A 144,179-nucleotide genomic window follows, 5' to 3' on the forward strand; every position below is an offset into this window, starting at 1 on the left:
TGAGTACAGGGCAGCTTTCACAGCTACGATTGAGTGTGTGTGGCTCAGACGGCTTATGGCTGATTTGGGTGTTGGACAGGAGTCTGCCACCTCTATCTACACTGACAGTCAGAGCGCATTGGCAGTTGCGAGAAACCCAGTTTTTCATGCTCGCACAAAGCACATTAAGGTGCATTATCACTATGTCAGGGAGAGACTCTCAGCAGGAGAGATCAGCTTGGCCTATGTGCCAACACAGGACAACCTCGCCGATCTTTTCACAAAGACGCTTCCTCGTGAGAAGTTCGAAGCTTTCCGCAAAGCTTTGGGCTTGCTCCCCTTTGTGGATTGATCTACTTCGGGCATGGCACTCCCCTATACATGAGTGCTAGCTCTCGTTCACACCATCACTCCCAGGGGAGATTTGTTGCCATATACATAGGCAGTGATGTGTGTGAACACACTTAGGACCGCCGGGGCACTTTTTCCCTCTTTAGGAGGTTTTTTCCCCCGGCTTGTATATACGCCCATCATTCTAGGGCTAACTTATCTTTTGTACATTAACACAATCTAATACACTTTGTGTTGTGTGCATTCTTGCTTCTTCTTCTCCAAGCTTTGTGTGCTTTCTTGCAACCCTAATTCCAACATAGAGCTCCTAACTCCATCAATGATAATGTTAAGTATGGAGTTTCTATGTACATAAAATTAATTGAGGCTTTTGATAGAGTTATGACTTGTGAGTTGGGCACTAGTATTTTTCCATGCGCATGACCAAATAACTGTAGCATAAAAAGTCTTCTTTGAAATGAATATGGTGTACCAGCTCATTGTTTGGTAAGTTCAACTCAATCGTATGTTTTGTTCATTACTCAGAGTTTTAAGTTTTCTTTTGTTTTGATCTAAGATTTGTTTTCTTGTGTAGGACAAAACCAAACATTCATGGTTACAAACTTGATCAACTTTCAAGGGCTTGTGAGTTTTTCACAATCGGTTTTCACTCTACTCTAGGTTTGCAAGCGAAAGAAACCTATAACTTTGCCACAAAAATAAGCCGCACAAATGTTTTTAAAAGACCTGGCGTCTATAAAAGAAGTTTAAGCACAACAATAGTGAGTTACATGGTATCATCAATCCATATGAAAAGCCTGAGCTTTCGATGATGGATTTAATTGACCTTCTTTCAATTAAGGGAGAGTGGATAATGGACCTTTTTGCAGGTACAGGCACTACAACGATTGTGGATCTTGTGGACTAAGAGCTTGATGTTAGAGAGATAGAAGAAAGAGTCATAAGTACTCCTGTGGAAACTTTGCAAACGCAAGAAGAGGAAAAGGATACTTGAAAATCAAGTCATTTGAAACACAGAAGGAGCCTTAGCCAAAATACCCCATCCTTCCATAGAGTTCTAGATAGTTCTTTTGTTGTGCTTAGAAATTATTATACCTAGAAGAGTTTTGTCACAAGGTAAACATTTTCACATTTGACATGTAAACTTCTTCTTCATTTTGGCGCTCCATTTTCTAGTTGGTAACACACTATAGTTCATGTGGTTTTTGCTTCCCTTTTTGAAGCTTTTTTGTTACAAGCACGATTATTTAAAGTGAGTGCCTTTTTTGAAACATGTGAAACTTTTTCATATTGAACTTCTACTTGCTATGGTTGACACATCAAGATCAACGGCTGTAAGATTATAGGTTTTTAAATTATGCTCATATTGAAATTCTACTTATTATGGTTAATTAGTAGAAGTCGTGCTCATATTGCACTTCTACTTATTATGGTTAGTACATCAAGATCAATGGTTGTAAGAAGATTTCATTGTGTACACATTAACACCGTGATTGGTTTTCTTGTATACTTAAGAAGAAGAAGTCTTTAGGTTTCTTTATAGTAGCATATGTACTATTAAATTTTGGTGTTTTCTTGATTTTGTGTATAGAAAAACTTGTGAAATTTCTTATATTTCCAAAATACAGTCTTAAACTAAAAAAATTAGAGAGCTGATTGTACTTTGTGCACACATTTCAAAAAATAGCCGCCCTGATTAAAACCTTAAGCAAATGTGGATGACCTTTTGTAAATGTGCACTCAATGACTCGTGCACATTTTGTATGACTCGCTGTTATTGACTCTTCCTAAGTGTATGCTCTGAATTTTGGCTCTAGCTCAGGTTGTCCCATTTTAGCCCAGGTTTTATATGAGAGCAAGTTATGATTGGATCCATGTCAATTAATGTGATGCAAGACGTGCAAATTTTTGCAATAGACACATCTACCTTTAACCTTATAGGTTCAATCTCTATGTCCTCATCCACTATTAGAATAAGAGTAGCCATGATTATTTGCAATGTCTGATGATTCATTTTTTGTTTGGTTCTAGTCTCCCTTGCCTTAGTGTCCTCCTAAGCCACTTTTTTCAGTTTTTCCTTGTTTTTTTTTTCATGTTTCTATAGAATTTGGATGGAGGATATACTAAGTGTAGAGAGTGTGGATACTCACAAGCATTGGATACCTTAGCTTGTGATAAATATGTCCGTATATAGTGCTGAAAGTGGTGTGGTAATAAGCATGTATACAACATGGGTGGTTACGTGTGGCATAGATACGATCACCACCCTCGTGCACCAATGGCTTCTTCTCGATTTGTATGAAACGTTTTCACCTGCTTTCTTGTCTCGTTCTTTATACGCATATACCACTGTTTAAACTTGCCAAAAGCCATATCTTCCTACCGTAATCATCGAATAATAGCATAAAGTAATAAGATCCTCCCAATGTAGTAGACATCTTACCATAGAGGATTGTGGATGTGAATGTGATAGATATGAAAGAATGTGAATGTGATGAATATGAATGAATGTGAATATGATGGATAGCCCTATTTGTTTCTCTCAATGTAGTAGACATTTTACCATAGAGATCAATATATATTAGCTCTAGAGGATTATTTGCCCTATTTGCTACTCTCAATGGAGTAGTAGACATCTTACCATAGAGATCAACATGTATCAGCTCTAGAGGAGTCTTTTTCCTATTTGCTGCTCTCCTATGGAAATTCCTTGTGTTGTTGCTTGCCCATCATGGTAGCCTCACATGGTTCCTGTAATTCTAAAAATGTAGGCAAATTAGCTACCATTCTCTTTTTCTATATCTCCTTCAGTAGCACTGCAAATCCGATATGACCAAATCGCTCGTGCTAAAGCATGCTCTGCTCTTATCTAAGTCACATTGTAAGGGCACTCAGCTTGTACAGATTTTTATGCCTTACTACTTTGCTAAGACTAACTTGTCCAATAGCATCTAGAATTTTTTATTCAATTTTCTTGAAGCGTACTTAAAGCCCATGATTTATTATCATAGCAACTAACACCCAGTTCCCTCTTGATTTTAGATACATAGAGCACATTTGGTAGCTTCTTCTCTTTAGCTGCTACACAAAAGAGATGGTTCCAGAACCTTCGACTTGACATTTAGCATTATTTCCAATAACAACATTGATGGGTTCTTGTAGAGGCTTCTAGGAACCAACCCTTTTTAGTGGTCATGTGTCGAGATGCTTTACTATCCAAAATTCATGAATTATCAATAACTGGAGCTTAACCAAATGAGCATACCTCTTCAATAATGATCCAAAGTATAAGTTCAATCTCGGTGTTATTAACTGACTCCTTTCCCTTTCATAAAGACTTTAGGGTGTTGTTTTTCTCATCAGCCTGCTTCTTTCTTTAGTCTTTAACAGCGTGACCCTTCTTGTTGCAGTAGTAGCGCTCCCTTGAAAATTCTTCTTCTTTGGCTTCTTCTTCTTGTCATCAAAAAATGCTGCATCTTTGCCTTTAGCATTGGCCGAAAATGCAACCTGATTGCCATCACGAGGCTCCAGTCGCATCTCCTCCTCAAGTAGCATAGCACTAAATTCGTCAATGATAGAGGTGGTACTCTAACCTAAGTGTTTAGTGCTGTAACTAAGCCATCATAATTTTGTGGAATAATTTAGATTCATCTCTAGGCTAGTTCCTCACTGATCTTTGTAATCCCCACATTGATCCCATAGATTTTTGATCCATGTGATAAATGCTTCAACATCTTCTCTCTCTCAAAACAAACTTCTCCTCAGCACCTTCTTCATCAACAAACTTTTCCACAACAAGCTAATTCTCCAAGTTCTAAATCCTAGTGCGATTCCAAGTCTCCTACTAATTCCTTAGTATGGTCTAGGCCTATGATACCTTAGTTATGTGTTGAATCAGAGTAAGAACAGAATCACGTATGCTAGTGACAAACGACACAAAGTGCATTAGCATTGCACCTCTTCCATGCCCAAAGAAGTGTACCATCTAGTAGAATTGTGTTGGTGCCGTTGTTGGGGTTAGGGATTTCCATTGGTTCTTCATCCATTCCTACTAGAACAGTTACTAGAAGCTCGTAAAACCCTAGAATGGTGTTGATTTTGAATTTTCGAAGAAGTGTAGTTTATCCCATCCAGCTTGCCTTCTTTGAAGACTGGTGTGATGTGAGATACATACTGAGAGGTGGGCATTGAGTGTATACTAACATATGTGACTAAATATAACACCATGCTTTACCCATAATTGACACTTCAAAGGATTAAATATATTTCTTAGGCAATCCAAATGCTCCTTCCATTGTGAGTGTGCATAGAGATCATTTAGAAAGATTTCTAACCACTTTTGAAAGTAGTCTTTGACTATAGTAGACATTAAACTTTGAAATATTTCTAGAGCATTGGCCAAGTTGAATGGCATGACTTTGTAGGCAAATGTTTCCCATGTAGTTCTGAATGTCATCTTATGTTGATCCTTATGGACTATTGACACTTGATTGTATCCCAAAAATCCATATAAAAGTTGAAAGCTTTCACCCCCTGCCACTCTTTCCAGAACATGCTCAGTGTATGGTAAAGAGTAATGATCTCTGTGCATAACCACATTGACCTTTTTTTAATCTATGCATACCCAAAGCTTGCCATTACTTTTTTGGCACTATGACAATTAGCAACCCCACCCAATCCGTATGCTTAATCTCGTAAATGAACTCCATTACAATGCGTTTATCAATTTCCTCCTTTTATAATTGCTGAATATTTCGGGTTCATCTAATAAAGTTGTTGCTTTACAAATCTTGATTCTTCAATGATTGAAATATTTCGAGCTTATCTAGTAAAGTTATTGCTTTACAATTCTTGATCCTTTAATGATTGGCATATTGTGCTAAATCACCTTTAACCAGCGGCACACCTTTCATGTTCTTCTAGGTCCAAGAGAAGCAACCTTTATACTCTTTCAACAACTCTACCAATTCATCCTCTTTCTTTGAAGTTAGGTTGGTAGCAATGTACATTGGTTTTAGTTTCTTCCCAAGCTTGACAATGTCTACTTCCTTAACCTCAATTGATCCATCATTTCAGATTCCTGATCGTCCCTCAAGGATTGCACTTTTAGGAAGACCTACATGCAACTTGCATTCAAAGGGTATTAAAAAATACTAGTTTTTGTAAATTTTGACTTTATAAAATGACACTTTTTTCTTTATAAACTTACAGGTTTTTTAAATCCCATTTAAAATCCCGTTAAATAAGTAGATTTCTGTAAATTTTTCTTAAAATCTTGGTTTAAAACTCCTAATGATCACGCGTGGTAGACTTACATAATTTTAAGTGAACCTCCTGAGGATCGTCCATCCTTGGAGCATTATACTCTCGAATGGACTATGCTTCTTTCATCAATATCGAAGCTCTTGAAGTGCTCAATAACCTTTCGTAAGTCTGGTCCATCATTCTTATGAGGCATAATCATCTCGGCTTCTTTCTCAACCTCTACTAGGACCTTGTTCCATCTCTTCTCTCACATCTAGATAACTTAGGCTCCATCTTAAGTTTAGGATTCCTCATTGCCTTCTTCTCCTCCTGCGTTAATACTCGACTCAATTTTTATCCCTAGTTCTTAGCGAACTCTTCATGAACCGCACTATAACCTCGACATATTCTTAGCCATTGAGCATCAATGGATTGCCTTCACAATGCCTCCTATCATCTAGCTCGATAGTGTTTCTTCATGAACCGCAATATAACTCTTCATGAACCGCAATATAACCTCGACATATTCTTAGCCATTGAGCATCAACGGGTTGCCTTCACAAGGCCTCCTACCATCTAGATCGATAGTGTTTCTTCTTTAGCTGTTTGCAAAGTTTACATCATCTAGTTCCTCTCATCTAGCTCGATAGTGTTTCTTCATTAATTGTTTGGAAATCTTATATCCTAAGACTTGGTTCCACACGTCGTCTAATAACAATGGACTCATCATTCTCAAATTGGTAATTGGTGATCTCACTTACTCCTTAGGGGTCTTCTATTTTTGTTCCTACCCTCATTGTTCATGGTTTTCTAGGATCTGATGTGTTCATAGTTCATTGTTGGGGTAAATGGAGTTCACTACACATTGATGTGGGAATTCAGAGCCAAGCAAATTTCTTTGCTGTTTAGGGTGGCATTGTGTTTTGAAGAGAGATGTTAGCAGGTGCAAACATGTTGGCACGTGCATCTTCCGCAATGTATTCAATATCCAATCGGTACTTGAGTGTCCATGGTCGCATCTTCATCAGTTTCCTTCTTTTGACTTGCACTCACTGAGCTACAGAGGGGGTGTTATAATTTTATGTACATCTCTTGTGTGTGAACTACACCTTATATTAGGCAAACATGTATTTTACCTCTTTATAGTGAGTCGTGGCTAATTTACCAAATTGTAGGCTGTTGTCATAGCAATCAACCAACTTCAAGGCCTCCCCTCTCACTTGTAGTAACCAACCCAATCCTAGCACATTGTCTGAACCCCTTGTAAATCTCATGCTATGATAATAGAACTTGATCATAGCCTTCTCTCTCTCTCTCTCTCTCTCTCTCTCTCTCTCTCTCTCTACTTTGTCTCTATGCTGATATTTTTTACATGTGCATACTTTCACAAAACCACCACTTAAAGAAGTATCAAATAATATCTAGATATTTGTGTATATGACATAAGCAATAATGTCATAGAAGAACCTTTGTAAACCTATAAAGATACATGTACTTTCATAGAATGAATTAACCGATCAATCACATCATTTAGTCGTGAAGATTATCTCTATAATTGTGTCATTATCTCTCCTCTCTCATTCTCTCCAATGCCATAGCCATAGCCATACATCTCTTCAAGCCACCATAGCCACTCCTCTCCTCCTCCAATACCATCATGTGTGTTTGTGCATGTGTGTGTGTATACATACATACATACATACATACATATATGTATATGTGTTTGCGCGCGTGCGCGTGCATATATATAGATACATAAATCACACACATACATATATATGTATATTTATATTCATATTCATATTCTCACACACACACACACACACACACACACACACACAGAGACCAACCCACCCCACATTTGATGTGCGGGTGTGATGCTATCTGCATTCTGTGATCATTGGTAAAGGATGATGCCGTTGAAAATCTGGAAACAGATTTTTGAAAGTTAAGGGTGAACATTCCAATTGCATGACGCTTTATCAAAAGCCAAAAGTCAAGGAATAAGAGTCACGACCACCAAGTGTAACTGCACTTCAACTTGCATGATGATCAAAAGCAAGAGCCTCAGGCTAGATACCAGCCCAACGATATTAGTGGAATAGCGGGAATCACTGTGAAGGAAACAAACATGTAGGGCAAGTGTTCAACTTGCATGATGATTAAAAGCAAGTGCCTCAGCCCAAGATACATCTCACAGTCCAGCAATCTTACGGAGACGCTGTCGAAGGAAACAGACATATTGGGCAACTTGTTGGCATCAAACAGCATTGCTGCCACATTTCAGAGAACACACCTGAGACTCCAGCGATAGTAGTGGATCAGTGAAAAACACTTTGATAGGAAACAAACTCATGGGGAACATCAAATAGCATTGCTGCCACATCTGGGAGATATTATTCTCCTTTTCCACACATTCCAAAAGCTTCCTCAAACTGACAATATTGGCAGCACACGTGTACGATGACACATACTAAGCATGGCCAGCTCTTATGAAGACATCTATGCCTTATTCCTTCACATGTACTTTACATGTCTGCTACCGACCATAGGTACGCTTCTAGTTCATCAGCCTTCTTCTCATTCTGCCTTTTGTACATGTCTCTCTCAAAGCCTGGTGCAAGAAAAAGCTCCCACCCATAAGCAGTCTTGGAAAGAGCTTTACATCAGAGACGAAGTCCAGTACCCAATCCACATCTTAAAGAAAGAGAACGTTTACCAGTACTGCGGTCCACCCCATCCCAATGGCGCCCAGGCTTGATACTGTACCGGTTTGGGGGAGGAGTAATACCCCGCTTCAACCAGCTATGCTTTGGGATGGCTTGAGGGACAATAAATCCTGATTCCTTCATCTGCTCACTTGCCCCTAAATCTATCAAAACGGGTTCACCAATTTTCTTCTGTGAAAGTAACACGATTGAATGTCTCAGGTCACAGCTTCAAAGCTCACAAAACTGTACAATTTGAAACAAGCACACACTACCATAAACACTGAACACAAACTACGTCATCCACGTCCTTGGAGGGGCAAAAAGAATATTTTACGAACCTTCACCAGGTGTGCCATCGGATCTCCCCATCTCACTTCTTCTTTTAGAAGTTGGTCGAGATCCGGGTCATCTCTGAAAAAGAAAAATGCTAGATTAGTCACTGCAATAAATCATTTACCCAAACTCCAGAAGCAGATTTTTAAGCAGTAGTCCTGCTTCCAAGTCTGTCTTTATCCACATCATTATGTAGCATAAAGGCAAACCACACACAAACGCATATCATATGTACTAACAGTTAAAAACATCCCAGGGATTCGGCTACCTTAAATTTACAAGGCTCTACAGGAAATTTTGCATGCGACAACTCATCATAAGGATAGCGAATGACTCCTTTTCAAGTTGCATATGAACATGCGCCTCTAATGGCAACAAACTTTGTCATGCAACATAATGTCATAATGTCCGCTTTCAGTAATTAAATGCATTTAATTGATTGCTTCCGCCAGACAGCAACATTGGTATCAGGCAAGGGTTATTTTGAAATGTCATGAGAGCCCTTGTGCCAAGCATCCTCTCATCCAAAAGACATTAAACTTTGTCTAGGTTTTAGAGGCCTAAGATGTTGAAACATGGCATGCTGCATCGGAAGAAAATGAGATGTTATATCTTCATGGATTCTTTGGTTGGATTTCCATCCCTCAGCCCTAATTCAGCAGCTGGAAACAGCAACCCTCCTACACAAATACGGAAGTAATGCAACAGTGCTTCAACACCGGGCAACAGAAAAAATTCTTGTTTGGTGAGAAACGCACAAAGGAGAGGTTACAGTAATTTGCAGATTCCAAGTGCTTGTCATTCTCATACCAAGTAAAACAAATACTCTGCAAAGGAAGAAGAGAGGGGGGCCGCAGGGAGGGGGGGGGTGTTGCAATTAAGACCCAGTATGGTGTCATATGTGTATGTTAATTGCAGTCTAATATCTGTTTTCAGTAATAAATGTGTTTAATTAATCGCTTCCGCACTGACACTTAGGACTATGGACAGTCAACTTAATATGCCTTAAACCCACACTCAACTTTAGAGTAAATGCCAACGTTGAGCCGAATCATCACCCTTCTGGCTCTTGTTGGCAATGTTCCACTAGAACACCCAAAATTAACAAAAGATAATAAGATTATTGAGACTTCTACACCATAAGGTTTCTAAACCTTAGGCAAACAAACAAAAAAACGAGAGTTACCCACGTGATGTAACCGGCCAGGATTTTTTTTTTTTTACACGTTACAAGAAACTGCACATCACTGGACTTCTAGTATGCAAGAAGAATTTGTTGCTGTCCACATTCATAAAATAAAACTTGTTGCCACTCGTTCAGTTTTACCTTGTCCTTGCAAAGGGTTTCAACTTCTCAGCCTCAATCTCTGCATGTCTCGCCTCAGCTTCTCTTTTCTGCGCCAAGCCTTTGCCCCATTCCAATGGCTTCTCCTGCACAAAGCCAGTGGACTGTTATGATCTAGATCCACTTGGGAAGATCTTTTCTAAAGTACTCGATAGATAAACATGAGAAGCTATGGGGTCAATATGACCAAGGTTTCCACCAAACTTGGCCACAAACCATACACAATTTCACTTCATGGTTTCACTAAACATGAAAAAAGCATTGAGCACTACACATTCTGTGCTTGTATTGAAACTGTATCAGAAAATAGTCTTAAATGCAGGGGGGTGTTCGCAACTTTAAAAGCTACAGTCCTCATAAAAGACACCCAGGATGATGAAGATAAGAAACATGTGGCATTGGCTATGTGATGCCAAGGTCGGTTTATCCCATGTGACTGCTACCCCTTAGAACTATAATCATAGCATGCATAACAAAAAGACACATTGCAAGAATGATAAACTGGCAAGTCATGACAAAATCACCGTCAAGAAAGGGAAACAATTGTTTTGAATTCCATCTTGCTTGATTCAGGCAGGTATAGCTCTGTATACGTGACTGAAGTGTGCAATGGCCAGCTTCTGCACATTTCCCAAAAAGTTGGTCTATTTTTGTGACTACGCGGATTTTGAAAGCAAGCACTTACACTGGTGGGGTGAGGAGTTGACATGTTATTTCTTTCACCTATGTTTTGAAATACAATCATGAAATTGCCAAGAAAAAGGTTCTAAGCATACACAATCAAAATGTCAACCCAACAGTGGATGTTCATTTTAAACTTGACACAAAAGTGCAGTCTACATTTGATGCTTAAACCCTGCAGCTTTACTCACTCACCTCCTTCGGTGGCTTTTCTGCCTGCTGCAGCTTCAAGAGTTCATCCAAACTCTCCAACTGTTTTCCTACACCATCAATCCATCAAAAGTGAGAAGGCATAAACAATAAATGGCTCCTTATTCTACTGATTAATTAGTAAGTCCGGGCAATCGATTTTCAAGGGTACACCTTAGTTTAGGGATGGTATGATTGATTTTCTATAGACCTTTTTCAAGTTGCCCCCCTTCTCACAAGCAGGGAGTTGAACCCCCGAAAATAAATTGAAAATCTTGCACTCAACCACTTTAGCTACACCATCTTGTTAATAACTCTTGCCTATTATAAAATAGCATAAACAGTTCGTTTTTCAACGCCACAATGTCACAACTTAATGTTTAATTAATTTTTTGGGATAAACAAATGGAATCACTGTGATGATAAGTATTCACAAATCAAATACAGGGAAACCCTTCACGTGCAAGAGGCCATGATCAGAGCCAATATCACAAAAAGAGAGGACTCAAGAGGACAAGCGCTAAAAAAGGATTGTCCTGCTTTTGTTCCCCTCACGTGGGAAAGTGTTTTCCAAAGTATACTTGCAAGTACACGCTAGTTTCTAAACAATCAAATTACACATCTATTAGCCACCCTCCTCTCGTTCATAAAATCTTCAACTTAATTCCCACATGCATCCGTTCAAGCCAATAAAAATATCTTTGTTGAATATGCAAGACACCTTCGTTCAAAATGCTAAAAAGGATGGTCAACTAGTAAGGTCTCCGATAAACTGCAATAAGGTCTCCTGGCACGTGAAGAGTGTTCTTGAGGTGTGGCAGCAGTCAAACAAAAATAAACAGCCATTGACTTGGACCGAAATTCGGCAGACCGAGCATATATAACTGCTGTATGGACTATATTGAGAATACATACATATAAAACATGCATTTTAATCTGCATCCCTCCTCTTTGGTTTGAGTCTTCCCAAATCCACAAATGTACACTCGCAGAATCAAGAAGTGCAAAGAATAAACCACAGACCTATTTTTCAATGCACAAGAGATCAGAATTCCTTACAAAGACTGCTGAAATACATTAGTAACCCAGACAACTTTGGCTTCCTGCATTGAAGTGAAACTTAGGCTACCCACTCCATTGGCAAAGCTTATACAGAGCCCCATTGCACCACAGACATACCCCTACCTACCTCCACAAACCTTCATCGACTAGGTTACCAAGACCATCACAACTTCAAAAATGGAATGAAAAGAACGACAAGGGGTTTTTTATTTTCCATTATTCAGTATTCATCATGGACAACCTAGGTAGGTGAGGAAATAAATGTGAAAAAAGTAAATACCTTGCTTATCTCGATAGATAGTATTTGCATGACGCCCACTGATAGACATATCCAACTCCTTGAACCTGAAAAAGAAGAAAAAATTACTGTGAAAACTTTTTTGGGGGAGTAAATAGATCTCAAAATTTATGTACATAGACCATAAGCAGAACCAAATCATTATAATTTAACTCTGTGTTTCAGGCTGCTGCATTTCAACACACACAAAAGTAACAATTCTACATCTATTGAATATTCCAGGACCGTCACAGAGATTCATAGAGTGTACACAAAATACAATACATCCCATAGTATACAAATTGGGTGATGGACATAATGATAAAATATTGGAACATTTCCAGATGAAGCAACCCCAGAATTGTAATCCTAGAAATATGTTAGAAAATTGATGAGATCCTTATCCTCCTCAGGAGTGAGATCTTTTGTTAATTGGCCTTGTCTCTTGCGAGGTCTTGCTAGATTAGCCTCCTTAACTTTGGTCGACCCACCATTAGTAGGGGTTCTTTTGCCTTCTCAAATTACATAAAATGTTCACCCACATTGTATGACTGACTTGACTTGATGTGTTTATGGGGCATGTCTAAGGTCTTATGCCTTTGCAAATTTTCTTTTGCCTTTCACTTGGCCTCTTTTGGATTTGGCCAAAGCTTTGCTTCTATCTAGTCTTGCCAATACATGAGAGCTTCTCCTTTGTTGGTGTTTTCATGGTTCTTTCCTTTCAGTGGCCATTTTTCTTATTGGAGGTTCAAAAGCTGTGCCATGGGCACAGACACCTGGGTGCCCATGGGCCGCCGGTCACAGCACCATGGCCCACTTTTGACCATCATCATTAACCATAATGGCTTTCACACATGGCACGACACATTTGCCCGGGACTTGGACAAGGACTGACACTTGACTTGGCCTTCCTAGACACCTGACCATGCGTCTAATATCCACAACAAATGGAATGTTTGAGAGATCCATGTGTTAATTATGATGTTAGGATTAGCTTAGGGTGGATAGAAGTGATGCATAGACTTCATGTTTAGACATGGTAAGCATACTAACCACTACGAGCTACTCTAATGAGAGGTGATTAAAACTAATGAGTCAAAAATTAACATAATGATGCCAAGATGATGATAATAGCACACGCATTAATCTCCATTGAGGACAGTAGGTATGAGTACATGTACTAAGTTCAAGGCATTACTACCTAATGGTGGAATCATCCCTAATCTTCATTGATTTTAGGCATCTATCCTACAATTTGGGCTCTCTTGGAATCCTCCTAACCCCATTTGAACTGGACCCCTTGTTTTAGGGAGATTGTAGCGCTTTTCACTTCTTATACTGCTCAGTTACGGTATCCAAAATTACTACAGACTTTACATCATTTAGCTTACATGGCTCCCCAATGGATGGATAATGCTTGATATTTCCAACAAACTCCCCTGCAAGTGTTATCCATCCCTCTAGTCATGGATTTAACCTATTTTGTTACATAGATTTTCACCACATAACTTTGGGTGATGTTTTACACAAAGTAGGGAGTAGGGGTGGCCACATGGCCCTTGATGCTTTAGAAAGCCCAATCTTCATGAGCAATGTTAGCCTCTTCGGAAGAACCAGAGGCCTTCTCGCCTTTCTCTTCTTCATCTGCTAGGAGATGTTTAATATAACTTTCTTTCTTTCTTTCTTTCTTTCTTCCAAACCAGCAGGTCTAGCTCCAATACCAATGGTAGGATCACGTACCTAAAAAAGCTAAAAGGGTTACGATAATCTGCATCAAATCCAAAATCAATGATTGCGATAGATTGTGGCTAGCAACTCTCCTCCCAGCCATAGGCTCCCTTCCGAAACCACCCCCAAGCCTAAGTCAGATTGTTGTGAGTCAGCAAAGCCCCAATAGCAAGCTGTGATATCCCATACCACCGCACCCCATGTCTACCTACAGCTACTCTGGTTTGGCCTTGGAGTCTCGCACGCCTTGGTAGACCTCTCTACTCCATGGATACCCCATATAATCATAAGTGAGAACAAACACAATTATAAAGTAATAACCATGTTATTATTGCCCACTCCTTTTATTATTAACTTTTAGCCATTATAAGCCTCTAGTTAGTTTTTTATTGACTCTATCTAGGCCAATCTAGACCTCACCATTGCTAGCCCTTAGCCTCTTGGGTGAGCCCTTGTAACTATTTGGCCTTCCTAGCATTATATCACATGATGGAACCCTTGCCAGGACACTGGACTGGTGGAAGAAGGCACGGGGGTAGGGACCATAAGATTTGCACATGGAAAAGCACCAGTTTTTGAATGGGAGAATTAGGGTTCATGTGGGAGACATACACAGAGAAGAAGAAGGGAGAGAGAGAGAGACATATGTGGGGATAGGTCAACTCATTGGAATGAGTGTGTGACTCCCCTATCACACATGTATATTGCACTAGTACACATAGTGCACTTAGTACATTAAAAGTACTAAGTGTACTATGTACTATAACTTATGGGCTTGTACACACTACAAGGGTGGGCATAATGCCTTTACCCCAACAACCTCCCACTTAAAGGCAAAGTGCCCTTAAATGAAGGAAAAGAAAAAATCAGCATGTACATGATAATATACAAGGCCATATCAAGGCTGAAACTGGCCTCATCAAGTGTCTGCAATGAGCAAACCGCTCCGGAGGCAAACTCTTTGTCAACAGATCAGCCGGGTTGTCATCCGTATGAATCTTTACAAGCTGAATTTGCTTGTTCTCTATCACCTCTCTGATGAAGTGATACTTCACATCCACATGCTTCGTCTTTGCATGAAAGACAGGGTTCTTTGCCAACTGGATGGCACTCTGACTGTCACAATGCAACAATGGAATATCCCCTGTACAACCCAAATCAACCACTAACCGAGATAGCCATAATGCCTCCTTGCAAGCCTCTGTGGCTGCAATATACTCGGCCTCTGTAGTAGATAAAGCAGTGCACTTCTGCATCCTGGATATCCATGACACAGCACCTCCTGTGAATGTAAACACATAACCGGTAGTAGACTTCCGGTTATCTCGATGACCGGCATAATCCGAATCCGTGTAACCATGCACTTATGCATCCTGTTTGCCAAAGCATATGCACATATCCTGTGTGCCCTTCAAGTATCTCATGACACCTTTCACTGCTTCCCAATGCTTCTTGCCAGGGTTGGCCATGTATCTAGAAACCACTCCCACTGCAAATGCAATGTCCGGCCTAGTAGCAACCATGGCATACATGAGACTGCCACAAGCTGAAGCATACGAAATCTTGGCCATATCAGCCCTGCCACTATCTGACTGTGGGCTGTCCATAGCACTGAGTTTCACATATGGAGGCAAAGGAGTACTAGTCTTCTTCCCCCCGTCCATATTGAACCTGTGCAAAACTTTGCCAATATATTCCTTCTGAGACAAATACAACACATGCTGATTTCTGTCCCGAAGTATCCGCATACCCAAAATGTGATTTGCATCACCCAAATCCTTCATATCAAAGGTTTGATGCAGCCTCTTCTTCAAGGCATCCATCTCTTTACGAGATTTCCCGGCAATCAACATATCATCAACATACAAGATGAGGATCAATAGACTGCCATCCAAAGCTTTCTTGGTGTATAAGCAATGATCTATGTCACTTCTCTTGAAATCCTGGGATTTCATGAATGTATCAAATTTATGATACCATTCCGTTGGTGCCTGTTTGAGCCCATAAAGACTCTTTTTCAGCTTGCATACAAGCTTCTTCTTTCCATTCACTGCATAACCCTCTGGCTGTTGCATATATATCTCCTCATGGAGATCACCGTGAAGAAAAGCAATCTTCACATCCATCTGAATCAAATCCAGATCATCATGAGCAACCAAAGCTAATACAGCTCTAAGTGTGGTCATTTTGACCACTGGAGAGAAGATCTCATCAAAGTCCACACCATATTCCTGCTTGAAGCCCTTAGCCACTAACCTGGCTTTGTATCTTGGCTTTGCATCAGGTGCAACTTTGAGCCTGTAAACCCACTTGCATGGCAAAACCTTCTTGCCTGCAGGCAAATGCACCAACTTCCATGTTCCATTTTTGTGCAGAGAATCCATCTCTGACTTCATGGGACGCTCCCAAAGAGCCTTGTCTGCCCTCTGTAAAGCCTCCTTATAACATGAGGGCTCCCCACAGTCAGTGAGCATCAAGTAGTCAACCCTTGGAACAAACCTGTCAGGGGCTCTGGAGGGTCTTGTGGACCTCCGTGCCCAATGACCATCATTTGCAGGTTGCTGTCCAGCCTGCATATCACCTATTGGTGGCTCCTGTTCCATGCCATAAGGCTGAAATATCATGCCCGGCATCTCCTCTAACTGTGGAATGAACGGTTGTCATAACAGCTTCAGCCTAAAAACCATGAGGTAATGCAGCATGTGACAACATAGAACGGACCTTCTCCTGAATGGTCCTGTTTATCCTCTCTGCTGTCCCGTTTTGTGGAGGATCATAAGGAGTAGAGAGCTCCCTCTTGATGCCTTTAGCATCACAAAAGTCCTGAAACTGTTTGGACATATACTCTCCACCATTGTCGGAACGCAAAGCCTTCAGTGTTTTGCCTGTTTGATTCTCAACGCAAGCAACAAACTTCTCAAACACTGAGAATGTATCACTCTCAAACGAAGAGGATAAACCCACACCTTGCGTGTGGCATCATCAATAAAAGACACAAAATATTTTGCCCCTCCCAAAGAAAGCTGAGGCATCTCACATACATCTGTATGCACAAGCTCTAACTGAGCATCTTTCTGTCCAAGAGCTTTCTTGTGGGGGCACTGGAGTTGCCTGCCATATATACAATGCTCACAAAACTGAAAACTTAAAAACTTTAGAGAAGGCAAGTAACCAAAACGAGACAATTGCTCCATTCCTTTGACACTCATGTGTCCCAACCGGCTATGCCACAGAGAGATTTCCGGCAGCTCGGTTGCATTTACATTAGCATGGTGACAAACACCTGCATGCATGAAGTAAAGAGTGTCCACCTTAGAGCCTCTGGCAACAACCAGTGAGCCCTTACTAATCTTCCACTTTCCACGACCAAATGTGGTAACATAATCAGCATCATCAAGCTGTCCAGTAGAAAGCAGGTTCTTCTTGATTTCAAGCACATGCCTGACATCATGGAGCATAAGCTGTGAGCCATCTGAAAACACAAGCCTCACATCACCTCTGCCAAGAATCTTGCATGCATGGTTATCACCCTCCTTCATTGCCAGCAGTATACCTGATAAACAAGTCTCTGCAACCTGTGACATGAAAGGAGGCACCTGAATCAATGATCCATGAGTGCATACCATGACCATCTCCTGCAAGTAGTGAATGGGCATCAAGTGAAGACGTGAATAGGACCTCATCCTCACTGTCACCTGCATGTGACACATTGACTTCTTCAATCTTGACTCCACTTTTGCCCTTTGGCTTTACATCTTTGGCTTCATCTTTGTCTTTGTCTTTGCCTTTTCCCTTTTCCTTTTGATCATTTTTCCATTTGTAGCATTGCTTTTTGATGTGTCCCTTCTTGCCACAATAATGGCATTCCAAGTCCCTTTTGGAGCGGGACTTGCTCCTTCCCTGTTCTTGGCTTTTACCCCTTTGCTGGGATCTCCCACGTGCATTCATTGCATTGGACTTTCCAACAGAATTGTTCTTCCTGTTCATCTCCTCTTGAAGAAGAGCACCCTCAACATCTGCATATGACAGCATAGCATTCGAATTGCTAGTGGCTGTCCTGAATGTGTCCCAACTCTCTGGCAAAGTGCATAAGAGAAAGGTGGCTTTGAACTCATCGTCCATTGCCAACTTTTGATTTATAACTTGGCTGACAATACCATTAAACTCATTTAGATGGGCTGCCATAGACGCCCCTTCCTTCATTTGAAGACCTATGAGTTTCTTCAACCAATACACTTTGCTTGAGGCACTTTGCTGGGCACTGGATTCGATTCTGCCCTGAGGAGGCTTCGCTCACTCCATGGCCCTAGAGGCCGCTGTCTAGGTTGGTTCCGTCCACGACTCAGCTATTGAGGGGCGCTCAGCAACGCGTGAACACGTAAGAGCCGTCGAAGCGCAGGCCTGCAGAGAATGCGTATGTTGTCTTTCTCCACCTCGCCTACTCACGCGAACCACCACCACGCCTACGAGCGAGCCTCTATAGCCGTAGGTGTGTTTGCCTGAGTATGGACGCCCGACTCCTCGGCTGCACGGCGCTGGTGGAAAAGGCCTACGATCTCCCACGTGTGCGACGGAGAGATCGCTGTCGTCGCTTAATGTTGCGCCGACTTCGCCTATTCACAAGCAGTTCGAGAGAAGCTCCGCCAGCCTGTTTAGCGCCCAACGCTTGAAAGCTCTTCTACTCCAGGCTATCGGCTCTGCCTGCATACGCACATCTGCCCTGTGCTTTGCTCACGCCAAAGTCCAACGTTGCGCCTACCAATGCTCACACGCACAAGCTATCGGCCTTCAGCCATGCTTGCTTGGACACACACCTGCAAGCTACTTGCCTGCGCCAGACCATGCTGTCTCAAGACCATACACAGTGCTCTGATACTAGTTGAATGGGAGAATTAGGGTTCATGTGGGAGACATACACAGAGAAGAAGAAGGGAGAGAGAGAGAGACATATGTGGGGATAAGTCAACTCATTGGAATGAGTGTGTGACTCCCCTATCACACATGTATATTGCACTAGTACACATAGTGCACTTAGTACATTAAAAGTACTAAGTGTACTATGTACTATAACTTATGGGCTTGTACACACTACAAGGGTGGGCATAATGCCTTTACCCCAACAGTTTTGAGCCAAGAGCATCACTGGCAAGAGGGGATTGAGTAGGACCGAAAAGCAGAAGTTGCTTTATCAAAAAGCAACTCTAGGGCCAAAAAACAAGGCCCTAGAGCTAGAAAAGCAAAGCACAAAAGCACTTGGGAAAAAACTAGCCTTATTTGAATAGTATTTTATTTTAAAAAGTGAAAAAAAGTAAAACAAAAGCATGGCTAGCTTTTGGGAAAAAAGCACGACCCCCCCCCCTCTCCCCCCACCTGTAACACAAGCATAAACCTCTCTTCATCATCATCATCATAAAAGCGTGGAGTTTATTTCATCGCCGCTTGCTGTTGTTTAGAATGCCGCTGCAGATTGCTTGTGCCACATCATCATCAGCTGGCTGTACACTGTACGGATCCGTATAGTCGTGCGGGACTGTGCCGTATTGCTATTCTACTATCGCGCTATTGTTCTGTTGTCTGCCGTCGTGTTGCTAATCTACACTAACGGGCTGCCGTCGTGGACCTAATTTGATCTGTACACCTCTATACGGACTGAAACAGCTGTTGTACGACCTTTTTGGGCTAAGAACGTTGATCAAGCCATTGATTGGATTGGAAACAAGATTGTGTGACTACCCGCCCAAAAAGCCCGCTATTATATTACCTAAACTGGTCAGTTTGTGCTGGCCGACTGCTACTCCAAGCACTATATGTCACCAATTGGCCGACCATTTGGTCCATCTCTAGTTTTTGTGTCTCGTTCACTTGAGGCCAGGCCGGTGTCTCATGTGAAGAGGCCAGTTTTCTTGCTTGACATGGACTGGAGCCAAACTGGTGCCACCCGTGTGTTAGCAGGATGGTGTCCTATGGACGAGGGCCAGACTGGTGCCACCCGTGTATGACCTGGACTGTGTTCGACCCATGGGATTGTCACGCCATGGAAGAGCCAGTATTTGTGCCGTGTCTTACCTATGGGACTGTCACTCCATAGGGAGGCTCGTGCCTGGAACTGTGTCTTACCTATGGGACTGTCACTCCATAGGAAGACCAGGTTTTTATGTTTTACGTCGTGCCATTTTTGTGCCGACAGATATTTTGTACTTGTTCCATGAACGGGAGATACGTCCATGATACTATTTGCACATGCACACATGTTTTGCATGTTTGAAACTGTTTTCGCATGACTTGTATTTTTGTGTTTGCCTGCTTGACGTGTCACTTACTGAGCGGGGACGCCTACCAGTGAGTCGTGAAGTCTGTTGTTGGGGTAAAGGCGTTATGCCCACCCTTATAGTGTGTACAAGCCCATAAGTTATAGTACATAGTACACTTAGTACTTTTAATGTACTAAGTGCACTATGTGTACTAGTGCAATATACATGTGTGATAGGGGAGTCACACACTCATGCCTCATGAGTTGACTTATCCCCACAACTCTCTCTCTCTCTCTCTCCCTTGTTCTCTTTGTGTATGTCTCCCACATGAACATTAACCTAACCCTAATTCTTCCTTCTCCCACACAACTGGTATCAGAGCCAGTCTGCAGCTCTCTGCATGTGCAGTATACTTCCAACATGGTGGTGGAGCTAGGCGCCTACAGCTGTCTGTGTTGAACGTAGGAAAGCGTAGCTCTTCTCTCTCTGCAACTTACGTAGGCTTGCAGCAAGGCGCCTGGCCACAAAAAGCGTTCAAGCGCTACTAAGCGAATACGTCAACAAGCGCTACACGGCGTCGACTGGCGCTAGGCGAAACATAAGCGAAGGCTCTCGCTCAACGCCTGGCCATTAGCGAAGGGAGCCCGTCGACTTCAGGCGTGTATGCTGTGCTAGGCGAATGTGTACGTGGCAAAAGGTAGCGCGTGCGTCAGCAGTAGGCAGAGACAGCGAAGGCGTAAACCAAGCGGCAACGTAAACATACAGCAAGGCGTATAGCGCTGGCCACAAGGCGTAACAAAGGTGGTCGTCGCATTGCATAATCGCTGCTCCGACTCTCTCTGTACAACTGGTCAACAGTCCGCCTCTGCAACAGCCACGCTGGTCTGCCCAACAAAGAGGCGACTCAACAGCCACGTGTCCCCTGGTGCCTCCACGTGTCCTCTACAGCAGCAGCAGCTAATTATCCACACGAATCAGCAGTCAACATCAGAATTGCCCCTCAAATCAGAATTGCCCCTCAAATTCAGCCCAAATTAGAGGTATTTTGCTTCAATTTCGGGAATTTTTATGTCCATCATTTGCAATTGAGCAGGTACATGTAAACCGGCCTCAGATAAAGCAAAGGGCGGTGAAACAAACACTCGCACATAAAACACTTCAACACCATTGAGGACCTAGAAAAGGAAAACAAACAGGGGGAGCTAGAGTGCTCCTGCAAAAAGTACACGGACACCGATTGGCCCCAAATCACAGTGGCGCCCCTTGCGGTATTTCTTTAATTGATTTTAAGAGCTTTGATTACAATATAAGGCTGGGAATTCAGCCGTCACAGTAGAACCCCTGAAGCCTGCAAAGAACCTGCATCTGGCTTCTTGTCCACTCGGCATCCACAAACAAGTCCAGCCATTGTTCACATCGAAAGACTCTCTCACATTGAGTCTGCATACAGAAGCTTTCTCCCATGATCAAGGCTGCCACAACCATCCATAGCCTCTCACACTATGAACAGCATCACACCCTGACCAACCAGTGCTCCTGTATCACAACACAGACTCCCAAACTGTCTCTCAAAAGAGTATCACAGCACAGCATACCATACAGTCCTCGACACACCTGTACAAACCCTCTCTACCATCCAAGGGTACTATCCATCTCTGTCATGGATTCCCTATCCCTTGTCTAATCAGTAGCAAGGCTGTACCATACATGTGTCCACTCCTGTACCTTCTGCCTGCATGTGACCTGTCTCCTGGAGAAACCCAAAAACATGTTTCCTCAACGAGAAACCTACGACCTGTTTCCACATGAAACCCTTAGGCCTGTTTCCCTTTGAAACTTATGTCCTGTTTCCATACATCAAGTTGCCTGTTCCCTCATGAAACATCTGGCAACATAGAGATGCCCATAACTGTAGGTCCCACTGTTCCTTTCTAGGAGGAAGAAAACAATCTGCTCCATGAGCACGCAGCCATGCGAGCTTGCATCACTCCCATGCCAAGAAACATAACCAAAAGACCTGTGCCTGTAGCCAAAAACCCAAGCACATAGCTGAATTTGCAACCAAACAAAAACAGCCCATAAACTTTCCCAAAACAGTCCCGAATCAAAGCATAGAAAGGCTGAAAGCTCCATCAGATGAACGCCATCGACATGATGTCTATGTTCATGGAAAAACAGCCCTTGTCCACCTTTGTGTCAAGAGAAACCAACCCTTGTTTCTCCTGCAGTTCCCCTCTTTCCAAGAGAGTATCTCATGCCCTGAACAGTCCAGCACCCCTGCAGTCCATCCACCTGTTGGCATGAGAAAGAAAGAAAGCACATCCAGCTCTGGGCGCTTGCAGTCCTGCAGCCACCTGCCTGTATGCGCCTGTACCTGCACAACCAAATCTGGCCAGCGCCGCCTGTAGGAGAACTGTCCAGCGCCAGTATCTGTCCTGTCCGTACAGCTGTCCGTACAGTCGTACAGACCTGCCTGCGCCGCCTGTACCAGCAGCAGCCTGATATGCGCAGCCTGTACCTGCAGCAACCGTGCACTGTACCTGCAGCAACAGCCGTACACTGTACCTGTAGAGCAGTCGTACAGATCTACACGAGCTCTTATGTGCGCAGCCCACAACCAGCAGCCAACATGCAGTCGACCAACTTCTCCTCCCTTCCACGCATGAGAAGTTGCACGCCTCCCCAAAAGCAAGAGAGAGAAGCAAGAGAGAGACCAGCGCCTCCAAAAGTGGAATAACCTCTAAATATTGCTTAGTGGCCTCCTAAGGTTTTGAAACCTTTAAAACATTAATTTTATGGCCACCAAAGGTTATAAAACCTTTTTAATTAATGTCTCTTTGCCCCCTTTCACACATGGGGTTATCCACACATGGGCTTCCATCTTCACTGCCACCTGATGCCATTCACACTGTCCACCATGTCCCCGTGCACATCTGCAACTTGTCCAGAGAAAAACACAGGGTCATGACATACCCCCCTCTTGAAAAATGGCAAGCGTCCTCGATTGCACTCAATGGCACAGTAAAGCATCTCATGAGCAAAGATACCCCATATGGCAAAAACAATGGCCTTCCAATGCATCTGGGTGATAAAATAATCATCCTGCACAATAAGCCACACTGTCCTCTTGCTTGTTCCTTCAGAACCTACAGCAAAAGTCTAAAACCAAATGGAAACACGTTAACGGTGTTAGCCAAAAACAAAACCATGCATCATTCTACATATGACACACATATGCATGACACACATATGCATTCGCAAACAATATGCTCCTCAAAATGCTCTACCTACTCCAAAGTAACAGTCTAAGGGCTGCTCGCAAGCCTTACGCCCATGGGCATCCCGCAGGACCCACGACTGATGGTACAACATGAGCATATGTAAGCACTCAATGCATCCAAACACTACATCCACTAAGTACTTTCCCACATATGTTTCATGGCTATCCCGCAGGAGTTACACCCAATAGTGCATCCATGAACATAATAAAGCACTTGATGTATCATACCAACATACATGCAGCACATGACACAATGCAGAGTATTTCCCAATGTATTCTCAATGGTACCAGGATCCAATGGCACCAGAATACAAAAATACCTCTACCTCAAAAAGTGTATGCATACATGCACAAACAGAGTTCGATCCATATTTCCATGAACCAAACCAACTCTAGGACTGCTCGCAAGACTTATGTCCTCCATAGAGTTTTCCATAGTTGCAGTTAGAGTTCCAGGTGCACGCGACTGTGAACCATACTCAACCATCATCTCATGTGTCTAGAACACAAAATCATAGAAGTCCCATAAGCAGATGTACTGTCAGCCTCAGTACCTTCGGGTGAATACAAAGATGTCACCAAGCGACTCCTAGATAACAACTGAGCCTGTCTCTAACAAGGGAGCGGAGGTGCTACCCCCCTCTTGAGCATCAGGCAATGCTCCAGACCTATGCTCTACTGAACCTGAATGAGCCGTAACAAGAGTCGACTCCAACTCATAGGCATCAAGATAAAGCTGCAACTCCTGAGGTGAATCTGCTAAGTCACCCTCCTCCATCCACTTCGTATCCATCAGTGAACCTCCTCCATCCACTTCGTATCCATCAGTGAACAGCTCTTGAACTTCACAGGATAGCGACGGGAAACCTTACCCTGTACCTTTCTTTCCTTTATGTGCCAGTATATGCTCAGGAATAAGAACCTCGTCAAGTTCCTCCACTTCCATCTGAGCCTCATCTGATACATCCTCAGGCACCCAAAACCTGCTTGCACTCCACCCAAGTGGTAAGCACAAGTCCTCGATGAAGCATAGTAGATCACCACTGCTAAACATAGAAAGAAACTGTCTTCCGAACCCATGAAGCCTCCGTGAAGATACCACCGGTGACAAACTGTCGAAAGCCATAGCCTTCAAGGCATCTCCTGCACCATAACACTTCAACTGCTTCTTGTTCCTGGTCGACTACTTCTTGTCCTTGGTGTCTTTTCTCCTGAACTTCATCTTCAGCTTTTGCTCTTCACCTCATATAAGCAAAGACACAAAATCCTGTACTATGTCCTGCACTTCCTTTTCACTTTCCTCATGTTGAAGCTTTTGATGTGACTCTCATGAGACAACCACGAGCTCGCCCCCTTAGGAAAGTTGGCGATTGTCCCGACCAAAGCAACCACGGACTCGCCTCCTTGAGAAAGTCGACGATGTGTCCCGGCAACGGAACCTTGTAAACCGGCCTCAGATAAAGCAAAGGGCGGTGAAACAAACACTCGCACATAAAACACTTCAACACCATTGAGGACCTAGAAAAGGAAAACAAACAGGGGGAGCTAGAGTGCTCCTGCAAAAAGTACACGGACACCGATTGGCCCCAAATCACAGTGGCGCCCCTTGCGGTATTTCTTTAATTGATTTTAAGAGCTTTGATTACAATATAAGGCTGGGAATTCAGCCGTCACAGTAGAACCCCTGAAGCCTGCAAAGAACCTGCATCTGGCTTCTTGTCCACTCGGCATCCACAAACAAGTCCAGCCATTGTTCACATCGAAAGACTCTCTCACATTGAGTCTGCATACAGAAGCTTTCTCCCATGATCAAGGCTGCCACAACCATCCATAGCCTCTCACACTATGAACAGCATCACACCCTGACCAACCAGTGCTCCTGTATCACAACACAGACTCCCAAACCGTCTCTCAAAAGAGTATCACAGCACAGCATACCATACAGTCCTCGACACACCTGTACAAACCCTCTCTACCATCCAAGGGTACTATCCATCTCTGTCATGGATTCCCTATCCCTTGTCTAATCAGTAGCAAGGCTGTACCATACATGTGTCCACTCCTGTACCTTCTGCCTGCATGTGACCTGTCTCCTGGAGAAACCCAAAAACATGTTTCCTCAACGAGAAACCTACGACTTGTTTCCACATGAAACCCTTAGGCCTGTTTCCCTTTGAAACTTATGTCCTGTTTCCATACATCAAGTTGCCTGTTCCCTCATGAAACATCTGGCAACATAGAGATGCCCATAACTGTAGGTCCCACTGTTCCTTTCTAGGAGGAAGAAAACAATCTGCTCCATGAGCACGCAGCCATGCGAGCTTGCATCACTCCCATGCCAAGAAACATAACCAAAAGACCTGTGCCTGTAGCCAAAAACCCAAGCACATAGCTGAATTTGCAACCAAACAAAAACAGCCCATAAACTTTCCCAAAACAGTCCCGAATCAAAGCATAGAAAGGCTGAAAGCTCCATCAGATGAACGCCATCGACATGATGTCTATGTTCATGGAAAAACAGCCCTTGTCCACCTTTGTGTCAAGAGAAACCAACCCTTGTTTCTCCTGCAGTTCCCCTCTTTCCAAGAGAGTATCTCATGCCCTGAACAGTCCAGCACCCCTGCAGTCCATCCACCTGTTGGCATGAGAAAGAAAGAAAGCACATCCAGCTCTGGGCGCTTGCAGTCCTGCAGCCACCTGCCTGTATGCGCCTGTACCTGCACAACCAAATCTGGCCAGCGCCGCCTGTAGGAGAACTGTCCAGCGCCAGTATCTGTCCTGTCCGTACAGCTGTCCGTACAGTCGTACAGACCTGCCTGCGCCGCCTGTACCAGCAGCAGCCTGATATGCGCAGCCTGTACCTGCAGCAACCGTGCACTGTACCTGCAGCAACAGCCGTACACTGTACCTTTAGAGCAGTCGTACAGATCTACACGAGCTCTTATGTGCGCAGCCCACAACCAGCAGCCAACATGCAGTCGACCCACTTCTCCTCCCTTCCACGCTTGAGAAGTTGCACGCCTCCCCAAAAGCAAGAGAGAGAAGCAAGAGAGAGACCAGCGCCTCCAAAAGTGGAATAACCTCTAAATATTGCTTAGTGGCCTCCTAAGGTTTTGAAACCTTTAAAACATTAATTTTATGGCCACCAAAGGTTATAAAACCTTTTTAATTAATGTCTCTTTGCCCCCTTTCACACATGGGGTTATCCACACATGGGCTTCCATCTTCACTGCCACCTGATGCCATTCACACTGTCCACCATGTCCCCGTGCACATCTGCAACTTGTCCAGAGAAAAACACAGGGTCATGACAGTACAGGTGCCGAATTGCTCAATTTTGAGCAAAATTGGCAAAATTGGGTGACATTGGTCACAATCAGGATCAATTTGCAGGAAATTGAATGTCGAAATTTGGGGCTTTTGATGTAATTGTGCATTAATCACTCATACATGCTGTATGATGTGAGAAATCGCACATTTGGGCAAAATTGCAGCAAATTGCAGTGCAAATCAAGGGGCTTTTGTGCCGATTTGGTTGATTTGCATGCAGGCAATCGCATTTGATGCTGTGGATAATGTGTTGATGCCTTACAAGCACTCAATGTGCCTGTAAATCAAGGGGGTTTCATGTATTTGATGTATATGTGGCCAGGGGGAAGCATCGTGAACACTTTGGATGCCTTCATGTGCGTCAATGTACCATGTATGCCTTGAATCCTCAAAAATCAGCTTGCAGTCAAGGGGCTTTTGCCCAATTTCTGTTCGGAACTGTTGTATGCAGTGTTCGAGACTGTAAAAGTCTGATTTTCACTCATTTGGACAGCCAGGAGAGCATTTATTGCTATTGTACCTGCTGGTACAGATTTGGCACAGCTTTGTGCAAGTTTTGGCATGGCTGTACACTGTTTTGAGTGACCAAAAGGTTCAATTTCAGCTGCTGTACTTGCGGTACAGGTTTGGTACATCATTGGTGAGCACTTGGTACTGCTGTACAGTACTTTGGCAAGGCAACAGAGCACATTTAAGGTGCTATCCAAAATCTGCAGCAACCAGATTTTGGTGATTTCATCACATAAAGTGGGAGAAAAGTTGCATTTGTGCTTCCCCAGTCGGAGATAAAGCTTGGGAGAACAACTGTGAGCACTTTGTGTGCTTTTGGTACAGTGTTTGCACATTTTGCAGGGAGTCAGGCATTGACAAGTTGCATTTTGCTATGGCAACCACAGGTGAGAGCTCTTCATTGCTTCATATCAAGAAGCTTGAAGGCTCGCATAATTATGATATTTGGCAAACCCAGTGCTACAATGTGTTGCTCCAGAAAAAGCAGCACAAGCCTATCAAAGAAAGGGGTGTGATGCCCGCTTCTCTTACTGCTGAAGAGTGGGAAGATATGGATGAGCTGGCAAGATCTACTATCATGTTGTCTGTGTCAGACTCATTACTTTTCAGCATTCGTGAAGAGAAGACAGCTTGGGGAATGTGGCAAAGATTGCAGGACTTGTATGCCCAACAAAGTGCCTCAAGCAAAGTGTATTGGTTGAAGAAACTCATAGGTCTTCAGATGAAGGAAGGGGCGTCTATGACAGCCCATCTAAATGAGTTTAATGGTATTGTCAGCCAGGTCATTAATCAAAAGTTGGCAATGGACGATGAGTGCAAAGCCACTTTTCTGTTATGCACTTTGCCAGAGAGTTGGGACACATTCAGGACAACCACTAGCAATTCGCATGCTATGCTGTCATATGCAGATGTTGAGGGTGCTCTTCTTCAAGAAGAGATGAACAGGAAAAACAACTCTGTTGGAAAGTCCAATGCAATGAATGCACGTGGGAGATCCCAGCAAAGGGGAAAAAGCCAAGAAAGGGGAAGGAGCAAGTCTCGCTCCAAAAAGGATTTGGAATGCCATTATTGTGGCAAGAAGGGACACATTAAAAAGCAATGCTACAAATGGAAAAATGATCAAAAGGAAAAGGGAAAAGGCAAAGAGAAAGAGAAAGATGAAGCCAAAGATGTAAAGCCAAAGGGCAAAAGTGGAGTCAAGATTGAAGAAATCAATGTGTCACATGCAGGTGGCAGTGAGGATGAGGTCCTCTTTACGTCTTCACTTGATGCCCATTCACTTCCTACAGGTGGTCATGGTATGCACTCATGGATCATTGATTCACGTGCCTCCTTTCATGTCACAGGTTGCAGAGACTTGTTTGTCAGGTATACTGCTGGCAATGAAGGAGTGGTTTATTTGGGTGATAACCATGCATGCAAGATTCTTGGCAGAGGTGATGTGAGGCTTGTGTTTTCAGATGGCTCACAGCTTATGCTCCATGATGTCAGGCATGTGCCTGAGATCAAGAAGAATCTGCTTTCTACTGGACAGCTTGATGATGCTGATTATGTTACCACATTTGGTCGTGGAAAGTGGAAGATTAGTAAGGGCTCACTGGTTGTTGCCAGAGGCTCTAAGGTGGACACTCTTTATTTCATGCATGCAGGTGTTTGTCACCATGCTAATGTAAATGCAACCGAGCTGCCGGAAATTTCTATGTGGCATAGCCGGTTGGGACACATGAGTGTCAAGGGAATGGAGCAATTGTCTCGTTTGGGTTACTTGCCTTCTCTAAAGTTTTCAAGTTTTCAGTTTTGTGAGCATTGTATATATGGTAGGCAACTACAGTGCCCCCACAAGAAAGCTCTTGGACAGAAAGATGTTCAGTTAGAGCTTGTGCATACAGATGTATGTGAGATGCCTCAGCTTTCTTTGGGAGGGGCAAAATACTTTGTGTCTTTTATAGATGATGCCACACGCAAGGTGTGGGTTTATCCTCTTCGCTTGAAGAGTGATACATTCTCAGTGTTTCAGAAGTTTGTTGCTCATGTTGAGAATCAAACTGGCAAAACACTGAAGGCTTTGCGTTCCGACAATGGTGGAGAGTATATGTCCAAACAGTTTCAGGACTTTTGTGATGCTAAAGGCATCAAGAGGGAGCTCTCTACTCCTTATGATCCTCCACAAAACGGGACAGCAGAGAGGATGAACAGGACCATTCAGGAGAAGGTCCGTTCTATGTTGTCACATGCTGCATTACCTCATGGTTTTTGGGCTGAAGCTGTTATGACAGCCGTTCACCTTATAAACAGGTCACCTAACACGAGGCTTGGTGGGAAAGTGCCAGAAGAAGTATGGACAGGGAAGCCTCCGTCATACAAGCACTTGAGAGTGTTTGGTTGCGTTGCGTACGTGCACATACGCAGAGAAATGCGCACCAAACTTGATCCTAAGTCTCACAAATGCATATTCCTAGGATATGGTGACAGAGGTGAAATGGGGTATAGACTTTGGGATCCCATGAATAGAAAGATCATACGCAGCAATGATGTCATTTTTGATGAAACATGCATGTATAAGGAGCCTGCAAGGCAACAGGAGCTTGGCAGAGTCATCTTTGATGATGATGGACATCATGGACAACAACAAAGGGCTGTAAATCAGCCATTACAGCAGGAAAACCAGCCCTTAAATGGTGCTGAAAATGGTCCAAATGGACAGCCAGAGATGGCAGAAGATATCCCTATGGATATACCACAGTTACAGGAGATACCGGGCATGATATTTCAGCCTTATGGCATGGAACAAGAGCCACCAATGGGTGATATGCAGGCTGGACAGCAACCTGCAAATGATGGTCATTGGGTACGGAGGTCCACAAGACCCTCCAGAGCCCCTGACAGGTTTGTTCCAGGGGTTGACTACTTGATGCTTACTGACTGTGGGGAGCCCTCATGTTATAAGGAGGCTTTACAGAGGGCAGACAAAGCTCTATGGGAGCGTGCCATGAAGTCAGAGATGGACTCTCTGCACAAAAATGGAACATGGAAGTTGGTGCATTTGCCTGCAGGCAAGAAGGTTTTGCCATGCAAGTGGGTATACAGGCTCAAAGTTGCATCTGATGCAAAGCCAAGATACAAAGCCAGGTTAGTGGCTAAGGGCTTCAAGCAGGAATATGGTGTGGACTTTGATGAAATCTTCTCTCCAGTGGTCAAAATGACCACACTTAGAGCTGTGTTGGCTTTGGTTGCGCATGATGATCTGGACTTGATTCAGATGGATGTGAAGACTGCTTTTCTTCACGCTGATCTCCATGAGGAGATATATATACAGCAGCCAGAGGGTTATGCAGTGAGTGGAAAGGAGAAGCTTGTATGCAAGCTGAAAAAGAGTCTTTATGGGCTCAAACAGGCACCAAGGGAATGGTATCATAAATTTGATACATTCATGAAAACACAGAAATTCAGGAGAAGTGACATAGATCACTGCTTGTACACCAAGAAAGCTTTGGATGGCAGTCTATTGATCCTCATCTTGTATGTTGATGATATGTTGATTGCCGGGAAATCTCGTAAGGAGATGGATGCCTTGAAGTAGAGGCTGCATCAGACCTTTGATATGAAGGATTTGGGTGATGCAAATCACATCTTGGGTATGCGGATACTTCGGGACAGAAATCAGCATGTGTTGTATTTGTCTCAGAAGGAATATATTGGCAAAGTTTTGCACAGGTTCAATATGGACGGGGGAAAGAAGGCTAGTACTCCTTTGCCTCCATATGTGAAACTCAGTGCTATGGACAGCCCACAGTCAGATAGAGACAGGGCTGATATGGCCAAGATTCCGTATGCTTCAGCTTGTGGCAGCCTCATGTATGCCATGGTTGCTACTAGGCCGGACATTGCATTTGCAGTGGGAGTGGTTTCTAGATACATGGCCAACCCTGGTAAGAAGCATTGGGAAGCAGTGAAAGGTGTCATGAGATACCTGAAGGGCACACAGGATATGTGCATTTGTTTTGGCAAACAGGATGCATTAGTGCATGGTTACACGGATTCGGATTATGCCGGTCATCCAGATAACCAGAAGTCTACTACCGGTTATGTGTTTACATTCACAGGAGGTGCTGTGTCACGGATATCCAGGATGCAGAAGTGCACAGCCTTATCTACTACAGAGGCCGAGTATATTGCAGCCACAGAGGCTTGCAAGGAGGCATTATGGCTATCTCGGTTAGTGGTTGATTTGGGTTATACAGGGGATATTCCATTGTTGCATTGTGACAGTCAGAGTGCCATCCAGTTGGCAAAGAACCCTGTCTTTCATGCAAAGACGAAGCATGTGGATGTGAAGTATCACTTCATCAGATAGGTGATAGAGAACAAGCAAATTCAGCTTGTTAAGATTCACACGGATGACAACCCGGCTGATCTGTTGACAAAGAGTTTGCCTCCGGAGCGGTTTGCTCATTGCAGACACTTGATGGGTATTGGATGAGGCCAGTTTCAGCCTTGATATGGCCTTGTATATTATCATGTACATGCTGATTTTTCTTTTCCTTTACTTAAGGGCACTTTGCCTTTAAGTGGGAGGTTGTTGGGGTAAAGGCGTTATACCCACCCTTATAGTGTGTACAAGCCCATAAGTTATAGTACATAGTACACTTAGTACTTTTAATGTACTAAGTGCACTATGTGTACTAGTGCAATATACATGTGTGATAGGGGAGTCACACACTCATGCCTCATGAGTTGACTTATCCCCACAACTCTCTCTCTCTCTCTCTCCCTCCCTTGTTCTCTCTGTGTATGTCTCCCACATGAACATTAACCTAACCCTAATTCTTCCTTCTCCCACACAGCTCTGTCTTTTGACGAGTTTTGGTGCATGTGAACAGGTGGTAAGTATATTGCACATGTTGGTTTAATATTTTATATTTCTAACCCTTTGGTTTATAAGGTTTTATATTCACACTCACTTAAAAGTGGGCACCTCCTTTGGGCACCCACTTAGGGGCCAAGGTGGGGAGCCACACTTTAGTTGTGTATGTGTGGGGGTGGGTGTATGGTCACCTACCCACACCCCCAAAGAGCTGGCCGCCCACATGCAAGCTTGGGGAGCCAGCCAACATTAGTCGTGTAACTCCACTTTAATTTTTATATAAAAAAAAGGCGACCACCCTTGGTAGGAGAACCACCGGCGACCATCTCTATGCATGTTTTCTGAGGCGGCTATTGAACTGCTGCGCATACTCATCCAGGCGACTTCTGAACTGCTGCACATGCTTTCTCTCAGTTGGCTGCTCCTCCACGCCATCTCTTCTTCAGGCTGAAGCCAGGCAGCTGTTTGCAGCAACCAGACGGCTGTTATAACTGTAGCTGGCAGCTGCGTTGATTCCCCAACAGGCTGCCCTCTTCGCCAGGCGACTTTACCAGCCAACTGTGCTCTGCACACAGGTGGCTCCACCTCCAGCAGGCTGCCCTCTCCAGCAGGTTGTGCATGTTTTACCCGACCAGCAGATTCCGCCTGTTTCCTTCAGGCGCCTACACCATCTGCTCTTCAAAGCCAGGTGGCTGTGTGCTCCATCTACAGCAAACAGCTGCGCCTACTCCACCTCCTCTCCTGCAGGCAGCTGTGCCATCTCAACAAGGTGGTTGCTCCTTCTGTCCAGCAGGCTGGAAGCGGTCTCTCTCTTCTTCACGAGGTTATATCTTTCTCCAGGCCACTACTCCCCTCGACGTGCTGCTGCATCTTGGTGTCCGTCACTAATAGCTACACACAGACAGACACCATGGGTATTGGACTTCCATCCTCCATCCTCAAGTAAGTGAATTTTCAGATTTAAGTAAAGTATTTTGTGATAAATCTGATAAGGAACTCTCTCCACGGCAACACCCGTTCAGTGCCGGGTAGTCCAAGCTTTTGGAAAACCACGGTCCAAAGGTGCTGAGATCGGGAGAGCTAGGCGTTCGTACGAGAGCGCATGTTTGTGCGTGGTCTTGGAACACCAGTTGGGCACTCTCCGCGGAGTCCAGTGAAAGCACAGGACCGTAGAGACTGGACCACTCAGTGGTCGTTCTGCTTCGAACATCTACATCGAATTTCGACTTCGAGCCTATTTGTTTGGTACTGTATTCATATGAAAGTTTTAAATTCTTAAAAAAAAAGGCTAAAAGAAAACGTGCTTGCCTTGTGTTTTTTTTTTCTCCAGGATTAATCTGCCGGCGTGCTGTTTGCAGGCGTCACCTTCGCCGTCAGCTTGCTACCGTCGTTGCCTGTGGTTGCGTGTGCGCCAGGCATTACTTACGCTGGGCCGCCTACATGGCGTGGCTGGGACGCCTGCCTAGGCGCTGGCCTGCCTGGCGTGAGCGCTGGCCGGCCTGGCTTGGGCCGCCTGCGCTAGGCTGCGTAGGCCTGGCTGGGGCGGCTGCGTAGGCCTGGCTGGCTGCGCTAGCCTGGCCACCTAGCTTGGCAGGCCTGGCCACGCAAGCCTAGGCGCCTGCCAACCGACTGGTCCTGGCCGCCCATACCGTTGCGCCCTCTACACCCCGCAGCATCGAACAGCACCCGGCCAACGCACATGACCAGCAGGACAGCGTTCGCTTCGCACGCTCTCTCTCACTGTCTCTCTCGTTCGTTCAACGAAAAGCAACGAAAAGCATCATGCTTTTTTTTCTGTTTTCTCTCATGCGACTGCACAACACGACTCCTCTTCTTTGCAAAGCAAGCAACCCTACTACACTACCATCTTCCATTAACATGGGTGTCTTTGATGAAGGAAAAACACATACTAAATCTGAAAACTGCAGTATGCACAGAAAAAACAGCAAGTTTTTTAACACATACCGTTCTTCGACCTCATCTTCTCTACCTACCGACTTGCTCGTTCACGAGGTATGCTCTGATACCACTGTCAAATCCCACGGATCCCCTCGTGATCAATCTTGATTCGAAACTCGAATCCTGCAAACAAACGAACAAACAAACAAGCAAGGGGGTGCAGGCCTGACTCACCTCCCAACCATGACAGCCGTGGGCAAGCCCACAGTCTTGGCTGTCCCCACCGAGCCACGAGCTGAGCTAACTAGGTTGACGTACCGACCAATCTCCTCCTCGCGACGTCCCATACCGCCACGAAGCTGCCCTCGCGGGCCTCGAGATCACTACCGGCCTCGGCTGCATAAAGCAGATGCACGTCTACACTAGATCCAGGCTCCAAGACCATAGAGCTCTCACAAACTCGCGAGACTCTCTATCATACAATAACTAACCTTGGCCACCCTTTTATAGGCTCTTGGCTGGTCATCGGGCGTCCACACTTGGCCGCCCGCCCGTCCATACTTGGGTGCCCGCCCGTTAGTATATCCCTAACTCAGCTCGTCAATCAGCCTGCCTAGTTCCAAGCTTCCCCAAGCCTTGAAACTAGTCTTGCATGCGTATAGCACACGGTAGATACCCACTGTGCACATGACAATTACTATGCATTTTATTATGGACTTGCCTAGATCCCAGTATGGGAATGATGCTATTTGGACCATTGTGGACAGGTTTAGCAAGCAAGCTCATTTCTTGCCAGTCAAGAAAACCATTAAAGCTAATCATATGGTAAAGCTTTTTCTTGCTAATATTTTCAAGCATCATGGTATGCCTAAATCCATTGTTGGGGATAGAGATCCCAGGACTACAAGCCTCTTTTGGAGGGCTTTATTTGATAATATGGGTATAAACTTGAGTTTTCATCAGCTTATCATCTCCAAACGGATGGCCAAAGTGAAGCTGCAAATTCAGCCGTGTTAGATTTATTGAAGTGTTATGTGGCAGATCAAAAGACTCCATGGGAGAAGTATCTTGCACTTGTTGAATTTGCCTACAACAATACGATCCATGCTTCCACGGGAAAGGCTCCGTTTGAGATTATTTATGGCAGAGTGGTATTGCCACCCATCCTTCGTACAAAGGATGAGATTTTTACAGCTGATGAATATGTTCGTGACTTGGATATAGCCTTTGGTCAGATACGGACAGCCATTGCAAGGTCACAAGATAAGCATAAAATGGCTGCTGACAAGCATAGAAGGGATATGGAAGTCAAAGAAGGTGATTGGGTTTTGCTGAAATTTGAGAAAGCCAGACTTCGAAAGAGGCCAGGACGAGAAGGATCATATCCTAAGCTTTCTCCTCGCTATTATGGACCCTTCAAGGTGATTCAGAAGATCAATGAAGTGTCCTACATGCTTGCTTTACCTAGTCATTGGAAGATTCACAATGCTTTTCATGCGAGTCTATTTCGGAAATATGTGGGGCCAGATCTTGACTAGCCTGTCACAGAAGATCCGCCAGAGATTGAAGAGCTTGAGGATATTCTCCAGCCAGAACAGATTGTTTTTCACAAGGAGAGAAAGCTACCTGCAGGAAATATTTCCAGGAGATACCTTGTGAAGTTTAAGAATTATTTGCCAATTGATGCAAAGTGGGTAAATGAGGATTATTTTGTTGACTACCCACAGTTGTTGCAGGCATATCTTGAGGCTTTTCAGCTGGGGACAACTCTTTAGAAGCCCGGGGGGATGTCACCAATTGGCCGACCATTTGGTCGATCTCCAGTTTTTGTGTCTCATTCACTTGAAGCCAGGCCGGTGTCTCATGTGAAGAGGCCAGTTTTCTTGCTTGACATGGACGGGAGCGAGACTCGTGCCACCCGTGTGTTAGCAGGATGGTGTCGTATGGACGGGAGCCAGACTGGTGCCACCCGTGTATGACCTGGACTGTGTTCGACCCATGGGATTGTCACACCATGGAAGAGCCAGTATTTGTGCCGTGTCTTACCTATGGGACTGTCACTTCATAAGGAGGCTCGTGCCTGGAACTGTGTCTTACCTATGGGAGGTTTTTATGTTTTACGTCGTGCCATTTTTGTGCCGACAGATATTTTATACTTGTTCCATGAACGGGAGATATGTCCATGACACTATTTGCACATGCACACATGTTTTGCATGTTTGAAACTGTTTTCGCATGACTTGTATTTTTGTGTTTGCCTGCTTGACGTGTCACTTACTGAGCGGGAGCGCCTGCCAGTGAGTCGTGAAGTCTGCTCTGTCTTCTGACGAGTTTTGGTGCATGTGAACAGGTGGTAAGTATATTGCACATGTTGGTTTAATATTTTATATTTCTAACCCTTTGGTTTATAAGGTTTTATATTCACACTCACTTAAAAGTGGGCACCTCCTTTGGGCACCCACTTAGGGGCCAAGGTGGGGAGCCACACTTTAGTTGTGTATGTGTGGGGGTGGGTGTATGGTCACCTACCCACACCCCCAAAGAGCTGGCCGCCCACATGCAAGCTTGGGGAGCCAGCCAGCATTAGTCGTGTAACTCCACTTTAATTTTTATATAAAAAAAGGCGAGCACCCTTGGTAGGAGAACCACCGGCGACCATCTCTACGCATGTTTTCTGAGGCGGCTATTGAACTGCTGCGCATACTCATCCAGGCGACTTCTGAACTGCTGCACATGCTTTCTCTCAGTTGGCTGCTCCTCCATGCCATCTCTTCTTCAGGCTGAAGCCAGGCGGCTGTTTGCAGCAACCAGACGGCTGTTATAACTGTAGCTGGCAGCTGCGTTGATTCCCCAACAGGCTGCCCTCTTCGCCAAGCGACTTTACCAGCCAACTGTGCTCTGCACACAGGTGGCTCCACCTCCAACGGGCTGCCCTCTCCAGCAGTTTGTGCTTGCATCTTATGTGGTGGACCCAGAATTCCAAGGCAACAAGCAGGAGAGCAACCGGGAGTTGAGTTCCGGATGAAGGATCATCTTGGACCGTCTTATGCCTGATGCATCGGTTAGGCGCAAGATTAGGGACCAACTTTCCATGTACAGGTCATTTCATGGCTCCTATGACTGTCATGATGCACAGATCGACCGTTCCAAAGTTGGTGCTGCTCTATGGTGGGAGGACTTTGGTTCAGATGGACCGGAGCTACAGCAGCTAGCCATCTGCATACTTAGCCAAGTCGTCAGCTCCTCTTGCTTGGAGCAACTTTGGAGCACCTACACCCACATTGCCTCTAAGAAGAGGAACCAGCTCGTGGTAGAGCATGCCAATGACCTTATCTTCGTCAGCACGAACTTGCGAGTGCTTTGCAAGAGCGTGACCAAGAAGGCAGATCCCTTCACTGAGTGGGAGATGAGTCAACAAGAAGAGCACAAGAGGATGAGGTGCACCAGCAGCATGCCAGTGAGGATGAGAGTGAGAATGAGCTTGATGCTCCTTTGGGACAAGCTACCCATGACCATAAGGCGAGCATTTCACGTGGATGATCATTCATGGATCATGATTCATGGGCCTTACTACTTAGCTCTAGCCTCTAGGCTTTAGCACTTTTTGTCATTGACTCATTTGAGTCCTTCCATGTATTGTGCCTCCTTAAGCCTTAGTCCTGACTCTTGAGTCATGACTCATTTTGTATCTACTTAATTATTAATAAAATCAACCGTCAACGCCTTCACTCTTTGATCGGTGCATTTTGTTAATATGGCTCAAAATCTTACCATTTTAGTGTAAATTTGTGCTCATTTTGATGTACTTCCAAAGTAGAGTAAGTGTAGAGTAGAAAAACTTTTTTTTTATAAGTATTTTTTGAGTGCCATTCCCTCCCCGTCCTCATTCCCTACTTATGGCCCTCCTCCGTCCCCTGTTACCGTCCCCCGTTCCTTGTGACTATGATGGCTGTGATTAAATGCCGAAATGTTTAATTGTGCTCATGGTCAAAGCGATGCACACCCACTCCCGCGTTTCCTGGGCGAGTTACATCCTATGTCTCCGTCTTGGCACACACAATGTCTGTGTATGAATGCCAATGGAGAATAATTGCATTTGATTAGCTATGAGGGATTGAGGAGTGAGATTGTGAAATCAAATGGAAGCTATGGAAGCACCTCATCAACAACCACGTTTGCAATACTGTTTTCATTTGCATGAATGCCTATGGACAGTTTGGCATGTGAATGCCCATGAAGCTTGTAACAGGAACCTTGATAATACAATCTATTACAAGGGTGGTCGGCCCTTTCTAGCCCTAGTGTAGTGTGCAAGTGATTTCAATTTTCAGCTTTGTTAAGCCTCATTTTGTGGTGCCATTTTCAACTTGTTTAATTGTGTTAATTGTTTAAGTGTAAGGCAAGATTGTGCTCAACCCAAAACGGGGGAGTCACAATTAGTGTGATGAACAAGTTTCCTATTCGTAGGATTGATGACATCCTAGACAGATTGGCTGGAATTGTTGGATTATATCATCCTAGATGGTCTACGTCACCATTTTCATGCTTGAATTGGCCATTTACAAGGCCCTGCATTGGCATATCTTAGCAGATATTATTCAGCTTTTTTCTACCATTTTTAAGGTATTTTTCAGCATTTATATAGCATTTTATGCTACTGTACTGTTGTCAGCCTACTACAGCTGGCCGACCAGCATATAGGGGAGTATCTAAGGGCTGACCCCCCTTTCCCCCAGTTCATCTCATTTTTCAGCATTCACTTGAGGTCATCAGCAACTGCTACTACTTCTTACCATTGTACAACACCTACAAGCTTCCCTCGTGCTCAATTTTCAGCAATAAACATCACTTTCCAGCATTTACAGGTCTTGTACCTGGGCCTACATCTATGTCTTCTATTTGCTTCATTTTCTTTCATGGTATCAAAGAAAAACGCTGACCTGTGAACAAAAGAGAGCTGCGTTTTCTGTTTTGAAGCAGAGGCTTCGACAGTTTGTTGCATTTTCTATAGATTTCAGTGTAGAAGGTGCTGCGTTTTCTTCCGGGAGCAGGGCTTCCTCAAGAGTGCTATGTTTTCTTCATCTGACACTTGGGATTGTTGTATTTCTGAATTTTCAGCAAAGATTGCTGATTTTTATGCTGGCTGGATTACTGAAGTCCTCTTTTTAAGTGCTGAGGACAGGGATCTACATCTTGGAGGGATCTTCCTTCTTTCTCTTCTTTCAGTTTCCCACCCTCCCTCCCTTTCTTCTTGTTGTGCACAGCTTGAGAGGAGGACTTCCAGATTTTTTTCAGCCCCTTTCTTCAAAGAAGGTTTCTTGTCAGAGGACATGGCTTCACAAGGTTTCTCTACTGCTGCTCCTTCTCCTGTTGATTCTCCAGCACCATCACAGCTTGGATCCCCTGCTCCCGCCGCTCCAAAGGTGGTTCCTATTCCCAATCTTTGACGAACTCAGGAAGACCCAACAGAAGCTGAAGAAAGCAAGGACAAAAGCTACCCCATTGGGAGACAGACAGAGAAGTAAAAAAATGAGTTTCTCTCATCTAGGTCTTGCTCCCGCCCCTACCCACATACCATCCTACAATCCTCCCCAAGTCAATGACTCCATGAAGCTTACAACAACCAACTATCATACTTGGTCTTTCTATACTCGATTGTTGCTGGAAGGAGCCGGTGTGTGGATGGCTATCTCCACACCTCACTTGGTGGACCCTGCTTTGAGAAGCATATTGGATGCTTAGGCTTGTCTTATCATCATCCATTGTATGACTCCATCTATACATGCACAGTTTGTCTCTTCCCGGAGTAATGCTCATCAAATGTGGACAGAGATCCAATGGAAGTATGGGAGAATTTCGACAGTGAAGATTGCCAAATTGGAGTCGGATCTAGAGATGCTTACAATCAATGAGTCAGATAACTTGATTGAGAAGATTGGAGAGTTCACCCGTATCAAGCTGCAACTTGAGGAGTATAGGAGCACCATCAACAATCCCATCCATAAACTTCTTGGTAAGTTGCCTGCTTCCTTTGACTCTTTCAAGGATAATATTTATTTCCGTGATCCTCCTCCCCCCTTTTGAGGAAGTCGTGAGTTATCTCCACAACAAGTGCATGCTTCGCGGAAAAGGCAAGTCAGAGTCTGCCTTTGTTGCCTCTGACAAGAGCAAAGGCAAAGGCGGAAAAGGAAACTCCAACAACAACAACAATAAAAACAAAGACAAAGGCAAGCGTAAACAGGATTCTAAGGAATCCAAAGACAAAAGCAATGAATGTGATTACTGTGGCAGGTCAGGCCATACTGAGGCTCACTGCTTTGCTCATCGTGATGATTTTCGAGCAACCAAAGCCCAGGATGCTTCTAAAGCATCTGACAAGGACAACACTAAAGATAAAGGTAAAGTTTCAGAGAAGGGATCTGCCAAAGTTGCATACATGGCAGTCACAGATTCATCCACTTCTTCATAGGATTCATTCCTCGTGATCACAGATATGACTTCTCCTAAAGAGGTTAGTGACACACCTGCACGGTGGAATCGGTTGGTAATAGTGGTGCTTCTGCCCACGTAACCAATCAGCTATTGTGCTGCTGTAGGCCTGCTACAACTGGCCGACCAACATATGGGGGAGTATATAAGGGCTGACTCCCTTTTCCCCCTATTGATCTCATTTTTCAGCATTCACTTGAGGTCATTAGCAGCTACTACTACTTCTTACCATTGTACAGTACCTATGGGCTTCCCTCGTGCTCAATTTTCAGCAATAAACATCAGTTTCCAAAATTTACAAGTCTTGTACCTGGGCCTACATCTGTGTTTTCTATTTGCTTCATTTTCTTTCAAGAGCCACCATCTTTAGCAGGATCGACTTGAAGAGTGGTTACCATCAAGTCAGGATTCCAGAGGACATTCACAAGACCGCATATAGGACAACATTTGGACTTTATGAGTATTTGGTGATGCCATTTGGTCTTACCAATGCCCCAGCTACCTTCAATCGAATGATGGAAAGAATCTTTCGACTTTCTTTGATGATATTATTGTGCATTCTAAAAATGAGGAAGAGCATCGAAAGCACTTGGGATATTGTGTTTCAAAAACTGCGAAGCACAAATTGTACATGAATGGCAAGAAGAGAGAGTTCTTTTTGTCAGAAATTCACTACCTAGACCACATAGTGTCCAAGGAGGGCGGTCAAGATGGATCCAGACAAGGTCAAGGCTATTATGGAATGGCCAGAGTTGACTAGTGTGCATGTAGTTCGAAGTTTCCTTAGCTTATGCTCTTATTACAGAAAGTTCATCAAGTGGTTTGTACTGGTGGCTAGTCCATTGCATGATTTGACAAAGAAAGCCGTGGGATTTCGGTGGACCAAAGATGAAAAAGAATCCTTTGAAGCATTGAAATTTTACGCTAGTAAAGGACTAGTGTTGATTATTACAAATTTGTCAAAGCCTTTTGTGGTTGAATGTGATGCCTCGGGAGATTGCATTGGAGCAGTCTTGAACCAAGAGAGCCATGCTGTGGCCTATGAAAGTCGAAGACTTCAAGGAGCCGAAAAGACGGCACCCACGTATGAGAAAGAGTTGATGACTACGTTCATGCATTGAAGATTTGGAAGCATTATCTTATGGATGTTGAGTTTGTTATCAAGACCGATCATCAAAGTCTTAGGTACTTCATGTTTCAACCTAAGGTTTTCTATGGGTTATCATATGGATTTTACTTTGATGAAAGATCTTTATGCTACCGATGAGGATTTCAAGGATATTTGGAACAGATTGCAGAATGGAGATTTAGTAACCTCCTATGTCATCAAAGAGGGCTTCCTTATGATGCAAACCCAGTTATGTGTGACAAGATTTAAGGCCAAAAGTAATGGAAGAATGCCATGCTCCACCCTACATGGAGCATAGAGACATCTTGACTACAACTCAAGCTTTGGCGAACTACTTTTATTGACCTAGCATGAGAAAGGGCATTAATCGATATGTTCGAGAATGTTTGATTTGTCATAAGGTCAAATTTGATCGACAAAAGCCAACAGGACTATTGCAACCATTGCCGATTCCGAATGTTCCATGGGAGAGTATTGCTATGGATTTTATCTTTGGATTACCAAAGTCAGGAAATGGGAATGATAGTATATGGACTATTATTGATAGATTCAGTAAGAAAGCCCACTTCATTCCAGTGAAGAAGACCATTCGCATAGAGTATGTTTGTTCAACAGATTTTCAAGCACCATGAACTGCCTAAGTTCATTGTGGGGAATAGAGATCCTAGAACTACCAGTTTCTTTTGGAGAGCTCTTTTCAACAATATGGAAACAAAGTTGAATTTCTCTTTGGCTTATCATCGTCAAACCAATGGACAAAGTAATATTACAAACCTCGCTATCTTGGATATGCTAAAGTGTTATGCTCTCGAAGCAAAGGACCAATGGGAGAAGTATTTGCCTTTGGTTGAGTATGCTTACAACAACACTGTCCATTCATCTACAGGCAAAGTTCCTTTTGAGATTATCTATGGCAAACCATTATTGTTGCCCATGCTTAGAACCAAGGAAGAGATCTTCCATGCGGATGAGTTTTTTCGAGACTTGGATATAGCTTTTGCACAAGTTCGAAAGACTATTGAGACATCTCAAGCCAAGCAAAAGAAAGCTGCAGACAAGCATAGAAGGAAGGTCTCATTTGAATAAGGGAATTGGGTCTTGTTGAGATTCGAGAAAGCAAGACTTAGCAAGTAAGCCAAGGAGCACAAAGACCCAAAGCTTGCTCCTAGATATTATGGACCTTTTCAGATTACAAAGAAGATCAACAATGTATGTTAAGACCTTCCAGATCATTGGAGAATACATAATGCCTTCCATGTGAGTTTATTGAAACCATATACAAGACCACCCCCCAGAGGAGCCCCTATCGGAGGATCCACCAAAGGTGGAAGAGCAAGAAGAGATTTTGCAACCAGAACAGATTTTATTTCATTCTATGAGAAAAAGAGAAAAGGCAGTGGTCAGAAAGTTCCTCTTGAAATTCAAGAATTATTCGCCAATGACACATCTGACAGGTCATGAAGAAAAACCATCAAAGACAAACCATTGGTCAAAGATAACGCATTGAGATGTTGCCAAATGAGCATATGACATTACATATATGTAGGATGTCTAGATGCACAAGCTCACTAGATGGGGCTAGAACTTGGAACATATGATACACTTGTACTCCGCAGTTGAGGACAACCGCGATATAAGAGGGAGGGGAATGTAACTATTTGGCCTTCCTAGCACTTTATCACATGATGGAACCCTTGCTAGGACACCGGATTGGTGGAAGAAGGCATGGAGACACGGACCATAAGGTTTGCACATGGAAAAGCACCAGTTTTGGTCAAAAAGCAAAGAAAAGCAAAAATCAAACTGAGTTGACCATGAGCCAAGAGCATCACTGGCAAGAGGGGATTAAGCAAGATCGAAAAGCAAAAGCTGTTTTTTTCAAAAAGCAACTCTAGGGCCAAAAAGCAAGGCCCTAAAGCTGGAAAAGCAAAGCACAAAAGCACTTGGGAAAAAACTGGCCTTATTTGAATAGTATTTTATTGTAAAAAGTGAAAAAACGTAAAACAAAAGCATGGCTAGCTTTTGGGCAAAAAGCAAGACGGCCCCCTCAAGTATAAAACAAGCATGAATCTCTCTTCATCATCATCATCATCATCATCAAAGCATGGAGTTTATTTCATTGCCGCCTGCTGTTGTTCAGAACGCCACTGCTGACTGACTATGCCACGTCATCATTAGCTAGTTGTAAACTAAATGGATCCGCATAGTCGTACAAGACTGTGCCGTACTGATGTTCTACTACCACGCTGCTGTTCTATTGTCCGCTGGGTTCCTGATCTGCATTGACGGGCTGCCACCGTGTTGCCACATGGGGCTGATCTAGTCCATACACCTTTGTACGGCCTTCTTAGGCAGTTTTCTACTCCGGATTTCGACGTCTAATCTGATGTTGATCATCATAAACTTCATCATCTACACTTATCACTTGTGTACCTCGTTTACAAGCTTGGGGTACGTTGGATTTGGTACTAGCCTGGTGTCAACCATCCCCGTGGTGTGCTCGGCAACAGGATCTCGTGCCTTAACATCGACTATGACATTGGTTTCTACATCAGCATATTTGTTTGCTTTTGTATTCACTGGTGTATTGATCCTAGCTTGTGAGCCTGTGGATTGTTTCCTGAATAAATTCCTGAAAGGGGGTGGGACCTATTCCCCGCTCAATGTGTCCTATGCAAAGTTTTCCAAACCCTACTCTCTCCCTCTCTCTATTTTTTCCTCTCTTGGATACGTGGTGGAATCTGTCATAGCACGCACCATTGGGTTTACAGCCCTATCAGCCCCTACACCTGACTAAGCCCTATCCCTAACCCTCGGTTAGCACATCCCCTTTGAAACATGTGGAAGCTTACAGAAAAGGATTATACCTAATAAATACTTTCAGCCCTTTATTATTGATGATGAATAGCACAATGTAGAGAAGCTAAGAGTGCAAAGATAGAGGAGAGATAAATACACAGGATTGGGTCCCAAATACCTCTGAAGGGCCCCCACCGTATTTGCGTTATTGAATGAGTAGACTAACAGACTGCTGGCGGTAAATAACTAGAACTGAATTGACTTGGATACCTTCCCTTGGCTGAGGTAGCATTCAACCTGAAGATAGTCCCTTGATCTACACTTCCCACCTTGCCTTGCCCCTTCTTGGCTTGTTCTAGCCCTTGGACTTCAGCACTTGCAGAGAGAATGAAAGATTTATGCACAATGCTGCCCATCGCTTACATAGGACCCAAAGCGTCAAATCAAGCACATGGAAAGAGAGAGAGAGAGAGAGATGAAATCTCCAAAATAGCTCAAACACCGAGCCAAATCAGTCCATGAAACAGCTCCGAACAGCCCGCAACAGTCCACTGTTTACAGCCAGTTCCGAGGGCAAAAGGGCCAATAACTCTGTAGCTTTTGCCGGTCTGGCCTATGTGTGAGGAGAGAAAACTTTTTAGCCAGCCTGTACAGACCACCAAAGAGGGCAGTCCGACTAGAGAAGTATGATAAACTGCTGTTGTACGGCCTGCTTAAAGGCGGTAAGTAGAGAGAAAACAGCACTGCTGCTGTACAGCCAGTCTGAGGACGACTAATAATAGAGAGAGTAACGGCGCTGCTGGACAGCTTATACTTGGGCGACCAGAAGAGAGAAAGCAACCAGTTCGCTGCTGCTGGCCTGGATCCCCTGTGCGTGTCCAAAACAAGAGAGCATCCCCTCCTCTTTTCAACGCCTCAGCCCACCCCCTTTTTGGCTGGAATCAGCCAGCTCCAAAAATGACCCATGCTTTTTCCTTCCAAAAATGGCTTTGCTTGCTAAAAATATTCAAACTTTTGCTTTCCTTAGCCAAAGATGTTATAAGTGATAAAACTCAGCCATTTTTAGTATCCATGCTATAGAGAAATCTCTCAAAAATGGGCGCCCAGTTTTTATTGTCCTTGTAGGCCCAAAAAGCTTGCCCACATGTCCATGCATGATGTCCATGAACCCTTTTAGTGTTAACTGAAATCCTATAAAATCCCTTCTTAAGTGCCTAGGCTTCAAATATCAGTTTAAACACCCGACACCTTCAGAGAAATGCTTTTATCCTTCGGCATCTCCCATCTTTTGTGGAAAATCCCCATTCTCACCTTGGTTTTATCATGTGTGTGGGCTTCCCCCAAAACACTGATCAGAGGCGGTAAAGTTGGGTAAAAGGCCAAATGGTGACAGAGAGTACACCCAATTGGGTCCCAACTTACCCACTTAGAGCCCCCACCTTTGTGGTGTATTTGCTTGTTTTGTTAGATGTGTAATGAAGTGCAACGATTGGATAAATGATGACCCCGGAAGCTCTGGGAGTCTTCTTTCAGCCCTAAACACCATCCTGGAACATGCTTGATGCAAATCGCATACAAAAGATAGAGAAGAGAGAGAGAGAGCTGAGTATTTAGTATATTCATAATGTACAAAAAGGAAGTACAAGTCTTGCAGCCATAGGCTGCCTTGAAAAGGTAGAAAATACCTAATCTAATCCCTATTCTAGTGACTCAGCCCATGAAGGACTGAATAATCAAAACGATCAGCAAGTGTGCCCTTTTACAGGGCTTGGAAAAGCCTTCATGGACTGGCTGACCTGCTGTCGGCCAGGTCCAAGACAAATATTCAAGCACCACGCTACAGCAAACAGAGAAATACTCCATCAAACATTGGCCGACAGCCTCCTGTCCTCTCCACAAGGTTCTCCTGCCCCAAACCTAGCAGCACAAGCTCCAAAATCAGGTTCTAATCTGGTTCTTCATTTGTTGCCCTTCAGGGATTAGCCCTGGGATTAGCCTGCACATGTCTTGCACATGACACCTAATGTGTGTACTCACCTCTGTGGACCGAGTGTGAGCTAGGTTCCACACTAAACTGGAGGCGTGACTTTACTTACCCGGCTGGATCTGTGCACGAATAGGCTGCCTGCTGGACTCTAGCAATCTTGGATACTTTCTCATTGTGGGTAGATGACTACTGTTGATGATCACTGTTGCATCAAATGGTTGAATTTACTTGGCCTTCAACACTTGGGAGATGAGGAGTGAAGGGGGGGGAAGTGGAGAGAGGAGGGGGGAAGCATGCCCTTTGCAGGGCACAATTTGCCCCTTTTTTAGGGTCAGCCTACTCAACCCACTCGACAACCTGCTGCCCGACCCTCTAGTAGGACTGCCTGACCACTGTCCAGTCTGCATGCCCATACAGCCTGTACAGCCTATTCCTATCCCCCCTGCCCAACTGGCCCAAATGCGTTGCCCCCGATGATGCCCGGCGCTTGCATTAGGTGAATTGTGCTGTCCTGATACACACTCACTCTGATCTCTGGCACCGAGTTTTTGGCCTGATAAGCTGCTTGGACACGTACAACTTACAATCCAAGGGGGTTAAATTCATGTGCAGTGTCCCACATTAACTCACTGTCCGAAAACCCAAACTTGATGGCAACTGGTGTACAGTGGCCCATGTTAACTCACTGTCCTGAAACCTAAACTTAATGGCAACTGGCAACTAGTCCCTATACTAGGGCACTGACTATTATTACTGATCCTTCAAAAGGTTATCGTACCCTGTACACTCTTGAGTCTGCATAAGTATGGGCACGTGGTATCCTCGAATCCAGTGCAACAGGTGCATGTGTGACACCAGCCTCTTCCTAGTTCAGCAGTGCACTGACGTGGGCCTAGACGCTGCCAGAAGTAGAAGTTTGGATCTTGCTGTAAACTTCAGTTTTCAGCCTGTAAACTGAAATCTTTGCAATAATGGATTAAAATCTTTTAGGATTTCTTTCTCAAGCACGGAAAGAAACCAATGTCGTCTTTTGATGGAATAAGTGTGACTAGCTATAAGTGTGCAAGGCGGTTGGGCATAGTAGTTGAACGAAAAGCAAAGCTTGCAAGCAGGTAGATCCTGGAATCTCCTAGGCATCTTCTATAATCACCTTAATTGACTGGAGACAAAATAAACCTTGTCAGCTGTACGTAGTCATTATAGACCGCATGTACATCAGCACAAGCAAAAGAAATCGCTAGCCTCAATTTATCCAGAGCAACAGAATGCAAGAGGACAATGCAAAAAGTGGCAGGGGAGTCAACATGTAATTAAAGGGGGGAACAACGCTATTTTTGCTGCAAAAGAATATCACATGGTAATTGACCTCAAAACTGTTGATATTTTAGTGAAAGAACAAAAACCAATAGTCTTTCTAAGAGTGATTTAAAGGTTAATTGTCAAGCGAATTGAGGAGCATCCTAGAAATCTTGAGACTTCTCAGGGTTTCTATGCAGCAGAGGAGAGTCCAAGTTTACAAAAGGAAACAGGCAACCTTAATTTTCAGCAGAATGCTCAATGGTGTTACTGACAAATTTTATTTCACCACTTATATAAGCATATTCACAAGGGACTGTTTATATGATAAGGTGATATCTGTTGTTTCACTGTACCATTTCCGTTCTCCTTATCAAAACACCGCCATTCTTTGAAGGAGGGACACGCATGCATCGGACATCCATTTTCTCTCTTTACCTTCACACTGAACGCTCCAAGTTTTCAATAAAAGCCCTACAACTTTGGTCTATCATGTACATACAATGTACTGGAGACACAAGATCTGTCCCTTAACTTTTGCTATGCTTTACCTTCACATACATGGCTGGGCTCTTTATCTTTACTATTAGGCAAGGCTTCGTATCTTCCCTTCATATGTCAAATTAAAGCTTGCCCTACAGGTTCTAAGCTGCAAAACTTAATCCTGCTCTGGTGATTGTAAAGCAACTAGAGCCACCAATCAAACATGGACGCACTTAACAGGCCTACAAAAGAAAGTACCTTCTAGAATCTTCTCGTTTCTTGATATCGATCTCCTTGGCCAGCTGCTTCCCAGATCGTAAACCTGCAGCTGTTCCATCTGCCATATTCTCCCTCTTTCTGGACGACTGGCCAGTTCTCAAGCCTAAGGTATCGTGATAAGTCTTCCTGGGAGGTGACAAATCTGGACTGCCATTTTTTCTTAGAAGGGATGCATCGGGTGTATCACGACGGCCCATTCTTGAAGATGTCTGTCTCTTCCTGGGAGGCGATAAGTCTGGACTGCCACCTGTTCTTGGAGGGGATAATTCCTTAAGGTTCTGCCTTGAAGATGTCAGCCTCTTTCTGGGAGGAGACAAGTCTACACTGCCACTTTTTCTTGGAGGGGATAAATCAGATGTATCATGAAGGCTCTTTCTCAAAGACATCTGCTTCTTTCTGGGAGGAGACAAGTCTGGACTGCCATGTTTTCTTGGAGGGGACAAATCAGGTGAGCCATGACGGCTTCTTCTCATAGATGTCAGCCTCTTTCTGGGAGGAGACAAGTCTGGACCGCCATCTTTTCTTGGAGGAGACAAATCAGGTGAATCATGGCGGCCTCTTCCCAAAGATGTCAGCCTCTTTCTGGGAGGAGACAAGTCTCCGCTGCCATCTTTTCTTTGCGGGGATAAATCAGGTGTATCATGACGGTTCTTTCTCAAGGCTGCCTCTCTCTTTCTAGGAGGTGATAAGTCTGCACCATCTTGCTGAGTGTCATGCCTTGAAGGGGATGAATCGGGGGTATCATGTCGGCTCTTTCGAGGAGGCGTTTCAGTTTGCCCTGGATGTTTCCCGCTGGGAGGTGACAAGTTTGGACTGTCATACCTGCGCTTTCTTGATGATGGTTCTTGTAGTTGTGAATCTACTTTTCTTGAGAGTGACAAGTCTGTCCTGTCTTGCTGAGCCTTCCTTGCAAGGGACGAATCAGGTGTGCCATGCCTGTTCTTTCTTGGAGACTCTGCAAACTCGATACTTTTCTCTGAAGATCCTGAAAGCATAACACACAACCCGTGTATTGTTAAGAACCAATCAGACCAACAGCGGGAGACTGATGAAGGGATCACTACTAGTCAGGTCACGGGACTCACCAAAACTCCTTTCCAGCTCCGCACTACCTTGGTGAGCCATGTTTTCAGGGGATAAGTCAGGCAAATCGTGTCGAACTCTCCTTGGAAAAAAGCTCCCTCTTGGAGATGGGGGTTCAACCTTGGACACCCTTGTAGGGGACGCTGAACCTGTCCAAAACCAAGATCCATTTATTAGTGCATTGCACCCTGACCTGACACTGAACAAATATAAATATAGTAATTATACTTTCGTGGCTGCACAAAATGAAGCTCTTTCCAAACAATATGATAACTGTATAACCTAAGCAAAACCACAAATCGGTACTTCCAATGAGACCCTCGTATGCAAGCATGCTAAATAGATATAGAGTTTTAGAAAGAAAAAAAAAAGAACATAAAATGGTGATTTCATCTCTCTATTTCACGGGTTTGAGTACGTATGTTACATGCACTGAGGTTGATCGTGATAACGCACAACAAGGCCTTCTTTATCCCTTTATGTGGTGAGAATCTGTAGCATCAACTTTAGAGAGTAGGGAACGAGAAGAGAATGTAGAATGTAGAAGACGACACAGTATTGGGTCCCAATACCCACTGAAGGGCCCCTCCCTGCAGGCAGGAGTATTTGCTTATATTATTCATTGGAGAAATGCTATACAATGCTGAGTACAAATGATGTGAATGCCCAACGAAAGGATGAGGAGGCCAATACGTCGGCTGAGTATCCAGCTATCCCGAGGCTCTACTGAAGACTCTCCTTGGCCACTGATGCAAGTCCAAATGACCGAAGAACTGCACATATGCTGGCTGAGATGCAAGAGTATCTTCCTTGTTGCCTAGAGATGAGCAGGACTGCTGAGCGTTGAACACATGAATGTTCTTTGCTCAATATTTTAATGAATTTACGTGGACTGAGGAGAGGCTTTTTATACCTCATCAAGTCAGCAGTTGGCTGCCTCAAGAGGCTATCGGCTGATGCAAACATGTTCCACGATGTAACTGCTCCCTACAGAAGCCCTGACAAATCAGAAGATAGAATTCACATATTTTAGATCACTTAACTAAGTCAAACAATGGACAACACTTGCTACATTTAAACTGAAAAATAACAAAGAACACTTGACACCATCACTGGGGCCGGAAAGGGCCGGCCCGGCCTCCCCCTCAATACTATTGTATTTCTTGGAGTATTTATTTGTACAAGTGTTCACAGGCCCTAGGCCAGATTTCTCCATAACATGGAGTGAATACAACTGGTAAACAATGAGATGTTGTCGGTGTAGACCAAGTCATAGGTAATCTCCCACCTTCACTGGGTCAACACCTGCCCTCACTGGTCTTCCAGGACCGTGCACCAACAGGCACGCCCGTACTAACGCCTGGCAAGGTAAAACACCGCGGAGGGAGTAATACCTGGTGCTCCTGAATCAGCTTTGCTCCCAGTTTTCCCTGATACCCCAAATGACCTTCACTGGCTCCTCCAAAATATGAGGGCGCAGTCAAGGTAATCATGGAAAAAAGTCACCGCCTTGATGGCCTTACTTAATGAAGACAACAAGGTGTGATATTTTGCCTGACAAAACTTATTCAAACAACATTTAATTTTAATTATTACTAAATCTGAAAAATACGAAGATAAATACCTGCCAAATATTCAAATTCAATTCCTAGGAGAGAAACTCATCCCCTTCTTATTGCACTCTAAAATTGTAGGCAGATCCTAGCAACAGTAGATGTTGGAAAGCAACTGGTACAACTAAGAGTACAATCAAGTACAACGGATACAAGTACATGTTGGTACAGCTGATACAACGAGTACTACTAGTACAGCTTGTATTGCTAGTACAGTAGGTACAAATACAGTCGAGTACAACAGGCAGGTGCAGCTGGTATAGATGCAGTCGGATACAACAGGCGGGTACAGATGCTACAGATACAGGCGAGTACGGCTGGTACAAATGCAAGCGGATACTACAGGTGGGTAATAACAAGGCGGGTACAGGCTGATAATAACAAGGTGTATACTTTCCTTCAATCACACTCCCACCAACCATCCATGTGTGGGGGAAAAAGAAATACCTCATGCAATAATAACTATAATGTTATTAATAATGTTGGACACCTACATGAGAGCAAATGTCCGGCCAATGGTAAAATGTGTGTGAACACCCAACCTTATAATTATTAAGGTTGACATTACTTAAAGAATTTCACATTTGAAAAGGCCAAAAAAAGGATAATACTTACCACCTATTTACACGCCACACCAACTCATCAGCAAACAGCACACCTACGATACACTAAAGACATCCCCACCTAGTGTACTGGCACGACATAGCAGGCAAACACATGAGAACAAGTCATGCGAAAACAAGTTTATGCATGCAAACATAAATGCATGTGCACATGTAATCGACGAAATCTCCCTTTTATGAAACTTGTACAAGATTTCTTGTCGGGCACAAAACTGGCGTAACAGAAATGTGAAGTCCTGTCCCATAGGCGAAACACAAGTCCTGGCACGGGCCTTCCTATGGAGTGATAATCCCATACACAAGGTCGGCACAAATATCAGTCCTACCATGGGGTGGCAGTCCCATGGATAAGACGCGATCCTGGTCATACACGGGTGGCAGCACAACTGGTTCCCGCCCATGTCAGACCAAATGATTCACCCTTTCACATGGGGCACTGGCCTAGGCACATGTGAACATGGTACAAATCTGGCTGCTCTATGGAGTGAAAGTCCCGTAGAAGTGGCTCCAAAAATGGAGATGAACCAAATGGTGACATCCCCCCCCCCCCCCCCCCCCCCCCCCCCCCAAGCTTCTAAACAATTGACCTCAACTGTAAAGCCTCAAGATATGCCTATAAAAGCTGCGGGTAGTCAACAAAGTAATCCTCATCTACCCACTTTGCATCAATGGGTAAGTAGTTCTTAAATTTCACAAGGTATCTCCTGGAAAGCTTGCCATGTGGTAACTTTCTTTCCTTGTGAAATACAATTTGCTCTGGTTGGAGGATCTCCCTCAAGCTCATCAATCTCCAGCGGATCTTCTGTGACAGGCTCTTACGGGTCTGGCCCCACATACTTCCGCAAACGACTCACGTGAAAAGCATTGTGAATCTTCCAATGGCAGGGTAAAGCAAGCCTGTAGGACACTTCATTGATCTTTTCAATCACTTTGAAGGGTCCATAATATCGAGTAGAAAGCTTTGGATGTGATTCCTCTCGTCCTGACCTCTTCCGAAGCCTAGCTTTCTCAAATTTCAGCAATACCCAATCACCTTTCTTGACTTGTCTTATGCTTGTCTTGTGACCTTGCAATGGTTGTCCGCACCTGAGCAAAGGCTACATCCAAGTCACACAACATACTCATCGGCTGCAAAAATCTCATCCTTTGTACGAAGGATGGGTGGCAAGATCACTCTGCCATAAATAATCTCAAACGAGGCCTTTCCCGTGGAGGCATGTACTGTGTTATTGTTGGCAAACTCTACAAGTAGAAGATACTTCTCCCAGGCACTCTTTTGATCTGCCACATAACACTTCAATAAATCCAACACAATAGAATTTGCAGCCTCACTTTGACCATCGATTTAAGGTGATAAGCAAATGAGAACTCAAGCTTATTGCCCATGTTATCAAATAAAGCCCTCCAAAAGAGGCTTGTAGTCCTTGGATCTCTATCCCCAACAATGGACTTAGGCATACCATGATGCTTGAATATGTGAGCAAGGAAAAGCTTCACCATATGATCAACTTTATTGGTTTTCTTGACGAGCAAGAAGTGAGCTTGCTTGCTAAACCTGTCAACTATGGTCCAAATAGCATCATTCCCATACTGGGATCTAGGCAAAACCATAATGAAGTCCATAGTAATGCTTTACCATGGCTGCGAGGGAATAGGTAATGGCTGAAACAAACTGGGAGGCCTTTGCCTATCAAATTTCATCTTTTGACAGGTAATACATGCGCGTATATAAGCCTCAATATCTTTACGCATGCTTGGCCAAAAGAAATATCTTTCTATGGTAGGTAAAATACCTCTATGACCAGCATAAGGTGGAGCGTGACATTCCTCGATAACCTTTGGACACATATCCTTCACCACACATAGGCAATTTTCCTTCATAAGATAACCCTCTTTGATCACATAAGAGGTATGTGAGTGACCAGCCATCAAATAAGTCCATATATGGGAAAAATCAGCATCCAAATGATACAAATCACGTATGGCAGATAAGTCTCCATGAGAGGCCACTGAAACTGCAGCTATATAAGGCTTCATGGACAAAGCATCTGCCACTAGATTCTTCTTTCCCAGAGTGTGTACAATCTGAAAATGAAACATGAAAAGAAAGTTTGTCATTCTCATTTGCTTCTCCGAGAGCTTTGTTTGAGATAGAAAATATCTCAAGCTTTGGTGATCTATCTTGAATACAAATTCAACCCCAAGAGATAATATTTCCATATTTTTAAGGCATGAATTATAGCCAAGAGCTCTTTTTCATAAATGTTTAGATGAATCTCGGCATCATGCAAGCGACGGCTCTCATAAGCAACTGCATGACCCTCTTGATTTAAGACAGCTTCTATACAATTCCCACATGCATCACATTCTACCATGAATGGCTTTTGCAAGTCGGGAACAGTCAAAACAAGTCCACAAATGATAGCATTCCATTGGAAAGTGGCTTTCTTCTTTGTAAGATCATGCAATGGCGAGGCAATCTTGGCGAAATGCCTTATGAATCGCCCATAGTATAAACACAACCCAAGAAAGCTACAGACTTGATATACATTTTTCAACTCTGGCCAATTCCGAAGGGTTTCAATTTTAGCAAGATCCATTCTTACACCCTCTTTGGACACCATGTGTCCCAAATAGTGTATCTCTAAGAGGAAGAACTCACTTTTTGTAATCGCTCCCTACAGGAGGCCTACAAATCGGAAGACAAAATACACATTTTTAGATCATTTAACTAATATCAACAATGGACATTATTAGCAACATAAAACTAAAAATGACCAATAACACTTGACACCAAAGTTGGGGCTGGAAAGGGCCGGCCCCCCCTCAATACATTTGTATTTCTTGGAGTATTTATATGTACGAGTGTCACGGGCCAATAGGCCAGATTTTTCCTCACATGGAGTGAATACAACTCAAACAATTGGATACTTGTCGATGAAGTCTGGACAACCGAAGAAATCCCCAAATCACAAGCACACTCCCCCCTTCACTTGGTGCACACCTGCCTTTCACTGGTCTTTCGGGACCGCGCACCAAAAAGCACGCCCGTACTAGCACAGGCGAAGGGGTACACCACGGAAGGAACATTGCTTGGTTCTCCCATACAAGCTTGGCTCCCAGATTCCCTAGTGTTTCTAACCTTCACTAGCTCTCAGAAATTCTGAGGGCGCGGTTAGCACTTCCACTCAGGAAAAAACTAACCACACTAGGAAAGCTTCCTAAGCATAGTTAGCAAAAACATGCTTTGTTCTTGCTCTGCACAAAACTTAAAGAAACTTTGAATTTAATTTAGTAAATTTTAGTTTTACACAATAAGAAACATGAGGCACCTGGTATAGTTGGTAGCAGGAGTCAATGGAGATGCATTCTCTTCACCGGACTTGCAGTAGGGTACAATCTGGTACAGCAAGTATAACCTAGTACAGTCTGGTACAATAGGTACAAATCTAGTACAACAAGTACAGATATGGTACAACAGGTACAATTCAACTACATCAAGTACATGTGCAGTCTCCAGGCAGGTACAGCACACGGATAGCAGGTACAGCAACAAGTTCAGCGCATGGGCAACAGCTGCAGGCGAGTTCAGCAGGTACAGCACACGAGTACAAGGTGCAGCAATAGATACAAGGTACAGCATGCGGGTCCAGAGCAGGTGGGTATGGCTGAGGTAGAGCAGGCGATGGAGAGAAAGAAGACGGCCACCACCCACGCGGGAAGAATATTAAATGTTCCATGCAAAACCTTTTTTAAAGGTTATAAAGCCTTAATACCTATTTAATACTTATGGACACCATCCAAAGAGAATGTCCAACCCATCTTTTAAAATGTGTGAACACATTAGCTTATAAACATTAAAGTTAACGCTTATGGATTTTACATTTTTAAAAGGAGCAAAATGGTAGTACTTATACCACATGTTCACACGCCACACCAATGTGTTAGCAAGCAGCACTCCCACGGTACACTGGGAACGTCCCTGTCCAGTGTACTGGCATGGCAAAACAGACACACACACGCAAACAAATCATGCGAAAACAAGTTTATGCACATGCAGTCATAAATACATGGGCACATGTAATGGACGAAATCTCCCTTTTCATGAAACTTGTACAAACAGTTCCTATCGAGCACAAAACTGGCGCGACAGAAATATGAATATATGTCCTGGTCTTCCTATGGAGTGACAATCCCACAGGTAAGACGCCATCCTGGCCATACACGGGTGGCACCAACAGCTCCCGTCCATACAACACGAAGTAGGTCACACACGCGTGGCACAAAACCGGTTCCCGTCCATGTGACGCAGTACTAGTCATACACGGGTGGCACAAATCTGGCTCCCATCCATGTGACACCAAAAGACTAGCCCTTTCACATGGGACACCGGCCTCGCCCCATGTGAACATGGCACAAATATGGCCGCTCTATCAAGTGACAATCCCATAGAAGTGGCTCCAGAAATGGAGATGAACCAAATGGTGACACTTTTCTTAGCATTTATAAAGAGTTTATGCTTTCGCAACTCTTCAAACACTGTAGCCAATTGAGTCTTATGCTCTTCCTCATTCTTGGAGAAAACCAAGATATCATCAAAGAATACACCTGTAAACTTACGATGGGGTCGAGATATCATGTCCATCATACAGTTGAATGTTGTCGGGGCATTGGTAAGGCCAAAAGGCATTACCAATTCATACAATCTAAAAGCTGTCTTGAATGCAATTTTATGGACATCCTGGGATACCACACGAATCTGGTGGTAACCACTCTTCAAATCTATACAGCTGAAACAAGCAGAACCATCAAGCTTATCCAAGATGTCATCCATGCGTGGGATCGGAAACCTGTTCTTGATAGTGAGCTTGTTTAGAGCTCGATAATCCACGCACATGTGGAAAGATCCATATCCTTCTTTTGCACAAGAAGCACAGGAGAACAAAAGGGTGCTAAACCAAACCCTTCTCTAAAAGCTCATTAACCTGCTTCATGATCTCCTCTTGTTGTGCGGCACTCAAATGATATGCGGGTTTATTAGGTGGGGAACTACCTGGCACAAGATCTATACGATGATTCTCCGGTCTCTCAGGAGGTAGCTCTCCTAGTAATGCATCGGCAAAACAATCTTTATAAGCATTAAGAAAATTCAGCCTCTTGAGTCGATACATCCACATTCACATTATGATGTTCAATTTTGTCACGAATAAAAACCAAGTACGCGGAAAGACTCTTTTTCATTGCCTTATTAATTTGGATGTGAGAGACAACTGGGATAGAATCGTCTTCCTTGCCAGCAGCATGCGGCCTCTATGCATAAAGGTGATCCTGTTGGTTTTATATTCTTTGCGGGGCTCAAGCCTATGATGCCAAGGCTTGCCAAGTAATACATCACATCCATTGAGTGGAGCAATCAAGAAATGCTCATGATCCAAATAACCCTATATATGAATTCGCAACTTTCCAATAAGAGGAGCGACCTCCACCTCTTTGCCAACAAAAGCTACCTCTGCCTCAATTTGGGGTCCCATGTCCCAATCTCTATGCCCAAGGCGGTTGCCATCTATGTGCAGATGAAGTTATCTATTGCACAATCAAACATGAATAAGGCGAGCTGATCCTTGATTTGTCCCCAAGCTTTGCATACTACTCTCTCTCTACCATCATGCTCAGTGTTACCCTGCACATCCGGTATGGCATGCACATTTGCCTTGGGTGGCTTGTCTTCATGCTTTTGCTTGCAGATAGGGCATTGCCTAAACATGTGCTCTTTACTACCACAAGAAAAGCATTTCCCCTCTTTGGCATATTGCTCCCTTTGCCCGGGGGTCAAGCCAAACTTATTCTTCTTTGGATGGGTTACTTTCAGCTTTACCACCCTTTTGGGCTTCCCGAAAGCTCTTTTTAGGTGGCTGTCCACCTTTTTGCAGGTTTGGAACAGCCCTCTCTTTGCCCTTAGAACTTCCCTGATCTTGCTTAATTTTAAGCACCAATTGCTCCGTAGCAAGAGCAGATGCTATGAGCTACTGAAGAGTGTGTTTCGGGTGCAATTCAATGCCCGAATGATAAGCTGGTTGCAATCCGGAGCGAAACTTCCTCTTCCTTTCATCTTCAGAGAGTTGCATAAAGGGAGTTACCTCAAGCAACACTTTCCAAAATTTGTTGACATACTGCTACACACTTTCATTGTCTTTTTGTTCAAGTCTATCCCACTTTGGGGTAAGAGTTTGCTCCGCATTGGGAGGCAAAAATTGTGCATAAAATCTGTCCTTCAACTCTTTCCAAGTGCAAATGGGATCTTTGGTGGTCTTCTTAGTGATCCACCAATAGGCAGCCGTCCCCTTCAAAAACATGCTTGCATGACGAATTTTAGACTTCTCAGTGAAGTCCTCATCACTAAAAGCAATGTCAAACTGTGCCACAAAAGCAAGCACCTTGGAGACATCATACTCTCCATGAAAGGCATCAAATTTCACGGACTTGTCTCCTTCCTTGAACTCCTTGAGCTTTTTGGGATGTGATACATGTTCTTCTCTCTTTCTCTTCCCCTTATCCAACAGGGCATCCCTCTTTGCATGGGCTTCATGGGCAACCAAAGATGTTTCACGAGGCACAGTGGCATGTGCATTATGAATCTGTGGCCCGGATGCATGTGACCTCCCCAAATGATGCAATGTCTCACCACGAGACAACTCAATGGGCAGAGTCTTTCGGCATCCATGCCAACCACTCTCTCCATGATATACATCCTTTAAATCCACAAGGCCATCATGTCGCCCACTAGCTCCAACATGCACATACTTGTTGCCTCCTGTCCCATGAGGAGTAGATGCATGGCGAGAAGTGACTGATACCTCTTCCTTGTGTATAAAAGACCTCAACTGTTGAGATGCTGGGTCTCCCTGCTTCAAACGAGGTGGATTCTTGAATACTAACTCTCCATCCCCTCCTTTGAGATCACCCTTGCGGATAAGATAGGAGAGTGCCAACTCCTAGAATTCATATATTTTAGAGCACTTAACTGGACAACACTTCCTACATTTAAACCGAAAAATAACAAAGAACACTTGACACCATCACTGGGGCAAGAAAGGGCCGCCCCCCCCTCCCCCTCAATACTATTGTATTTCTTTGAGTATTTAGTTGTACAAGTGTTCACAGGCCCTAGGCCAGATTTCTCCATAACAAGGAGTGAATACAGCTGGTAAACAATGAGATGTTGTCGGTGTAGACCGAGTCACAGGTAATCTCCCACCTTCCACTGGGTGAACACCTGTCCTCACTGGTCTTCCGGGACCGTGCAACAAAACAGGCACGTCCGTACTAATGCTTGGCGCGGTCAAGGTAATCATGGGAAAAAGTCACCGTCCTGATGGCCTTACTTAATGAAGGCAACAGAGTGTGATATTTTGCCTGACAAAACTTGTTCAAACAACATTTAATTTTAATTATTACTCAATCTGAAAAATACGAAGATAAATACCTGACAAATATTCAAATTCAATTCCCAGGAGAGAAGCTCATCCCCTTTTTATTGCACTCTCAAATTGTAGGCAGATCCTAGCAACAGTAGATGTTGGAAAGCAACTGGTACAACTGAGGGTACAATCAAGCATAGCAGGTACAACAAGTACAACTGGTACTACTGGTACAGATGCAGTCGGGTACAACATGTGGGTATAGTTGGTACACATGCAGTCGGGTACAACAAGCAGGTACAAGCTGATAATAACATGTTGGGTACTTTCCTTCAATCACACTCCCACCAACCATCCATGTGTGGGGGAAAAAGAATTACCTCATGCAATAATAACTATAATGTTATTAATAATGTTGGGCACCCACATGAGAGCAAATGTCGAGCGAATGTTAAAATGTGTGTGAACATCCAACCTTATAGTTATTAAGGTTGACATTACTTAAAGGATTTTACATTTGAAAAGGCCAAAAAAAGGGTAATACTTACCACCTGTTCACACGCCACACAAACTCATCAATAAACAGCACATCCACGGTACACTGGGGGCGTCCCCGTCCAAGGTACTGGCACGACATAGCACGCAAACACATGAGATCAAGTCATGCGAAAACAGTTTATGCATGCAAACATAAATCCATGTGCACATGTAACGGACGAAATCTCCCTTTCATGAAACTTATACAAAGATTTCTTGTCGGCGGGCATAAAACTGGTGTGACGAAATGTGAAGTCCACAAGTCTTGGCACGCGCCTTCCTATGGAGTGACAATCCCATAGACAAGGTCGGCACAAATATCAGTCCTACCATGGCGTGACAGTACCATGGATAAGACGTAATTCTGGTCATACACGGGTGGCAACAAACAAGCTCCCGTCCATATGGCACAATACTAGTCACATACGGGTGGCACACAACTGGTTCCCGTCCACCAAATGACTAACCCTTTCACATGGGACACTGGCCTGGCCACATGTGAACATGGTACAAATCTGGCCGCTCTATGGAGTGACAGTCCCATAGAAGTGGCTCCAGAAATGGAGATGGACCAAATGGTGACACACGACCTGATAAATGCTGGTCGACTGAAGCAAAACCTCGTCGACTGCAAGAGTTGCCCACGACTAGTATTCTGCACAATCGACTGCACATTTAGAGCTCCTATGCCCAGTCGGCTGCCCCAGAAGATCCTGGTCGGGCTGTAGCACACCTATCGGCTACTGGCCGACTGCTTGGCAAAGCTCTTGGAAGCCTTTGCAACGCTTAGTCCAAGTATGGGGTGCCGTGGGGCTGGCCTTAGGGCTAGCCCCCCTTCTATGTGAATGCACTTACAATGCTTTACATGCATCTAATCCTCAGCTTGACACATACATGCTCCTGAATGATGCTTTCTCCAAGTGGGTTAAGAGGACTGACAATTGACTGACCTCTAAAGCTCAGAGACTAACCTACGTAGCTCGTGCTTGACTATCCCTAGACTGAGGGCTCACAATGGGGTCATGGCGTACGACAAATAATCCTAACAAGGTTCTACTTCTATACAAATGTTGCATTGATGATCATGCCAGTGTGTCACTGTGTACCCCAGTGCAAGGTGCACGTGACTGTTGACATTTCCTCCTGCGTAACTTGGCGGCAGGTTCAGGGCTTCCACGTAGTCCGCCAGCAACTAGGGGTACTCTTGAAAGAACTCTTCATCCATCCAAACTGCTTCATGGGTTCTGCGGTCTTTAAACTTTGTATAGAACTGTCGTATTCTTCGACCGGATCCATGCTTCCATCTGTGGAGGAGAATTTGCTCTGGCTCTATGACTTCAGCTTCGTCTATCATATCTACTTGTTGCTCTTCGGATATATCCTACAATGCTGGACCTACATATGGCTTCAACCAAGAAACATGAAAGACATTGTGCGTAGTCCAACTTTCTAGCAACTTTAACTTTAAAGAGACATCACTTAACTTTTGAATGACTGGAAATGGGCCGAAACTTCGGAATGATAGTTTGGGACAACTCTTGCCCACTTGCTTTAGTCGTTGTTTCGTGATGCGGAGATATACCCAATCCCCTTCCTTAAAGTTGACATCTTGCCTGGATTTGTTGGCTTGCTAGGTATATGCTTCCTGAACCTTGGCAAGGAGCTCCTTAACTGACTCCATGATTTCCGAGAATGTGTTTCTAGATCCAACTGAGGCGGGAAGAGGGCCTACGAAGTCCATATTGATGTCATGAAAGGGTCCCTCATGAATAGGTAAAGGTTGTAGCAACCCTGCTTGTTTGGCATGAGGAACTTTCACTTTTTGACATATCTAGCATGATTGGACATGTTGATAGACATCCCGTCACATCTTAGGCCAATAGAATGACCTCTCTAACTTCTCCAAGGTACTGTTGATACCCCTATGACTCCCAACCAGAGGATCATGGGCATTGTGGAGAAGCTTTTCTTTGAGTACACAAAGGCCTTTCATGAAAAACAACCAACCATCTTGTATACTGTAATGGCCTCGTTCTAAGCTGAGGGCCAAATGATATTGAGCCCCGAACTCTTCCAAATACGGATACTGTGCCTTCATACTGTCCAAGTCTTTGCCTTGAATTTCAAGCACAGTGGACTCCTGCAATGTCTGAATAGTGCCCTTGCGACGAAGAGCATCAGCAACGGGGTTATTCTTGCCCGGAATGTATTCAATCATTTTTCCAAATTGTTGGAACAATTGACTCCATCTGGACTGCCTGTCACTCCATTGGGCACTAGGCATGGTTTGTAACCATTTAAGTGCCTGGTGATCTGTCTTAACTATAAAGTCCCTCCCGTAAAGTAAGTGCTTCCAATGCTTAAGAGCGGTCATCACCCCCAAGAGCTCTAACCATTTAAGTGCCTGGTGATCTGTCTTAACTATAAAGTCCCTCCCGTAAAGTAAGTGCTTCCAATGCTTAAGAGCGGTCATCACCCCCAAGAGCTCTTTGTTATACACCGAATAATTCTTCTCGGCGTTATTCAACTTGCGGCTATAATAAGCCCTTGGCCTACCATCTTGCTGTAAAACAGCTCCAATGGCAAGGTTATTGGCATCGATAATCACCTCGAAAGGATCATCCCATGATGCCAACTTCAAAACTGGAGACTCAAAGGCAACTTTCTTCATTGCCTAGAATACCTCTAGAGCCTTGCCCGTGTGACGGACACTTCATGACAACGAGTCTTCACGCCCTTGAGCAGGTCAATAAGAGGTGCTGCAAGGTCAGAAAACTTGTCCATATGGGTGCTGTAGGCCTGACAAAGGCCCACAAATGAGCGGATTTCCTGGGCTATAGTGGGAACATCCCAACTGAAAATGGCCCGTACCTTTTCAAGGTCGAGGCTAATACCTGAAGAACATGATGTAACCCAAGCAATGGATCTCTTGGACTCCAAACTCACTCTTCGTGGCATTGATATGTTAGAAGTCATCTCTTGTCTTTATCAGACACCAGGGCCTCTGTTGTGGGTGTGCCCGCCCTGTATAGGTGTTTTATCATTTTTTCTCACTCCCCGTATTTTTTTCCCATTTTTTCCATGGTGTGGGTGGCTGCCCCCACAGGCTGGCAGGAGCTTCTGATGTTGGCCGACTGCACTCTTGTACACGTGGAGCTGGCTGACCTGATCAGAAGGTGTCGTGGAGTTTTTTACTGCCGTCACGACTGGATGTGCCCAGTCGTGACGGCTGGCGGTGCATGCTAGCGCTGGCCGACTGCATGATGGGGCCATATAAATAGGCCCCATTACCCCACATTGTATTCATTCAGTTTTTTCCTCGGGTTCTTGTGTGCCATCAGTTAGACGGGAACAATTACGGCATCTGGAAGGTTATGATGGAGTCTGTGCTGGAGTCATACGACCTTGCTGGTTTCATCGTTATCGGGGTTCCACGGCCGGAAGCAGAGGAAGGGGAGTTATTGTGAAGGACCGCGAGGCACAGGCACAAATGTGGAATCGTGTCAACGCCAAGGTCCAGTCATTTATTTTCCTCAATTGCACACCACAAGTAATCAATCACGTAAAGCATATGATGCTGGCCACAGGCATATGGCAGCACTTGGCTTCTCTTTATAACAGGGTATCACCCATGAAGAGGATCTCCTTGGAAGTGCAGATGCGGGTTATGAACCCTGCAAAGTCATCGACGATGCGGGAGCACATTAACAAGCTGCAAGCCCTTCAGCAAGAAGTCCTCCAGGCTGGGAAGGAGATATCATCTGAAGACATGGCCATTACTTTGTTTTCCCACTTGCCTGCTCAGTATTCCACTTTCTACTCCTCTTTGATTACGAGTGGCAGGCTCAGCACCATTACCTGGGAGGAGCTTGTGCCCATGGTCTTGGACTAGGAGGAACGTTTCACGAACCCTCCTCACAGCGGAGGTTCGGAGGCCTTAACTGGCCAACGGTCGAAAGGCCGGAATAACAACAAGGACAAAGGGAAGGCTTCACCAGAGAAGTCTTCTGAGAAGAAGTCCGACACAGAACGAGAGAAGCTGAAGGCCGAGCGGTCCTGCAATGATTGTGGCGAGAAAGGCCACTATTGGAGGACGTGTCCTAAGCGGACTGGGAAGAGTGCTAATTCTTCAACCTCAGCTGCAAAGACTGTCAAATCCCCACCGGATCTCTTCGTGATCGTTCCTAGTACAAGACTCGAATCCTGCAAACAAACAAACAAACAACAAGGGGGTGCAGGCCTGACTCACCTCCCAACCATGACAGCCATGGGCAAGCCCACAGACTTGGCTGTCCCCACCGAGCCACGAGCTGAGCTAACTAGGTTGACGTACCAACCAATCTCCTCCTCGCGACGTCCCATACCGCCACGAAGCTACCCTCGTGGGCCTCGAGATTGCTGCCGGCCTTGGCTGCGTAAAGCAGGTGCACGTCTACACCAGATCCAGGCTCCAAGACTATAGAGCTCTCACAAACTCGCGAGACACTCTATATACCAATAACTAACCTTGGCCACCCTTTTATAGACTCTTGGCCGGTCATCGGGCGTCCACACTTGGGTGCCCGCCCATCCATACTTGGGTGCCCGCCCGTTAGTTTATCCCTAACTCAGCTCGTCAATCATCCTGCCTAGCTCCAAGCTTCCCCAAACCTCGAAGCTAGTCTTGTGTGCGTGTAGCACACGGTAGACACACACTATGCACATGACATACTCCCCTTCCTCTAAGAGCTCACTCCTGAGCTCACTAAAAAGCCAGGGTAATCTCTCTGAAGAGTAGTCAATGTCTCCCATGTAGCGTCCTCCTTAACACGATCCTTCCACTTGATCTTGTATTCCGTGATAAGCGTATTACACAATCTTCTTTCACGAAATCCAAGAATCTTTTCAGGTTCGTGCCGAACAAATGTCATGTCCTCGACATCTATAATTTCTTGAGGAGTAACTAACTGATCTGTTCCACCCAGTACTTCCTTAAGTCTGCTGACATGAAATACAAGATGAACTTTCACATGAGAAGGCAAATCCAATATGCAACAGAACCAATCCTTCGTGTAATACGAAATGGTCCACAGTATCTAGGGGATAATTTCGGAGATCGACCTGTCCGTAAAGTCTCGGAATCTTTCGGAACTCGCAAATACACCATCGTTCCTTCAGAGAACTCTCTGGGTGAACGATGTATATTAGAATAAAATCTGTCTCGATCTTGAGCACTTCTAATAGATTCCTTCGCAACTTGTAACATTTTGAAACCGGCCTCTTGTAGAAACCAAAGTGTAGCAGTCACCCTTCCACTTGTAGTCCAAATCAATAACAAAATTAACTGGAGCTAGAGTGCCCCAAAACTGAAATGAAACCGACACCTGTTGGCCCCAAAGCTTGGCGCCCCTTTCGGTATTTCTTTATTCAAATTCAAAAAAATGTAAAGCTGAGTACAACAAAGCCAGCAAGGGGAATACACCTGTATGTCCAATCTGGCAGCCCACAAGACCTCTTAGCACAGAGGATTCACACACAGATCTGTGTCCCACAAAAGCAACACTCTGTGCCCACACTTGTGCTATTCCATTTTCACAGGGTCATGACATACCCACCTCTTGAAAAATGACAAGCGTCCTCGATTGCATTCTGGTGATACAGCAAAATATCCAAAGTGAAATATACAATATGGTAAGATCAACGTCCCAATCTCTCTGAGCCATGCATATGTAACAACATTCACTGCAAACCAATGGTGTAGTAGTAGTCCAAGTTGTATACCACTGTGAACCATACGCAACCACAACATCCAATGTGACTAGTATACATATATCATAGAAGTCCCATAAACAGATGTACTGTCAGCCATCAGTACCTTCGGGTGAGACAAAAACTACACCAAGCGACCTCTAGATGTCATCTGAGCCTGTCTGTATCAAGGGAGTGGAGGTGCTACCCCCCTCTTGAGCATCAGGCAATGCTCCAGACCCATGCTCTGCTGAACCTGAATGAGCCAAAACAAGAGTCGGCTCCAACTCAAAGGCATCGAGATAAAGCTGCAAAACCTGAGGTGAATCTGTTAAGTCACCTTCCTCCATCCACTTCGCATCCATCGGTGAATAGTTCTTGAACTTCACAAGATAGCGACGGGAAACTTTACCACGTACCTTTCTTTCCTTATGTGCCAGTATCTGCTCTGGAATAAGAACCTCATCAAGTTCCTCAACTTCCGGCTGAGACTCATCTCATACATCGTCAGGCATATCCCCACGGAAAGGTCTAAGGAGACTCACGTGAAATGCATTGTGAATCCTCCAGTGATCTGGTAGCTTCAAGCGATAGGCCACCTCACCAATCTTTTCCAATACCTGAAAAGGCCCATAATAGCGCATGCTCAGCTTAGGGAATAAGCGCCAGTGATGAGCTAGGCTGTATCAACCCTTTATTCAACAGCTCCTGTACCTGACTCATAATTTCTTCTTGTTGGGCTGCACTAACACGGTACGGCGGTCTATTTGGTGAAGTACTACCAGGAATTAGATCAATGGCATGATCTTCGAGGAAGTTCCCCTAGCAATGACTCGAAAAAACAATCTTGGAACCCACATAAGAAATCAGTCCTATCCTTATCTAACATAGACAAATTAGACTTAGACTCATCATCTTTTGCATCCTTTACATAAATCAAGTACGCGAAAAGATGCTTTTTCATTATTACTAATGAAATTGCCGAAGCTGATACAATAGGAACAGATTCCCCTTTAAGTTTTACATCCAAAACATGTTCTTTCCCTCTATGAGTCAAAGTGATCTTCCTATTGTATGTATCCACCACCGCATGTACTCTGTGGCACCATGGCATTCCCAACAAAACATTACATCCATCAAGTGGCATGATGAAAAACTCTTCGCTGTCCACATAACCCTGTAAATGAAGCCTGAGCTTCCCAATAATAGGAGTGACGAGTTCTGCATACCCAAGACAAGCCATATTAGCCTCATATAAAGTCCCCATCTCCTCTGCACGAATCCCTAATCGGCCAGCCAAATCCGGTGAAATAAAGTTGGCTCTAGCACCTGTGTCAAAGAATATCAAGGCATTTTGATCTCTCACTTTGCCCCATGCCCTACACAACTCAGTCTCTTCACCACCTGGCTGTTCCCCAACAAGATCAGGAACTAACCCTGCAAAAGGTTTTGGTTTCTTTGACTTGGGCTCCCCTTTATTGTCAGAGTCCTTTTGGGACTTTCTCTTGGGACAATTAAAAGACATATGTCCCTCTTCTGTACAGTAAAAACATTTCCGAGCATCCCTCAAAGCCTCTCTCTCCTCAGGAGTTCTCTTGGGCATTGGCAACTTCTTATACCGCGTCTCTGTAGACCCTTTTGCATCACGTGAAGTATGCCCTGACTTTTCAGATTTCTTGCTCGAGTTCTTACTGCCTTTAAATCCAGATGAGACTCCAGTGAGTAACGCATTAGCTGTCATAGCATTCTCTATCATCTGTGACATGTTTGTTACTCGAGTCTTGATGCAATAGTCACGCACTTTCTTGGGCAACCCACAACAATACTTCTCTACCTGCTCAGACAAAGGCACTGCACGGTAAGAAGTAACTGGGAGTAAAGCTTCCCAAAACTTCTTGTTATAATCTTCCAGACTTTCACATTTTAATGCATCCAACTTGTGCCCTGCTGTCATTACATCCACCTCGAAAGTAGATGTGAGCCATACGGAAGAGAACACCTGTTTAAATTGTACCCAAGTAGATGGTGCTATGCCCTGCAAAAGAAGAGTAGACCACCACTGCAATGCATTGCCTTTGAGAAAAGTCGCAGCTTTTCTCACCTTAGAGGACTCCGTGTAATTACCACCAGAAAAAGCAGCATCAAACTGTTGTAAGAAGGTAAGTGCCTTTAACTTATCTTTGGCTCCACTAAATGTATCAAATTTCACAGCAGCTCCCCCTTCCTTATAATCCTTCGCCTTACCCATAGGCGTTAGATTATCGTAAGGAAGTGGCTTCACAAGATTGCTATAGGCGTTAGATTATCGTAAGGAAGTGGCTTCACAAGATTGCTACCCCCAGCATTCATGCCCATCATAGGGTCAACATTTCCAATTCCCACACCTGGCATGCCATACATTCCAACCATGTTTCCAAACATACCATTATGCATACCGGGCTGCATGCCCCCATACATATTTGCTTGCATTCCAGGTTGCATGCCCCCAAACATGTTTCCTTGCATTCCGGACTGCATACCACCATACATATTCCCCTGCATACCAGGCTGAAAATTAGCTCCAAAAGTCCCTGGCATACCCATGCCTCCCTGAGGATAACCCCCAGTCATAGATTGGAATACAGAGCCACCACCAAAATAACCTGGATACATAGTCTGCTGAGGAATAGATGGCTGTCCGAAAAAGGAACTCTGAGAATTAGCACCAAAAGCATGTTGCATGTTCGGAAACTGTCCAAAAGATGGATCCTGTGGGAAGGTAGCACTATGACCCTGAGGAAGGTTCTTAGAACGCACCTTCTTCTTCTTCTTTTCAGGCTCAGAACGGGATCTCATAAATTCAACAAACTTCTCACTTTGTGTGAGCTGCATAAACACATCCATAACACCGGCCAAACGATTTTTTAACTGAGCATCATCTTCCTCTTTACTAGGCATATCTTCTGGCTGTGTTACATCCTCATATTGCTCATCATCTGCAGCATGTTCTCCTGCAAGATTATCCTCAGATTCATTTCTCTCAGGATTCATCTTAATGACATAAACATCTTGCCTCTTTCTAAGCCCTTTTAATAATTTGGAAGCCTTGACTAATTGTAGCACTACGGATCCGGAAATTCCAGTTCCTTGAACTTTATTCCCATGAAGGTCAAGGAAAGAGATGGTTCCTTTGTGTGGCAATGAATGTCAGTCTGATTCTTTTGGAGCCAATCCATTTCAAGGATTCCATCATAGACTCCCAAGGGGGTAGAACTCTGAACTGGCACTCTGTTACGTTCCCATGTAGGCTAAACTGAATAAGGTCTGTCTCAAGAAAAGAATCTTTCCAGTGGCCAATACCACTTGCATAGGTTCCTCTTCATGATAAAAATATTCGTCTTCTGTATCAGACATGTTGCTGAATTTTTCAGCAATGACTTTCCTCGAGTCAACCACGAGCTCACCCCCTTAAGAAAGTTGATGATGGGTCCCGGCAACGGAACCTTGAAACCGGCCTCTGGTAGAAACCAAAGTGCGGTAGACTAGCAGTCACCCTTCCACTTGTAGTCCAAATAAATAACAAAATTAACTGGAGCTAGAGTGCCCCAAAACTGAAATGAAACCGACACCTGTTGGCCCCAAAGCTTGACGCCCCTTTCGGTATTTTTTTATTCAAATTCAAAAAAATGTAAAGCTCAGTACAACAAAGCCAGCCAGGGGAATACACCTGTATGTCCAATCTGGCAGCCCACAAGACCTCTTAGCACACAGGATTCACATTCAGATCTGTGTCCCACAAAAGCAACACTCTGTGCTTCCCTCTGATCAACCAAGACAATTCAGCCGGGCAGCCTTGAGCACACATCTGGTATATCCCATGAACATGGTTCCACAACTCAGCACAAACATACATCCACTGTCCAATCTCTGTTTCCACCCTTTCAATCTGCCATACCCCTCCTCTCACAAGGGGCCAGATAACACAACTCTGCAGTAGACATAAGCCAATGGAAAGAAAGAAAGATGGATAAGTTCAGAGCTTACCAAATCAGCACGTGATTCTACACTCGTGAGGCCAATCATACCAGTCTGTACTTGCCTTCTTGCAACCACTTAATTGATGCACCAACTAAGCTCCGGTAAAGCATTGCCTGCAATTGCTACAGCGGGAGATGCACCACCTGTAGTACTGTTCAAGACTGAACAGTACTGGAACCAGCTATACCTGTCCGTACAGGGTTGAGATGTAAGAGTATCTTCCTTGTTGCCTGGAGTTGAGCAGGACTGCTAAGCGTTGAATACCTGAATGTTCTTTGCTGAATATTTTAATGAATTTATGTGGGCTGAGGAGAGGCTTTTTATACCTCATCAAGTCGGCAGTCGGCTGCCTCAAGAGGCTATCAGCGGATGCAAACATGTCCCATGACCTGATAAATGCTGGTCGGCTGAAGCAAAACCCTGTTGACTGCAAGAACTGCCCACGACTGGTATTATGCATAGTTGGCTGCACATTTAGAGCTCCTATGCCCAGTCAGCTGCCCCAGAAGATCCTGGTCGGGCTGTAGCACACCTGTCGGCTGCTGGCCGACTGCTTGGCAAAGCTCTTGGAACTTTGAAAGCCTTTGCAAGGCTTAGCCCAAGTATGGGCTGCCTTGGGGCTGGCCCCCCTTCTACGTGAATGCACTTACAATGCTTTACATGCATCTAATCCTAAGGTTGACACATACATGCTCCTGAATGATGCTTTCTCCAAGTGGGTTAAGAGGCCTGACAACTGACTGTGTCATGACCCTGTGAAATTGGAACAGCACAAGTGTGGGCATGGTGGTCGGTGAGCAGGATAAATTTTTAAAGATTCATACTAGGGTGTCCGGACAAAAAGGTAACATGTGTGGACAACCCCAAGTGTGAAGGGGGACCAAGGTATTAAGCTTTATAAACCCTGGGTGGCCCTTAGAAAGTTTTAAAAACTTTAAGGGAGGGCCACTAGGATAATTATGGAGGGGGGCTACTCCACTTTTAGAGTACACGCCTCCCTCTCTACCTCTCTCTCTTGCTTTTTGAAAAAGTCTGGTCGGCTCGCTGCATGGAGGGAACTGGTCGGCTGGCTGCGTGGAGAGAGGACGTACAGGTCGCCTGAAGGGGAACCATACAGAACAGCATCTGCAGGTCAGCAAGTACAGGCTGGTACAGGCGGTGCAGTCCAATCCAACTGACGCAGGCGGTTGCAGGTACAAACTAGTACGGACAGGTACAGTGTTGTACAGGTGCTGCAGGGTGACTGGTACGGACAGGTACAAGCGGCTGCTGTAGTTTTCTGGCGCAGGCAGCTGCATGTACGGACTGGTACGGACTGGTACAGGCTGCTGCAGGTTTTCTGACGCAAGCGGCTGCAGGTCAACTGGCGCAAACAGGTACAGGTTGTGCAAGCCAACTGGTGCAGAACTGTGCAAAGCAGTTGGTACATGCTGAATCCTTCTTTTCTCTCTCTCTCTCTCTCTCTCTCTCTCTCTCTCTCTCTCTCTCTCTCTTCTCTTCTCTTCCCCTCGTGTGAGCTCTGGAGGGCAAAGGCGGGTGGCTGCACTTTCAGGACAGCATACTCTATACTCTCAGGGCTGGTGTTTTTGAAGAGGATTGGACTGAGGGACAGCAATGAATCTGCTGAATATCTTTCTCTCTCTTTCCACTGGCTTACGACTGCTTCAGAGTTGTTTCTTCTCGCCCTTTGTGAGAGAAGGGGTGTGTTAGTTTGAAGGGTGGAAACAGAGTTGGATGGTGGATTTGTTCTTTGGCTGAGTTTGAAGCTATGATCATGGAACAGCCAAATGCGTGCTCAAGGCTTCCATGTTGCATTGTCTTGGTTCATTAGAGGAGACAGCAGTGTGTTGCTTTTGTGGGACACAAATCTGTATGTATATCCTCTATGCTAAGAGGTCTTGAGGGTTGCCAGATTGCACATGCAGGTCTATTTTCCTTGACTGGCTTTGTTGTACTCAGTTAAACTTTTCCTTTAAAATTGAATAAAGAAATACCCAAAGGGGTGCCAAGCTTTGGGGCCAACAGGTGTCGTTTTCCTTTTTGTTCTGGAGCATTCTAGCTCTTGTTTATTTGTTAATTGTCTGGACTACAATTGGATCGGTGACTGCTAGTTTACCGCACTTTGGTTTCTACCAGAGGCCGGTTTCACACTGACCTCTAAAGCTCAGAGACTTACGTAGCTCGTGCCTGACTGTCCCTGGACTGAGGGCTCACAATGGGGTCACGACGTACAACAAATAATCCTAAAAAGGTTCTACTTCTGTACAAATGCTGCACTTATGATCATGCCAATGTGTCATTGTGTACCCCAGTGTAGGGTGCACGTGACAACATATTTCACCGCTTCCACTACTCAAGTTACAACACTTATTTGAGAATGTCACAATGTGCACCTCCCTAACAAAAAATAATACTTGTCTTTTCAAATACCAGTCATAGTTTTAGAAGATAAAAAGTCTCTAATCCTAAATTTTCTTGAAAAATGTTATGGAAGTAAAATCACACACACAAGTTTATCAACGTCTTCAAGGGCTTAAAATGGCCCATGAGACCAATGATGATACAATGTGTGAGTGCTGTGGTGAAAGATGCAATGAAGACACCAATGGACAATGAAGGCATGATATTTCCAAGTTTGATAGGTTTGAAGAGCCTCGTCAGGTGACAAATGAGTGGGATACAAACTCAGGAATTGTCATCTGTCATCAAGGAGGGTGTCCAGGTGTGGTGTCACACGGAGGGTGATCTCTTCTACTGAGCTTTGGGTCCTTGACGTGTTCTATGTGCTGTCATCCAAGGGCGCCTCATAGCAGCTAGACATTCTGGACGTCAGGATGGAAACTCCCTGTGGCTGCAATCTGTGTGTGTTCGCTGGTCTGGGGCACCTGTGTCTCCTCCTCATCGTTTGCTTCGGGCTGTCCAATGCTCTAGAAGAAAGATGCAAGGAGTTTCTGTGAGACACACACACACACACACACACACACACACACAGAGAAAGGGAGAGAGTTATATTAAACGTCTCCTACAGACCCAATGGGTGGTCTGGGAAGTCCATGATCCTGGATAATGGGCCAAACCCCTCACGGAATAGATAGTGGTACCTCCCGCCGCAGAGGTGGACCCGCAGGCTCCACTATTCTTATCCTCTCCCTGGGCCCATAGCTGGCCAATCACAATCCGCATGGCATGTGACATGTGAATACCTAGGTAGCCTGGCTGCAGGATGAAGTCATCCTCTGTGAGCATGAGGAAATGATCTCTGTAGAAGTGCATCTTCAGTGGGAGCTCTAAAGGTGCAATCCATGTGATGTGTATGTGGAGGTCCCAGTGGAGATAATCCAACCCACACGGCGGGAGGGTTAATAGGGTTATTAGCTAATTATAGCCATGGGGCCAGTTATAGAGCCCAGTGGCCTATATAAGCATAGCCCAAGCTCAGTTGTTATTACAATCGTCGAGACTGACTTGTAGCGCATGGCCATCGGGGGTGCTCACCGCGACGACACCTGTAGGGTGTGGCCTGGTGGTATGGGATGCCGGGTCTTACTAAGAGAGAGCCCCGCCCAAGATGTAGCTATGGCCTCAAGCTCCGGGTGAGTACGGAGTGAGTGACTCTATGGCCCAGAGGCGAGCCTTGAGCCTCCCTCCTATGTGGTTCACGTCAGATGATTTCTTGGGCAAGCTCATGTCAAACCTTACACTGTCGTCCATCAGAGACTGATAAGGTTACATAATCGTCTAACAATCTCCTCTAGAGACCCAATGAAATCAAGAGGGTCCTAGTGCGCATGTCCAACTATGATCAGGATGTTTATGACACCAGATCTCGTAGGGAAAAGCCTTCACTGAGCCTCAGATCTCCGATTTCTCATTCTGTCTCGTGTCTCCAACATGCACTGCCAGTCACCTGTGGATACCTAGAGGCAACAAGCCATCTCAATATCGCAATAAAGTTTCCCTGTGATGGTGATTTGCTCCACTCATACTTTGGTTGAGCGAATTTGTGGAATGCCCTCATCCTCTTCATGTTTCTCTGTAGCTCTGCTTTTGTATGCTCAAAAAAAAAAGGATACAACTCTGAAACTCTCAAGCCTCTGCAATAAGTTCAGCTGAATCAAGGATATGCATGGAACAGTAGAGCACATCTACTCCATACCAGGAATATTTTTCTCTAGCTGGGTAGTGGGGGACACCTAGTTTGGGCCTGCGCATCTGGTGACTATCACCATCAAACTATACCAAGTCAGGCAAAAGACCGCAATGTGTGCAAAGTGACAGGCATGTTTGTAAGTGTGAATATGTAAATCACAGTACAATCCGACACATCACATAAGGCATGCAAATCGGCCTCCTGAATATACACAACATAACACAAGACTGCAAAAGAGTACCTTGCTTTGGGATGTTATCTACTGAGACCCATCCACTGCCATCATCTGCTGTGGAAATGTAGGGGCGATGCATCTTCAGAGCTTCCAGCCTCTGCATCCTCTTAACCTCCACATCCTTGATGACCAAGGGAGCATCATCTTTATTGCAAGAGCACCAAAGCAAAAAAATCAGACAGAAGAAAACACAGGTATGAAAAAACTTAAGATACAAAAATGATAAGGAAAACCTAATACAACATGCAAGGAAAAAAAGGTACGGAACCCTACAGACAGGAAGAAACACACATACAACAGACAAGAACACAAGCATGGAAAAACCTCAATGATGACAAGAAGAAAGAAACCCCAAAAATCGGTGTCAACACACACAAAAACCGAGGTCTGGAAAAACCCTAAAAACAGGTAATACAAAACACAAGAAACAGACATCCTGGAATTCAACGGCCATTACGATGATCACCTTGATCGTCCTCCGAGTCGGGAGATTCATCTCTCACTTCTTTCTGCCAGACAGGGTCTGCGTCCACTATGGTAACGGCGCCTGCATAGCCAGGATTCGAAGCTTTCACCTTCTTCTTCTTCTTCTTCTTCTGCGGCTTGTCTGAATCGCTAGTGTAGCGTTTTAGATACTCTTGAAGAGCAGACGCCATGGCTGGTTCAGCTTAGTGTTTCAATTACCTTCTTTGACAGAAAATTTCCTCTAGAATATCCATGCTCTGTTGTGTTTGAGTGCCAGTACATCAGCCAATGCAGCATGATAAATTCCCAAGAGGTTTAGAATCTACAAAAATACACAGAATAAATGAGCGCCCAAAACTTTTTTTGCGATTGATTCATTAATTGAATCTTTTTTTCCAAAGGATTATCAATTTCTTCAAGGTTTTCTTCAATTATTTTCTGTATCTGCGTAGATTTTATACTATAAGAGCGAACTGTGTCCCAAATATCCATAAGTCCATATACAGCTTTTCTGAATGTTTAGGGATGCTGACTCCTTCCCAGAACATGAGTACAAAGTGAGCATGAGGGTTGCTAATCATGTACTGTCATGTCAGGCTGCACAAGCCACACATGTTCTGTCATGTCAAGCCTCAGAAGCCACACATGTTCTGTCATGTGAAGCCTCACAAGCCATACATGTTCTGTCATGTCAAGCCTCAGAAACCACACATGTTCTGTCATGTCAAGCCTCAGAAGCCACACATGTTCTCTTGCCATGTTAGTGGGCTCACACCAGAGTCCTTCCTGGGGATCCATCCACATACATGCAAAAGATACAAACTCCTATTGACATGTCAGTGGGCTCACACCGGAGTCCTTCCGGGGATCCCACATACATGCAAAAGGGATGTGCTATGGCAAGATCGATGTGAGAAAATCCTTCTCCGCAAAGCCGCAAAAATAAGCACATGTTCACACAAGGCAAGGAAGCTCAACTGGCACGCTGTTATCCAGGATAGCCTTGCATATCTTCGACCAGCCATACGAACGTAGAATACCTACCATGTTGGTTTCAAAACAGCTCATAGACTAGAATCAGCCAATCCATGCTACTGATAAATAATTCATAGTTTTGTTACCCCATATGCGACATATTCTAGCGTTCCATACCACTAGAATATTCCCCATATGAGATCCTTGTGTAGGCGACAATTCTAGCATCCCATACTGCTAGGAGCCTCTAATACACACGACCAAAACCATAAACTATTTATTAAAATCATAGAAAAGCCTTTTCCAAAATTAGAAATGTTTTCCAACGCTTTTCAGAAAAAAATAACTTTACTGAAACACATCTCAAGATAGACATGAGAAACATTCTCCGCTTGCATCAGCAAGGAAGTTCAACATGTACAAAATTCTAGATATTGGCAAAAAGCATCAACTTGGTAAAACTCAAAAGTATACTTAGCTTTTCTTTGCCAAGGTCGTCGTGAAGCCAAAATAAATATCTCCTCACCATACACATAAGATACCTTGAGATATAGCTCCATATAACTCGCTTGAACAAAATTTGATTCAAAATCCAGAATAGTCCATATGGAACGAGTACTAAACATGGGCACATAAAACCAACTCCATACTTCGAGGATAAATTCTGTGAATCCATAAATCGTTATGCCAAGCCGTCTACTGCTCATGCTTTGGACACATGACTACCATGAGCTCAATATCCAAACTGTTGATCACTGTAGTCTCCACTTCTGATCTTTTCTCTTTCTTATTGTTAGAAGAAAGCCTTTGCTTCCAAGAAAGCCTACGCTCTAATACCAGTGAAACCAAGCAGCCTCCAGGCTTTGAGGTTCTAGGATCCAAGGAGACCTTGTATGGTCTTTCGGGAACACGGTTTGGTCACATTGATCATCCTTTATATGGATGACCTCATTCTCAATGGCGATCATGTGGAGCACATTGTAGTGACGAAGGCTGCCTCGTCAAAGGAGTTTGAGATGACCGACTTAGGCTTACTCCACTTCTTCTTGGGATTGGAGATCTGGCAGACCTAGAGGGGGTTCTTTGTCTCTCAACAACGGTATGTTCATGAGTTGCTTGAGGCCTTTGGGATGGAAAACGGCAAGCCTATCACGTCACCGATGGACCCGAACACGAAGCTTACAGTGAATGATCCTTGTGAGCCGGTTGATGCCTCTCTATATCGGAAGCTTGTTGGTTTCTTGATCTGGTTGCTGAACACCACATTGGACTTGATCTTTCCTGTGGGGCTGTTGAGCTCATTCATGCAGACGCCTTTGAAGTCTCATTGGGACGCAGGATTACAGATCTTGCGGTATTTGCAGGGTACGAAGGATCTTGGACTCTACTACGACACTGGAGGGGAAACGAAGGACCGAGTCCGACTCCAAGGCTGGAGTGACTCAGATTGGGGAGGAGATCCAGACACGAGGAAATCTACATCACGCTACGATTTACCCTCGGCTCAAGAGCTATATCATGGAGCAGCAAGAGGCATCCAACTATTGCCTTGTCGCCAACAAAGGCAGAGTATCGGGCTGCTTGGTTGCTGCTTGCGAGGATGTGTGGCTGCGAAGGTTGCTTGGCGAGATTGGGTTTCCACATAAGAAGCCCACGGTCATCCAGTGCGATAACCAAAGCTGTATCACTATTGCTCGAAACCCAGTCTTCCATGCCCGGCCCAAGTACATAGAGATACAATATCACTTTGTTCGTGAGAAGATTTTGGCTGGTGACATCTTGCTTGTTTATTGTTCGACGGAGGACAATGCGGCAAACCTCTTCACGAAGTCTCTACCTCAGGCTATGCTCCGACAACACTCAAGCTCACTAGGGTTGGTTCCACATCCAGGAGCTGAGAGGGGGTGTTAGCAATCATCTCCTGTCTATACATTACACCAAGGCCTCTGTTGTGGGTGTGTCCGCCCGTTTTTGGTGTTCCCCCATTTTCCTCACTTTCCATGTATTTTTTCCATTTTTTCTGGGTGTGGGAGGGTCGTCGGCTGTATCAGATGTTGGCCAACAGATCCCTTTGCTACCCGACCTGTTGTGCAGCACTAGCCGACAATTGGTTACCTGGCCGACTCGCTTATTGCTGGTCGGGAGCATTTTTGTGCTGGTCGTGAGCATCTGGCTGCTGTCGGCCTGTTTTGGGCTGGCCAACCAGCAACCTGGGCCATATAAAATGGCCCTTGTCCCCCACACTTGACATTGCACCATTCCAGGATTTTTCTAGTGTATATACAAAGTTTATACAGCTTCTCTCTCCCTCTCTCATCTGCATTTTTCTCTCTACAGCAGTTATCTTCATTTCCGCAATGCATTCTGACAATATCGTCTAGTTCGAGAACCCGGCTCTCAAGTGTTATTCCTATCATGAGTTCATGAAATGCTAGTGCTGATTCGAAAGATTTGGAGACTTGTTGATGATAAGAAAGAAAGAGAGGCCTTCCTACTTGGCGCGACTGGGGATTCTAGGCCTGCGAGATCCTCACTTGCGGGGCTTGTGAGAGGCAGGGCCTAGACCTTGTGAGCTCCACCAAGGGGATTGAGAAGCTGGAAGCTTCCCTTGCCTTGGGTTTGGGCGGAGGATTATCTCTTTGGCTTTCATTTGTTTTATTTTATGCACATGTTGGGAAATCTAGTGCAAAGCACCCTCATACTTGTACTATAAAATACTCCTTGGAATGAAGTTGTTCCTAAGGGGGGGGCAGTCCGTTCTGGCCCCAATGCTGTGTTGAGAGAGAATAGCCTTCATTCACTGTAAAGTTTTTCATTGTTTTGCAAGTGTATTCAAGCTAGGATTGGAGTGTTTAACTGGATGCCCGCGCCCATTACAGCCTCAAACATCAGTTTTCTTAATTTGGTCATGTGCACACTACCACATCAGCAACCAGCCTGTAGGGGCTGTCTAGACAGCTTGTGTGAAGACTTTGATGCGGCCGGAAGGTGTATTGTTGCTGCTGGTCGACTTCATCTACAGTGCTGACTTCTATTTTGGAGCTGTTCCGAGTAGCCGAAGTGCCGGATTGAGTCCTTGGGCGGCGGCCGTGGCAACCAGGGAGACTCTAGTGCGGCCAGAATAGTCTAAGGACTAGTTGCTCTTGGGGATTGGGCCTGGGAATGTTCTCCGGTGCCAAGAATTGAGCTTTCAGCCGAGATCTCATTGTGAGGGGTGTAGGTTGTGATAGTACGGGCACGCCACACCAGGGAAATGTTGGGTGTTGGACTCACACACTCACACACACAAACCTGCACATTAGGGTTAGGTGCAGGGTAGAGAAGCTCACACAAAGAAATGAGAGAGAGAGAGAGAGAGAGAGAGAGAGAGAGCCAAAAGTGTGGTACCCACAAAATGCAAGTCAACCCTTGCATGTGTGCCACATCCATATAATATAGAACTACAAAATATTATATGTGTCCTTTCACACTTGATGTCCAAGGGGAAAAACCACATGGGAAAAAGTGCCCTTGGTTAAGCCCTGTTCACACATAGCACTACCATAAGTGAGCATATGCCTACAAATCCCCCCTGTAGTGGAAGTGTGAACCTGTACAAGGGTAGCAGATCACTCTCTGTATGAGAGTAAGCCCAAAGCTTTGCGGAAAGCTTCAAACTTTTCTCGAGGTAAAGCCTTTGTGAATAGATCTGCAACATTATCCTGTGTAGAGCAATAAGATAAACTGATCTCCCCTGCATGTAGCCTCTCTCTGACATAGTGATAATGAATCTCTATGTGCTTGGTACGTGCATGAAATACTGGATTTCGTGCCACGGCCATAGCACTCTGGCTATCAGTGAGAATGGTGGTGGGTGTCTGCTGACACTCACGAAGATCAGCCAATAGTCTCCTCAACCATACACAACCTATTGTAGCCGTAAAGACTGCCCTGTACTCAGCCTCACAAGTAGATGTAGCAACAGTGGGTTGCTTTTTACTCAACCAAGATATGCATGAGCTGCCAAGAAAAAAACAATTCCCACTGGTGGATTGCCTGGTATCATAATCACCAGCCCAATCTGAATCACTGTATGCATAAAGCTGCAAGCTGCCCCCCCTGGGATAGAACAAACCAAGATCCAGGGTACCCTTAAGATAACGAAAAATGCGTTTGACTGCTTGCCAATGCTTTGTGCCTGGGCTGTGCATGAATTTGCTCAACAAAGACACTCCAAAAGATATGTCTAGCCTAGTGTTACACAAGTAAATGAGGCATCCCACTGCCTGGCTGTAAATGCCGGCCTCAAAAGGCTCTCCAATATCATGCATAGTAAGCCGTACACCTGGTTCTACCGGAGTAGAAATGGACTTACGTTCATCCATGTGAAACCTTTTTAGCAAACTTTTTATGTACTTAGTTTGCTGCATAACAGTGCCATCATCTGTATGCATAAACTGTATGCCGAGATAGTAGTGTAAAGGCCCCAAATCTGACATATAAAATTCAGCTTTCAAATCAGCTTTGAAATATGAAATTTGTGCTTTGCTTGTACCTGTAATGAGCATGTCATCTACATACAAGATGACTATGAGAATATCGGCATTGGTTTTCTTCACATATAATGTGCTTTCAGCTGGACTATTCTCATAACCTTGGCTGGTTAGATGAGCATGTATCTTATCATACCAAGCTCTTGGAGCTTGCTTTAACCCATACAATGCTTTGTACAACCTGCATACTTTATGTTCCTCACCAAGAACTACAAAACCAATGGGCTGATTTACATATACTTCCTCCTGTAAATCCCCATTTAAGAATGCAGTTTTGATATCCAATTGATGCACTTTCCATCCTTTATGGGCAGCCAATGCAATCACAGATCTTATTGTGGTCATTCTCGAAGTAGGAGCAAAAGTCTCTTCATAATCTATTCCCTTTTTCTGGGAGTAGCCTTTAGCCACAAGTCTTGCTTTGTACCTGTCAATAGTACCATCATACTTTCTTTTTACTTTGTACACCCACTTTGTTCCAATTACATGCTTGCCTTTAGGCAATTCCACAAGATCCCATGTATTATTCTTCATGATAGAAGAAATTTCAGCTTGCATAGCTTGCAACCAATGCTCATTCTCTTGTGCTTCTTCATAAGAAGAAGGCTCTTCTGAATCAAAGAGACCACCCATTGCGAATGCAGACTCCCCACGATGTACATTCAAAGCATGGCTGGAACTAGCCCTTGTTCTACCTGTGAGTGGAGCTGCAAGTTTGCTTTCTTGCAAAGTTTTCAGCAACCATCTTGGCACTGACTTGGCTGTGTCTATGGCTGTTTGCTCTTCCCTGACAAGATCTTCCACTTCTTCCATAGAAGGGGGCTGAATGGCTGTCTGGTCCACATGCTCTACATGTGGATTTTCTTGTGTAGGGGCTAGCTGATCTGAATCCCCCCTAATTGCAATGGGTAAAAGTCCATCAAACATGTCCTATATGCCTGTATCATTGCTTTTATATAAGCTGACCATGGGCTATTCTGAATTTTCAGCAAATACCACATCTCTACTCACAAAAATCCTTCGTGTAGTTGGATTATAAAGACGGTATCCTTTGCTTTCATTGCTGTAGCCCACAAAAATGCATTTAATTGCTTTGTCATCAAGCTTTGTTCGGAGTTGTTCTGGCACATGTGCATATGCCAAACACCCAAATGTACGCATATAATCCACTGTTGGCTTTCGGCTATACCAAGCCTCAAATGGTGTTATGGTTTTCAAAGCTTTTGTTGGACACCTGTTCAACACATGAGTTGCACACATTATAGCTTCCATCCAAAATTTGTGAGGCAACTTTTGTGCTTTCACCATGCATCTTGCCATCTCCATGAGAGATCTATTTTTCCTTTCAGCTACACCATTCTGCTGCGGTGTATAAGGCACAGTACATTGGTGTTTGATGCCCTTTTGAAGCATATAATCCTTGAATGCATTTGACATGTATTCTCCACCTCTATCTGAGCGGAGTGTTTGGACTTTACATGCACACATATTTTCAGCCATTGCTACAAAGTGTCAAAAGCATGTAAACACATCTGTTTTTGCTTTCAAAGGGTAAGCCCAAGCAAACCTTGAGTAGTCATCAATGAATGTGACAAAGTAAAGATGCCCCCCTATGGATGGTGTCCGCATTGGACCACATACATCACTATGTATGAGCTGTAATTTACTTTCAGCTCTAACAGCTCCATCTTTGGGGAATGGTTTCCGATGCATCTTTCCCAAAATACACCCCTCACATACATGTCTTGGTGGAGACTCAAGAGGCGGCATATTATCAACCATATGATGCTTCTGCAAAAGCATCAAACTCTGAAAATTTACATGCCCAAAACGAGCATGCCATAGCTCTGCATCATGCATAGCAGGAGTGTGGGCAGCCACTGTATTTGCATCATAAGTACGCTTGTCATAGCTGTCCAGCTTATACAAGCCTTTGTATCGTGTTCCAGAAGTGACTATTTCATAACCCTTTGATGGGTCTTTTACCAAACACTTCCCATCTTCAAATTCAACCTTTAAACCTTGGTCGTTTATGGCTGAGACGGAGAGCAGATTTTTCTTTATTCCTGGAACATACAATACATTTTTCATACACATATTGGCACCATTGGCTGCAATAAGTATGACATTACCAATTCCCTTTACTGGATATGTGGTATGATCTGCACATGATACAGTGCGGCCATTTGAAGCATAAACCAAGTGCTGAAATACATCTTTGCATGAAGTGATGTGGCTCGAAGCACCACTATCAAAATACCATGATGCATTCTGTCTGTCAGATGCAATGCAAGACATATCAGTGTCCGAAGCACTTGGTGTGTCACTAGTACATGTGACCAAAAAAGTGTACTCTTCCTAGATTACATTAGCTGATTGCTGTGCTTTGTCATCCGAAGAGTCTACTACTGCATTGCTTGCTTCTTTCTTTTTCTCTTTTGCAATCCTTTTCCTACATTCACTGATGTAGTGTCCAGGCTTATGGCAGTAGTGACATTTGCCCTTCTTTGTGGGCTTGGTTGCATCCCCTTTGTCAGACTTTACACCACTAGAAGAGGGCTGTCCATGACCAGCCTTGCTAGACTGTTGTCCCCCATGCTTAAAGCTCTTTGCTTTACCCTTATCCTTGGCTGTAAATGCCTTTTCTCCACCACGGTTGCTCGATATGTTTGCTCTTGTTTGCTCTTCCTGCAAGAGTAAACCCACGAGCTCTTCAAAAGTGACGGGATCACCACCTCCTCTCATTGAGAGGTTGAGAGAGAGGTGAAAGCCCAAGTAGGAAGGCGGTAAAGAATGAAGAGTGTTGGTGACCATCTGTCTGTCTGGGATAACCTCATCAATGTTGAGCAATTGTTCCTGCAAATCTTTCACTTTGGTGAGATGATCTGCCATGGAGTCACCCTCATCCATAGAAAGAAGATCCAATTGCCTCTTCAAGTAGGCAACTCTTGCCTCGTTGCGTACCTGATACATTGCTTCCAATGTGTCCCATGCAAGCTTCGATGTCTTGCATGAACGAATGTGCGGAATAATAGTCCTTTTCACTGAAAGGGCTATCAATGACATGGCCTGTGCATCTCTAGAGTCCCATCTCTTCTGCTCTTGTGTGGGAGCAGGATCTACATCAAGAGCTCTTTGAGCACCTCCCCAGGCGTGGCTGGCTGAATGGTATGTGGGCGTGTGTCATCACCACACACGATGCCCCAAAGCCCTTTGGCTACCAGCAAATTACGGATCATAAAACTCCAGAGGGAGTAGTTAGATCCATCCAGTTTGTCCTCCTGGGTGAGCACACCAAATACATCCGTAGCATTCTGTGCCATGTCAACAAAGTATAACTGCAAGCAAACCAAGCACCGATGTGCACTGCCAGGCAACCAAATGTCCTGTGCAAATGTATGCCTGCAAACCAAAGCAAGTGTAAACCTGCACCAAATTGTCCAATTACACACAATGTGTATACATACGCGACAAATCGCAGCTGTAATGCCCAATTACATGCTCCAATCAGAAAATCCCCAATTTTTATGCACTCCAATTGCTTCAATGTGCATCTAATTGGCCAATTTTCACAAAAGCCCCAAATTTTTGCAAGTGGAAGAGGTTCAATTTGCTGATTTTGACCTCAATTTTGAAAACCCCCAAATTTCTGCAAATGAAAGAGGTTCAATTGGCTGATTTTGACCTCAATTTCGAAAACCCCCAAATTGCAGGCAAAGTAAAATGCCCAATTTTTTTTTAAAATTTGTCCTGAAATTGAGAAATCCCCCAATTTGCCTGAATCCACCACCTGCAAGCTTTCAAATCTTCCTTTGTTTTTTTTTTTTGTGTTTGCTGAAACACAGGTACCTGGGCAGCCCGGAAGACCTTGTTGAAGGTAGTCGTTGCAGGTGAAGGCGTTGGAGGGAGTGGTGTTGTAGGGAGTTGTTGCAGAGCACGGATGGCAAGACGGAGGAGTGTAGAGCTGCAGATGTCGAGGAGGCCTGCAGAGCGTGGGTTTGAGCAAACGTCGGACCAACCAGAGGCGGGCAGGCGTGCTGGTGTTGGGCAGGCAAATGTTGGGTAGTCGAGCAGTTGTAGCTGGGCAGGTGGCGAGCTAGGCGGAGTCGGACAAGCGAGAGGGCAGCGTTGGAGTCGCTAGCGAAGAGGTAGGCACAGGCGGCAGCGTTGGGCTTGCACAGAGGGCGCTACGCGGAGGTTGGACGCGCCGGCTCGAACAGGAACGGGCGACTGGAACAGAACCGGTGGGCGACGTCGTGGAACAGAACAGGAACGACGGGCGGGCGAGCGAGTCGGCGAACGGCCTGAACGAATACACCGGACGTGGTCGGCCGAAACGGAACGTCGACGGGGTCGAGCCGGAGCAGACGGATGGAACGAAACGTCGACGGAGTCGAGCCGGAGCAGACGGCTGGAACGAAACGTCGACGGAGGTGTAGATTGGCCGGAACACAAAGTCGACGGTGGTGACCGAGCACCGAGAGATGGCGGTGGGAGGCGCACTTGGCCGGGTGCCGACTGGAGAGGAGGTGCCGCCCGGGAGGCTGGGCGGTGGTGGTGGGCTCCCCACTAGTGCCGCCCGTATTCGGCGGCCGGACGGTGGAGTAGTTGGACGGAACTGGCGGACGGACGTCGACGGAAAAACACAGCGTCGACGAAAATTCACAGTCGATGGAAAAACACAGCATCGACGGAATTTTGCAGTTTTTTTCTGCAGATTCTACACAGCCACCACTCCAGGGCCAGCTCCCAGCTCTGATACCAAATGTTGGATGTTGGACTCACACACTCACACACACAAACCTGCACATTAGGGTTAGGTGCAGGGTAGAGAAGCTCACACAAAGAAATGAGAGAGAGAGAGAGAGAGAGAGAGAGAGAGCCAAAAGTGTGGTATCCACAAAATGCAAGTCAACCCTTGCATGTGTGCCACATCCATATAATATAGAACTACAAAATATTATATGTGTCCTTTCACACTTGATGTCCAAGGGGAAAAACCACATGGGAAAAAGTGCCCTTGGTTAAGCCCTGTTCACACATAGCACTACCATAAGTGATCATATGCCTACAGGAAAGGCTTGCATCACTCCACGAACTGACAAGGCCAGCTGGAAGGCGGCTACGACAATGGAAACCATCTTCGACAAACTCTGGTTTGATGTTTATGTTTTCATATTTCATTATGGCAATTATGGCTTAAAAGCCCATGGAACATTGAACCAATAAAATACTCCAATAATATACTTGGTATTGAGGAGGGGGTCGGGCCGAGATTCCAGCCCTAGTGTACTATTACTGAGCATTTTCTCTTTTCAGTTTCGTCTATGTCTTGAGATGTCATAAAGATCTTAAGTGTTTAAGTGTTGCTAAACCACGATACTGTGTCCAATACGAGCTTACACATTGAGGAGTGTATTATACCATCTCTATGTCCAAGGAACTGTTTCGAGTGCTTGACCATAACCTGAGCTCGACTCTTTGTATTCCATAATCCCCCATTCCCAAAGCTTATACAGCCATGAATATTCAAGCGTCGTGGAATCCACCAAAGCCCTTTAGGCTTTCACATAGAAAAATGTCAACGCTAGTGGCATTGTCGACTCCTGGATTTGTTTTTTGGGAACATGGATCTATTTTGTGGAGATATGATCTTGCATTGGTCACTTTCCTTGCTGTTGGCTTCTTGTTTGGAACTTTGGTGTCCTATTTTAGCCTCTAGGGCTGACCATGTTAGCTAGAGAGGTTCGTCACCCCTGACATATTTTTCCCATATTTTATTCCCACTTTACGGAGTCTTGGGCACTTTTTCCCTGGTCGTGAGCTGGTCAGTTGCCTACATCTAGGCATATATATAGCCGGTCTCTCCCTCACTCTTTTTCATTGCTTAGCATTGTTTGCTATAGTCCCTCACATACGAGGTCTTCTCCCCTCTTGCTCGGGACATGTATTCTTGGTTGATGATATTGAGAGCAGATCTCTCTCTCTCTCTCTCTCTCTCTCTCTCTCTCTCTCTCTCTCTCTCTCTCCTGTGTTTCCACTTTCCCTTCTTCCACTATGCATTCTATCAAAAATTCAACTTAGTCCCAAAGTTATCAAATAATGCCCTCCACAAATGACTGGTAAACTTGGCACTCGATCTGACACAATGGTCCTAGGTATGTCACATATGGGGTACCAATGTCTGATAAACAAGCTAGCAACATCTTCAGCAGTAACAATAGCCCTACAAGGAATAAGCATAACAAACTTGCTAAAACGATCAACAATCGTTAAACAAAGTGTATTTCCATGGATACATCCTGAAAAGGTCCTTCAAGAATAGGCAATTGTTGTAACAACCCTCTCTTCTCCCTACGGAAAGCTTTCACCTTTTGACAAATCAAATAATGCTCCACATGTACGAACACGTATCACCTCATTCTTAGCCAATAAAATTGCCGCTCTATATCTCCAAAGTCAAGTTCATGCCTCTATGACTGCCATGAACAGCATCATGGGCATCGTGGAGAAGAGTTGCCTAAAATTGTTTCAATACACAAAGGTGACCTTTGTAGAAAAGCCAACCATCGCGTATCAAGAAGTGGCATGGTCATGTGCCCTTCAATGCATGTTCCTTTCACAAAATCCACGTACTTGTGCTTCATCTCATCTAGTCCTACTAGCAAGATCCATCCATGTGGATTGGATGTGAGACAAGGTTCCTTTCCTAGTCAACGTGTTGGCCACTGGATTAGCCTTGCCTGGAAGGTACTCGATCATTCAATGAAACTCCTGAAAATTTTGGCTCGAGCACTGTCGACAATCACTCCAATTTGCGCTTGGCATCATTTGAAAACCATGGAATTTTTGGGTTCCATATAAGGCATTTGTCAGACCGAAGAGCATGCCCACGAATCGCCCATTCAGTTCATAATGCAGTTTTTGGGATGTCCCTATCCACAATTCGTACCTATTGCTACCCACTTTTGAGGTCAATCTTTGAAAATACCTTAGCTCCATTCAACCTATCTAATATGTAGTCAATCCGAAGCATTGGGAACTTGCTTTTGATCGTCAACTTGTTGAGAGTCCAATACTTAACGCAAAGTCGAGAGAATCCATTCTTCTTTTTAACAAAAAGGATGGGGGCTACAACCAAATTCTCCTAAACCGCTGAAGGTGCTGATAAATGAAATATTTATGCTGATGGGCAGCCAGAATCAAGGAGTGTCGTGTAAGTTAAACATGGATCTAAGGAAAGAGACTAGGCAAACCCTTGTCTCGACAATTATTCCTAAGAAATTTCTAGTTTTTCCCCCTTTCACGTTTTAACACCAAAATTTTTAAAATTACAAAGTTTAAAAATGAAATTTGTGCTCTCAATAAACTGGACTCACCAAAACAAATTTCTTGCTGTAGATAGGGCTATTTTGATCCAGGTGCTTATCAGTAAAGATGAAAGATGAACACTTCTCCAGCCTACATACAGTCTACAAATGCATGGAAGCCGGTCTTTAACAAACTAAATACTCTCTCTCTCTCTCTCTCTCTCTCTCTCTCTCTCTCTGTGTGTGTGTGCAGAGAAACCCAACCCTCAATTCTCTTCCGATGACCCTAACCCTAACTTCTCGATCTCTGATGCAGAAACCCTAATGTAAAGAAACCGTTTCTAATGTTCCTTTGTGTGCTAAAGCAGATTTACCACAAAAACCCTAATTCAGGAGACTATCAATGGGCACTCGATCACAGACAGAACATCTCTTTGGGGTGTTGAAGGAGGAAAGCGCTTACCTGTGGTGGAAGCCAGAACAGCGTGCGATTGAACCTGCGCCCACGAAAAGATGTCCAGCCTGAGCCCGCAATAAAGCAATCCCCTTCAACAGTCATCTATCTACTTAAACCAAAATTTCCTCCTCTACGGTATAAAAATCAGCCACGACTTAATAACCCTAATGGTTTATTAAAGTGGATTAATGATTTGATTAATATACCTTCATAACCCTAATATCGAATTCATATACCTTAACAACCCTAAGGTGAATGCACACCTTTAGATGGGGCAAGCATGCTTGGCACCTTGCCTCCTTCGTATGCCAGCGCCTCACGTCTCCCCCTTCCTACACCAAACTACACCAGGCATTTCCACCACACATGGAAGCAACAAAGTGAGCAATTTGGTGCATTCTGCTCTGCATACCCTTCTTACAACCTGACAGCCACAAAGAGGTGTTATCCTCAAGCAAATGGTCGAGCCAAATCCACCAATAAGGATTTACAAATAATTCTAAAGAAGGTGATTAATGAAAATCTAATTTATTAAGATCAAAGTTTTTATTCCATTATGGGATTTTAAAATGGCCGCTCATACTTTCTTTTCTCTTGTGTATGTCTTGAAAGTTATGGTACCTATAAAATTTGTGGTTCCTAGTCTCAAAGTTTCCATAGGTACCAATTTGTTGAGAGCCAGAATAGGCCATAACATTTTTGGTGCCCCTACCAAGCAATCTTGCGTCCTCCACTCTTTTTAGAACCTCCACTCCCTAATGCAAGTAACTCTTCCCTTAGCCATTACTTTGTGGATAGTGTTGTGGTAGGTGAGAAGTGGATAAGATTGTGTATGTTGAGTGAAAAGCAAGGAAAAAGTGGTTGTTTTTTATGTTTTTGTTTGATGTTTTGATATGTGAATACTTGGGACACCTTGAGGAAAGGAAATCAATTGTTTTTTTCATTCATTTACATGTTTTTTTCATTGTAGTTTCACGATGTGAAAGTATACTTTTTTGGTTCTTTCTTGTTTTCAAAAAATCATTAAAATCATTTTTTTAAAAGGTGTGAAATTCAACCTCAATGATAGCAAAATTGAATAATTCATGCTTAGGAGACTTGATTTGGAACTTTTGGTCAGGAAAAAACACTCATTTACACCTCCAAGTTTGTCAAATTTTGGTTTTTCATATCTTCTTCCCCGAAGTTCTTCTTCACGTTTTTTTTTTAATGGTGACTTTGGAAAAACCATTCAACATCATTAGATCTTGAAGAGGCTTTTGGAAGGGTGTTTTGCAAGTGTATGGAGCTATGGGGACGCCCAATCAAGTTGTTTCGTTGTGCTGGTTGTTCATGAATGAATGACCGCCTTGCTCCATGGTGTTCCTTCAAGCATTGAAGCTCAATAATGGCCATTGCATATGTCGAAAGCCTCTACAACTTGTATGGTGCTCATAATGTTCGACATTTTGCATGATTTTCTTGAGTTTTATGCCATGCATGCAAAATGTGAAGCACCGGTTAGAGCTTGAAAAGGCTTTGGGAGGGTGTTTTGCAAGTGTGTGAAGGTATGGGAATGCCCAATCGGGCTCCTTCAAGCATTGAAGATCAATAATGCTCATTGCATATGTCGTAAGCCTCTGTAACATTTTGCATGATTTATTTGAGTTCTATGCCATGCATGCAAAGTGCGAAGCACCGGCTTGTTTTAGTTCTTTTTGGACTTCGTAGCTGCTCACACATAACACCTTTAATGAACTTCCATTAGTGATTGATTTTCTTGACTTCTTGCCGAATAAGGTCAATAGGGTGTCCAATAATTGGGGCTTTGATCATTTAGGAGTTCTTGAGGTCTTCCATGCTTGGATTAAGATCCATAAATCAATTTAAACACTAAAGCATGTTTAGTCATGCCCTAATGCATTTGCAAGAAAACTTTCTCGGCTATGCAAGCTATGGTAAGCATGGGGCTTTAAGTACAAATGGTTGAAGGTTGCTAATGCATTACAATTGGTTTCTTGGCTACATTGGTGAAAGAGATTGAAGAATCTATGTCTTCTTGAAAGTGGATTGTCTTTTGAAAGTGGATTGTCTTTTGAAAGTGGATTGTCTTTTGCAAGAGGCAATGATGGTGAAACCCATGTACAGAGCAAGTTTTTACCTGATGGAACCTCATCACCGGCATTAAACTCTTGTGATGGGATTGATTGTACTCACACTTCATTCATAGGATTCATAGGATCTATAATGTGTGAGGGTACCCTTGGTGTTGGAGAAGAGGCCAAGGGGGAGAGCAACTTAAACTCTCCGTGGCGTGATTGCCTTGGAAAAGCAATACGGAGAGGGATTAGGTACATTGGAAGTGAAGACATGGCCATTTGATTCTAAACCTTGGTAAGGCAGCAGGAAGTGCTTGGTGGTCGGGCGATCAGCAAGCATCGATGTGCTTCATTGAATAGTATCATGGATTGCATCTGGGAAATAGGGCCCAAGTAATCACCAATAGCAAGAATTGGAAACTTTTGGGATACATTTGGTGTGTACATTGGATTGTGAGATTGGGAACAATGATGCTATGATTAAATTGATGCTTTGGTTTATTAAGATTTGGAACTAAAAACAAAGGAGACAATGCCAATTTTTTTGCAAAATACACATTCATGACACTTGGACTTGATCTTAGATGTTCATAAGGATACCAATTGGTGTTGTATGTGCTTTTGGATGACTCCAAGACATCACCAATGCAATTGGGAGGATTGGATAACAATTGGGGGCACTGTTGAAGCATGAAACCCTAATTTAATCCGAAATGGTTCGGGCTGATTTCAATCTAGAATGGTTTTGTTTAATTTCAAGGTGTTTGCATAGCTTTATAATACTCTCCAAAGGCTATGTTTGGAACCCTCAAGTGTCCAATTCTGATACAATTTGCTTGTCCAACTGGCAAGGTTCACTGCTGCAAGGACAAAAGTGGGTCCCGTCAAAAACAACATGTTAATTTTCACATTTGAGCATATGGTTGGATAGCACATGGTTGTTAATTTTCACATTTGAGCATATGGTTGGATAGCACATGTCATTAGCTTCCTAACAAACCCAAGATCACTTGATTTGGACATCGTTGACTTGTCAAATGCCATAGTCGACTTTTCCACAAAAGTTTGTCAAAGGCCATAGTCGACTTTTCCACAAAAGTCAAAACAGAGTGTACCTGAACTTTGACTTTAGTGAAACCTTTTGGGCTATGGATAGTACTAACAAATGACTTTCCAACAAGTCAAACAAACCAAGATTTGGACCAATATTTGAGGTTTTAGGGCCGAAAAGTGATTTTCAGCATTGTTACATAAACCCTAAAATAGAGAATACTAGGGCACCTTGGAATTTTATTATTTTTGCATAGTTGGGTAATTCAGTTCAGGTGATTGTATACTTGCCTCTTCAGTAATTGTATGTGTCAAGTCAACTAACTTCTTCTTCGTGGTGGTTGAAGTTGATTCTTGTGCAAGAATTCTCTCTTGAAGTTTGTCCAACAAGCTGGGGACTATTCAAATGTGTTTCCCTATCTCATTGTTGCAAGCATTTTGCAAGACTGCATTGCCAAATTTGAAGTTGATGCTTCATACAATGAAATATACTTTAAATGACCAAGGGTTGCTCTCATGCTAAAGTGCTTTTTTTCAGAATGGTTCAGCGAGGGAACAAAACCTACATTCTCTACTTGTTTGCAAGAAGATACCTCCCTAATGTGATTCTCTCACATCCCTCCAAGCCAACCATGTTTATAGGGCTGGAAACTCACCTTCCTTCACATGTTTTTTATTCCACCACTTTCTGAGATCCTCCTTATATATTTCCACAGAGGCTTCCGAAGATGCATTCTTCCACTTTCTACAAAGCACTTTTATGCTCCTTTTGAAACTTAGGTTTGATGCATCTTTTGGTATGATCCACCACCACATGATCTCTCTTTTCCAATCAGTTTTTCCCTAGGATCACCATTATACACAGGTCTAAGTGTGCAAGCCGGTCAACACTAACCTCATTGGCCATAAATCCTTGGAATTATGGTATTGAATATTCCTTTTTCTACATCTATGCATTTAGAATTCTCCAAAACTCCGCCTATGCCTCTTTATGCTCACATTTGAATTCACATGTTGCAATTATAATAAGAAGTTCCCGAATTAAAGAATCATAAATGTGGGCTCCCATTGTTGACCAACAACATGGGGTTGGCTATCATCTCCCAATTGCCACAAGGGAATAGTATGCTTTGTAAAAAAGGATACTTACACCTTCTCTTTAACTCAAGCAATGAGTCCAAACCTATGTCACCCCTTTATATATCTCTTCTCACAAATTGTACAGCCCTTTGAAGTCTTCTTCTTTGAGCCAAAGGTGTAATTGATTCCAGTACCTCTTATTGGCGATAGCTAACGCGACCGTTATTCATATTAACGCATTCCATACAAAGAATAACATAAATGAATAACAGTATAGCCAGAAGTAAACAAAAGACAAGTAGTTAGCAAACCATCTGTATGTCAAGTGACTGCACTTTGCGCCGCCATAAGGTGTTTTCGGTTAAGATACAAAGCGACAGATACTTTTAGTATATCGTTTAAATAATGAATAAGGATAAAGTGCAGATAACTATTGGTGGATATATAAGGGTTAACATTTGGCACACCCCGTTGTGGGTAGTCCACCATGCGGCAGACAAAAGACGAACCCACCTAATAACAAGGATAGGTAATAATAAAACCGGATTTTGTAACTTCCCGATAAAAATTTTCTTGAAAACCTAATCAAGTTCTATCTAATGGGTTTTTAAAATGGACATCTACAGCACTTCCCAAGGGTTCTCTCGCATAGAACTTGTAGCAACCGGATCCAAGATGATTCTTCCATAGCTTCAATCTTGGGAATAGTCTTCTTCTTCTTCTTCTTCTAGCTTGAATGGAGACTTTCAATTCCGAAAATCAGAATTCAACTAGCTTTTAAGTGTTTTGGGGAAATAAAAATACTATGGTATGGCCAGAAAAATATTGTAGAATAAGTGCATTAGATAGAGCAATAAACAAAGGCCAAGAAGTACTCTTGAATGAGGCTGGAAATTTGAATTTATAGAGTTCTATTCAGCCTAGAAGGAGGCACGTACAAGAAGAGGAGGAGTGGAGGTAACGTTATTCTGGATTGCCAATTGTTGCTAGAAGATCTTCATGCTACTCCATGGCCTCCGGCTGGTTACTTTGATCGTATAGTCAAGTAACGGCACCTTTTTTGTGTGCTCGAGTCGAACCCTTAGATGATTGGCCTTTGTGTGCAGGTTCTTTGTATCGGGTAGGGCACTCTGCACTTTGTCGTCGATCCGACGTTGCTTGACAATGATCCTCTGGAGGCGGTTGCTAGTTCAAAGGCAGCACATCCCTACTGAAATGAGCCACAATATTTTGCACTATTCACCATTTGGAGGGAAGGGGCACATTCTGAGAGCGTAATGTTTCCACTACTTCTCATAAACATATTGTACATTGCTCCATCTCCCTCTCCAGAACCTGAACTGAATTTTTAAGTTGTCCTGCTTGCACTTCCAAAACTCTTGCCTTGCCTTCACTTTCATTTACATACTCTTTATGATCATTCTGTAGGTGTTGAAGTTCTTCTTTACATTGCTCCAGCTTCTTAATTGTACCCTTTAGCTCTGTTAGAAGCAATAGCTTTTTTATGTAGTTTTGTTATCCTGGCCAAATTATGCACTTTTTCATCTTCCAGTTTAGCGTTACACTCCTCTAGTCCGCTAATTGGCCAATTTTAGTGCCTCGACTTCATTCTTATACAACTCAGTAATGTGGTGAAATGCTCGAGCTTACTCCTGAATAACAATGTATTGTATATGGAGCTGGGCTAAAGTGGTATTTATAGATGAGCATACTTGCTCGCCCTTGCTGTAGGATTATTTTATGTTTGGCCTTGGTCCTTTTGAGTGTGCTGGCCTACCGATTGCTGAATAGGACGAGAATAAGACCAAGGGGTCCATCTTCTCCACCACCTCCGCCAGATCTGACTACATTGGACTCATCATCATGTTGTCGGTGTTGGAGCTCATTCGGGCGGTATGTCATTTCAATATTTTTTTTGAATTCTTCAATAAATTCTGCATATAAGCTATCCACCCCCATGAGCTCCCGGATGAGAGCTTCATAAATATCCACCTCGCTTTGCAGACAACTCATACACTTCCCGATCAACATCAACTTCAATTGCTCCATCACAAACATATGTTGGCTTAAGAGATGTTGACTTTGGAGCTAAGCATTCGTGTATTTTTGCTGCAGATCCCGAATCTGTTGCTACATCTGCACTTTGTTCTACTTTGCTTGTGATAACTCTTTGGCATGGAGCTCAATGATGTTACGAAAATGAACCTACTCCGTCTCCAGAGTTTGTACCTTCTATTGGACTATGGAGACATTTTGCAGGTCTTCTTTGTCTTTTTGTAGCTCCTCCTTTGTTGATTCTATGCTAGTCTGAAGGACTATTATCTTTTCACAGCACACTGAGAAATATACCTACTATAGAAGCAGGTAGCTTGCAACATGGACGGATCCACTTCCTCCACAGTTTTTGGGAAAAGAAGAAATCTGGCCGGAGCTCCTCTTTGTAGTAACAGCTGGATCCAAAAGGGTAGTTCCTTCATCAGATTCCTTCCGAGGTTGTTCTTCTTGGGCTCCTTCTATAACTTCCTTGTGCACTTGATTCTTCTTATTCTTTTTATCTTTGTGGAACAACAATAGTATTAAGACTCTCAATGTCCTCCAGAACTCCTTGATGCGTGCATGAACTGAATATATAGAACAATCTTGGTCTTTGAATTTAAACCAATACTCCGGAGTTCTGCCTTTAGTTTGCTAAAATAATATGAGTGCCCATGCAACTAGTTTGCCTATATAAGCATACAGATACAGGCCCATGGCCCTTCTGGACATGTATGTAACTTTGTGTGTTAAAATAATCATCTCATTTGTTAAGAATTTAAAATGGAGCGTGTTTTAAGCCTCTTTGTGATTGTTCAACTTGTACTCTTTTTTAGCACCCTTGGAGCCGAAGAAGTAGAACTCCATATCCTCATCTGAAGCTGGTGGCACCTCCAAGGCCCCTTCCAAAGGCAACCTGAAGACTTGAGAGACATATTCTGCAGTGAATGTGGTATTGCCCTGGGCTCTTTTGATGATTTGTTCTTCTACACCACTAGTGGCAATTGTTGCAAAACATCTGTGCTGCCGAGCACCTGAGGATTCCACGGTAGCAAAGCGAATTGCAAGAGACCCACCTTCTCCAACCAAACACAATCGAGGTTGAAATTGACGTCAAGAACCATTGTGAGTTTCTCAAACTCAACCATGCTACAAACGAACACTGTGAGCAAAGAAAGTAGCGAGAGCAGCAAAACAAATGATAGTAAAAGAGCACAAATGAAAGATGAAGAGTGTGTGATGAAGATGTTAAAATGCGGTAGTGATATTCCAAATGACCAAAAGATCTACACACGATTTCATGATGATGATAATAATGAAGGTGCACAACATTTGAAAGGATAGGGGTGGTAAAGTGAATGAAGGGAAGTAAAAGATAGGCCGCCCCACAACATTCGAAAGGACAGGGTGACAAAGTGAATGAAGGGAAGTAAAAGAAAGGCCACCCCACAACATGATAATAATAGCCCAATTTGGATATACACGAACCAATACATGATGACAACTTGGATGGGGACATGTGGTAGGTATGTGCATGACAGAAATAGTGTACACTGGAATACATGTCAGTTCTGGTAAACTATCCAAAATAAGGCTTTGGTAGTTTCACACCATCCAGTGTCATTAATTCAAATGTGCCGGTGCTGAAAATGGAAACCATTCACGGGTTTTGGTAGTTTCACACCATCTAGTGTCATTAATTCAAATGTGCCCCGATGCTGAAAATGGAAACCATTCATGGGCTTTGTCAGTTTCACACCATCCAGTGTCATTAATTCAAATGTGCCAGCGTTGAGTTTGGAGAATATTCAGTATGGACCCATCCATCGCAACTTAAGTTTACCCAAATGAGGACCCATTCTAGAATTGAATAATAAAGCCGGATCATTAACATAAAAAATTAAAATTTTGTATTCCAACCACCAATCCACAGCTTCCTTCGGCGATGGATGAAATCGGATGTCCAAACGCTTTGCAACCTCTTCTCCTCCAAAGCCAATAACTGTTCTAATCGGTTTGCTTTGGCTTCCAGCTCATAAACCATGGAAAATAGCGCTTTGCCCTACTGGCTTGTAAGCAATCCAAAATGCCCATAATGCGGAGTATAGCTTCTAGTCCCAATCTGTCTGGTTCTCATTGACCACTTTCTTCAATTTATGTTTGTAAAATCTTATTGGGAGGATTTGGCCTGACCATTGGACACTGTAGATTTATTATGAATGATCATGTGTTGTTGATTTAATCTCTTAATCACTTCATTCAGAAAATGTCCACCCTGATCACTAGCTAATTCAATCGGACAACCAAACTCATGATTATTTCATAAAGAAACTTTGTCATTGAGCTGGCTTTATTATCTCTTAATGCCTTGGCTTCCACCCATTTGGTACTATAATCAATGGCTACCAGAATGTACTTATTGTCAGTTTGTTGAGTTGGAGGCTTAAATGGTCTGACAAAATTCATTTGCCACTAAACTGGATTTATTATCTCTTAATGCCTTGGGTTCCACCCATTTGGTACAATAATCCATGGCTACTAAAATATACTTATTTTCAGTTTGCTGAGCTGGAGGCTTAAATGGTCCGACAAATCCAAACCCCATTTCTAAAAAGGTTCCATCGGGAGCACTAGATTATGTGACATCCGATCCACTATACTCGGCTGGCCAAGTTGTTACAAACATCACACTCTTGAGCAAATTTCCATGCATCTTTGATCACTCTAGGCCACCATAATCTAGCTTGAAAAATTTTCTGGCTTGTTACTTCTCCAGAAAAATGGCCGCCCACTAACACCTTGATGAGCTTCCATCAATATGGCTTATTGCTCATGTGTCTATACAGACTGGCAAATTATTTGATTAATGCCCATTTTGTACAATCGGCCCACAACACACCGGCAAATTATTTGATCAATACCCATTTTGTACAATTAGCCCGCAATCACCAAAAAGGCTTTACTGCGGATAGATAAACGCTTCCGATGGTCTTTGGTCATGTCTATTGGAAAATTTCCTTCTGTCAAGAAAATGAGCATTTCATCATACCAATCTAGAGCCACAGTAATCCGGAACAAATCCGCATCCGGTATAACTGATCCGGTACACCTTCCAAGGGTTCTCCAGTGTTAATCCGAGAGATAAAAAATCAGCCACTCCGTGTTGATTTTGTCGGGTGTATGACGAACAATGAATTCAAACTCTTGTAATATCAGCGTCCACCTCGCTAATTTGCCTCTAATAAACTAGGTTTATTGACCAAAAACACCAAAGCTTGATGACCCACATGAAAAGCAAACTTGTTGCCCAAAAGATAATGCCGAAACTTCTTCACTGAATAAATCATTCCAAGTGCTTCTCACTCTGTCGTAGAATAATTCTTTTATGGTATAATAAATTGGTCAAAACCATCCATCACCAGATTCTTGCATGAGCACACTCCTAATTGCCACATCTGCTGATGCATCAACAAATACACGGAATGGTTTGGACTAATCCGATGGTTGAACAATTGGAGCAATTGCCAACATCAATTGTAAATACCGAAAAGCTTACTGACAGGCATCCGACCATTCATACGGAACATGCTTTGTCCTGAGAAGATACATCAGATAAGTCACATTTGCCAAATACCGTAAGAATTTGTTATGCCATTTGATCTGACCCAGAAATCTCCTTGATTTCGTGATGTTACAAGGTGCCATTAAAGCTTTGATTACTTCCACCTTTTTGGAATCCACCACAATTTCGACTGCTGACACTACGTGCCCTAAAAGGATTCCATTGGTGCATTTAGCCGGATTAAGACTTAAGCGGGTAGTACACAGCATCTCTCCAGACAGAGTGCTAAAACAGAAGATGCTCCACCATCTTGCTGACACTGAAATCATCTAAGAATACTCTCATGAAAGTGACTAAGTAATGATAGAAAATCTCATGAACCATTCATTGAAATGTTGCTTGAGCATCCTTAAGACCAAATGTCATCACATTTAAAAGCAAATGCTCCTAATTCTGTAACAAAAGTTGTCTTCTCCCGATCATCTGAGCCATCAAGACCTGATTATATCTACTGAGGCCATCCAACAAAGAATAAATCTCATGCCCTGCCAACAACAGAGCTAACATTGAATCTGTGAATGGAAGCGAAAGAGGATATGTCTGAGTTGCAGCATTGAGCTTCTGATAATCTACACAGACTCGAAGCTTTCCATTCTTCTTTGGTACAATCACTATCGAGGATAGCCATGTCACCTTATTCAAAAGTTTATCAATTTCTTCCTTAACCCGCTTTGCATAATTAGGGTTCATTCTATACCGTTGTTGCTTGATAAGAACATCCTCCTCCTTAAGATTGATATGATGTTGATAGAACTGGGGATCAATTCCCTTCATATCCTTATAACTCCAAGTAAATACATCCACATATGATTTTAATAATTGATGGAGATTCTATTTTTTAAACTCTACATCAAGCTTACTATTGACAAGGACCATCTTCAGATCCTCCACATCTCCCAGATTTATATCTTCTAATTCATTTTGCTGTGACTAGACGGATATGCTTGATATCCCTCTTATGATTTTCTTCCGTCGTGAGTGATGAGAGCTTGAACTTCTTTCGGTACACCCAAAATCATCTAAGAGAGTGCTCTGGGATGCTGGGGACTTGTCTGTATCCGGAGTTGGAGTGTAATGAGAAACAATTTTATCCACGTCCACCTCAAAGAGTGATATTAAATCCAGATTTTGGTTAAGAATTTCTTCCTCGTCATCCGCATCTACTCCTTCTAGCCAATTCAATCCTTCATCACAAATTGGGCGGACAAATTGTTGTAACATATCATAGGATGCCACTTGTACCCGAACTTTCTTCTTTTAGTTTTGGATTATAATTTAATCGGTTGCCTAGTTGTTTTTAAGCTTTACTTATCTCAGCCATGGCCTTACCAACAACATGGGGTAACATCCAGCAACTCCTTCCATTTTCAACACAATGAAAGCTACTGGGAAATCACATCCCACTATTTGGATTTCAGAGTTCCGGATTAACCCAAGCGGCTTCACTCTTCGCTAGTTTGCCATTCGGACTAGAAACAGAGCTGGTTCCAATTCTCGCTCTAGGATGACTAGTTCTTAGCGGATTTTATTCATGATAATATTCACTCCAAATCTGCCATTGAGGACCATACCTTTGATGGTCTTCCCTTGTATTTGAACTATTAGTTTTGGAATTGGCTCATCCCAATCGGCAATTGGCTGGACTTTAAAGGCTAACTGATTCTCTTTTTCTTCCTAGGTGCTAACCACTGGGCGGGTGAAACCTCAACAAGGTAGTCTTCAGCCCCATAAGCTTCCAGATTAAATGTGTGCAATAATTGGGTACTAGACATAGTAGCTGATCCATCATCATGTCGAGCTTCATATTCTTCAGATCTTCCTAGAGATCATACTCAAAAGTTGCAGTCTTTCCACGTCTGAATTTTTTATACTTTCTAGACTCGAACAGTATCATTCTGCCGTAATGGACTTATCTTCTTGCCTTTTTGGCTTAATATTATCCAACTGGACTTCTTTCATGTATCTTGTGCGAATTGACACTTTTCGATCTCCTTTGTCCTTTGTGATTTCCTCCCAGATGTCGAATTCTTCCCGCACCATCCGTAATTGCTTCTTACTTTGGCCTTTGTCGGGCTTCCCAGAAGTAGGAACGAATGTGCTTTGTTGACTATAAAGTCGTAGTTGTCGCAATCAACCACTTGGATCTAGGAAGGAACCTGCTGATCGTCCCGGACTACCCCTTGTGCTTCTTGCACTAACTTGGCAACCTGCTCTTAAAAAGAATTTTGTTCCACCCGATTTGTGGGTTTGTCCTTTGTCCTTGGCAAATCATGCTTCTCTCTCATCTACTAGCTCTTGTGAATGTGTCACCGTTAGTACAGCCATTGGTAGACTATCTTCCACACCAAAGAGGCTCAATTTGGACCATATTAATTATCGGAGCCTATAAAGTAGACCCCTTCGCCTGATTTTTGTAATTCCCCTTGATGGCACGTCTAGACCAAACATTTAGAGTTTCGGTGAACCAAGGGCTTTATAGTAATAATACTAAAAATTTTCATCGCGTGTATCTTCAGATCTTCCACGCCCATAAGGACGATAAGGTGGTGCGCCAACATTTACTGGATTGATGGGCACCACTTGTTGTATGGAAATGCTGGTTGCACTAAACCTATAGCTCGTTTACAGATAATGAACACGACTATTGTATCTATAAGCTTCCGTGCTATGTGTATTGGTCTCGTAGATTACACAATACGGGGTTAGTTTGCACTCCTCCTTGGTATGGCCGTCGTTGGAGCGCTTGGCACACCACGACGAAATCCGAATCCAGTCCCTCCCGCACTTCCTCCGGTGAACATCGCCAATATTTCTAGTCATTCATCGACTTCCTTATCTGCCCTCTAGCTCTACTTCTTCCCGTTCTGGTGCTTTGAGTCTGAATCCAAATCCAAATCCGAGTCTACATCCAAAGTGTCCTCCACTTCTTGGTCTAAATCTAAGGAATCCAAATCGTGCTTATGCTTTCCCTTCTTAGAAGTTTGACTTGTCAAGCTATGCCGCTTAGCACACTGGGTGGCTTCTACTAGTGCATCAAAGCCCCCAACAATGATGAGATCTACCAAAGCGACAACAGGTTTCAACTTCTTGCTCAATCCATGGACAAACCATTCCCCCATCAAGGCTTTAGTTGGCCAATCTGCAGGATCAACCTGACTCTAAAGAGTGCAAAAACATGCTGCATAATCATCCATTGGCAAACGCTTATGTGCCAATCGATGAAGCTTATCCAACACCTTGATAGAGGTCTTTTGTTTCCAAAAATGGTGAAGGAAAGCATCCCGTAGGATCTCAAAGGTAAGAAAATGATTGGGGCCATATTAAGCATGCTAGTTGGTTACCTCACCATTAAAAGCGCCAACTGTGGGAATAGTGGCATACCATTGGCATGCCAAATATTCTCAAAGTTAGCAATGTTGGTATATGGATCCTCTTTCTTCTTGCCATAGAACTTTGGATTCTTTAAGGAAACCCGATGAGCCATTCTGATGGGTGGCAATGCTACACTACCAATGCTCAATGGAACCAAGGGTTGGGCGTTGGCACCAAGATCTGCAAGAAGGATACCAAAAACTAACAAGTTCTATGCTCTAACGAGCCCATCTAGGAATCACTGCTGCCAGATCCCTCATTAGTATAGTTCTCCTCCCATTTATACCCGCATGATCTGAATTGTACTGACTAGCATCCTCCACAGGATTTTCATCAGCTAGCCTAGTAAGGTGAAATCGCTCATGGTGGTGAGCAGCGTAACGTTGCTCATGGTCGGTCATGCGGTTCACTGCTTTTAGGAATCATACCTCTGCTCATCCTAGAGAGTTTCCAGATCATCTTGTTCCTACTTGGTATCCGAATTACAAAACACATGCATGCCACTCAGTAATGGAAAATACAGATGAAAATCATCAAACCACATGGAACGGGGAATGCTCTGTAAGAAATGATGGCAATAATAACTCAACCCATGGAAAAAATGAATGGTTTTAAAGTCAATGCAATCAACAATTCACCAATGACTCGTTAACTGAATATAGCGATGAATTTAGCGGGATAATAATCAATGTAAGAGAGTGCATAGGTGTCGATAACCATAATCTAGACATAAATGGGAACGGAACATGGCGATGCCACATTGCACTGAATGATTTCAACATTCTCGGTCTCTAAAAGACCATGGAAAATCGCACACTTAGCTAGGATAGGTAATCCCTCAACCAGTGAGACAAATCCATTCATGGGAAAGAACATGATAGCAAACAAAAAAAAAACCAAGAGAATTAATGGGAAATTGAACATAGAAAGATCGCCAAAGTGTTGGTGGTGGATAGCCAACGCGTATCGTTGTTCACATTAATGCATTATAGACAAAAACAAAGAACATAAATGAATAACAGCACAAACAGAAGTAAACAAAAGACAACCTCTGTATCTACATATATTGCTGCTTCTCTTTGAATGCTGTTATGGGCTACCACACCTCCAAGAGAGGAAACTTAATGCATTCACCTAAAAAGGATGAGCAATAGATCAAAACTGTTAGGGAGGGTGTGGAGCTCGTAGAGGGTATGGCATATTGTGCTGCTTTGATGGTGTGATCTCGGAGTAGGCTTTTAGCATGATCCGTCGAGTTGGCTCAAATGGAATGATTTGCATGAGGACCTTGAACATCAATTTTGGCTTTAAGAGGGGATTGCCTGCACGAATGAAACCCTCGTAGAGGGTATGACATATTGTGCTAATTTGAAGGTGTGATCTCGGAGTAGGCTTCTGGCATGATCCGTCGAGTTGGCTCAAATGGAATGATTTGCATGAGGGCCTTGAACATCAATTTTGGCTTTAAGAGAGGATTGCCTGCACGAATGAAACCCTCGTACTCTATAGCAGACAATGACTCCAAAATTGTGTCATTAGTGAAGGCTTCAATATTATCCGTTGGAATAAGATAACGTACCTCTTGAGGGTACCGTTTTTGTGGAGATGGGTGAGGTGCCAGTATCTCCTTGGGGGCGAGAGGGTTAGTGGGAAAATCTATTTGTTGTGAGGAAAGAAGGTTTAGAAAATGCAGTCAACTTGAGATGTGTTAGTAGGTGGCGTATTAGGATGGGGGTTAAGTAGCTTACTAGCGACGTTAGAATAGACAAGGTAAGTTGACTTTGAAGATGAGGATGAGAATTCTTCTTGACCCTGACCTGTGCTAGGGGGTGGGTGGCTAGGCTTGTGAGACTTTATAAATTCTTATAAGCTAGGGATCTCCTCGGGATTGATAGTAGGATATTCAATGTGGGTAGCATCAAAATTGTACTATATATTTGCTAACATGGCTTCTACGTGGTTGTAGATATTAGAGTATAGTTTTAGAATGACAAATGGATGATACAAAGTAGACTCACATAAGTTTAGATGCTGGTGAGTATTATATACTATGAGCCACCCATGACTTATAATCCACTAGTAACTATGTGCTACCACCTTGTAGTTGGCTACCGCCGGCGTCTTGGGAATGTCATCTGGGACAAACAGGTCTAATTTTTCGACACTGTTGTCCAGAATTTTAAAATTTTGGAGGGCCCAACACCAACTACGAAGGTTTAACACTATAGGATGTAATGGGTAAAAGATGTCTTGTGGATTAGTTAATACTATGTCCCCCTCGCAAAATTTCCATTATTATTGTAGGGTTAGCATCTCGTTTAGTATTTTGTTTAATCAGGGTTAGTTCACCTAGGCCTATGTCTTCAGATAGATTTATATCATACTAAAGTAAAGAGAGGGTTAGTGTAGACAAAAACAAAGTGAGATTTTGAGGAGGGGCCCGAGGAGTTACTGGCGATTGACCCAACTCTGAGACATGCTCAAGGAGTGCTTGCGTAGGTCATCGGCAGGATCTAGCCCGTTGACTTCTGTCTTGGATCGCCAACCAACGTTCTAACTCTTGTAAGCAAGAGTCAGTGTTGCTAAGGAGGTTTGAAATTGCAGTTTCCTAAACCATCCTTGCAGCATCTAACTCCTCGAATCTTTGGGTTGCGTCCTCTTGGGCACGCTTGGCCGTTGCTTCTCTTTCTTGGGCTTTGGTGATTTGTTGGAGCCTTTTGGTAGCCAACCTCTGAATGTTATATAGTTGTTATGTTAGCTGTGCCATTGCTTCTTGGTTTGCCAATTCTTTCCTTTACATTTCGACCTGGCTTGCACTTATAGTGTCATTAAGGGTTCTTATTTTTTCTGCATGAGCCTTGTTTGTTTGTTCTCTCTCTTGCTCTATAAGTGAGTTGCCCTCTCCTCTGCTGCCTTTAGATGTGAGGTTAGTTGTGCTGGATTTGGCTTTGCAATTCTTCTTCTTTGGCCTTGGCATTGTGCTAGAGCTCCTGTACTTGGTGGGCATGAAGTGTAGTGAGCTCATTGGTGTGGGTGACCTTCTTTTGAAACTACTCCTTAGCTTGTTCTAACTTTTCCTTGAGGTCTACATTTTCCTTGATTCTCTGTACAATTGTTTGACTGAGGACCATATTATTGCTTTCCAAGGCTTTATACCTGTTCTCTTGTTCCTTCGTGGCCTTTAAGCTTTTCATGATGACATCTGTATGTGTAGCTTTAGCTGCTGCCAAGTGGTCTTTTAAGGTTTGCACTTGTGTGCATGCGTCGTTAACCTACTTCCAAAGGGCAGCATTACGATTGTGGAGCATGTGCGTTGTGAGGTGGTGGCACCGCCAGACCTTTTGTTCCTACTCCCAGATTGCACTTGTGCTTGTGCCTTCTTTGAGCCCAGCCTGTGGTTGGTTTAGTAGCTCATCCAGCCCTTCCATGGTCTCTTGCATAATGAATTGTTAATAGTCCATTTTTTATAGGGAGGCCAGCTGGGGAATTCTTTCCTCATCTTCCAACAGCCTTCTTTTGCATGGGTTTGAGGGTTCTTCACTTCTTTGCCTTTTGCTTGCTTCATTTTGGGCCTTTGTTTCATGTACTTGAGTCATTGCCGCCGCAACGCCTTGTATCTCCTCAGCCTGTGGTACTGGTGCTTCTTGTGCGGGCGTTGTCTCTCTTGACGTGTCTGCGAGGGCTGAATCTTTGAGTGGGGATAGATCTGTGAATATCAGCTGAGCCGGGCTTATCGGGGGAGTAACTTACTGCATGGGCTCCTGTGTGGCTTGGCTGATTGTGGTCTCTTGTAATGCTTCTTGGTATGTCTAGATTTCCTATGCCACTTCCGCCTCTAATCTTTACGATTCGATAGGCTATATCTGGAATTACCCCCCTCATTTTCTTCTCTGTCTTTTTCTTTCTTCCCTTCTTGATTTCCTTCATTATTGCCTAGGTCTCCATCAAGACAGCTTGCCACTCTTGCATGTCTTCAGCTGGGTTAGTGTTGGCTGTTCTGGCCAGCAGTGCCAGTTGCAAGTGCTCCACTAGTTCGGGCTTTGGGAGAGGCCATTTTGCCACATGATTAAGAACTTGGGTGAGCAAGTATGGGTTGCAAATCTTGGATTGGTGGGCCTTCAAGTAGTTCTCTATCTCTCTATGGACATAGTGGCCCAATCCTCCTCCTTCTCCTCATGTACCTTGGCAATTCTGTTCAAAGGCACCCTGTTATATCTGTCCACGGGCTTGACCTACATCATTAATGACATGGCCCTGCAAGCTTTTTCTGTAGCCTCACCACGGATGTTCTCGTACTCGGCCCCATTGGAGTTGTAAGAACTTTTCTTGAGCATTGCATTCAGAGGCATTTTGTCGAATGCGTGGGCATGGACCTTGATTGCTGTGGCGGGAGCTGCAGAGCATCCCGTATGAGGTCCTCCGTGATTAGGAGTTACTTTGTAGTGCCATCAGCCTTTGTGATAGTTCCCCGTTTGGTGCCTTTGTCATAGGTCTTGATGTATTCGGCACAGAGTTTTGTGTCGATACTCCTCAGCAATATTTGTGCCATTCTCCCCAAGCCTACCTTTTCCAGCTTCACTTTGACTTCAGCCTCTTCCAAAATTTGGAGGCATTCTGGGCTATGGTAATGTAGGGCTTCCTTTCCATGGGCGGTGAGGGCTTCTTTCATTTGATGATGGCCCCATGGAAGGCTTGGGCATAAGGGTCCAAAAAATTCAACTTTGGGACCCGCACTGGCTTCTTTTTCTGACTTGTGGGGCTGCAGTGGTGTTGGCTTGAGTGGCAGCTGGGGTCTCGATAGCTTCCGACTTCGAGGCCGACATCTGTACATGAACAGCACATTAGTCTTTCGATTGGTGGGGTTGATACCATTTTTTTTGGGGTTAATGGGTAACTGGTTAGTTGAAATGAGAAGTGTGTTAGTGTAGGAGTAATCATAGGGTGTGTTAATAGACAGGTGAAAACTGTGACATGAAGGTGCAGGGTCTGAGTGGTTTTGTGAACCTGTAGGCTGTGAAGTGGGTTTCGTGAAGTTAGGTTTCATGAAGAACCAGTGAGGTTCCGTGAAACGGTGAGGTTCTGTGAAATGATGAGGTTCCATGAAACGGTGAGGTTCCGTGTGAAAAAGTTAGGTTTCGTGAAACGGTGAGGTTCCGTGAAAAAGTTAGTTTCGTGACCCGGTGAGGTTCCATGAAAAAGTTAGGTTTCGTGAACCAGTGAGGTTCCGTGAAACGGTGAGGTTCCGTGAAAAAGTTAGGTTTCGTGAACCGGTGCGATTCTGTGAGAAAGTTAGGTTTCGTGAACCGATGAAAAATTCAAGTTTCGTGAACCAGTGAGGTTCCGTGAAAAAGTTAGGTTTCGTGAATCGATGAGGTTCCGTGAAAAAGTTAGGTTTCATGAACCGGTGAGGTTCCGTGAAAAATTTAGGTTTCGTGAAACACGGTTTCATGAACTATTGAGGTTCTGTGAAACCATTGAGGTTTTGTGAAACTACAGGTTCAAGAACCTGAGGTTCCATGAAACCACAGGGTGATAATATCGTGAATCTTTAGTGAAGGTGCCGTTTGTTATGTTATTGGTTTTTCATTTTTTTCTTTCGTTGTTAAGGTGCCAACTGTGCTTAATGCATGTGAGGATACCGTGAAGAAATCTTAGAATAATTATGATTCGATAATTTATGTACAATAAGCATTGCTGACAAGATATTGATTAATTATGATGATCAAAAAAATAAAAAAGAAAAAGAAAACGAAAAGGGAATGGATCAAGCCTCCATCTCCATAGAAGATAGTCGATTATAGCCAAAATCCAGGATGGAAGATGCACATCGATCAGTAGTAGAAGCGCAATCGAAAAGCAAAGGTCACACAATGCAAAATGACAAAAAAGGAAAGAAATTTGATTTCATAACGCAGCCATCGGACAGGGTGGCTGCCTTCATGAAGAAAACCACGTGGTGTTGTTTGATTGGCCCGTGAGAAATGACCGTTTCATGGCGTGAACCTTTGTGAACCAGTTCACAGCATGAACATTTTTGAATTGGTTCACGGCGTGAACATTTTTGAACTGGTTCACCGCGTGAACCTTTGTGAACCAGTTCACGGCGTGAACATTTTTGAACTGGTTCACGGCGTGAACATTTTTGGTTCATAAATGCACAAGATCGATATTGGCCACCCCAAGCCCAAGGGTGAACACATAAATACAATGAAATACCACATACCTTACCTTGGTGTCCCATACCACCAAGAGATATAACATCATTCTAGCAGCATATAGCTCTAGTGTGAAACAGCATGAGAGTAAATACAATCCTCTACCCCAAGAGAGCATCCCTTGAGTGTGCCCCATGCCCCTATTATATAGGAGGGCCCTCAAGTGACTCTTGACTCTCCATTTCCCATGTGTGACCCCAAGTTGGATGCCTGACCCTAACCTCAACCCTTAAGGTTAGCGCTAACCCATGCTCCACTACAGCTTGTTCCCATGCTCACAAGCCTAATGTGGGTTAGCCTCCTAGTATATGCACATATAATGTGCACATAACATACTTCCCTTCTTTCAAAACATTGCTCATTGAAAAAGAAGGAAATATGCGCATTTTTAGCTCATACACGCAACCATGCCAATCCGACGTATAACTTGAAATGGATCTCTCCACCCCCTCCTTCTCTGTAATAAACAAAGAGGAGGATTAAGCTTTAATTAAATTTTTAATCATAATTAAATCATAATTATGATTAATATTAATTAAAGTATGCTCACACGCGGGAGAGAAAAATAGAAAAAAAAAATATTTTTGAGAGGAGAAAAGAATCCCATGCATAGGGGAGAGAACTCAATGCATCAATTGGCTACCCCACACTGCATTTTAGCAGAAATTTGGTAAAAATTTGATAGCATCTCCACAGAAAGCACGAAGAATGCATTAGCTGAAAGGCTAATTGACTTAGAGAAGCTTGATGAGACCAAGCTAATAGCATCACATGGACTCATAGTCGAGAAACTACACAGGAAACATTGGTTCGACAAAAATCTAAAGCAAAAAGAACTGGAAATGGGAGACCTTGTCCTCATGTATGGTGTAGGAAGCACCAGAAAAAGAAACTTAAATACCGAGGCCTAGGACCATTCCGAGTGTCTAAGATCACACCTCAAGGGTCAGTTCGAATTGAGACAATTGACGACATACAGATGGAGGGTTACGTCAATGGAAGTAAACTCAAAAAATATTTTGGACCAGTGACCCAATCTTAAAACAACAGAAACGGCTCGCAAAGGAAACAATCCAGCTAGCTCAAGAAGAAGCTAAGGCCAGGGAGGCCAAAGCTAAACAATTACTCCAAAAGAGACTGATACATGTCAACATGGCCTCCTTGACTCTCTTGGACAAAGAGAAACTAAACATTGAGCCAACACAACTCAAGGGACTTACTACAACTACAGGCCATGCAACGAGCATTGCACTAATAGATACGGGGATCAAGTTATGACGGGATCAAGTCATCATAACTTGATCTCGTATGAAACCTGGGTAGCATTAGATAGATGTTATGTGCACATTATATGTGCATATACTAGGAGGCTAACTCACATTAGGCTTGTGAGCATGGAAGCATGGGAACAAGCTCTAGTGGAACATGGGTTAGGACTAACCTTAAGGGTTGAGGTTAGGGTCAGGCATCCAAGTGTCACACATAGGAAATGGAGAGTCAATAGTCATTTGAGGGCCCTCCTATATAATAGTGGCATGGGGCACACTCAAGGGATGTGCTCTTGTGTAGAGGATTGTATCTACATTTTTACCATTTCAGACGAGCTATGTGCTGCTAGAATGATGTCATATCTCTTGGTGGTATGGGACACCAAGGTAAGGTATGTGGTATTTCATTGTATTTATGTGTGCACCCTTGGGCTCGAGGTTCCCCAGTTCTCCCAGAAATGTTTTGTGATGATGCTAACCTCCGCCCCACCATCCAGGATAGCCAGTGCTTTGGTACCCGTTATTGATGAATCGAGATTGTAGCATTTGTATCATTGCTTTCGTATAATAATGCCCCAGTTGATTAACTGGTATCTTAACGACTCAGGTTTTCCTTGTGTATCTTAAGGTTCTTTCTGCCAGAGGTAGCAGAACGGCTGGCTTTAGTACGCCTTCTACCCATTCTTTTATGTCTATCTATAGGGTTGGTGAATTGCGTAATAATTGCCCTAATGGTATTTGTATAGGCGTGGATAGTACAGCCACGAGACTTCCTATGTCTTTGGGTTCTTTGGAGATTGAGGGTTCTCCCTAGGTGTGTGACTTGCATTCATCCATAGGGAAGGAATGGATGGACTCACCCAACACATTTTCCTCAAACATTTTGGACATTGTGTTTGCTTGGGATCCCTCTTCTGTTTCTTCTGGAATTGGAAGAGGTACATCCGATTCCCTTTCTGTGGTTGGCTCATTTCGTGGATACATTGTATCCCTGACTCGGTTAGCCTATGAAGCAGTTGGTATTCTTCGACTAACGCCCTGACGTCTTCGAGCTTCCTTATTTCCTCATCGGCATTGGGGTACTCATCGACTCCTTTAGGAGTTGTTGGTTGCTCCCTTTGCTCCTCTAGGGATGGCCCTTTGTGGTTGACCCTTTGATCCCCCTCTTCTCTCGATTGGGTGGATCCGGTGTTGATTGTATCTTTGAATCCATCTTGGATTGTGACCATTGTGTCACCCTTACCCACTTTTTTCACTCTTCTCCTGTGGGCTAGTTTTGGAAATAGTCGCATCTACTCGGTTCTTTCCCTTGTCTCCTAATTGAGCTCGGGCTTTTGTCACAGGACATTGAGTGGTGTGATATTTCCAGGTTACACACTAATGGTTTGGATGGTGGCTTGATTGGCAGTAGAAGTCGAGCCACTTGTGCGGTATGGACAATCCTTAATCAAATGATCAATCCCACATTTAGTACAAGTGAGTACTGGCATGTCATTGGGCGTAGGAGTCACTTGTTGGGGTTAGTGCGTCTGAACCATATTCTTGTTTGGGCACTCGGCAACTCGATGTGTCCCTCCGCACAGCCAAAACATTGTAGCGGTCCTCTTCTTAGGTTTGAGTTCACGTCCTTGCCCGTCCACTATACCGTTGTTTGAAACACAAGTATTGGCGTGTTATTCTATAGGATGTAGAATTCAAGTGTGACCTCCGCAATTTTCTCATAGTACTCTCCGCTAAGTTCTACTTCACGTACCACATCAACATCTTCTAACAGCTCTTTAATCAATACTTGATTGATTTTGGCCTGCGGTGGTTGTGGTGGTAGTGTGACACGAAGTTGGGGTTTGGACTTCGGTCACTTCTCAGAATCAAAACACACTTGTATGAAACCTCACAGCCTCCTCACCTCCCTTTCTCTCCCTAGGTTAAGATAAAGATATACACATCAAAGGTGAGATTATAATTCATGGAAGGAAAGATGAAAGGCTCCGGAAAAGTAAGAATTTTTGCCAGTCTTGCAGCTCCAAACAAGAGGGCGATTCTTTGTTGGAAGAAAATCTTCCGACTCAGGATTATGTGAACGGAAACATACGGGGAATATTGGTAAGGTTCATCCGTTCAGATTGGGCGATTTGGACGGAACATATTAAAGAAAATAAATATAGCAATCACTTATAAGAGGATAAGACGCATGGGGTTTGCTTTTTGATAAGAGATAAGGAGGAATTAATCATGATTAAGAAGAAATAATGGCCAAAAGTTTATAAAAATAGAGACACACAGAGAGTTGCAGTTTTAAATCCATATAGGCTGTGCAAGAGAGGATTATATAGATGCGTAGAGCTTGAAGAGAGCTTCGCGCCTATATAAAAACTTTCAAAATCGAGCAACCGAGCGAAAAGTTATGAGCATTTTACTACAAGACTATAAAATTGCCAAAATTCTATAAAAACAGAGATACACAGAGAATTGCAGTTTTAAATCCATATAAGCTGTGCAAGAGAGGATTAGATAGATGCATAGAGCTTGAAGAGAGCTTCGCGCCCATATAAAAACTTTCAAAAACGGACAACCGAGCGAAAAGTTATGAGCGTTTTACTACAAGACTATAAAACTGCCAAAATTCGCCTAAAAATTAGCAACTTTGGGAGAAATTCTAATCATCAATGAAGTAAGGGATTAAGAAATTAGTTACATGAGTGGAAAGAGCATAGAAAGAGCTTCCTAGCCATATGATTAATTTTAAAAACCAATACCCGAGTGATAAGTAATTACCGGTTGAAATTTGGATATTGGACCACAAAAACTGCACTTCTCTCTCTTTGCATGAAACCTCAATTTTCACATAGCCTCTTGCCTTTCATCTCCTTCATGATTCAAGCTAGAGGGTAAGGGTTAACATTGCTCAGCAGACAATCGTAAAGATTTACCTATGGTCCCCAAAGTCTTTCCACATGCTCATTACCGCTAAAACCATTGGTACCTCCAAAGGAGGGCGGCAATAAGGCAAGGGCTACCTTGAGAAGTCACAGGCCCGCCAAGATAATAACTCCTTATCCCACTTATCATGAATCATCAAAGAGGTCCAAAATTGGGTTAAGCATGAGGAGCTAATGCTAAATGAGACATTCACATGTAAAGAGAGTGTTTGAATAAGGGTTTGAAAGATAAGAGAATGGCAATGACACAAAATGCTCAATTGAGGAGGCTTATTCCTTGATTTGAAAGGGAGAGGAGGGCTCCTTTTATAGGTGGAGAATCACCCTCTCTTCCATTGTTACAAATTACAACATAAAAATCTTCAACCCTTCAGTGACATAAGGGTAGATGTCACCATCAATTGTCCTCTTAGGCTAAGTCTTCTATTGATTATTAAATTGAAGACTTTTTGACTTTGAGAGTGTGATGAGATAATAGCCAAGTCTAAGTGGCATGTAGGTGGAGATCCCACTTACACATGGCGGAATTCTCCTCTTCCATGTAGGCATTCTAGAAGAATCTTTCCCAATTATACACTTACACACACTCCTCCACATGCCTTCCACACTCCCCAACTTGTAGCCTTATGGTGAATACCATATTAATAATACAATAAAAGTCCATGTGAGCATGAAGGCCCACTTTTATTTTCCACATCACTAGCCTATCTACCATACCAAAGTATTTATCAAGCATACTTGTGGCATTTACAATGTGTGCACCCTAAATCAAGTAAAACCATTATATTTGAAGATAGAATGCTGTTATCGGGGTAGCCGCCAAGCCGCCGCATCACCACGCCGTTATTCCATTGTGGGCGCCGCAATCTTCTTGGACAAGCTTCCACCTTATTACCATTGAGAAACCATCAAAATATGCACAAAATCGACAATGAGAGATATCAATTTTTCACGTCACATCTTTCCCCCCCAGCAGATTCTCCATGCTTGTCTGGAGGGTCTGCTGGCCATGGTGCTTGAGGGTAGAATATCTTTAGCCGTACTCATTGGCACGTCCGGGAACCTCCTGGCCACTTGCATCCTCTAGAAGATAGGTGTTATTTTTGAACTTTTGCTTTATCCTGAAGGGGCCTTCCCAGCGTCGAAGAAGCTTCTTATCTAGCCGTTTCTCCACACGGCCATCATACCTCATGACTAAGCTTTCTTGCTTGAGTTCTGGCTTCTTCTTCTTCCTCGTGAGAGTGTCATGCCTTGCCTTGCGCCGTTGTTGTGCAGCCTCCAAATTTTGAAGTGCCTGAAGTCGCCTCTCATCCAAGATCTCCAGTTGTGCTAGGCGTTGGGCATGTGTTTCTTCTTCATTATTCAAGCGTGCAAAAGATGTGCGAAGGCTTGTGATTTCCAATTCTATTGGCAAAATAGCCTCCATTCCATAAACTAACTGAAAAGGTGTGAAACCAAGAGAGAGTTTGTGAGTTGTCCTATAGGCCCATAGGACCTCTGGCAAATGCACATCCCACTTTCTCTTCATAGTATCCACTAGCTTAGACAAAGATCCACAAAGCAGTCCATTGGTTTTTTCTACTAAACCATTACATTGGGGATAATAGGGAGTTGACATAGCATGCTTTATTTTTAATTTCTGCACCAAAGCTTCAATCAAGTCATTCCTGAGAGACCTCCCCCCATCCGTAAGGATTTCTAATGGACACCCAAATCGGGCACATATATATTCCCTGAGAAAGGATGCCACAGCCACTGCTTTATTATTGACCATTGCCTTTGCTTCTGCCCACCTTGTTGCATAATCTGTGGCCACCAATATGTAATACTTCCCATGTGAGGAACGAGGAAGTGGGCCCACAAAATCTAATCCCCACCTTTCAAATGGACCATATGCTGGGATAGGATTTAAGGATCCGGGAACCAATTGCTTATGCCCATATGCCTGGCATACTTCACAGCTTCTGCACCACTCATGGACATCTTTGCTGAGTCGAGGCCAATAATACGCTGTGTTAAGGATCCTCCGAGTTGTGCTGGCTGAGGCAAAGTGACCTGAACATTCATGACATAATTCCATAATCCTTTTAGACTCCTCTAGGCTCACTACCCTTCTAAGAATCTTATCCTTACCTTGCTTGTAAAGAACATCCCCTAGAATGGTGTAAGGATGAGCTTTCCTGGTAAGCCTTTGTTTCTGTTGAGGATTCAATCCAGGAGGGAAGTATCCTGTATCTAAATAGTGTTGAACATCTTGGAGCTCAGGCCAACCTGTATCCATTAATGCAAGAGTAGCTTCTTTAAAAGAAGCCAAGGTTTTAGTAGCCCATTCATCAGCCTTTTGATTATCCTTCCTGTTCACATGCACAAATTTACAAAACTCAAAAGCTTCTTTTAACTCCATTGCCCTTTTATACAATTCTTGGAGGTTAGGACTCCTTGCCTTATATTCTCCTCTCATTTGTTGGATGACCAATTGCGAATCCCCTTTAACCTCTACCTCTTTAATTCCATCTTTTATGCAATCTTCTAATCCCCAAATTAATGCATTGTACTCAGCGACATTATTTGATATAGCCTTTGGAAATTCCCTACCCTTGGCCCATACCTCTTTTCCTTTTGGATCAAATAAAACTAAATTTAATTTCTATGCATAGAAAGATGCATAATAGAAATTTTTTTATTATAAAAGTGTTATTTTCATTGAATTTAATTTCTATGCATAGAAAGATGCATAATGGAAATTTTTTATTATAAAAGTGTTATTTTCATTGAATTTAAAATCTATACATAGAAAGATGCATAATGGGCAAAAATTTATTATAAAAGTGTTATTCTCATTAAAATTGATTTTTTTGCATAGAAAGATGCATAAAGGAAATTTTATTATAAAAGTGTTATTCTTGTAAAAATTGATTTTTATGCATAAATAGATGCATAAATGAATTCTTTTTATTTTAAAAGTGTTATTCCTATTAAAATTGATTTTATGCATAAATAGATGCATAAAAGGATTTTCTTTTATAAAAGTGTTATTCCCATTGAAGTTGATTTTCATGCATAAATAGATGCATAAAGAATTTTTATATCAAAATTAGAATTCTCTTAAAGTCTATGGTTAAATTCTATGAGAAATTGATAAATGAATAATTACTCTAAGAGAGTAAATTCTATCGTTTTATATTCACACGGTTTGTAAAAAGAAAATTCAAGAAATCTATCGAAGTCGAAATATTCAGATAAATAATTAAATTATTCCTCATTGGAATTAGTTACTAATTCCTCATTGGAATTAGTAACTAATTTAGAAATCAGTTAAGTGAATATTCAAAGAATGAAATTCAGTAATTTAGTAACTGAATTATCAAACCTTTTCGAGAAAGATAGTTCAGGAAAAATCTTATCAGACTCAAACCCTGAATCAGACTATGAACAAGACCAAACTCTTTCGTCAGTTTCGAGAGGAAAGAAAATGTGACCAGTTTAGAAAAATACACTCAAAACTCCCACCAAATCTGAAACTAAGTTTGAGAACCTTCGAATTGATCTGTGGATCAAAGTTACAGAATTCGAGGAATTCTGTTATAGAATTCAGAATTACGATCAAGAAGTTTTGGGGATACTGATTCAAGAAATACTCCTTGTATTCAAATGAAAATTCAAACTGAAAACTTGCATAGAAACCCTATTTTCTTAAAAGATTGTCTTACGCCAGAATGCTGGAGGAGACATTTGGTATATGTTTTTCTAAGGGAAGTTCGGTTGCAACAGCTGGCGGGGGGAGTGTTCAAAGGACAGCTCACGCGGCAAAGCCTGACCAGCCTCAGTACGGTTAAAATGGTGCACTTCCAGTACGATGGACGAGGACTGACGAAGCGGTCCCTGAGTGAAGTGCCAGGACACCTAAGGAGGATCCTGGAGGGTTCTGACCAGGCGATGCACGGGCTCGCGGTGCCTGCTGGTCTCATCAGAGAGTCCAAAGTGATACTGTTTTTTTTTTTGAGAAACAAGGGACAGGATGGAAATTTTGAGTTATGACATCTGTAACCAATAAATGTTTGTCAATGGATTGTTTTATAAGTTAAAGTTTTAAAGAGGAGTGTGTGTGTATCTGTATTCAAAAGCAAAAGTTAAGAAAGGCATTCAATTATGGGTGGGTGAGTAATTGTCTGGTTCTACTGATTCCAGTGGTTGGGTGGTGGCTGAGACCCATGGGCCGGATGGGGTAGGCTAAAATCAGTGGAGTTTTAATAATGAAATTAGAACTCGAGTAGTTAAATAAAAATCTGAAGACTTCTCAAATGATTAGATCAACGGCGGCTGTGCCTGATTTCGGTGAGAAAAAAAGTGTTGATTTCTTCAAGTTAAGTCTGTAATAGTTTTCCTTCTATCTGGTTTAATCAGGTGAAGGATAGTTTAACCTCTTGACCCCATTAGAAAATTTGTTAAGAAAATCAAAAAGGTGGAATTGTCCCCGTTTTTTGGGCAAGGGAAACTTTCTCAATTTCGGTTTCAGTTTCGGATTGACCATCAGATTAGTGTCATACATTCGGACATTCGAGGGCGAGGCCCCGAGTGGGAAACCCTGCCCCGCGCAAGAAGAAGCTACTTCCGCTACTAGCAGCCGGGAATCCGGTGCACGAAGGGGGCAAAGGGGTCTCACAGCTGGTATCAGAGCACTGTTGTAAACTTATGAAACATCAACAGAAATTGCCTAAAATTTTAAAGTAAATCTGGGAAATAATGTTTTCACCTGATAAGATTATGTTTGAAATGAATTCATAAATTGAAAACTCATAAATTGAACTGGATTTTTAGATGGATACCCCAAATCTATCTAGCATTCCTGGACTCTCCCAGAGTCAAGATATGATTGCCTTTGCCTTCAAAAATCTCATCAACTCCGTTACAACCCGAGAAAGCAGAGTGAGACTCGCTCGTCACTTTGAGGATCTATACTTTCCTGATCCAGGAGAGCAACGTCAACATATGTGGTTCTCTGGAGGGCGAAGTATTAATGTCAATACTAATCAGCGTCAAAGACTCAGACAGAATATCTCGCTAGCCATGATCTTGATAAGGCTAGGAGTTATTCATTATGTCCAACTCTATAATCATTCACCCCGAAATTTTAGAATTTCTTGCCAAATTTTTAGACTTCTTAGCCGCTTTATTCCTAGGAGAAGAATTACAGCACCATGATGAATCGTGTATATCATAGCATGTCTCCATCGCAGTATCGCCTTTTTATTGCGTATGCGATTGAGGCAGTGACTTTTGGAGCTGAGACGTTCTATGTATTTATCAAAACTTTTGATAATAAATGATGTTTTGCAAAAGATTCCAAATTATTTTCGTGTTTGTGAATATTGGTTAATAAAATTATCAGAGTAAATCTTGTTTTTAAGAATTATGATGGAATATTTATTTGTTTAAAAAATAAATCTCAAAAATTAAATAGTCATAAATCTGATGATGACAAGTTAAGTTGACAAAAATCTCGTTTTGTCCGAATCATGAGGCGCGCGGCCCGTGGTGGTAGGCAACCAGATCCTCTTACCGATGATGAAGAGTTAGATCCGGACGTTCGTAAAGCCCTGCACCGATCCCAACCTGGTCCATTCAAGGGTGAAGGGAAACAGTTAGGAGAAGTAGTGGAAAAATGGATCGAGGCAATGGAAGAGTATTTTGATGTAACTGGTTATAATGAGAGGAGCAAGATGGCTCTCGCCAGATTAAAAATTGTGGAAACGGCCAGGGTCGCATGGAGGAACCATTGCGAGACAAACTGTCTTGATCGAAATGCCCAGACCTGGTCAGATCTTAAAGCTTACCTCAGGAGAAAGAGGTTCTGTCCTCCGGGCTTCTTGGAAACCAAAATGAATGAGTTCTTGGAATCGAAGCAGGATAGCCGGACAATTGAAGAATACCATCAAGCATTTGCCCTTCTCCTCAAATATTCTCTACTTTTGGATGAAGAGCAGTTGATGGCCAGATTTATTCGAGGGATGAACGAGCCATTGGACACTTTAGTGAAAAATGCCAAACTAGTCTCAATGGCAGTGGGCACTATGAATTTACAGTCATGTGTTTGGATTGACAAATGCCCCAGCTACATTCAATCAACTAATGCAGGACATTCTCATAGAATACTTGGATGATTTTGTTCTTGTTTTCTTTGATGATATTCTGATTTACTCAAAGAATGCAGCTGACCATGAAGCTCACATCCGTAAAGTTCTTGAGATTCTAAGGAAGCACCAACTCTTTGCAAAAAAGAGCAAATGCACTTTCTCTGCCGACCATGTTGAATACTTGGGCTTCCTAGTATCCAAAGACAGAATTTGTCCAGATTCCACAAAAGTCCAAGCAGTCATAGATTGGCCTGAACCAAAGACAGTGAAAGAAGTCAGGGGATTCTTGGGATTAACTAGTTGGTATAGAATTTTTATACCTAAGTATGCTCTCATAGCTTCCCCCTGACTAATCTTCTTAAGAAGAATACCCCATTTCAATGGTCTGCCAGGTGTCAGAGCGCTTTTGATAAGCTGAAGACCGCCTTGGTTACCAATCCCGTTCTAAAGTTGCCAGATTTCTCTCTACCCTTTGAGGTAGTAAACTGATGCCCGTGGTTTTGCCCTAGGAGGTGCGCTCATGTAGGAAGGTGCGCTCATGCAGGAAGGTCATGCACTGGCCTATGAATCCCGAAAACTCAAAACACATGAGAGAAATTATGCTGTCCACGACCTAGAGCTACTTTCAGTAGTCTATGCCTTGAAGTTGTGGTGGAGACATTACCTACTGGGTCAAAGATTCACTTTGATGATAGAACATTAGAGCCTAAAGTGGATCTTCACTTAGAAGGATCTCAACATGCACCAAATAAGGTGGATGCAGACCCTACAGGAATTTGATTTTGAAATCAAGTACCACCCAGGCAAAGAAAATGTGGTAGCAGATGCCCTCAGTGAAAAGCCTCCTTGCTTGCAATCACAGTGGTGTCAAATCCATTAATTAATGAAGCAAGAGAGAAGATCATGCAGGATAGATTCTTTGGCCCTATTGCTACCCTACTTATGCAAGAAAGCAAAACTCCTCAGGAGTTGAACCAAGTTCAAGGGTACAGCCTGGATGAAGGAATTATGTATTATAATAGTAGGCTATGCATTCATGAGATGAGGGAACTCAGGGTCAAATTTTCAATGAAGCCCATAATAGCCTTATAGCAGGACATCCAGGTTCCATCAAGACCTACATATTTACCCAAGAGATGCTCTTTTAAGAACATCTTTTAAAACAACGCAAGGAGATTGCAAAAGAAAAAATCCAACTAGCTCAAGAAGAGGCTAAGGCAAGGCAGGCCAAGGCCAAACAGATACTCCAGAAGAGAATGTTACATGTGAACATGGCTTCATTAATTCTCCTTGACGAAGATGAACTAAACATTGAGCCAGCATGACTTAGGGTGGGAATCTCTACAGCTAAATGTCATGCAACTAGCATTGCATTGATAGATATGGGATCAAGTCATAACCTGTTCTCATATGAGACATGGGTAGCCTTAGATAAACCACACCTTGAAACCACCAATGCACAAGTACGCAGTGTGCACTTGACAACTACGAAAGCTGAGAGATTTCTAAGTGTTAATGTTTCCATCAGAAATAATTCCTTGGTTGGAAAGGTGTTTATCATGCTTGTAGGTTCGATGGAGGAGGAAATGATCCTGGGACGATCTTGGATTTGCGCCAGTAATTGTAATATCCAATGGGAGAAGAGGACAGCACTGCTGAACGAGGGCAACAATGTCATTTCCGTACCCTTATGGAGCTCAATAGACACAAGGAAACTAGCCATGATTGAGGATATAGAAACACCAAGCAAGGTGACATCAGCTTATGTAGCAAACAAAAAAGGCATCAATTCTACAATCCCTATGCAAAAAGCAACCCAAGTCATAGAGTACACAGCAGTGGGTGCCTAAGAGTCAACTTGGAAATGAGCTCTACAAGGATGAGAAAGGCGTCAACAAGAAAGATTCAAAGAGGAGACAAGGGACATAAATGGTCTTCATAGCAGGTAAGTTGGCGGTACTACAAATAAAATAGCACTTCACAAATCCTTCGTAAGCAATGGGTTTGAGAAAGGACTTGCTAATGGCACAAGGTTATTAGCAGGGCAATACAAAAGTATGGGTGCCCAAACTCCACCCAGTGGCCACTGTTGCAAATACCTCCAAATACAAAGAAAAGGGCAGTAAAGGCATTTAGAACCAACTCCTAACTAAAACCAACGCTAGGAGTGCACAAACACTAGTGTGGAGGAAGATGCCAACCCAACAGGATGGGTTGAATATAACAAAACCAATACTTGTAACCACCTCGATCAAGGAGCTAGACAAGGACATTGAAAAGAAGAAAAAGAAGGTGCAACAAGTAGACACTGATACAAACCCTAATCCATAGGACTCATTAGAAACACTCTTCAGTTGGGTAGAGGGAAGAATCAAGCACTCTCACACGGAGTTAAAATGCCTGCAACAACACTGCCAAAGTACCACCTTAGTTTCCATGGCAATAAAAAGATGAAGGTATCCATTACTCAAAAAATGGATACAAGGTAAAAATGGGTATCATTCACTTCATCCAATCTGTGAATGCATGGTTGAGTGTCTGAGCATGAAGAGAAATATAGGGTATCAATCTTGCACACACATGGTCTAAAAAGGTTCACGCCGTGAACTGGTACAAAACAGTTTATGCCATGAATTGGTCTTAAAGGCTTCACATTGTGAACTGGTCTTAAAGGCTTCGCGCCATGAAACGGTTACTTTTTCTTGTTGTAGGAAGACACGTGACATTCTTCATTAAGTCAGACGCCTAGCCCGACAGCTGTGCCATAAAATTGAAATTCCTTCCTTCTTCATCATTTTGCATTCGTCGTTCATCATGTACGCAACGCAAGCATCGAGCCTTTCTCTCATCGCTTTCCTCCTTACTTCATCGAGTGCAAAATCGACACATACGAGTTTGAGGTGGGAGTTTGTGCCTTTCCTTTGCATTTTTCTTTCTTTTCATGTTTTCAAATCTTTTCTTCGTACACATAAAATTGCAAGATTTGAAATCATTAATTGCCCTTGTTGACAATATCATTCGTTATATCATCGTTGCACAAACCCCGCACTCTATGGTTCAATAACATCATGCATTCATAAAAACATGTTAATCAAAACACGAAAACAACTTCACTAATTCAAGGTACAAAACTTGCAAGTTCACAGCTCAAAGCCAAAAACATGCAATTTCACGGGTTTTCCCATCTCACGGGTGGCCTGCACTTTCACGGAATTCAATTTCACGGAATTCCACCATTTCACAAAATTGACTTTCACGGCCTACACTTTCACTGCCTTAGACAATTTCACGGAATTTCACTTCATGGGTTTACCCCATCTCACGGGATTACCCTTCACGGCCTGCACTTTCACGGAATTCCATTTCATGAAATTGACTTTCATGGCCTGCACTTTCACAGAATTCCATTTCATGAAATTGACTTTCATGGCCTTAGACAATTTCACTGAATTCCACTTCACGGGTTTACCCCATCTCACGGGATTATCCTTCACGGCCTGCACTTTCACGGAATTCCACCATTTCAGGAAACTGACTTTCATGACCTGCACTTTCACGACCTTAGAGAATTTCACAAAATTCCACTTCACGAGTTTACCCCATCTCACAGGATTACCAAAGGGCTGCTCACATACAGTAAAGGAAAAATATGGTACTTTTGTAAGAGCTTGCTCACACTAGGGACAATTTCACGGAATTCCACTTCACGGGTTTACCCCATCTCACGGGACTACCCTTCACGGCCTGCACTTTCACGGAAGTGGAATTCCATTTCACGGAATTCCACTTCACGGGTTTACCCCATCTCATGGGATTACCCTTCATGGCCTGCACTTTCACGAAATTACACCATTTCACGAAACTAACTTTCACGAAATTCCCCCAGTTCACGAAACTGAACTTCATGGGTTTACCCCATCTCACGAGATTACCCTTCACGGCCTGCATTTTCACGAATTTCCCTTTTATGGCCTTAACACATGCACTTTCATGGTGTCTAACCCAATCACGAGAATTTGGACCCTATCATGTCGCATCACTTAAACCCCCTCAATTTGCTCACACCACTAACACACTTCCCATCAAAATTAACCTTTACACCCAAAAAAAGGAAAGAATAAAAGAAAGAAAAGAGAAAAGAAAACAACAAGGCGTGGCACATGCCCCCTCCAGTCTATGAACTGACATTTTTCTCACTGTACAGATGTCGACCTTACCAACATCCGACCCAAAAGCCGCAGAGACCCCCCTAGTGACACAAGCGAGTGCAATGAGATCCCCAGTGATGAGCAGAAGGAAAAGACCCACACAGGGCCCGAAGCTGAGCTACCTATGAGACCCCTCTGCCCCCTCCGCGCACTGGATTCCTGGTTGCTAGCAGAGCGGAAGTAGCTTCTTCTTGCGCGGGGCAGGGTTTCCCACTCGAGGCCTCGCCCTTGAATGTCCGGACACGAGACTAATTTGGTGGTCATTCCAAAACCGAAACCGAAAAAATTTTCCTTGCCCAGAAAACGGAGACGATTCCACCTTTTTAATTTTCTTAACGAATTTTCTAACGGGGTCAAGAGGCTAAACTATCCTTCACCTGATTAAATCAGATAGAAGGAAAATTATTACAGACTTAACTTGAAGAAATCAACGCTTTTTAACCAAAATCAGGCACAACCGTTGATCTAATCATTTGAGAAGTCTTCAGGTTTTTATTTAACTACTCGAGTTCCAAGCGTATTCCTATTATTCAATTTCATTATTAAAACTCCACTGATTCCAGCCTATCCGACCCATGGGTTAGCCACCACCACCAACCACTGGAATCGGTAGAACCAAACAATTACTCACCCACCCATAATTGAATGCCTTTCTTAACTTTTGCTTTCGAATACAGATACACACACACTCCTCCTTAAAATTTTAACTAATAAAACAATCCATTGACAACAGTTATTGGTTACAGATGTCATAACTCAAAATTTCCATCCAGTCCCTTGTTTCTCAAAAAAAAAAAAAAACAGTATCACTCTCGACTCTCCGATGAGACCAGCTGGTCTCAACAACGAGATCCAGCAACAGATTACAAAAATCATATCGCTCTTCATACATATCTTCCACAACATACGCATGGGTGTCCTAGGCACCGCTAGCCCATGCATCGCCTGGTCAAAACCCTCCAGGATCCTCCTTAGGTGTCCTGGCACTTCACTCAGGGACCGCTTCGTCGGCCCTCGTCCATCGTACCGCAAGTACACCATTTTAACCGTACCGAGGCTGGTCAAGGCTTGGGTAGGCTTTGCCGCGTGAGCTATCCTTTGAACACTCCCCGCCAGCTGTTGCAACCGAACTTCCCTTAGAAAAACATATACCAAATGCTCCCTCCAGCATTCTGGCGTAAGACAGTCTTTTAAGAAAACAAGGTTTCTATGCAAGTTTTCAGTTTGAATTTTCATTTGAATACAAGGAGTATTTCTTGAATCAGTATCCCCAAAACTTCTTGATCGTAATTTTGAATTCCATAACAGATTCCTCAAATTCTGTAGCTTTTATCCATAGATCAATTCGAAGGGTCTCAAACTTAGTTTTAGATTTGGCGGGAGTTTTGAGTGTATTTTTCTAAACTGGTCACATTTTCTTTCCTCAAAACTGATGAAAGAGTTTGGTCTTGGTCATAGTCTAATTCAAGGTTCGAGTGTGATAAGATTTTTCCTGAACTATCTTTCTCGAAAAGGTTTGATAATTCAGTTACTAAATTACTAAATTTCATTCTTTGAATATTCACTTAACTGATTTCTAAATTAGTTACTAATTCCAATGAGGCATAAATTAATCATTTATCTGAATTATTCGACTTCGATAGATTTCTTGAATTTTCTTTTTACAAATCGTGTGAATATAAAACGATAGAATTTACTCTCTTAGAGTATTTAATTATTCATTTATCAATTTCTCATAGAATTTAAACATAGAATTTAAGAGAATTCTAATTTTGATATAAAAATTCTTTATGCATAAAAATCAACTTCAATGGGAATAACACTTTTATAAAAGAAAATCCTTTTATCCATCTATTTATGCATAAAATCAATTTTAATAGGAATAATACTTTTAAAATAAAAAGAATTTTTTTATGCATCTATTTATGCATAAAAATCAATTTTTACAAGAATAACGCTTTTATAATAAAATTTTCTTTATGCATCTTTCTATGCAAAAAAATCAATTTTAATGAGAATAACACTTTTATAATAAAAAAATTTCCATTATGCATCTTTCTATGTATAGAAATTAAATTCAATGAAAATAACACTTTTATAATGAAAAAATTTCCATTATGCATCTTTCTATGCATAGAAATTAAATTTAATGAAATTCACCTTTGCATCATTCAATTGGCACAACTAGCGAAGCAAACTGGGTAGTCCAATTTGAACTCACCAGGCTGTGCCAATATGCATCCAATAGCAAAGTTTGATGCATCGATATACACATGAAATATAAGGTCCCAATTAAGTGGTCTTAAAATTGGCACGCTAGCCAATGCTTGCTTCAATCTATCATATGCTTCCTCGCATTCTTTAGTCCATTCAAAGACAATGAGTAGCTTATATAATGGCCTGGCGATTTCAGCATAGAAGATTATGAAGCGGTGGTAATATAGGCCGCCAAGGATGGATCCGACCATTGACCTTAATGCAGCCACAAGGAGAGATCTGCTAAATATGGCGACAGAGATGGGCAGAGGAATGGTCAGAGAACTAGGCACTACTCTAGAATCCCGACCCTCCTAGATGAAGCCACATATCATTTCCAAACTCGTCTAAAAATTCTCTAGGTGGACAGAGATCCTATCCAACATGTAGAGATTTTTGAATCCACATGTGAAACCTACGGGCATGTCTTAGTGATGTGACAATGATTCATGCCTTCTCACTGACCTTGGAAGGGAAAGCGCATTAGTGATTTCGAACCCTCAAACCTGAGGATAAGGTTAACTTCACACGACTCAAGAATGTGTTTGTTTATGCCCAGCTTTGCCCGAAGTGGTGATAGATGGAGCCCTATGGCACAGTTGCAGAATATCAAACAAAAGGAATTGAGTTGATGAGAGACTATGTGTCCCGACTTAAGCACTTAAATTCAAGGTACAAACTACGGGAGAGGTTAACTGACAATCAGTTTTATTTCCTTGCTTTCGGAGAGGGGTTAGAGACCACAAGATGTATGATTATCTATACTAGCCCAACCCGTTACTCTTGATGCATGTTGCAAACTGGCAAAATTGAATATGACGATAATATGCTGGAATTGCCGCAACAAGAAGATGTCAAAACATCTTCAGCAACTACGACTTTGTGTGTCTCAATGCACCAAGAAATTGGAACTCGGAGCAAGCAAGTCGGAAACATGACTATAGACGACGAGCTCAGTAACGCTATACTAGAGAATTAAAGGTAAAGGAGGGTAGGGACACATCTGGGCATGGGCATAATTATCTTTACCCCCGCAGGGAATTAGTGTGGTGCTCTATGTGTAGATTAAATCACACTACCACCGAATGTCCACAATTAAGAGCAAGGCCATTACTCTATTATGCCCACTGTGTAAAATTAGGGAATCATGACACTTCAATGTGCAGATATCCAAGATTCCAAAATGCTACACAGCCACCAGCACTTAAAGCTCCATTGCCTTTACCTATGCCACCTAGACAGATCACCGCTACTGTAGGACAAACCAACTCTTCCTACCTAGGGGGATGTTCCGAGTACAAGACGCTTCACCTCTACCACCACCAGTTCTACTGTGACGTGAAAAATTGATATCTTTCATTGTCAATTTTGTGCATATTTTGATGGTTTCTCAATGGTAATAAGGTGGAAGCTTGTCCAAGAAGATTGCGGCGCCCACAATGGAATAACGGCGTGGTGATGCGGCGGCTTGGCGGCTACCCCGATAACAGCATTCTATCTTCAAATATAATGGTTTTACTTGATTTAGGGTGCACACATTGTAAATGCCACAAGTATGCTTGATAAATACTTTGGTATGGTAGATAGGCTAGTGATGTGGAAAATAAAAGTGGGCCTTCATGCTCACATGGACTTTTATTGTATTATTAATATGGTATTCACCATAAGGCTACAAGTTGGGGAGTGTGGAAGGCATGTGGAGGAGTGTGTGTAGGTGTATAATTGGGAAAGATTCTTCTAGAATGCCTATATGGAAGAGGAGAATTCCGCCATGTGTAAGTGGGATCTCCACCTACATGCCACTTAGACTTGGCTATTATCTCATCACACTCTCAAAGTCAAAAAGTCTTCAATTTAATAATCAATAGAAGACTTAGCCTAAGAGGACAATTGATGGTGACATCTACCCTTATGTCACTGAAGGGTTGAAGATTTTTATGTTGTAATTTGTAACAATGGAAGAGAGGGTGATTCTCCACCTATAAAAGGAGCCCTCCTCTCCCTTTCAAATCAAGGAATAAGCCTCCTCAATTGAGCATTTTGTGTCATTGCCATTCTCTTATCTTTCAAACCCTTATTCAAACACTCTCTTTACATGTGAATGTCTCATTTAGCATTAGCTCCTCATGCTTAACCCAATTTTGGACCTCTTTGATGATTCATGATAAGTGGGATAAGGAGTTATTATCTTGGCGGGCCTGTGACTTCTCAAGGTAGCCCTTGCCTTATTGCCGCCCTCCTTTGGAGGTACCAATGGTTTTAGCGGTAATGAGCATGTGGAAAGACTTTGGGGACCATAGGTAAATCTTTACGATTGTCTGCTGAGCAATGTTAACCCTTACCCTCTAGCTTGAATCATGAAGGAGATGAAAGGCAAGAGGCTATGTGAAAATTGAGGTTTCATGCAAAGAGAGAGAAGTGCAGTTTTTGTGGTCCAATACCCAAATTTCAACCGGTAATTACTTATCACTCAGGTATTGGTTTTTAAAATTGATCATATGGCTAGGAAGCTCTTTCTATGCTCTTTCCACTCATGTAACTAATTTCTTAATCCCTTACTTCATTGATGATTAGAATTTCTCCCAAAGTTGCTAATTTTTAGGCGAATTTTGGCAGTTTTATAGTCTTGTAGTAAAACGCTCATAACTTTTCGCTCGGTTGTCCGTTTTTGAAAGTTTTTATATGGGCACGAAGCTCTCTTCAAGCTCTACGTATCTATCTAATCCTCTCTTGCACAGCTTATATAGATTTAAAACTGCAGTTCTCTGTGTATCTCTGTTTTTATAGAATTTTGATAGTTTTATAGTCTTGTAGTAAAATGCTCATAACTTTTCGCTCGGTTGCTCGATTTTGAAAGTTTTTATATAGGCGTGAAGCTCTCTTCAAGCTCTACACATCTATATAATCCTCTCTTGCACAGCCTATATGGATTTAAAACTGCAACTCTCTGTGTGTCTCTATTTTTATAAACTTTTGGCCATTATTTCTTCTTAATCATGATTAATTCCTCCTAATCTCTTATCAAAAAGCAAACCCCATGTGTCTTATCCTCTTATAAGTGATTGCTATATTTATTTTCTTTAATATGTTCCATCCAAATCGCCCAATCCGAACGGATGAACCTTACCAATATTCCCCGTATGTTTCCGTTCACATAATCCTGAGTCGGAAGATTTTCTTCCAACAAAGAATCGCCCTCTTGTTTGGAGCTGCAAGACTGGCAGAAATTCTTACTTTTCCGGAGCCTTTCATCTTTCCTTCCATGAATTATAATCTCACCTTTGATGTGTATATCTTTATCTTAACCTAGGGAGAGAAAGGGAGGTGAGGAGGCTGTGAGGTTTCATACAAGTGTGTTTTGATTCTGAGAAGTGACCGAAGTCCAAACCCCAACTTCGTGTCACATCTTTTGGTGGAGGCGGCGGGCAGGTTTTACTTAGAATTATTCTATTTCAACCTCAAGGTCCCGCATGATTAAAGGAAAGCTATTTTGAAACAAGTAAATTTTCCATGTTGCTACTCATCTTTTGGTGCAAGATGTTCAACATTCCGGTGTTCCAAGGATCGGAAGGAGAAGACCCGGGGAGTTATCTCCGAGAGTTTAACCGAGCATGCCGCTTGACGGGTTGGTCTATGAAGGAGAGGGCAGAAATACTCCCAGATTTCTTGGAGGGTGTAGCCTTAACTTGGCATGAGGCTTTGCCAGAGGAGTCCAAGAATGATTGGGAAAGGTTGACCAAAGCAATGAAGGAGAGATTTGGGACAGTGGAGTCGCCAAATGCTTTACTATTACAATTGGATCAAATTTTCCAAAAGGAAGGAGAGTCAGTTTCTGCCTTTTCAGTGAGGTATGAAGCCTTATTCATCAAATATCAACAAGCTGCTTTACATGTTGTTGCTTCTTCTTCTTCACCTTCTATGGAAGATTCAAAGAGTTCTTTAGCAATGGAGCACCTTAAGATGAGCAAGTTTATCAGGGCTTTGGATCCCCGCTTGCATGGAAAAGTTCTTAGCAAAGATCCCACTAGTTTTAAAGAGGCTCTTCGTATTGCTTTGAAGAAGGAGGCCACTCTTCATATTGAGTCCACATTCCAATCTTCTCCGAGTGTGCCGACCCCACCACGAGTAGAGATAGCCTCAACATCTCAGGTACAAGCTCCATCCTTGGATCATAACATTGCACAACTTATGGCAGAATTTGCTGATTTGAAGTTACACTTAGTCAATGCAAGGCCACCTAGGGTTCCACGAGCTGAGGATAAACCTAGGGATGGAAGTAGTGTCACATGCTATGAATGTCAAGAGAAGGGGCACTATCGCACTGATGAGTGTCCAAAGTTGAGGAAAAGTAAGGATAAAAGTTTAGCACTTTTAGAGGAAACATGCTCAGAAGAAGAAGAGGAAACATTGATGCCACTAATGGCAAAAAGGGGTCGTAAAACTAGGAGTCAGGAAGAAGAACAAGAAGATAAATCTGAAGAAGAGGAGAAAAACAAGAAGAAGAAGAAGTCATTCAGCAGAAAAATTGGACAATCTGACTTTCCTCTTGGACAAGGATCTCTTAGTTATGACCTCTTAACAGATCTTAGGGAGAAAACATGACAAATCACATTTGGGCAGCTTTTGGCACTCTCTCCAAAGCTTAGAAAGGAATGGGGTAAGCTGGCTAGCACAAGGGAATCTAAGAAAAATAAGAAGAGGGATAATGGGACTCCTATGGTTCAAAAAGTGGATATTGATGTAGGAGATGATGTGCCTGTGATTGATGTCATCATTGAGGGGCAAACAATTTCTAATGCATACATTGATGGAGGTGCGTCAATCAATGTCATGAGTGAAAAAACAATGAAAGATGCTGATTTAAAGTTGTCTTCTACCAACTCTCCCTATCGCATCAAACTTGCTGATAATACTAGGGTGAAAACCTTAGGAATTGTCAGGAATTTGGGAGTGGATGTATGTGGTATTTCTGTGCCTACAACTTTTTAGGTCATTCCTACAAAGCCTGATGCTAGGGCTTACCCATTGATATTGGGTAGGCCATGGCTTCGCCAAGTGAAGGCGATTCAAAAGTGGGAGACAGGTGATCTTATTCTACAAGGTGAGAATAAGAAGGTCCACTACAACATCAAGAGTCGTCGCAAGAAAGTGGTAAGAGGTGAACCTTCAACTTCCGAAAGTTCAGAGTCAGAGTCATCCGATGAAGAAGAGACAAGTGGTAGCTCCGAGGATTCCATCTCAGAAGGAGAGGTGGAGGGAGTTGCATTTGGTCTTTCCCTGGGAAGGGATCGAGGGGATGCTGAAGACAATGGAGCCTTGGAAGGGGAAGCTTCTTCAACCATGTGCAAGAAAGGAGATGTGGACCTCACTAGTCTTCACCAACAAAATGAACTTCTTCTTGATGAGTCCATAGCAGGTACTGAAAGGGAGAATTACTTAAAAATGTTGGATGGATTTTCTAACCTTTTTGCAAACAACTACTCACAAGTACGCCAAGTTACCCTAGTAGAGCACAAGATTGATCTCAAGCCCCAAAGTAAGCCAGTAGTACAGTGGCTAAGGCGTTTGGGAGTAGTGCAAGCAGAGGTGCTTAAGAAGGAGGTAACTAATTTGCTTGAAGCTGGATTTATTTTTCCAGTAGAGAATTCAGAGTGGATTTCCCCAGTTGTAGTCACTCCCAAAAAGGGTGGAAAATGGCGTGTGTGTGTGGACTTTCGTCCTCTGAATGCATGCACAAAGAGGGATTATTATCCTCTACCCTTTCAGGATGAGATTTTGGATCAAGTTACAGGTCATGAGTTGTATTCAGTGTGTGATGGATACTCTGGATACTTCCAAATCTGGATTTGTGAAGAAGATCAAAGGAAAACCTCATTTATCACCCCTTGGGGAGTGTATGCCTATAGGGTGATGCCATTTGGCTTGACCAATGCACCAGCAACTTTTCAACGCTTCATGAGTCAGGTATTTGCACCTTACTTGGGGAAGTTTATAAGGGTCTTTCTGGATAATTTTTGCATTTATTCAAGCCGCATGGATCACTTGGAAAAGTTGAGGTTGGCCTTGCAAAGTATTGATGATGCAAAAGGGTGTCTTAATCCTGGAAAATGCCGCTTGGCACGAAGGAAGGTGGTTCTCTTGGGACATGTTATCTCAGAAGAAGGCATAGAGATGGATCCTGAGAAGGTGCAGGCAATTGTGGCCCTCCCACCACCTACCAATGTACGGGAGGTAAGGAGGATTTTGGGTAAAACAAAGTACTACCAACGCTTTGTTGACATGTTTTCTGAGAAGATGTATCCTATAAATCTGTTGACAAAGAAGAATGTTTCTTTCCAATGGGGGCCCGATCAAATTCAATCTTTTTGTTTGCTCAAGGAATGCATGAGTCAAAGTCCAATTGTGCAGCCTCCTAGGTAGGGGGAGGACTTTTATGTGAACCCAAGTGTCTCATCACATTCAGTGGGTGCTATACTCTTGCAAAAGGGAGAACAAGGGCGTATGCAACCAGTGTATTATGCAAGCCGACAACTCATCGATGCCGAGGAGAGGTATGGTGAAATGGAGAAAGGTGGTTTGTCTCTTGTTTTTGCAGTAAAGAAGTTCAGGTCATACTTGTTACCTCGCCCTTTTTTCTTCCTCACATCTCAACCTTCTTTACAATTCTTGGTGCGCAAACCTAATCCTGCAGGAGGGAAGTTTGCAAAGTGGATTTGTGAGCTTCAAGAATTCTCTTTCACTTTTATTACAAAAAACACCACTAGGGCCTCTCTTGCAGATTTGCTTACAAGGAAGGAAGAGGAAGAAGGAAAAGGAACAAAGGAAGAAGTATATGAAGATCTAGAGACACCACCAACTGCTTTCACTATGCATTTTGATGGAGCCTTTAGCCCTTCCAGGCAATGTGGGGCTGGGAGTCAATGAAAATAACACTTTTATAATAAAAAAATTTCCATTATGCATCTTTCTATGCATAGAAGTTAAATTCAATGAAAATAACAATTTTATAATAAAAAAATTTCCATTATGCATCTTTTTATGCATAGAAATTAATTTTAATAATTAATATCAGTGATATCCATGCATATTCATAGGTGAATATGTACATGGAGTAAATTAGAATATTTCTTTTAGAATGCACAAACGGTGGGAATTACTCTTTTGGAATAACATAAAAACAAACTTTCTTTTCCACAAAATTCTGGAAAATTTTACCATTACCTCCTTTGTATGGCTGACCATTTCTCATTTTTATCATTCTAATTTCAACTTAAATTAACCCAATCTAGATGTATAGGACTCTAATCTACTCAATTTTCAGAAATCAAGAGAGTAAACAATAAGAAAAGTTTAATTAATCATTTAACTAATCTTTCTAGGATTAAGAAAGGCTGAATTGTAAAGAAGAGAAGGTTGGCCTTTTCATCAAGGCATAGCATTAGAATTTACTTCAATCATCTATAAAATAAGAAAATCAAGAAAACCATAGATTTAAAATTAAAAAGTAAGAAAATTTAGCTTACATGGAGTTGTAAGCTTTCCTTTGGCTTGAGGGATTGAGGGTTCTACTCTTGTTTGAAGCAAGAGTGGCCACCAATTACTTTGGAGAGGATTAAGCCAAAAACAATTGAATTATCAAGAAATTCAATGTAAATGGCTCAGGGCGGCAGGAGTAGAGTAACAGTGCATAAACACCATTAAGCTTTTACAAAGAGGGAGGCTTCTATTTATAAGAAAAACTGAACCTCAAACCAAGCAAACTGATTCTAGAATTTTCCAGATCAGTTTGGTCAATTTTTGACTATTTTTGGGTCAGTTCAGCTTACTTTTTGGATCTAGTTTTGAAATAGGAGAGAGGAGAGATGAAATATCTCACTTAATTGATTTAAAATTGGGGGGTAATGATGAGAAAAAGGTGCCTCCTTCATGAGGGGATATCCCCACTTTGAGGTGTCAAAATTCAGTTTTTTAAATCTTTTCTTTGGTCCTTAGTCCACTCTTCATCTTATGTGAGCATTTACTCATTTTTGGGGGGTTTTTCTTTTATTCTTCAATTTATCTCCTCCCTACATTTGGATTAATCTTATTGGTCCATAAGAACCTTAATCTAAAATTTTCAGAAAATCTGGACCCTTAGGCTAAGGTCTTTTGTGTAGATTATTATTTATTTCTAATGCACCTTAGGGGTTTCTTTTTAAACTTTTGTTTTGGGAAAATTTATTTTAATGAGAAGGGATATTTTTCCATCCAAAGATATCTAAAAACTGAATTACCAATATTTTCTCTCTCTAGGCCAAAATAGGTAGAAACAAGATCTTTTATTATTCTGAAAAGGAGATTGATTACAGGGGAAGAAACTGGTCATCTTGAGGGGCTCGGGAGGAATCTTACGCTACCTGGGTTAGTATGCCCAAGCATTCCATGGCGCGATAATCAGCAGAGAACTCCACAGTACGCATGGAAACGTACCCTTACAATACCACAGTCTTGAGTGCCTCCAGATTTTGGAAGATGCCAAAGTCAAAGATAATGGAGAAGGTGGGCCTTGGGTGGATGGCACAGAGTCTCCCCCGAAACATTACACATAGCTATGTGCGGAGTACATCAAGACATACGACAAGGCCACCAAGAGGGGGACAGTAACAAAAGCGGATGGCACCACAGAGCAGGTGTTGATCACGGAGGATCTGATACGTGAGGCTTTGCAGCTACGACCACCGGTGAAAATAAGCCAGTGGACAGGTACAACAGGGTTCCACTAAATAGAATAGCCAAGGTACATGAGGAAAAGGAGGATGACTGGGCCTACTACATCCATAGAGAAATGGAGAATTATCTAAAGGCCCATCAGTTGAAGATATGCAACCCGTACCTAATGACACAGGTGCTAAATCGTGTGGCTCAGAGGCCTCTACCAGATCCAAAACCAGAAGAAAGAATGCAACTAGAACAACCAACACTGACTATTAAAGAGATGCAGGAAGGACGGGCTGTGCTGTTGGAGACTAAAGAGATAATGAAGGAGATCAAGAGGGGGAGGAAGAACAAGACTAAAAAAAAGATGAGGGGAATTATACCAGATGTCGCTGAAGAAACACGAAGGATTGAGGCCAAGCTAGCTCAAGAAATAAGGTTGTATCAAGAAGTACTAGGGCAGCAGCAAGCAAGTATCAGCTTGGCAACACCTCAAGAGAGGACGGAAGTACAACACCTGGCTCCTCAAAGTTCGGCACAATTGATCTTCAAGAATCTGTCTCCCCTAAAGAATTCCACAATGTCACACACACCTATGGGGTTGCAGATAAAGCTTGAGCCAAAAGCATTGCCAGTATAGCAGAACCCTAAGGACTCGAAGAAGCTACATCGCTCCCAGTGCAACTCACAGAAGAGCCACTAGATACAGGAAAACGGCCATGGGCTGAAGATACACCAAGTCCCAACAAAAGGAGACGTCTGGAGGATGAGGAGGTGATACCAGAAACATCCTTCCTCCATAATTTGGATTATGAGAAATTCTTTCAAGAAACTATGGAGGGACTGGAAGAGCTCTTGAATTTGCCACATGCTAGACTAGAAGGGGCCGCAGCAACAAGTGCTTTCCTTTGGGAACAAGAACAACGTGTATGGCAGTGCCATCTCCTCAAAACCCACATGCTTCATGATCGCAATGCCACATTATGGAAGCAGGTTCAAGACTCTACCAACCAGACATTGCAAGAGCACCTCACAGCAGCAGAAGAAATCCATAAGGATGTTATCCTAAAGAGCTTAAAGGTAGTCGAGGAGCAGGAAGCCAGATACCAAGCGCTAGAGAACAACAATCTAGTTTTAAGACAAACCATTGTGCAAAAGATCAAAGAGAATATAGATTTGAAAGCACAACTGGAGCAAGCTAAAGAACAACTTCAAAAGGAAGTCACACATAACCAGGAGCAAGAAGCTATCCATGCTCAATAGCTGTAGGAGCTAAAGCACACCTCCCTAGCCAAGGAAGAAGAGCTACAAGGCCAACTCCATACACTATTCTTAACTCTGAAGGAAGCAGAACACAGAGTGACCCAACTATAACAAGAAAGAGAACAAATCAACAAAGCAAATGCCAAGAAGATTAGAGCACTCAATGAGACCATCAGCACCAATCAATTTGATATGCAAAGAATGATGGTTACACACCAAGAAGCTATGGTGCAAGTCACATAGCAGCTACAAGAAAGTAAAAAATTGGCTGCAGAAAGACTTCAAAGGATTATAGAGGCTCAGGGAAGGGGGGCTACCGCCAGATGAGCACAAGAGGAAGTAACAAGATGCTTTGAAGAGCTGGATGCTGCCAGGATGGTAAGAGAAACAACAATTTCAAACCTTCTCACCACCAAGGACTCGCGAACGCCAGCTGGCCATCCAAGAATGCAGCCAACGACAAGAACCCACAGATAAGATGCGACTACTCCTTGAGTGAGCCTCGGAGATAGGTCAATTTGCCAGTACCTCCTTGGGCCCCTCCTCAAACTGTGACTCTTTTTTTGTCTACACTAACCCTCTCTTTACTTCAATATGATATAAACCTGTATGAGGATCTAAGACTGGGAGAAGTAACACTCATTAAATAAAACATAGAACGTGATGCTGATCCCATCATCATCATGGGAATTTTTTGGGGGGACTTAGTGCTAATTGATCCTAAAGATATATACTTTTATCCCTTGCACCCCATTGTGCTCAACCTTCGTAGTTGCTATCGGGTGCTACAAAACTCCAAAATCCTGGACAATAGCGTCGTCGATAAATTAGACCAATTTGTTCCATATGATATTCCTGTGACACACCGACCAACTACGAGGTTGTAGCCCAAAGTTATCAATGGATCCTAAGCCATGGGTGGCTAGAGGTACATAATACTCACAAACACTTAAATCTATGTGAGTCCTCTTTATATCATCCTTTTGGTATTCTAAACTATATCATAATATCTACAAACATCTAGAAGCCATGTTAACCAACGTCCTTTATACATTTGATAAAACACATATTGAGTATCCCAACATAAATCCGGACATAACTGAGCTACAAGACTTTATGAAGCTCCACAAGCCCAGCCACCCACCCCCAAGTTCAGGACATGGTTAAGAAGAAACATCAAGTTCATCACTTAATTCTACTTACCCCCTGTATATTCTAATGTCGCCAATAAATTACTTAATCCATATCCAAATGCTCCGCCTACTGACAAATCTTAAGCGAACTGTATTTTTTCTACTCTTCCTTCTCAACCCTTAGAATTTCCCACTAACACTCTCGCACTCGAGGAGTTAACGTCGGCACCTTACCCGTCTCCACCACGGCCCAACTCAGGAGGTATGTCACACTTTGCCACAAGACACAATTGAACCATTTACTGATGAATCTATTCTTGAGTCCTTGTCTGCTGCTGCTGTAAAGTACGAAGGTTTCATAAGAGCCGGGAATCCGCTACTCAAACCAAAACTCATTATCAAGGTGTTAATGCAAATAACACCCTTTGAACCAACTTGGCGGATTCTACCCAAAGCATACTCAGATGTCACACCAAGGAAGCAACCCTATGTACCGTACCCTCTTCGAGCACCTAGACCGGAATTAGAAGAGCTACTTCCTTTGGCTAGAGAGGGCACACTATGGTCCAACGTGGCACGGCACACAAAGCTAGCAAATCCACAATTGGTAGATCTGTTAGAAATAAGAATTGTGACATTTATGATCAGTTACTGCTTCCACAAGTGGAGGAAGGCTCATCCAGTCCACACAAGAGGGGGTTATACAGCAATTATCACAGATGATGCCAACCCCAAGTTGGAGGATTCGGAATACAGCCAGATTGGAGAAAAGAGTACCTTACAATCCTCAGAATATAGCCATGAATATATGTGTGTCCCACCAACACAAAGAGTAGATCCCTTGTACATGCCACTGAAGAGAAGATGGACCCCATTGGAGTTTCAAGAGGCAAAGCAAAGGGATTCACATGTATGCTATAACTTCCCCATATTCATGCGAGTAACATTTACAGATATAGGAGAGCAAAGAAAGCATATGCTAAATTGGATACAAGCATGGCACCGTATCCCGGACCTGGCAATTGTGGCCAGCGTTCGATTCCTAAAACTGCTCATGGTCCTAATAGATCAACCCAAGGAAAGATATGATGGATATGGTACTGATTAGCTGTAGTTTGACATGAATCAAGGACCAAGTGACATAGGCATGATGTTATATTATCATCGTCTAAGGTGTCTACCAGCCTATATGCATGTCACATTCAAGGGCATGGTCAACACTGGGTTCTAGAGATCACACGTTGCATTTAGAAGAACCCTGAAAAATCTTCAGTCGCACACTGAAACTTCTATCATCACAAGTTTGGTGACTAGGCCTTTTGACCTCGGTAATAGGTTTCGAGGACAGAACCTACATCAGGTAGGGGTGGATGTTAATCTCGTTTTGGATTAACAAATATGCTCCTCCATTTGAGGACATGAATAAGTGTCATGCAAAGGCACTATAAAGGTTGTACATTCTGAGATATTGGCCACCCAAGGCCTTAGTTAAGTAGGTTTTGGTCACCCAAGTGTGAATAAGGGACAATTGTATATAAGGCATTTTTTTTGTAATAATGAATGGAAACAATCCCCCTTTGTGCTATTGAGAGCTCTTGCTTTTGTCTTGATTGAGAGATTGAGAGAGAGAATTCTAGCACTTGTGCCTTCTCTATACTTGTATCTTGCATGCTTTTATTGAGGAGTGAGAGAGAGTGATTGCCTTGTGTGGTGGTGTGAGCGACTCTACGGTGACAGCGTAGAGGTAGAGCTTGGAGGATTGGAGCTACTTAAGTGAGCTTGGAGAACTTAAGGGACACAAGTTCGAAGCATTGGTAAGTGCCCTACAATAGTTGTGTTCTATTGCTCCTCCCTAAGGTGAATGCATTGAGTTCCCTCGTGGAGGTGTGGTAGCCCATAACAAGAGTGTTGGTATGGCTGATTGGGGGAAAACTAGAAGGTTAGTCCAATTCATTGGTAAATATACCCTATGAAACCAACCCAAAAATAAAGAAAGACCAATGGAATATAGACTTATAGTTTTCAATCTACTTGAATCATATACAAAGTGCATGCTCACTGCACTCGGCAACTACATTTAGGAGGGGGGTGGGTCATGGGTTCCTAAAATTCCAAGAAGCAAACAAGTGTTACATGGTTTGTGCCTTCAAGCTCATGCACAAACCATAGGCTCCCTCATGGTGCTACTACAAGTTATCTTAGTTAAACCCCTCTTATTCATTGAACCCAACATGATAGGAAGATCACACCAAGGGTTATGCAAGGCTACAATTTACTTTACTCGTATCACTTAATGACGGTTTACTTCGATTCATCATCTCACTCACGGCCATCTTTCACAAAGGGAATGACATAAACATTACATGTGGAGGAATGGAGGGCATGTTACTTGAAGCTTCATCACCGCTCAAAGTGGAACATGTGAGACAAGACAATATACCCTCACTACCATTGTCAAAAGCTTTGAACCTACAATAATATAGAAAATCTATGAGGCTATTCCACTGCATGTTTTGTGTTACCTCCCCCTAAATCAAGACCTATATAGCATATTCATCCATTTATTAGATTTACTCTCCTATAATGTCTTTTTAGTGCTCTATCTTTGCGACATTGCGTTTGAAGCAAAAAGCAAGGAAAAAATGCCCCCAACAGTGCACTTGCTTCATGGGCTATTGGGGGTGTTTTTTCCTTGCTTTTCCTACCTCAATAAATGAAGCATGAAGCAACCCTAAACTCTACCTCAATAGCCCATGAAGCAAATGTGATACATTTGCTTCATGGGATACTGGGGGTGTTATTTCCTTGCTTTGCCTACCTCAAATGAAGCATGAAGCAACCATAAACCCTTACCTCATGCGCACGTGCCTACCAACCAGAAGGCACCTTTGTGCCAAAGTACTTTAGACTCATCAACATGAAGAAAATCTTGGGAAGATGAAGAAACCAAATATTTTAATAGTCTCTTTAGCACAGCTCTACTAGTAACCCTTCGAATGCTATTAGAAGGGTTACTTGCACACTAACTATTAGAAGGGTTACTATTAGCAGAGCTAGTAACCCGTGGGTGCTATTAGCACTGCTAGTGATGCAAATCAAGGTAAGGAAAAAAAATGCAAAAAGGAAAAAAGATCCCCCCGTAGCCCCATGAAGAAAATGCATAGATTTTGGGCTTCTTATGATTTTTCATATGAAATGCTCAACACTGGTCATCCTCAACACTGGTCGTCCTCAATAGCTTACAAAGTGTCTTTACACCACGTGTTAATAATACATGTATTCATAACACACATCCTCTTGCCTATGTGTGCCCAACCATTTCATGTTGTTTGGTTTAGGGTTTTGGTGGGAGCCACAAACTCAAGCTTCTGCTACATCCGATTGCATCCGACTACATAATCAGGGCAAGATGTGTACGCTTGAGGTAGGAAATCTATGATGCTTTATGCGATTCATATACAAAGGGCAAAGTAAGGGAAAAAAATCCCCCAATAGCCCCACGAAGCAAACGCGATGTTGCGTTTGCTTCATGGGGCTGTTGGAGGCTTTTTTTCCTTACTTTGTCCTTTGTTTGAATCGCATAAAGCATCATAGATTGCCTACCTCGAGTGCACACATCTTGCCCTAATTGTGCAGTCGGATGCAATCGAATGTAGCAGGAGCTGGAGTTTGTGGCTCCCACCAAAACCCTAAACCAAACAACATGAAATGGTTGGGCACACATAGGCAAGGGGACGTGTGTTACGAATACATGTATTATTAACACTTGGTGTAAAGACACTTTGTAGCTATTAAAAACGACCAATGTTAAGCATTTCACATGAAAAATCATAAGAATCCCAAAATCTATAAATGCGCATATATAGTTTAGTGGCTTTTAGGGCTTTGATGACTTGAGTGTCAGGAGGGCAAAAAAGCCATGAGGGCTTTGATGGCAAATGAGGGCCATGAGAGCTTTGAACCAATGGCCAAAGCACATGAGAGAGGGGGAAAAACCCTTGTTAAGTGTTAAACAAGGCCATTAAGCCAACCTGCTCACACAAATAAACAAGTGCAGAAATCGACATGCTCACATGCTTAAACATGAAGGGAAAAATGTTGCAATAAAGAACAAGCAACAAAAAACATGAAGGGAAAACCACTCACCTATGCGTGTTTTCGCCAACAACTTGAAGCACGCAAAATGGAAACTGTTTTTTTCCCTAATCACTCTTCACTCAAATTAAATGAAATGAAACAAAATTTAAATTTGGAATGTGATGGAATAATTAGTTTTAAAGTCCTTGTATTCAAACTGATGGTTTACACTTAAAGAGAATCCTTAGATGGCGAAACATAATTTACACCAGACCATGATTAGGATTTGATTCCATTATTTTTTTAAAACAAGATTTTTGAGTATTTCAAGAAAATAAAAATGAAGGACATATAATAATGCTACTATTTAATTTCACACAACTCTATATTTTGAATCAATAATTTACTCAAATTAACTTTGGATATTTATTTTTGTTTACGTAAAGGCAAGCCTTGTTTCTTTTCTTTTCACACATTTAGACATTCTATTACAAATTCAAGTGATTGAAAAAGTCAAGGAAAAAGAGCAACGAAGGAAATTCATTTTGCTGGACTTAAGTCTACTACTAGGGCTGACGTCAAGATGTTTCATCCTCATGGTCTTAGTCCTGTGGATCTCACTTTAAATTCTGAACATAACACATCTATTTCTAAAGATTCCAGGATGCAGGAAAAGTCTTTTACGAAGTCTTCTAAACCATCTTTTCCTTCAAGTACTTTTGATAAATCCAAGATGCACAAGGGTAAAGATGTTGTTAAAGGAGGTGCTCGAAAAGACAACAACAACAAACCCTCTAATGGTCAGCCAAAGAATCAAATCGTCAAGTGTTTTAGATGTCACTGTTGAAATATACAAGTGAATAGGGTGCGTGCGGGAATAAGCCCTTTAGCAAGAGGCTGTAAAAGAGAATCTATAAATGTGAGAGAAGCTATGAAAAAGTGAGAAGTATCTATTGGGAGAGAATAAAGGGTAGCATGAGAAGATTTAGGAGGTGTGGAGATATTCTGGGAGAGGTGGAGAGAATCAAGCACATCTTAATTATCATCTAATCTCTTTTCTAATGATGTTGTTCTAGCATTTGATCCACCATAGCTCATCACATTGCTGCAAATTTAACAGTCACAAGGAAGGACACCTTGTGCCAGACTGTCCTAAGAAGAAGAAGAACTCTGCATCTGTGGCTCGTCTCAACATTATTAAAGAACCGATGATTCTTTCAAGCAAGAGGATAAGCTTTTGATTCATATTTTAGAATTCAGGGAAAAATAAAAGGAAAATCAATTTCTATATTGCATGATGATGGTAGCACGCATGACTTCATTTTTAAAAAAACCATTGAAAGCACTTAACCTAGATGCATCTTACTCTAGTTACAAAGTAAAAGCTACATTTCACGGTACTAAGTGCAACTACACTAAAGAGGTTAAGGATTTACAATTGGAAATGGATTTATAAAGGAAAAGAGAACATTCCTAGTGGCTCCTTCTCAAGGTGTGGGAGTTATCTTAGATATTCCATAGAAACATGAACATAATCCCCATATTGATTATAAAACTCATACCATGTGGTTAATGGAAGATAACAAAGGAATTTTGTCTCCAATGTCAGACCAATGGTGACTTAGGTCCACTTTTAACTCATACCGAAGCAAAAAGATCTATTCGGAAAAAGGATTCTTGTCAACCAGTTTAGTGCTCAAGATGATACTAAATTAATGTGTCTCATGACCCTTTCATCTCTAAGTTCTCTAAACTGCTTTATGGATGACTTACCTCCTAGCTTACCGAAATCTCGTCCAGAAGATTGTTGAATTGAAATAATTCCTGGTAGCTCACCTCCATGTAAAGCTCCTTATCGAGTCAACATGCTTGAGCAAAAAGAGATCCAGAGGCAAGTTGAAGAATTATTAGAGAAAGAATTGATCGGATCTAGCAGTTCTCCATTTGGTGCTCCAGTTCTTCTCCTTAAAAAGAAGAATGGAACATATCAAATTATTGTGCACTGAATAAGATTACTGTCAAGAATTCATATTCGATACCTTGAGTGGATGATTTGTTAGAGATAAGCTGAAGGGAGCTTAAGTCTTTAGCAAGATTGACCTAAAGTCCAGTTTTATCACATCAGATTGAGTGGATGATTTGAGAGATAAGCTGAAGGGAGCTTAAGTCTTTAGCAAGATTGACCTAAAGTCCAGTTTTATCACATCAGATCCAAATGGATGAAGGGAATATCTTTAAGACTGCCCTTTAGAACCCAAAATGGTCATTTTATGAGTTTTTAGTTATGCCATTCTGTTTGACTAATGCTCTAGCTATTTTTTTAACAGAATAATGAATAGAATATTCTTAAAATATCAAAATTTTGTTGTAGTGTTTTTTGATGATATCTTAGTTTTGAGTAAGAATCATCAAGAGCACGAACAACATTTAGAAAAGGTGTTCTCACTTCTTCAAGAGAATCAGCTCTATGTCAATTCTAAAAAGAGTAAATTCTTTCAAGAGGAAATTTAATACCTAGGGCACATTGTTTCTATTGATGGTATTCGAGTAGGCCCCAAAAAGATCAAAAGCATTACTAATTGGCCTAGACCGCATGCTATTCATGAACTCCGATCATTTCTTGGATTATGTAGCTACTATAGAAAGTTCGTTAGAAATTTCGCATGCATTTCACATCCTTTATAATTGAACTCCTAAAGAAAGCTAGACATTTTGATTGGACTAGTAGATGGTACCATTCCTTCTCTAAGATTAAGAAAGCATTGACTCATGCACTAGTTCTTACGCTACCATATTTTCAACGACCATTCTTTGTTATAGTTTACTGATGCAAGTGGACATGGCTTTGGTGCTGTTCTTATGCAAGATGGACATCCCATTGCTTATGAAAGTCATAAGCTTTAACCAGTAGAAAGAAATTATAGTATATATGACAAGGAATTAGTTGTTGTTGTTCACGCTTTAAGACTTTAGAAATATTATTTAATGGGATTTGAATTCTTAATCAAGACATACCAACAACAGAGTATTCGTCATTTGTTGACCTAGCCATTGATCTCTAATTAACATATCAAATGGGCTTCTTTTATCTAGATTTTTCAACCCATGATTCAATATCAACTAGGCAAGGTAGATGCTTTAAGTAGACGTCTTAGTGTTCATAGCATTTATGTCATTCAAAGTGAACCATTGAGTCTTATGAGAGAATCCTATGATATGGACCCAATTTTTTTTGAGGTTTGGACTAAACTTAGAGACAATAATTGGAACCTTGTTTTGGTGATTACTTATGCCATGATGGTTATCGTTTCTTCCAAAAAAGATTGTGTATTACACAACCTTTCAGATAATTCATATTAGAGGAAATGCATAAACTGCCATACATGGGTCGTTGAGGTATTTTAGCTACTCTATAATTAGTCTCTAGAGAATTATTTTGGCCTTATCTTAAACAAGATTTAGCAAAATTTGTGGGGCTAAATGTTATGTTTGTCAGAAAATTAAAAGCTACAAAGGTAAAACCCAAGGACTTCTTACCCCTCTACTAATCCCTAATGATACATGGGAACAAATATCTATGAACTTCATTACAGGTTCACCTACTACATCAAGTCATAATGATATGATTTGGACTATGGTAGACCATTTAAGTAAGCAAGCATATTTCTTACCTTGTAAGAAAATTTTGATTTTTCAACAAGCCATGATTATGTTTATAACAAATCTTAGTATATCACAGATTGCTTTACAGAGACTCAAGATTTTGAAGTAATTTTTGGATCACTCTTTTCTCCAATTTAGGCACTATGATAGATTTTTCCACATCTTTCCATCTGGAAACCAATGGACAAACCGAGGTTACTAATAGTACTATCTTAGATCTACTTAGAGCCTATGTTGCCCAACAACCTAATTCATGGGACAAATACATTCATCTTCTCTAGTTTTCTTACAATAATACTCCTCATTCAGCTATTGGTCGAGCACCTTTCAAAATTGTGTATGAAAAACGTTTGCCAATTCGACAACTAGACTTTCCAATAAAATCGAAGCTGCTGCTGATCAATTCACTATCAATTTTAGTAGCATTTTGAATGCTGTAAAACATTCTATTGCTCATGCTCAAGAACAATATGTTAAGAAAGAAAACCGTAAACGTAAAGCTATAGCTTTTGAAATTGGAGATTATGTACTTTTGAGAATTGAGAAGCGTAGACTTAAGAGTGTTGAAAAATTTCCAGCTGTTAAGCTTGCCCCAGGACTTTATGGACCTTTTAAGGCGATTCACAAAATTAATGATGTTGCTTATAGGCTTGAATTACCTTCTCATCGACAGATTCATAACTCATTTCATGTGAGTTTGTTAAAACGTTTTAAGGGATCACTTTCCACTCATCTTGCTATGAGGAACCACCTCTTATTGAGGGTGAGGAAGAAGTTTTGCTTCCAAGCAGATACTATCATTAATCATCAGAATACATCAACTCGTATTGGAAATTAATATATCAAATATTTGGTGACTTTCCAAAATCACCCTCATGAAGATACAAGATGGGTACCTAAGAAATACTTTCGTGTCTTCCCTGAGATCCTCTTTTCTTTTTAACAAACTCACATTTGAGGGCAATTGTAAACTCAAGCAAGAGGGAATATTATGGGAATATATTTTAAGCTCTCTTAAAAATATTATTCTACCCTCTTAGATAATTCGGGGATGCCTTTCCCTCTCTTAAACTTGTTTGCAATGTTGTATGTTGTAGAATGGCTTTATCAATCCGATCTTGAAAAGCTCGTTAACAATCGGACGTTTGTAGTATCATTAGTGCACTAATCACATCTCCCTCATACCCTAAACCATGGCTATCCTCATATTCCATCCACCATAGCCTTCTCTTTGCACATGCATTCATCTCCAAAACCCTAATCTCAAGTATGAAAAGCTTGCAACGAAGCCTGGAGGGAGGGCGGCGACAGAGCTCTGCATGGCGGGAGGGCGGCGAACAGGTTGACGTGGGAGGACCCACTGAACGTCCGGTGGCACGTCCACCATTAATCAAAATAGCATGTCTGCAACGTAGCCTAGAGGGAGGGCGGCGCCAATGAAAAACTTGCAAGGTA

General features: G+C 42.9%; 1 protein-coding gene across 2 annotated transcripts; it reads right to left on the reverse strand.

Moving 5' to 3' along the window:
* Positions 1-7,512: 7,512 nt before the first annotated feature.
* LOC147639950 (pre-mRNA-splicing factor of RES complex protein) lies at positions 7,513-87,790 on the reverse strand. 2 transcript variants are annotated; one of them, XM_086775546.1, is made up of 12 exons: positions 87,645-87,788; positions 87,251-87,343; positions 74,366-74,686; positions 73,906-74,043; positions 49,582-49,728; positions 48,476-49,481; positions 12,176-12,240; positions 10,840-10,904; positions 9,946-10,049; positions 8,624-8,696; positions 8,294-8,474; positions 7,513-8,188 (listed from the first exon to the last, which is right to left on the reverse strand). In XM_086775546.1, exons 3-12 carry the CDS (start codon positions 74,553-74,555, stop codon positions 8,103-8,105), a joined length of 2,055 nt encoding a protein of 684 aa, XP_086631672.1. In that variant the 5' UTR covers positions 74,556-74,686; positions 87,251-87,343; positions 87,645-87,788; the 3' UTR covers positions 7,513-8,102. The 2 variants fall into 2 exon arrangements, with proteins under 2 accessions (XP_086631672.1, XP_086631674.1); XM_086775548.1 differs by lacking the exon at positions 87,251-87,343 and having other exon boundaries at positions 87,645-87,790.
* Between the last annotated feature and the right edge of the window lie 56,389 nt (positions 87,791-144,179).

This window comes from Cibotium barometz, chromosome 3 (assembly GCF_041138505.1).
Source record: "Cibotium barometz isolate CiBa-2024 chromosome 3, ASM4113850v1, whole genome shotgun sequence".
Taxonomy (NCBI): Eukaryota; Viridiplantae; Streptophyta; class Polypodiopsida; order Cyatheales; family Cibotiaceae; genus Cibotium; species Cibotium barometz.

Bases quoted from the DNA above. Each gene is read 5' to 3' on its own strand.
- LOC147639950 (XM_086775548.1), bottom strand. From the start codon at position 74,555: ATGGCGTCTGCTCTTCAAGAGTATCTAAAACGCTACACTAGCGATTCA. The intron at 74,044-74,365 runs GTGATCATCGTA...CTTGCAATAAAG, and splicing joins CGACTCGGAGGACGATCAAG to ATGATGCTCCCTTGGTCATC. The intron at 8,189-8,293 runs GTAAACGTTCTC...TTCTTGCACCAG, and splicing joins TGGGGTGGACCGCAGTACTG to GCTTTGAGAGAGACATGTAC.